Source organism: Takifugu flavidus, chromosome 12, assembly GCF_003711565.1.
Source record: "Takifugu flavidus isolate HTHZ2018 chromosome 12, ASM371156v2, whole genome shotgun sequence".
NCBI classification, from domain to species: domain Eukaryota; kingdom Metazoa; phylum Chordata; class Actinopteri; order Tetraodontiformes; family Tetraodontidae; genus Takifugu; species Takifugu flavidus.
The window spans coordinates 11,244,990-11,367,688 of record NC_079531.1 but is presented as its reverse complement, the minus strand read 5'-3'; the positions used below and the strand labels follow the sequence as shown (position 1 = coordinate 11,367,688).

The 122,699-nt window shown below is 43.3% G+C and overlaps 6 protein-coding genes and 1 long non-coding RNA gene across 10 annotated transcripts in view; 4 read left to right on the top strand and 3 right to left on the bottom strand.

The window, feature by feature from the left end:
* Nucleotides 1-4,962: 4,962 nt before the first annotated feature.
* LOC130535348 (uncharacterized) lies at nt 4,963-22,911 on the bottom strand. The gene is made up of 35 exons (XM_057050334.1): nt 22,777-22,911; nt 22,154-22,407; nt 21,919-22,067; nt 21,423-21,548; nt 20,852-21,013; nt 20,659-20,770; nt 20,458-20,576; nt 20,232-20,388; nt 20,044-20,147; nt 18,752-18,801; nt 18,534-18,650; nt 18,338-18,465; nt 16,630-16,778; nt 16,173-16,298; nt 14,850-15,011; nt 14,553-14,742; nt 14,339-14,469; nt 12,798-12,963; nt 12,619-12,722; nt 12,098-12,193; nt 11,257-11,261; nt 10,906-10,956; nt 10,636-10,760; nt 10,476-10,521; nt 10,301-10,383; nt 10,135-10,171; nt 7,980-8,213; nt 7,828-7,898; nt 7,471-7,712; nt 7,071-7,207; nt 6,841-6,987; nt 6,660-6,757; nt 6,471-6,581; nt 6,202-6,347; nt 4,963-5,417 (listed from the first exon to the last, which is right to left on the bottom strand). Exons 1-35 carry the CDS (start codon nt 22,894-22,896, stop codon nt 5,377-5,379), a joined length of 4,296 nt encoding a protein of 1,431 aa, XP_056906314.1. The 5' UTR covers nt 22,897-22,911; the 3' UTR covers nt 4,963-5,376.
* A 4,459-nt stretch (nt 22,912-27,370) lies between these two features.
* On the top strand, nt 27,371-30,591 carry mmp13b (matrix metallopeptidase 13b). The gene is made up of 11 exons (XM_057049330.1): nt 27,371-27,551; nt 27,882-27,992; nt 28,310-28,437; nt 28,536-28,684; nt 28,771-28,896; nt 28,982-29,137; nt 29,217-29,337; nt 29,461-29,594; nt 29,675-29,834; nt 29,952-30,055; nt 30,142-30,591. Exons 1-11 carry the CDS (start codon nt 27,462-27,464, stop codon nt 30,240-30,242), a joined length of 1,380 nt encoding a protein of 459 aa, XP_056905310.1. The 5' UTR covers nt 27,371-27,461; the 3' UTR covers nt 30,243-30,591.
* Nucleotides 30,592-34,635: 4,044 nt separating this feature from the next.
* tsku (tsukushi small leucine rich proteoglycan homolog (Xenopus laevis)) lies at nt 34,636-42,910 on the bottom strand. Of its 2 annotated transcripts, none has more exons than XM_057049331.1 (3): nt 42,702-42,910; nt 37,812-38,123; nt 34,636-37,529 (listed from the first exon to the last, which is right to left on the bottom strand). In XM_057049331.1, exons 2-3 carry the CDS (start codon nt 38,115-38,117, stop codon nt 36,789-36,791), a joined length of 1,047 nt encoding a protein of 348 aa, XP_056905311.1. In that variant the 5' UTR covers nt 38,118-38,123; nt 42,702-42,910; the 3' UTR covers nt 34,636-36,788. The 2 variants fall into 2 exon arrangements, with proteins under 2 accessions (XP_056905311.1, XP_056905312.1); XM_057049332.1 differs by lacking the exon at nt 42,702-42,910 and adding an exon at nt 38,696-38,807.
* Nucleotides 42,245-42,983, top strand: LOC130534787 (uncharacterized). Its single transcript, XR_008952968.1, has 2 exons — nt 42,245-42,564; nt 42,727-42,983. It is a non-coding gene; the product is annotated as an uncharacterized LOC130534787 (long non-coding RNA).
* A 3,534-nt stretch (nt 42,984-46,517) lies between these two features.
* gucy2f (guanylate cyclase 2F, retinal) lies at nt 46,518-56,248 on the top strand. Of its 3 annotated transcripts, none has more exons than XM_057050298.1 (19): nt 46,518-47,014; nt 47,097-47,870; nt 48,910-49,211; nt 49,309-49,663; nt 49,736-49,820; nt 50,154-50,250; nt 50,350-50,475; nt 51,450-51,530; nt 51,699-51,875; nt 51,974-52,130; nt 52,246-52,395; nt 52,479-52,627; nt 52,784-52,947; nt 53,026-53,218; nt 53,760-53,934; nt 54,619-54,717; nt 54,793-54,887; nt 54,966-55,051; nt 55,156-56,248. In XM_057050298.1, the coding sequence occupies exons 2-19, from the start codon at nt 47,129-47,131 to the stop codon at nt 55,367-55,369; spliced, it is 3,447 nt and encodes a 1,148-aa protein (XP_056906278.1). In that variant the 5' UTR covers nt 46,518-47,014; nt 47,097-47,128; the 3' UTR covers nt 55,370-56,248. The 3 variants fall into 3 exon arrangements, with proteins under 3 accessions (XP_056906278.1, XP_056906279.1, XP_056906280.1); XM_057050299.1 differs by having other exon boundaries at nt 46,522-47,870; nt 55,156-55,237; nt 55,559-56,248; XM_057050300.1 differs by having other exon boundaries at nt 46,524-47,870; nt 55,559-56,248.
* A 1,408-nt stretch (nt 56,249-57,656) lies between these two features.
* serpinh1b (serpin peptidase inhibitor, clade H (heat shock protein 47), member 1b) lies at nt 57,657-61,178 on the bottom strand. Its single transcript, XM_057050124.1, has 7 exons — nt 61,041-61,178; nt 59,958-60,107; nt 59,587-59,779; nt 59,228-59,498; nt 59,042-59,140; nt 58,637-58,869; nt 57,657-58,562 (listed from the first exon to the last, which is right to left on the bottom strand). Exons 2-7 carry the CDS (start codon nt 60,074-60,076, stop codon nt 58,260-58,262), a joined length of 1,218 nt encoding a protein of 405 aa, XP_056906104.1. The 5' UTR covers nt 60,077-60,107; nt 61,041-61,178; the 3' UTR covers nt 57,657-58,259.
* A 27,238-nt stretch (nt 61,179-88,416) lies between these two features.
* Nucleotides 88,417-122,699, top strand: part of lsamp (limbic system associated membrane protein) — a 272,640-nt gene continuing 238,357 nt past the window's right edge. The window contains exon 1 of the mRNA XM_057050598.1: nt 88,417-88,648. Coding sequence (XP_056906578.1) covers nt 88,585-88,648 — 64 coding nt within the window. The 5' untranslated portion in view covers nt 88,417-88,584. The remainder of the gene's footprint in view (nt 88,649-122,699) is intronic.

Genomic DNA, 122,699 nt, shown 5'->3' with positions numbered 1-122,699 from the left:
TACCCACAACCTGTTATTTTGGTTTTCTATACACATGATCTACTTCAAGTCTGCATGTCACTCACTTCCAGTACATGTTATGCTGGACTAAGAAAAGTCTTAAATTAACCTAAATGCCCCATTAGGGCTCAGAAGGTTCCAGAAGTTCAGGTGTTACACAGGTCTTGGATTCGGTCCCTTGCTTAAGGGTACCTCGGAAGTGCTCTGAAGGTGTTCTGGCAGTATCCCCTAATTCCAAAACATCTTCCGTGTTTTGTCTGCACCTGGGTTTGTACCCTCCGCTTGTCAGCCCGATCCCCCACATTCTGAGCTACCGCCACCCAATATGACCTCATATATGACCTCACGTGAAGACCGCAAGTCCCGTTCCCTCATCTCTATCAACTCGTTCCCTGACTCTACTACCGTTAGTTAGCTAACGTACCGACTATTTGAAAGGTTTCTCTCAAAGGCCTTGATTGTAGCTTCACAGCACAAGCCAGCGGATGTTGCACCAGGCTGACTGGTTATTGTAATGAAATGCGCAACATTACCTCCAACCACTAGGTGGCCACACTCACAGATGTGTGTCTTGTTAATCGGCAATACAAGAAGGTGTTTTCATATTTCTATATCTGGTTCTTTGTCTGCTCAACGCCCACCGACTTTTGCAGATGCCCAGTAGAGGCGGCAGGAGGTCGGCACCTGCATTTTAATGTGTCTGATCTCTGCGTGTTTCAAAAGCTGATGCAGGGGTTGGATTACACAGTAGTTTCACCTCTTGTCTTTTCACAGCTCTCTCCAAAAAATTCTCCAATTTGGTCAGGAACCTTTTCGACAGCGGCTATTATTCCTTCTAAGCCTCGAAGGTTGACAGTGCAAAGGGATGTTGGCAAATTTTCTCAATAAGTATCCGCAGCCAACATCTCCAAAACTGCTTCCGCTATAATCTTCTTATCGGCCGCTGATAGCGTGGACTTAAATGAACACCATTAAAGGCAGCTACTCAAATCATGGTCTTTTCACAATAATAGGCATTGAAGTGCTTTGCTAAATGGAGCAGCCGAACGTACCTTAATCCTTACACTCGATGAAATGATGCTTACAAATGAATCCCATCCCTCTCATTTAATTTCCTTTGTTGTCGCAGTGTTATTATGGTGTCATCGATGTATGTGTCAGAAATTGGACTTTTATGATGGCTGAATCACATGACTAGAACATCACTTATAAAGATAATCAAATCTCACAGTGATCAGTCTGCCTGGAGGCTGGTCATTAATGATTTCTGGAGTTTTATTCAAGAGATCGTCATAGCACGATGCTCTTTATCAGGTTACAGCAGTTAGCTGATTATGACACGCCTGGATTTCTCCCTAAAACGCCAATCTCATGACACATTCTACTTTCACATCAGCTCGTGTGTAAAAACTACAGAAGTGATGCCATTATGAAGACTCAATCGCACCAAGACCAAGGGCGGATGTTTGCTGAATAGAGCCGACCACTATTTACTCCTCATGGAGTATACAAGTAGCAGCTTTTAGCCTGTTTTGCAGGTCCATTAAGGAAGAAACACATCGGATCCCATTATATCAATGACTCGATTACGCCCACCTATCTTATTTTTACCGGTAATGAATGAGGGGCATTTCATTCAAATGTGTCACTGGCATTTCTGTTCAGGCTTGTCAGGAACAGATTACCGGGTAAGTCCAGCTCAGTGCTAGCTTTTTTGCTAACATGAGTATCTTGTCATTACACCCCCATCTTCTCACTTTCCATAAAAGACCTGCAGGTCTTACACCATATCATGTGTGACCATTTCAGAGTTGAGCTGTAGAACAATATTCTTGAAGTTATTTTGACTGCAGGTGAGCTTTTTAGAACTGGGTTGACATTGGGTTGACATATCACTTGGTGAGTGATATAAAGACTGTGATTAGATCAGTCAAGGTTTTTCTTTTGTGTTTCAGACCCTGATGAGGCTGCAGACCTTTAAAGGAGCACAGGCTGCAGCTTCCCCTACTGGAACTAACAAAAAGCACTCACAATGTTAAGCAGAGGTAATCTAAAAACTGATACATGGGAGAGATTTAGAGCCGCGCAGTGCTAATTTTGCTGATTTTTTTCCCCCATTTCAGCAGAGAAAGAAAGTGGATGTCGTGTGAATCAGAGTGCTACATCGTCATGTTTACTTTCTTTATTAAACTGCAGTCATGCTGCAAAGATCCACGACAGTGTGATTTTAATATAAGCGGCACAAAGGTCCCCGCAAATACGTTAAAGTCTGATTGAATAATAAATCCCTCTGGTCAACATCTTGTCACTTCACTAGAAATTAACTCAGGCTTAGATGTGTCGCTCTGGGGTCGATGAATCCGGTGCCTTCCTCAGGGAATTCTTGGGATTAAAGTTCCTGAAAATCTATCTTGCCCATTTTTCTGTAAAGTGATCCATCCAGTTCTGTCCACATCTGTGCTGCATCCAGGTTCCATCCAACCCGCCCCACTGGCCCCGTGAATCTTTCTGATTGATTGTATGGGGGGAGTAAGGCTCTGGGGGTTACTCCCACTTAAGAATATTAGGACAGAGTGTGTTTTTCATATAAATCAGCAGACTCATGCTGAATCCTGCTCTATTTTTTTGTATATTTAGCTAATTAAATCCTTAAGCACATAAATACCACCAGCGATTTGTGCATTCAAGCAAGTGGATCATTAGTTACATTTGAAAACCAAATGTTATGTTGTACAAATGCGATCACTGTTGGTCACTGTGATATATCTATGAACATATGTCTGTGCTATGAGATCATGTATTGACATTTATAGATAGTTGCTCTTGATTGTTATTCCAAATTAGGGGAGGAAGGAAAGAAACTGATATTTTAAGTCCTTTTTTGTCCCTCGACCTTGTGGGGAAGAATTCATATAGGTAAAATATATATTTACCTACGTAAGTGGTAATCTGTTTAGTCTTGTCTCTGCAGCATGTGTCCTCTTAATCATTATGAAGCCCTCTTTCCCCTCCTGTCCTGCTCTTCTTGCAGTTCTCAGAGAAGGGGTACACACGTCTGTGGGTGGAAATGTGTGTGTGTGTGTGCGTGCATGTGGGGCGGGCCTTTCACTTTGTAAATGAAAGGAGACAGGCTTTCAGTGGACTTGTAAATGTGCGCATTGCTCCATCCAGCATGGTATTAAATTTGAATTTGAATGATGTGTTTAATTCCTTCACATGCCTCTTTCACGTTGTCCACTTAATAGAACATTAGCTAGTGTGTGTGTGTGTGTGTGTGTGTACTGATCATAACTCACCTCTTTCTACATTTTTACGGCTCAGCACCAATAAATGGATAGAAAATATTGCATCGCTGGGACAGAAGCGTCAAAATCATCATTTTAAAAATGTTACATCAACATGTCGGCTGGATTCTGGGCTCTTATTTATTTATTTATCAAGTCTTCCTCGTGTAAACCAAAATCAGCTAAATGAACTGATTGTTGCAAGAATATGGAAACACCAAAAGAGTGACTGAGAAGTGCCTAAAGTCAGAGATTTCACTGCCACAATAACAACCGTTCTTTTCAACCTGCCCGGGTCACCATGGCAACGTGAACTCATAATCTGGTTGGGAGGTTGTATTCTGCTGCACGGCTTCAAGGTGAGCGAGGGCTCGACCAGCAGCAAGTACGTGGAACTGATCTGTGCGCACGCTGCAGCCAGAGAAGATTAAAGCTGTTCTTTCTTTAGGCAGAATCCCTGTTTTCAACACCGCTGCTCATTCAAAGTTCAATGTTTGTACACTTCAACACATGTCAACAGCTCTGTTTATCTAAAAAGAAATAAAATTACATAAGGTGACAGTTTCATATGAGATAATTTTGAATATTAATTCAACGGAGCTGAGTTTTTGGGGAAATCAACGTGACCCTAAATTCACTAGTTTGTGTAGAGGTGCGATATAAGAGCGACACCTGCTGGTGGGAAGACTGTCCAGCATCTATCTGACGCCCAAAAAACGTCCGAAAATGTGCAAAAAGTGGGGTTGAAAATGCGGCTATAATGTATAAAAAACACGTCATAGTAATACTGGTTATAGTGGGATGGAGAGGATATATATGCTGGTTATAGTGGGATGGAGAGGATATATATGCTGGTTATAGTGTGGTGGAGAGGATGCATAGACTGGTAATAGTGGGATGGAGAGGATGCATAGACTGGTAATAGTGGGATGGAGAGGATGCATAGACTGGTTATAGTGGGATGGAGAGGATGCATAGACTGGTAATAGTGGGATGGAGAGGATGCATAGACTGGTTATAGTGGGATGGGGAGGATGCATAGACTGGTAATAGTGGGATGGGGAGGATGCATAGACTGGTTATAGTGGGATGGAGAGGATACATATGCTGGTTATAGTGGGATGGAGAGGATGCATAGACTGGTTCTCGAGGGACAGAGGAGGAATAGATTGACTCTTGTCCATCATGTGAGCTGGGTTTTCTGGGATGTATCAATTCCATTCATTCAAGCTTTGAAGAAACATGCACATTTGTTATGTTTGATTAACAGGATCGTTTTTACACATGCTTGTATTTCTGCACCTCCTAAAAAACCTAAATGGTGCTGCTTATTTCAGAGATTCTACACCTGATAAAGGAAGCTGGCATCTCCCGAGACAGCATCAGTCGTGACGATCCGATCATGACTCACATCACACGTATCACACGTATTTGCATATAACAAGCTGTCGATGATGGGACAGAGCAGAGACAGCCGCATTAAATGGACTTCTTTATTTTGGCAGATGTCCCTATCATTAAGCTTTCATCCACTTGGGTCCCAGAGTGCAGAGACAGCAGACAGAACCAGTTTTGAGTTTGACCTTCATGTTGCAGAGGTCACCTCACAGGTTCCCTCATCCTAAGGAATCAAATAAAGACCCGAGACAAAAGCAGCAGTCAGGGAGACAAGTTAATCTTCCTTTCAGTTTGTATTGAAAAAGAAAAGGAGCAATTTCTTAACACAAATATAAACTGGACTTTTGTCATTTTCAGGACATAAAACAGTTTTGTAAGAGCAATAACAAAGATACTACTTTAATCATAAATAACGGTGATTGAATATATGTAGGTGTTACAGACAATGAGGCCAATTTTTGATCAAAATCTATTTCAGCTGAATAAAAAGTACCAAATACAAACACGTATAGATGGAATCATAATAGTTCTGATGTGGTTTGTGGCTACTTCCCTGCACATCTGCAGTGAGGCAGTGACCATGAAAAGCATATTATGTCAAGCTAGAAATTCATGATGCTTGGCTTTGATTTGACCGTTACGAGCGAGTATCACGGTGGGAGAGGTCGTCCGCTGCCGTCTGTGCTAAAAACAGTCACTGACAGTGCAGCGTCATCATCACGTCAGCATCACAGCCTGCAAAGAAAAATCAGATGTCAAGTCCTCAGCGGGGTTACACTGTTCATATGTGTGGATACACAGATTTGCATGTTCAATTCGTGACATTATTTAACTGAATACATTAACTGGAGGAGCAACAAGGAGCGCATCAGTTGTATTAGTCTGCTCATCATAGACAAATCAATTCTTTCCTATGAATTTGCTACTTGTGGTCTACTATTTACATTTGTTATTTGCACTATTTACATCTGTTATTTGCACTATTTACATCTGTTATTTGCACTACCCACATCCGGTTATTTGCACTGCTTTCCATACTTTGCACATTCTTACCATATTTTATCATTATTGTATAGTTAAAACATTGATCCTGTAGGAAATTCAGCACCATAGTTACAGCCTGTATATATATTTATCTTGGTTGCAATGACTTTTATATACCCTTTACATATCTGTGAACTCTGTAAATACAAACATATAGATTGATATCATAAACATATTCATTGTGTGTATATATTGTATATACCCATCACAGTTTTATTCGCTACTTAAGCACTTCTGGTTAGATGCTAACTGCATTTCGTTGCCTTGTGTTTGTGACATGTGTAATGACAATAAAGTTGAATCTAATCAAATCTAATCTAATCTAATATGAAAGAGAAAAAGGCCAAAAACTGAACGGATGCAACTAAAGACATTAAAAATGTTGGATGTATCTGTGCTGAGGTAGCACCACTAACATGCTTGCATGATAATAATACTAAAAACGGAAATCCCAGCTGTAGTTAAATGAAGTAACCTGTCACGTGTTCCATCTTAACGGTCTCATTAAAGACCTGGTGCCTTTGGTAGGCCTCAAAGCTGACACTGCTGTCGTCCTCAGGTAGGCTGTGAGGGAGCTGAACGTCACCAGGTCGACACACCTCGAATCGAATCCACCTGTAGCTAAAAAAATGGCAAAGGTGATCAGTAAACACTTAAAACTTAACCAAAGTAACTTTATCAACATATGTTTGGAAAGTTAAGTTGCAAAACTATGTAATGACTTATATTTGGGGGGGTATTTACTTGCTGCATTTGCGCGCTCCAGGACAACTCTGGATCAGGTTCTGGATCGTCGGGTGTGAAAAGCCAAAGAAGTCCGCTCCGGATGGTACAATGGGTGTAGCAGACTTGGAGCTAAAGCATGAAGATACAGATGAATGAACTTCCTGTTAAATGCCTTCAAGGCTGAGAAAAGTGGTGGTGGTTCGGTACCTGGAGGAAGCGGTGACCTTCAGGAGGCTGGCGTAGCACGTTAGAGCAGAGGAGGCCACGAGGGCATTCTGAGGATCATCTTCAGGAACAATCTCAAACTGGACATGGCAGTCAAGGGTTAACTCCACCAAAGAGCAAATACGGTGTCATTGTACAGCAGAGTGTGTGATTGTGTGTGTACCTGAGGACCTGCTCCACCATCCTTGATCTGGCAGGTGTAGAGACACTGTTGATCAGGGTTCTTCATGCTGGTAAACACCCGTGTGCTACAGAAGCCCACTGGATAGATGGCGCTCTCATCATGGAACGACATTCTATCCGTGATGATCTGAACAAAGTGCACAATTTAAAGCACGTTGCTTTGTTCTGGACTCATTAAAACAGGTGATTGAAGTGCAACCAGACACGCACCTCTCCCAGGCTGTAGACCGTTAAACCTCCCAGTACAATGGGGAAGACTGGACGTCCCGATGAGTCCAGAGGGATGGGTTGCACCATCTTCCGAGAACAGTCGCTGGGCTTCCTCTTCTTAGATAGCTTCTTTGGGACTAGACCAGTCATAAACAAAGCCATCATCAGGTTCCATTAATTGGAAAAGAATGTGTTCCACACCCTCATCGGGTCCAGTAAAAATATCAACCAATTAGAGACAAAAACTGACAAATCAGTACTAATAAAGGTGCAATAACATGTAGCTAACGGCTTCTGAATAAGCTATATGAGGATTTTTAGAGCAGAAGCTTGAACCTTAAGGCTCTGAGTGACTTTCTTCCATTGGTTCCTGACCTCTTTCACAAATGTTAGTACTCACAGTCCTCCTTTCCATTTTCCCTGCCTCGCTCTTTTCTTTCCTTCTTGGGTTTTTTAAGAGCTCCATCTTCCCCAGATGTAACTACAGATAGGAGGTTGGATCCTCCAGAGAGGCCCGAAGGCCCTGCAGGACCTGGAGTTAATGCCAGAGGAGGCACGGATGGATGAGCGCTTGAGTTCGGCGTGGGTGGTATCTCCCCCTCTGTCAGGGTCTGGTACTGCAAAAGTGACTTCAACAAAAACCTGAAAATTCAAATGACCCCAGAGAGTGAGATGAACAAGATGGTATAGGCTGAACACAGGAAGATGACAAAAGCTGTTGACACAACATTCCATGTTCCTATTCCAGTCTCCTTACCTCCGCTCCTCCTTTGCTTTCAAGAACTTTTCCTCCAAATGGGCGACTTCATCGCAGAGCGCTGCGTTCTCCTGCGCACACAAACACTGAGACGTGAAACGCCGAAGGTGATGTGAGCAGACTGGCTCTCCAAGAATTAAGGGCTCACTCACGAATACGAATGCTCGGGCAGCTTTACGGAGCCTCAGGTATTTAAGTCGGTACTTCTCGTTCTGGGTTTTTCGTGGAACTCTCTTCATTTTGCTCTTGTGCTCCAAAGCACCGATGGGCGAGGAGAAGACGTGCACGGAAGAGCCGGAGCCTGAACTGGAAGCGGTGTGCTGCGCCGCACCGAGAAAAGACTGTGCTGCGAAGGCCTGCAGTGCTTGTTGCCGCTCCTCGTCAGTCTGAGAGGACACGGAGGCGAGTCGTTTGAACGAAATCTGGTCATTTGAAGGCAGCAGGCGTGTCCTCGGACACGCCGGCTGGCTTCAGGAGGACGGTTGAAGATAAGATGAAGACGATACATGGATGCTGATGAGTTTACCCAGACAGTGCAAATGACTGTAAACAAACACGAAATATCACACAATCTGAAATAACCCTTATTAGTACGAATGAAATTATCACAATTTTGGCCTTTTTACGCCGCCTCACACGTTAAGTCTAGAAAAAGTGGCGTCACGCCTTTTCTCAAAGAAAAACTGTGTCCACACTGAAACATACAGTAACACAGGTGATATTTTTACATTTTTATGCACTGAGAAAATTAAAATTTATTCTAGATTTGTCTTCACTGACTCAAACAATCAATCTTTTTTTTTATCTAGCATCTGTTACAATTAAAATTGTTTCTAGGCGCTTTACAGAATCCCAGGGCCTGACCTCAACAAGCAACAGTGGCAAGGAAAAACTCCCCTTTAACAGGAAGAAACCTTGAGCAGGACCAGACTCATGTAGGAGGACTGTAGAGTAAAGAGTAGAGTGCTGATGAGTCATCATAATACACCGCCCAACTAAAATAAAGGGAACAGAAATCCCAGATCCCCTTGAATGAAATATTCCAGATGACAATCTGTATCAATGAAATTGGGTAGAGAACAAAATAACCAACCAGCTCTGGGAACCCAAATCAATAACCTGCCAACGACCGTACCCCACGATATCATCATTTCTGGTGACCCTAAAGCCCCTTTCACACTGCATGAAAATCCCACGCTGTTCCGGATTGATGATCTTTTCGTCAATGTGAACAGGTTTTCCCAGGTGAAATGACTGCAAGTGACCTGGGGGGAAATTAGTGGCTCACGGGGTTCTGGCACATTTATACGTGTCTTGATGACATCATCATCATCGCAATAACGGTAAAAACAGACATACAGCCCGATTCATCTTCAGCAACTAATGTGAAACAGCTGAGGCCCAAAGGGAAGTACAGTGAGCACAGAGCAGGGGGAACAGTGATAAAGTGACTGCAATTTAGATTGTCAACGAGTCCAAACCTCCTGACATGACGCGAGTCCAGACCTCCTGATATGACGCCTGTGTATTTTGGGCCGATTTTTTCAGAAGAAACAGGAAGTGCCCAAAGTCTTTTCCACTTAAATCCCAGTATGTCTCCTGTCTTGTGTCCCCCAACTCACCAAATTGCGACAGTAAACACTCCATTTTCTTTTTTCTGTAGATCTTGGCTTCTCTCCTATTGCATGTGCACATGTAACGTAACAGCGCACGCAAGAATGCTCACAAGGGGCATGAAATCAACCTCCGCGGTGCACTCCGCTCAGCAAAACCACATATACAATAAATGGGCTTCTGTTGGCACAACTGCCCTTTGCACGCTGGGTGTGAAAACAGGTTCACAATAATTGTGTGGTCCTTTTATTTTTATGGAGCGGTATATCCTCAGGTTTGGGTGATTTTGCCGTTCGATTCCTTATAACTCACCAGTAGTGCAAAGACTCCATTTCTGTTCTCAATCCTCTTGAATCTCCTGCTGCCTTTTTGTGTCTGAAACATAATGTGAAACTGAGGCCAGTGGACTGGAATGGGGGCTGGAAAAGACAAATTTGTTCACCAAAATCTGGGAGAGGGTCAATTTAGCTTCATCTGCCCATGACAGTAGATTCAAGACCTCCCTCGTTCATTTAGACCACAGTCGAGAAGAAATATTGCCTTCTTTTATAGCAGTGAAATACAGTCAAGGAAGCATGATTTTACATGTAGAATGGATAAATATTAATATAAATACAGACAGTCACAACTGAGGACATACATGTGTTTCATGAAGTTGAAGGTTAATGTACTGGAGGCTGATTCTGTCCTTACCTCTCGATACATGACAGCTTCCAGACTTGACTTTGCACTGCCAGAGAGACAATTGACTGAGGTTAAATAACTGAAGAACCAACCTGCAAATACCTTCACTGTTTTTGTAATTATGTTTGGTCAGACGGTAGATGTTACGTGTGGTAAAGAAAGAAGTTAAGTGTACTTTGACTGAACAAGTCCTCTGTCAATGATTCTTTGCTTGATCTCCTTGATGTGCATAGGCCGTCCGGCTTCTTCCAGCACAATCTATGTAAGGAATAATAAAACCACATGTTAAAAACACTACATTACAAATCACCATCATCATCATTTTTTTTTTTTTACTTAAGGAGAAATACCTGTGCAGCATCTAGCCATGTGAGGTTTGGCTTCTCTGTAATTTCACTGGGCAAGTCATGGGAAAAGCAAATGTTAGATGTCATCGTGCTCAACAAGATTACACAGACAAATATTCACGTTGCATTCGTGTGTGTTTATTACGGTATAAAATCCTTCAACCTGTCAAGAGTTTCAGGTGTTCCGGACAGATTTGCGATGCTGTCCAGAGCAGGAAATAGAGAGTAGTTTCCCTGTCCATCAGCCTCCATCTCAGATTCAAACGCATCAAGAGACTCCATAGGAGCCTGTAAAGATAAACATTAACTCCTTAACATCAAACATTAACATTGACAAAGATCCCTTACTTGAATGATGTGTATACATATACATTTCTTGTTGGCTAGCACTTGCAGACAAAACGTACGAATTGTAGCCAAATCATATTCATACCTCTATAAATCTCCTATAGTTCTTCTTCTTTCGTTGTTTTCGAGTATTAACCTAAATCCCTAATTCATCTAATGTTTTTGCGTGTAAAAGAGCTAAATGCTAATGTTAGCGGGATACTAGCCAAGATGTAAATAAGTATTTAACGTTGACGGATCGCACAGGCGACTTCTTTTGTGGTGGAATAGAAACGTTAAAAACAACTCGTCGGTGCTCTTCTGCCCCCATGTGGAATAAAACGGTAATACAAAGACTTGTCAACTAAATAAAGAAAATAAGCTGTCTTTTCAGCACTGGTATTTCCGTGCTGCCTCAGAATTTAATAAGTCAGCTATTTATGAGCCAAAACATAACAAAGTCTGCCCAATTTAAATCCAAATCAACTTAGTTTTAAATGTCCTTACGTTATCTCTGCCCTACCTTACATTAATTTAAAGCCTGTGCATATTTTTCGTTTCCCTTTTTAGTCATATTAAGGTGGTTTCTGAAAGATGTTACATCGCAGCGTTCTCACAACGCCCCCATTGTGCATCAATGTGGCCAAAAACACCCCATGGTTCAAATGATCATTTTTATAATGTTATAGTCTAGAAATCAGCAACATAGGCAGGTACAAATATTTATTTGTACTCTGGTTATGTTCAGAGGACAACGTCTAACATATATTGAACTGTTTACAGTGTTCAATGACAAATGACAATTTATCTTTCTTGGAAATTCCTCTTTATTAAGAATTATTCCAGACAAAATTGCTGATGCAGAATTATTTACCAGTTACTATTAAGAGAAATGGCAAATTATGACATAGATAATGTCATATTTCAAGCATTAATCTTTATCGTAAACATCATTAACAGCTGTATCAAAACACATAAAAGCTTGTTCTCTTTAATTATATTAAGGTGGTTTCTGGAAGATGACAGATCAACCTTCAACATCTTCATTGTGGGTTAATGTGAGCAAAAACATTCCATGGTTGTAATTATAATTTCATAATGTTGTAGTCTAGACAACAACAGCAGAAATATGCAGCCGGGAAAAGAAGCATAAATTGTAAAGGCTTGATAAATATTTATTTGTACTCTGGGTTGTGTTCAGACTACAAACAGTTGTTCCCCTTTATTAGCAGTGCAGGGTCAAAGGTTAGCTATGATTGATTTCTCTTTGATTTATTTGTAGTCACGCTTTCAGTAACAGTTGAGCCAGCCGTAGTTAAGCAGCACCCGCCTCACATGCTTGTAAGGGAGGTTGTATTCAGTCTGCCGGGGCCCAGATGAGAAATACAGATAACCTGTTGGAGCAAAGATTCAGTTCATGTGCATGAAGTCAGGAGGTGAAATCAGAAGGAAATATTTAAACTGAACATATATATATATATAATGTCCCTCTGAAGTGTTAACCCTCTTGACTGCCAATGCATTCCAATGAGGAAAAATTCTTTAAGAAGGTCCATTAGGAATATCTGACTCAGTCTACAAACATTTGTAGGGGAATTTTTTTTTCCATTAAGACAACAACCTAATTCAGGTGTCAAAGCTGCTAGACAGGACAGCTCCTAAAATATATATGAACAGCAATGATTTATTACATATGCTCTATTTTCTGTTAAGATGGAGCCCGAGCAAAGCTGCTGTAACCCAGCCATGAACCTCAGCGGTCGTGATAATTTACAAAGCAGCATTTATGAGTTTCATGACTCAAAGAACTGGGTCTCACCGTAATTCTCAAAGGCTGCGTCTACTTTGGAGCCAATGCCAGGAAAATCCCAATTAATATTTCGTGGATATCCAGAGTCCATCCGGTTTCTTCTCTCATCATAACTGCAACGCAGAACAAGTGGCCAATAAATGCATAGTCAGTTTTTGGCCCCTCATGAAGAATCACCAGCTACTCACCTCCAGTATTTCCTGTTCACAAAAAATAGTGTTTTTCCAGTAGATCGCACATAGACAGCTGCATCCACCTTATTGACATAAGTGGGAAGTCCAAGGTTGGTGAGTGGCTTAGGATAGCCAGAAAGGATGGTTCTTGACGTTGCCCTTAGGCCCCAGTATTGGTTGCCTGTGTTGGAACAACAGAACCACAAACCAGGATAACCAGTGTAATTGTTATGAGTTTAAAGTATTGTCTGTGTAAATTCTCAGTCATCCAGGTCATTGTATCCAAGGTAGTTTTCTCTGTCAACTGGACTGGGTTTCTTCTCTTGAAGACGTTTTGCCTTCTATCCAGAAGGCTTCTTCAGTTCTGAAATCGCTGGGGAGAGAGCTTGAAAATATATAGCCCCTGTGGACCATTTGCATGCTAATGATCCGGGTGGTCACCTGAGAGTCGTTAGCAGGGTCGTTTCGGGTCGTTCACCTATTTCTGTTGGGTGTCTCCCCTTTGTCTGCTGGGTCACATGGTGATGAGTCACTGGGTCTCCTGAAATGGTGTGAATGTTTGTTTTGCTGTTGGAAGGAGTGGAGGACTGCATTGTATGTGGGTGATACTGGCCAGAGAAGACCGCTGGTTTGAAAGGGGGGTTAAGGAAGCTATCCATGTTAAATTGGAGAAACCATCCTTGAACAGAGGTGGTGGCCTGAGGTGGCCTATCACCCACATACAATGCAGTCCTCCACTCCTTCCAACAGCAAAACAAACATTCACACCATTCCAGGAGACCCAGTGACTCACCACCATGTGATCCAGCAGACACAGGGGAGACACCCCAACAGAAACTAGGTGAACGACCCGACCAACGACCCTGCTAACGACTCTCAGGTGACCACCCGGATCATTAGCATGCAAATGGTCCACAGGGGCTATATATTTTCAAGCTCTCTCCCCAGCGATTTCAGAACTGAAGAAGCCTTCTGGATAGAAGGCGAAACGTCTTCAAGAGAAGAAACCCAGTCCAGTTGACAGAGAAAACTACCTTGGAGTTTAAAGTATTACTCAATGTGAGTATGAGAAACATGCATAGGCAAACACACAGAAATTAATGACTAATGTTATTGTTGTGAGGTATTGTAAGTATACAATATATTATATACTGGTGATTAATGTAACCATGGATGGTTACTGGGAAGACTGCAGTCTTGATAGTCATTGGCAGGGACTGAGGGCAGGTAGTGAGGAGAGCACTCTAAGGAGCTCTGAGGAGTCTGAATATTCTTGCACATGAATGGCTGAAAGCATCCACCGTGGGGGGCATTCACTTTTGCAGTGTTGTGGAGACGTGACCGACACAGCGCAATAAGCAGCATATTCTGGCAATTTGCTGCTATTTACTAAAAATTTAGTGCTTTGGAAAACACATGAGTCTTGAATGAGGCCACAAATCAGAATTGTGCTTGCAAGCTCAGTGGCCGGGGATTAAAGACATCCAGAAAGCTTTACAGTACTGATTTTAATTATATTTTTACAGTGCTGAACATAAGAAATTGCTCAACTTTACCTTGAAGAAGATACACTTTGTTGTCCTGTGGCACCTCAAAGGCAGCATCAACACTCCGGATTGGTGGCCACTTTGTGCTCACTTTGGTGAATGGGATGGTGGCTAACTTCACAGATTTCCTCCAGTAATATCTGGTGAGGATTTAACTTGAAAATTGAAAGAATATCCTGAAGTATTATCTACATAAAGCAAGCATCACTTGCAGAAATTGTACCCGTTTTTGAAAAAGTAGAGGTCTCCCCTGATGGATGTCGCTGCATCAAAGACAAGATCCCTGCTGCACTGCTCTCCTCTGGGGTTCGGTAGATTTGAGTCCTCTGTTGGTTCCTCTGGTTCTGGTTCTGGTTCTGGTTCAGGTGGAGGTGTAGGCCTTGGCGCTGGTGTGGGCCTTGCTGTACGGCTGCCTAGAAGATTTGAACATTGACTGTATTTAATCATTTGATGTGGTTTGAGTTTATGGCTGGAGTTTAAATGCATGGTTAATAAATAAAAAGGTTAATATTTAGTTTACCATAAAGGGCTTGAACTCCTTGTCTGTCATCATCTGGCAGTTTGTATCCATTGGTGTTGACATACTGATAAGTGGGGAACATGAGTGCTCGTCTGTCTCTGGAGTGATCCAGGCCAAGAGCGTGACCAAACTCATGGGCAGCCACCAGCAGCAGATTCACACCTTAAAGCCATAATGTGAGATCAGAAGCATCATAATTAGTTAACTGTTTTGGCAAAAACCAGCCAACCGTTACTGCTGCATTGGAGGATATGGTTTGTGTTAAAGCTTTTGAGGGTTCCTGCTGATCGCCATCTCCATCAGGTCTCAAAAACAGAAACCAGCTGTCTGAAATTCCGTTGTTTTCTTCTGAGATTGTATGGCTGAGCTCAATATATGAGCTTGTTATTCTGAGGTCAACAGAAATAAGATTGAGTTCCTCTTTATGCCGAAGACCCATTTCTCTATTTGAATCTTAATTATTATACACATTATGATTATTTAGCAGGTAGGCTTAGTATTAGTAGAAACAAGAACCTTCTCTCTTTTCTTTCACATAGCTGACATAATATAAAACTAATAGTTTACTCTTAATCTGCCTTAAAAACATGTTGGTGTTGTTAAATAAGTGATCTCTGCTTTTTGTTTTGCAAGTAAATGATGAAAAGCTAAGTCATTGTTGTATGTTTGGTTTGTTGTTTGGTGTCACGCCTGAAACATTTTTATTTCTAGTTATTTTCAGACTTATTTAATCTGTGGGGAAATGTATTGCATCATTATTAGCCTGTCTTTATTTAGAAAATAATGAAATAATCCAGGTATGAAATTGTACATGTAGGAACTGTTGTGGAAACACAACAGTTCTTTCTATTTGATTCAGAGCACAAACGTCCAAGGTGCAGGGTAAATGCCTTAATGTTCTGTCAAATATTCAGGTTCCGCTTTAGTTTAATTTTGACGAAAAATTATTTTTGATACTGCAAATTAGATTTTTCAAGGACTAGCCCAATCAAAAAATTTGCAATAGCCATGATTTCAGAGAGCATCCGCAGATCATTGGTACTTTTGTGTCATTTTCCAGAAACCCAGGGCCTGACCTCCAAACTCACAAAAGTGGCAGGAAAACACTTTCTTTTCACAGGAAGAAACCCTGAGCGGAACCAGCCCTTAAATCTATTTGTTGTCCTGAGTTTATCATCAAAAAAATATTTAAAATGTAAAATATTTGTTCTTCCAATTTTGTCAGATTTGACTAACCAGGAATTATTCTACCACCGACCAGTGTATAAAATCTTAATGGTTATAGTGATGTTTAACTGGATTTGTCACCTATACAGTATTTACCTCTCTGGCTAAGAGTCCAGGTTTCATCGTCATCAAAGTGTGTGTCCCCTCCCTGTTGTTGTCCAGGAGAGTTCGCATGAGCCAAAACTCCACCTCTCCCATCAAATGGATAAAAATCCCCATGATCTGCAATTTAACACAATATACTTGTAATAAAAATTACATTGGCATTATTATTGGGCCAGAAAAATGCTTCAAAATGGATTTGGTGTCAACCCAATACAATTCCAGGGATTAAAAGCTTTGTTGCTAAATCTAGTTTTTAAAAATAGTGATTACTCTCATCCTTAAAAAACAGCAACCATTTTTGAGGTCGTGTAATGAAAAAATATAATTTCTGGTAGTTTAATTTCACCAGGCAGGGCAGCACTGGGCCCTACTGCATGGCTGTGCTCATGTCTTTACTGTAGAGGTTTGTGAGGTTTTTAAAGTTCTCATGTGGTAAAATCAGACTCACAGCCACCCTGGAAAAGAATCTCAATGTCAGAGACAGTTCCGTAGATCTGCTTAAAATCAAGCGGGATGACATCACTGTAGAGCTGGAAGGCCTTGGCAATGGTTTGATCCACCTGTTTCTGGGGCAGATCTGGAGTGTACCGGGTAATCCTGAACAAATCATAGAATACATCATCATCACTTGGTATGTTTCAACATCTTACCCACAGAAAGTAAGCTACCAAAGGAACATGATCTCTAAAAACAACATCATGCTAGTCTTGGCAACTCTGTAAGCACTTGATCTTAAACATGTGCCCCTATATACTGGTGACCTAAGCAAAGTTTATTCCTTACTGACCAATTTTTGGTCAGGATGTCCATGCAGCCCATTTTCTTGACAGCGATCTCCTCCAGCTCCTCTGGGATTAAATTTGGGTGATCGATGCTCGATAGGAAACATGGTTCCTCATGTCATTGGACATGCACCAGAGGCATCCTAAAGTAACCAACCCCCCCTCACGGAGATTGATGGCCATCACTATTGTGTAAGAGCGCACTCCCATTAGTGCCTATTGTTTCACACCATGCTGAAGAACATATGCCCCCCATACCCCGCTCCTTGGTGACTCACACTCCCAGTACCCTAAGCCCAAATGTATTCAGTGGGTCACACTTCTTGAGCAATCATGCTATCTCAGCCACTATTGAGGAACTCAGAGGAACGACCAACCCAGTGTGGCTCTCTAGAGACACTAGCCCAGATGTCCACACAGTCTTACAGTAACATGCATTCACCGTGTCAGTAAGGTCAATTCTGCATACCCTACCTACAATAAGGTCAACTCTGCATACCCTAACAATAATAAGGTCAACTTGCATACCCTACCTACAAAGCCTCTCATCCACCCATGGTTCCCTACTACTGTGCAGTTACTTTAGCAATATTACTTCTATTGGAACACAGATTTTCACCCCTGGCTTATTGGGACTTGTTGTAGTGTACTGGGACTTCTCGATGGTCAAAACAATTAGTGATCTCGGCGTATGTAGTGGCGAGATGATTTGTGCTTCTTTGACACCTGTAATCAACAGAATCATTGAGGTAACTGACAAGAGAAGTCCAGCCAGAATATTCTCATTCCAAAAGAGAGGTGCCAGTCAATAAATAATGATGATGTTTACATTTTTTCTTTTGGATCTCCCAATCCTGAAGTCAGCAACATTTCAGGAGGTTGCAAGTTGCCAGTTACCACTGAGTTGCAATGTTTCAGATGTCTGAATGATCCCTTTTAGGGTCATGGGGAGGTTAATGGAATTTGATTGCAGTACAAGTTCTGGACACAAACGTACATATATCCCTTTTATATTTCTTTGTGGTTTAAACTGGTAATTCATTCCAGTTTAAAATACTGTAGTGCATGGTATCCCCACCCCCACAACGGGTCACTGCAAGTTGATTGTTTGTTGATGATGTTTATGCCTACATTAAGTAGAATAAAGTTAGCAAAATGGAGCTGAATCTCACCAAAGACAACGTCAACATTATTTACACTTTGCTTTGAGATGAGATTATTCCGGCTCGACTTCTGTTGTCAGCAATACAACTATTTCAAATTAACATGATTCCTTAATGTCTGTTGCCATTTTATCATCTCTTTAAATACATTTTTTACACATAGTTTCTTTAAATATAGCTAATGACTGCTGGATTATATTTTTTTAAGTACCTGTATGTGATAAGCCCTTTTCTCCATCTGGGTTTTCCCTGGAAATGTCCGTAACGGCTCACATCAGACACGCCACACCTTGGTTTCTTCATCATTTCAATAGTTTCATTGTTTAAGGTGCCAGTCACCTGATGGTCAGTGATGGGTTTAGAACATGTTTCATAAGTTACGTTGTTGTATTCATTATCGTTCGTACCTCCAGTCCAAAGTACGCCTGCATCGCCTCCAGGGTGTCATTAAAGGAGTTTATTGTGATACTTCGCATTGTGGAATTTGTAACCCCAACACGACTGAAGAAGCGTGCAAGGTACTCCTGGAATCATTAGATGAATGGTAACTAGACTAAAGTGACACGCAGTTGCTAATCAAGTTCTAATGTTCTTATATTTATATATACGAGTTTTCAAGTGTTACCTCAGCGAAGTCTTGCTCCTCAGACTCGACTGAAGGAGCAATAGTGGGAGCTGCATCAGTTAAGAAGACACAGCTTAGCAGCACCAGCCATAAGCTAACCAGGAGCATCTTGGTTCTTCCAAATTCTCTCTTCTCGCTTAAAGACAATGTCGAATGAGGATATACAGAAGATCCATTACACAGTCCAACCCTTGACTATTGACTAGCCCTTCTGACCCTGGGGGAATAAACAGGGGCTGCTCCGATAACACTTGGACAAATAATCACAGCCATCCATCAATCATTTCACCTCACTGATAAACCCACTGTGGACTATTTTCATTTTTATTGTTTCTACTTACTGATTTCATGACAGTTTACTCACAAATTATTGTTGTTATGTGGAAGAATTTAAGCTTGAATAGATTACATCAACTATACATTTTTAGACTTTATGTTTGGGGTTTTCCAGCTAAAAGAAACAACTATCCAAATGCATTATTAAAGCATTTCATGTGAGGTGATGTTGCGCCCATGAGCTGGTTATAGTTTTCCACTCCAGGAGGTTGCTCCTTCAGAGTTACTGTAGTTGAACATATTATTACATCAACCTGGCTGAGTGATGAAGCTCAGGTTTTATACAAGTGACACCTCTCTTGTGTCAATAGTGCTTATGGGCATCAAAAATACTAATCCTGGCTATGAAAAGGCCCCAGTGTATATGGACTTTATAGAATTCATTTTTGTGCCATCAAACAAGCAGAACTGAGTTTGATGTTCCTGTACGAAAATGACCTTTGATCATTGTTTAGCATTCTTGTGTACTTTTGATAAGCCTCATATGCAGTAACCACAGTCCAGTTGGGTAACACAAGTCTGACAATGGTTATTAAACAGCAGAGACTGAAAAGGAAAACAAATGTGATTTTATTGGGACATATTTCCATGTACATTATTAAACTGACGTTTTGACTTCAAAGATTTCATTTTTCTGCAAAGATTTCATTTTTCTGCAATGTGAACTTGTGTGACCTCAAATCATCATTGTCATCCCTTTTCATTTTTTAGAGGTTTCCTAAGGATAGATCCCACAGCAATTCATTTAACCGCACTAACATCTTTGCCAAGCTTTTGCTGGAATCATGCTCACCACACGATTCTGTCTGATGTTGTACTGGTAGGTTTTGGCCCCACTGAAGATATAAATGTTCCCTGTGAGAAGAGGAGTGTGCGAAAATTGTTACAACTTCTCTTGAGAACATTGCTCTTCTAAAGATAAAAGATGAAGTGATCATTTCTTGCTTCCACTTTACCTTGCAGCTTGAAGGCAGCATTGACCTTTCTGGGGATTCCAGGCCAGTCTGCCTGGATGAGTCTGGGAAAACCTAGATCCATCCTTCTCCTGCGCTCATCATACCTGAGAGTGTAGCACTCAAATTAAATAAAAAGCTAAACATCCCCATATACTTTACCTGTGAAAGTACACCTGTCAGAGCTGTACCTGTAATAAGAGGCACCAACGAAGAAGACTGTTTTCCCATATTCGCTGATATGAACAGCAGCATCTACTTGTTTGAGGCTTGAGGGGAAACCATAATCACGGATGGAGCCAGCATAAGTGTGCATCTTAATCTGCTGGACCACAAAGTATCTGTCCCCTGGTAAAAGAGAGAACTTGAACCCCAGTGAAGCCATACAAGGCTGTAACGAACTCAGCTGTCCTTTACCTGAGAATATGTACAGCGTGCCTGCATAAGCATAAGCAGCATCAACATGAGAATTAATGTTCTGCAAGTGTGCGACCACGCTTTGACCAAGAGTTGCTCCTGTTGTCCTCCACACCTGCCTTTGGGTTGACACACCGAAGGGGTTCAGCTGCAGCCCAGACGGAATAGTTCTGCGACCGTGGCATCGTAAAAAGGCTTTACCTGTTCGCGAAGAATACGACGTCGCCTCCAATCATGACGGCTGCATTTAAACCAACCCTTGGGTCACACTTATCAGGGACTGGTTGTATTTCTACTTCTCTTCTGGGGATTCCTGGCAAAAGGGAAATTAATTCCACCTTCATTTGGGCATTTTTTTAAATTTACTTCCACAGATGTGTAACTTGTTCCTCACCATAGAGCTTTTGGATACCAAGCGTGTCATCTCTAGATAAAGAGGACTGTGTTCGACTGCGGGACCTGTAACTGGGGTACATGACAGCAGAAGGATCTTTGGAGTGTGACAATCCCAGCGAGTGTCCCAGTTCATGAGCTGCCACAGCAAACAGACTATAACCTGAAACCCAATAACAGAAGCATTGATCCATCAAACGAGCAGGACACCAGCTATTCTCTTGATTCTTTGAGCATCAAACATCTCACAAAACAATGTTGGCGAATGCATGTTCAAGAATCACCTGAGTGACTTTACCCCTGGAAACTAATTAGCCTCTATCCCTTCCAGATTTAGGATGTTTGAAGCCCATTAATTATTGAATATAGGTTAGGGCTTAGGATGGGTTGCTCGTTAGCTTTCTTACTATTTATAGCCTACTGGGCTGTAGTAGCTTTAACTAAATTACAATTGGGAGTCATCCTGTATGTATGTAGCTTGGATGCAAATGGGAACAAACTCAGGCGATGAGGAACTACTGGTAAATGATCAACAATCGACCAGCGCATGTCAAAGGTCAGCATGGACCAACCTCGGCTCCCTGCAGTCCATGTTTCATCCTCATCAAAGTGCACGTCTCCTCCGATCCCTTTTCCTGGGTGAAAGGCATGAGCCAGCACGCCCCGAGGGCCATCAAAGGGAAAGAAATCCCCATGAGCTGCAGGAAATTTGAATGTTGTCATTGAAATTCAAATGCAAACATCGACACATAAATGTTTCAAGTGAACGTCTGATGCTGATTTCTTTCTCACTTCCCACTTCAAATCTTCAAATTGAAAGACTTCAATTCCAAGCGTGTGCACAGCTGGTAATGTGCGGGGAGCCCTTGAAAACCTCACAAGGTACACGTAATTATTGGACTACATCGCCCTCCAGTGGCTGGAATTTGTACCGCATTCGTACATCGATGTACGTGGTTTTAACACTTCTGTGCATCAACTTGGATTCTAAATACATGTTGGCAAGTTTGTGGCCCACTGTCTTACTCCAAGATTTTGATACAAATTTACAGTTGTGTTCAGATTTACTTCTCCTGGCAAAGGACAGAACAATATCAGCTGGGTTGTGGTAGACTCTAATGAAGTTCAGCGGTGCTGCGTCACTCCACATCTTCATAGCCGATGTAAACGACTTGTCCACATCCTCTCTCCTCATATCAGTGGTGTATCTGTCAATCCTGCACGACATTCCCGAACATTAGACTCCTGTGTGTTCCAGCATTTAGACAATCCTTAAATTCTTCTTAAATCTTAAAGTCCTTACATGAACGTGATGGTGTGGTTCTCCCATTTTGGATTTTTAGCATAGAAACTATAGTTTTCTACATCTGGAACACCACACCTGGGCTTCCTCATCACTTCTAGGGTTTGATGGTCCAGCTGACCTGTCTCCTTCAGACCAAAGAAGTTCTGCATCTCCCTGATCTTCTCCTCCATGGCCGGTGTGGACCGCGTCTTTCTGCCTGACACTTCTTTGCCTCTGCTTGGCTGCAGGTTGTAAAACCTCCGGAGGTATTCCTGTGACATGAATTCATTTTTTCTAGGTCAGATAAGTGGAGTTGACATCAAAGAGGTTGAGTGGGGTGAGAAGGATTGATGGCCGTGTGTCATGAAGACACTAGATTCATTTGTTTCTAATAATAGAATTTCATAAGACTTGATTCTTTATAGTAACATCCCTAAAAATATGCAAACATAACACTGCAGAGGACATTTAACATCTTCATAGCTAGACTATAGATTGAAACTCTGAAAAACTAGATTTTATACTTCAAAAACACCCCAAATGACTTGTTCAGTTCTTTGTTACAGAGTATCCCATAAAAAAAGGGATTTTATTAAGGTAAAGAGTACAGACTATATAAGAGGAGGAGTGTGAAGGCAAACCTCGGCCAGTTTCTCGTCCTCAGGGTTCAGCATCGCATCCTGACGGATGGGTCGAGCCCTCATGAGTTCTGCCATTACCAGAGAGCCCAAGAGAGGAATCCAGAGCCAGAGCAAGTCCATGGTTCAAGCACACATCTGCAGAACTCTTCTCACATTTATAAGGGAGTATTGTGTATGGGGCAATAAGCAAAACACACCATCTATCTGGGGTAACCTCACCTCTCCCATCTTACCCCATAAAGACATAATAATTGGTGAAAAACACCGTCTGGATTCCCTGTGTGTGTGTGTGTGTGTGTGTGTGTGTGTGTGTGTGTGTGTGTGGGTGTGGGTGTGTGTGTGTCTACGCCACAACAGGGAGTTCCTGCAAAGCTGATCATCGTCCTGTAAACGACATGTGCCAAATCCTTTAAATGTGTGTTAATCCGAACAAGAACAGACACAATGGACTTTTCATTTTGGGTTTCTGTGATTTGTCTGCTTTGTTTTGGTTTTTCTGTTAGTTTTTAGGTCATTTTCTCTTCGTGTTGCACGCTGATGGATTTAGATGACGTCATATTTACATCCGAGCTTTTGCTACGTCCACTCTGACATTGTTTTTTTGGACCGGCGTGGTCTGAGAAAGGTGCAGATGAAAGCTGAGATAAAGAAAAATGCATTGCTAGAATGACTGGTGGTTGTGTGAATTAAAATGTTGGATTTGATCTGGTGTCCATAATTTTTATAACAATGTTAATAATACTAATACTAATGCTAATACTATACTATTACTACTACTACTACTACTACTACTAATAATAATAATAATAATCATCATCATCATCATCATAATCATAATAATACCAATATTAATGCTACTACTACTTCAACTAAAAATAATAATCATCATCCTACGTATTTGTCCCAATGCATTCATCTCCCAGTAACATGGAGGTCAAAATGGGGCTCATGTTCCTTTTAGGAAGTAACTAAAGTAACTTTTATCAAGATTCACTAGGTTTTAAGTTGAACTTTTTAGAAAAACAATTGAACCAACAAAGCCACAAGCTAATAGCCATTTCTTTAAATTGCAGCTTTACGAATGAAATAAAAGCATCTTTTTTGCCATGAGGTTCTGGATTCCACATAAATGACTCAAATTTTGCAATTTGATAAATATTGCAAGTTAAAATTGAACTCAAATGGAGTCATTCCTCCACAGCAAAGGCTCAACTTGGAATCCAACCCACAACCTTACTGCTATGATGTAATTGTGAAAAGAAGGGCAGGTTTCACAGCAGGATGTCGAATCATAATGAATTCATGCTTCCAAATTAGCTCAAATGTTAACTCTAAGCTAGTTAACATGGGGGTGGCGCCCAACATATGTGCTGCTGTTATTGGCCCCTGGACCAAGGCCAGGACGCCACGCTGTCATTGTGGGACAGTCTTAATCCACACTCTGCTGGGGTGCAAACCGCCTGGTTCTGGATACAGAGAGAGGTCATCTTTCACGTTGTATCATTGTTTACCACGTTGGGTTTTTATTTTTGATGCGCAATGTTCTCATATGAACCTGAACGCAGCACACAAACAGCAGAGGTTCGATAAAAGAAGGGTCTTTATTTAAGACAAAACAATTCCTCTCAAGATGGATTGACAGACCAACTCACTGCAGAAAGTAAATCCACAGGAATATTCCCACGGGAAAATAAGCCTCAGGTCAGTCAGAAAACAAGATAATTACCAGGACAAAGCCCAGAGAGACCAGGAACAGGCAGGGTTGATCACAGGAAGGTCAGGCATGGAGCACTAAACACTCTGAACTGGCCTGTGTGTCCCTCTGGGTCCTAAATACCACAGAAAACAGGTGTGCAGAGTTGGACTGATGACCGGGACAATGCTTTGGCTGTTCCTGATTGTAATGGAGGAGACCGACAGTCAGAATCCCATCTGAATGAAACTGCTGAGACAGCTAAAATTCTCTTTCCCCTTGTGTTGAACCCGTGGTGACTTAACCACGCTCTGGAGTAGCCACAGGGCAAACACACATATCCAGCACACCCCTGGTGTTACGCAATTACCCAGTGTTGACATGTTAGCTAAATGCTAAAGGATCAGATGTTTGGATTATATCGTTATTAACAACTGAATTGTGTTTCATTTGTTGAACGTTATAGAAACTAAAAAGCAGCAAATGCAAGTCGTTCACGTTAGAGAGTGAAATGTGTCAACGTAGGCTGTAGTTGCAGTTACATGCACACTATGGTAAAGGAAATACAATGTTCCAGACCGAGGCCACTTGGTTCCACTTTGGACGGGCTGGAGGACGGGCTCGGGGACAGGCTGGGGGACAGGCCTCTTTTTCTTGTTCTCTCCATATTACTCTCTTTTCTTGTTGATGTCCAAACATTGACATTTGTGCTCCCTGGTTCTATACACACCAGTGTGTTCATTGAAGGTTAATTATTAAGTATTGCTGAGCACTTAAGAGTAAGTTTAAAATCAACCTCACACACACACACACATATGGATTTTTACATATATCTAATATAGCCTCTGTCAGTGTATTGAGTTACAAATGGAACTATAGTGAGGCGATTGTTCTTTAAGCATGGTGTTTATGTTAAGGGAATAAATCCAAACAGCAGTTTCTAAAGATCTCTTTGTGTGGGTGCGTGTGTGTGTCTGTGTGTATGCGTGTGTGTGTGCAAAAATACCAGCAGAAATCCCCTGCAAGCTACAAACTTCCTCTATATGACTCAGGACTTTGTTGAGCAACACTGGTGCTGCTCCGACCAGCCCGTATTTGTCCCTACGTGACGTGTTTGGAGTCTGACACCAACGTTACCAACAGCACGCAGATGAACATTAGCCTATTAGTCAGTGATGTCACAATGATGTCATGATTTTGCTTTAATGCACAATAAATAAAAGATTATTGGTGAATTGATATGAGCTAACTAATGAGAAACAGGTGGTAAAGCCACCATGGTTAAACCTGCAGCTGTTTCTGTTGCAATTTTTGTCCCCCTGATCGCTCCACTTGAGATTCCAACTTACCAAAGCATCATCATTACGGCAATAGTCTAATAATGACTGTGACTGACACACTTTTTGAATCCTTGAATGAAACAGTTCATATCAGATAGAACCTTTAACGCTCTACTGCATCGAAATCAACCAGTAAATTCACTGGAGAACATGAACAATTGAACCAGTTACATGGGGAAGTGGTGACTCGCTAATGACTCATGTTAGATAGGTGCTAAAAAAACAAGTTTGACATTCATCTTCCTTTTAAGGGCAAGCCAAGGAATCCCGTTGTTGTTGTGGGAGCAGTTAATTATACTCTTGATGTCTCCCCCAGACGTTAAGACAGCGGTAATAACCAGCATGTTTCTGCCTGCCTTGTCTCCAGCAAACTACATACGGCAGCACATTTAGACGCTGCCAAATATTTGATGCTCCTCCGGGATCAACGTCCAGCGGTTGCATCGCAGAGTGGCCTCATGCAAATCAGCCAACGGCGAATGACCATCATTTATCTGGAGCAATGCACTCTCCCACCAGGGCCACCATGACTACAACTCTCAGCCTAATATGTCAAAAAATAGTTTAACATAACTATAAATAAATCACGTTTGCTGGGACCAAGTCCACAAGGCCTGTAATCCAGGTCCACGTTTTCTGACCTACCACGTAGAGAGGCTTTCATCTGGGCTCCCGCTCACCTTGGTGAAAGCCATTTTCTGCCCGGAAGGACAGAAAACCCGGCTGAACTGCAGCCTTGGACGACTGGGTTCCGACATTGCTGATTTAGATCAACTTCTCTAGCATTGATCCGCAACAACACATTAAACAATCTGTGGATGGAACGCGCTATCACATGTTAGCAATAAACTGTGCTGTAGCGGGCTGTGCTGGGTCCCGGCTGACATGGCTGGGATGCACGTTCGAGGCCTTGAGTCAAACTGGGACTAACAAGGAACCTGATCAGGATTAAAGGGAAACATGATTTTATGACGTACTTGTTTGGTTTGGTCTTAATCAGCTCAATGTTGTTGTGGCGTTACGACCGATTCATGTTGCTGCTTGACTGACCCACATGGGCGTGCTGCAACTGTGCATATTTCTGATTACGTTCCCACCAAACACCCCCCCACAGGGGGATTCAGAATGCTATTTTGAAATGTATATTTCAGGGTGTAACTAAAGATCATGATTCCTTTTTTGTCCTTTCCTTTAAAGCGACAGGTAAAACAAAGGGAGAGCGTCTTTTACTATTTTTTACAAACTCTTCAGTTATCTGAATAACTTATTAATATACGCCTACATCGCGTGGACGTCAGTGTCATCACTGTGGCATAAGTCAAGTCAAAGTGTCTTTAACTGAATGGTTTACAATTTATTCATGTCGGGAAGTGGAAGAGCACTGCGTTCATCCCTTTTCCATCAAAAATAAAAATGCATTTCATCATGAAGTGCATCATTTTTGCTTCCAATGCAGGATTGGGAAATGTTTACGAAGGGCAAGTACAATCACCCACAGTCACTGGGGGAAGTGGCTGGGTGCTTTTACATGAATCACCTTAGATCCTGAAAAAAGGAGGGGAAAAAATGCAGCTGTCAAACCCCAAAGCAGTATAAATACAAGGAAGGGCTTGTTGTGACCAATAAGTGGTTCGGACAACAAAGGTGCAACAATGAGAGCGTTCCTCCTGCTGCTGCTGGCGGCTCACGCCGCCGCCCTGCCGCTGCCGGCCGATGACACAGACACCTGGCTTTTAGCAGAGGTAAGATTTCACCCAGAATGGGTGAAAACAATCAAACAATGTTTTTTTTCCATGATGGTGCAGTTTAATCTATGATTATTGTCAACTATCAACTTTTTTTACTTTATTTCCTTTAGTATATTTACAATTTTCATTCAATTTCACCAAGTTGCTGTAAAAGCCGATATTTTCTCTGGAAAACCAGACTGGAAAAAAACAGATAATCTCTTATCCTCAAGTCAAAGTCTGAACCTCGCCTAAGAGCCACTGTCGGGCGTCACGCACCAAACAACTTGGTCAAGTTATCAAGCAACTTGCACGTCGTCATACCGTTGTGCCTCTGTTCCACAGAAGTACCTCCGTCGGTTCTATGGGCTTCCCGTCGGTCTCCAAGGGTCACGGAAGGCGGCTGGAGATTTCCAGAAAACGATCAAGCAAATGCAGCGATTCTTCAAACTCAAGGTAATCAGATCTGCGAGTATTCGTTGCTCAGGTGGCAACTGGAAACAGGCTGTTTGAGTGTTGACCAGAGCTCTGACCCAGGATCAGGGTATGGCGACAGAGGTGTGTTCAGGGTACTTCACATTTCAATGTACAGCTGTACAAGTGATGCGATCCAGTGAATAAATTATCGGTAGTCTTATTTTCTCTTATTTTTAAACTCACAAACTATCTCCAAGAGAAGGGGGAAAAATCCTCATAACAGGAAGTTATGATTCTGAGTTTCCACCCTTTGGGGGAGTTTTAACAAGCATGTGACCAGTGTGCTGTCCTCTAAGGTGACAGGAAGTCTGAATGAAGAAACTGTGGAGGTGATGAAGCAGGCCAGATGTGGAGTTCCAGACGTTGGAGAGTACACTCACTTCCCCCGGAAGCTTAAGTGGAACACTAATAAACTAACCTTCAGGTATATACAGCGTGTGAAGGGTGCTGTTGCCCTCTTCAGAGGTAGATCTTCAGTGTCACAAGTGAGTCTCATCTCCCTCCGTCCCTCTGATCTCTCAGGATTTTAGATTATACCCCCGATCTGCAGAAGTCTGACGTGGACAAAGCCATCCGCAAGGCCCTGAATCTTTGGGCTGCTGTCACCCCTCTGACCTTTAAGAAATTGCACACAGGCACCGCTGACATCATGATCAGCTTTGGCTCTGGAGGTACGCTAACCGTTGATTCAGTAGGAGAGGTTCCTGCAGCGTAGTGGTCACTCACGCTCATTCTGCTCCTTGTCTTCTGTCTGCAGAACACGGAGACTACAACCCTTTTGACGGGCCGAATAACCTGCTGGCCCACGCGTACCCGCCCGGCCAAGGCATCGGAGGAGATGTTCACTTCGATGAGGATGAAAATTGGACTAAAGATTCCACAGGTGATATTCTACTCCTGCCTCGATGCCTTACTGTGATAACCAAAGGAGACTCCTGAACAACCTATTGACTGTGCTTTTTCTTTAGCTTACAACCTGTTCATAGTAGCAGCTCATGAGCTGGGACACGCTCTGGGTATGGGTCACTCCACAGATGCCGGAGCCCTCATGTACCCCACATACTCATACAGAACAGGCTTCCTGCTCTCTGAAGATGACGTCAAAGGCATTCAAGAGCTCTATGGTAGGAACTTGCAGGGTCATCACTAATATTTTGAAAAAGTTCTCAATAGCCAGGGCTTTAACGTTGGGTTGAATTTCAGGCCCAAACCCAAACCCCACTGGAGTCACGCCTAGCCCAGATTCCCCAAAACAATGTGACCCCATGCTGAGCATTGACGCTGTTACAGGACTTAGAGGAGAAACAATGGTCTTTAAAGACAGGTACGGACAGGTGTCTGATAAAAGACAAGGACTTATGGAGTGTTATTCATTCTGTTTATAGTATAATGACTTACTATTATATATATTATAAAATAATAGATATATGTCACCTGTTTGTTGCAGATTCTATTGGCGTCTCCATCCTCAGATGCCTGAACCTGATCAGATTCTGATCAAATCGACATGGCCCTCCCTCCGAAACAAAGTGGATGCAGCCTATGAAAACCCAGAAAAAGATCAAGTCATCATTTTCAGCGGTGAGTTGTCTGGAGGATGATCACCAGAGAGACATTTTTTTTTCAACATTGTTTCTGAAGAAGCCACTCTGTTTCACCAGGGATCCGGATGTGGGCTTTAAATGGATATGACATCGTGGAGGGCTACCCGAAGTACATCCACAAACTTGGGCTTCCAAAGAAAATCAGAAAGCTGGACGCAGCTGTGCACATCAGTGACACCGGGAAAACGTTGCTCTTCACTGATGAGGAATACTGGAGGTTTGTCTCAATACCTCAACATAATATTGCTAGTATACTGTGATGTTTTTGTCCAGCAGAAAAGCAGAGCTCTACGGTCTTTGAATTTTAAATTTCTGTCTTTTTTGTCACTAACAGCTACGATGAAGCGACAGGGCGCATGGACAGCGGATACCCACGATCCATTGAGAAAGACTTCCCTGGGATCGGGGATAAAATCGATGCTGCTGTTTATCAGTATGGTAGGGGACTTTACGTTACAGTCATTTCATTAAATCTTCCTCCATTTTATAGTCTCTAATTGTGTTCCCACTCTGGCTCCTCTCAGGTTTCTTGTATTTCTTCCGTGATAACCTGCGATACGAGTACAGTTACACCCACAAGAAGGTCTGGCGCGTCCTGCCGACCAACTCCATCTTAAACTGCTGATGTCCCACAGTACATGTGACAGAACCACGTCTGGACTGAATATAGCCGCAACAGTGTTGATAGAGTTGAGCTCTTATATAAATGAATGGGTTTTGAAAAACTTTATTATCTTTAGTGCTGGACACATACAAAATGCCTAGATATTAATCTATCTTCTTCTTTAAATTATTGAATATTTATGTTTCCTATCATGTCGATACTCTGAGTTGATGGATCTTTTGAGGGTTAAATCCCTTGTCAGTTACAAATGAGCACATTTTTTTAAAACTTCAGTATTTATTTATAACAAAGAATATACACACTGTGTGTTTTATAAAAATCAACATGAATAAAAGTGAAATAATTACCATGTATGAAATTCAGTTGATCATTTTGCACTTAAAAATGCTTTGTCGATCAGATCGCAACTGCAACATGAAAACATTTTTTGTTTTGAGCATGAGTTTGGCGTCAACAGGTTTTACTGCTATCTACACACCCAAAATGTAGCATTGATCATCTTAAACTTAACCGGATGCATTTAAACTGTGACTCGGAATAACACCTCCACCTCCACTTTGAGCGACACTCCCGTGTACCTCTAAATCTCCTCCACTAGATGTCGCTCTCACCCATAATGTCGGTAAAGTAATCTGATATGACCAGAGAGAAAGAAAGTTTCCGACGTTATAATTTATTTGATTTTGATGTAAACTTTTACACACAGATGAGCCAACATCTAATATATGGGGAATACACTATATGCATAAGTGTGCATACAGTCCACATTATTGTCCATCCATCCATCCTCTACTTATCCGGAGTCGGGTCGCGGGGGCAGCAGACTAAGAAGATAAGCCCAGACTTCCCTCTCCCCAGCTACTTCTTCCAGCTCAACCAGGGGGATCCCCAGGCGATCCCCACATTATTGTGTTTTACAAAATATATTTATGAATTTTACCAAGTTACATTGTATGATTTCAGTGGTTTTAGGGTTTGGTTGATTTAAAAGATCGTACATTGTCAGCAAAATGACATCCCTTAAAATACTGATGGTAAAATTGACCTTCAAGAGGAGAATTAAAAGTGTTTGAGGACCTATCCAGCTATCGCCTCAGGCAGGCTGTTCCAAAGCCGAGGGCCCCTGACAGCAGACTGGCCATCTTTAGGCTTCAACCTGGGCCACAAATACCCCACATGGGCCCTCAGGCTGCAAGCTGGTTCACGCAGGGTCAACAATTCACAATTCATGAGTGGGTGCAGGTTCTTTTATAGTGATGAGTGAAGTGTAAAATTGACAAGCAGTCAGTGGAGGGTGGGGGGCAGTATGAGGAGGACGTCTGTTAGAACCTGTGAGAAGCTTCACGGCTGCATTTTGGATGGTTGTAGGTGAGGAAAGGACTTTGGAAGATCCTGGATAAAATGGATGCAAAGAGGTACCTGATGATATAAGTTAATATAACGTGAAGTCCTTTCTCAAACATAACAGCACCCAATAATTGAAGTTATTTAAAAAAGGAAATCATCCAAAAAAAATGCTTTAATTAATGCAATGTTTTCCTCTGATAGTGAACATTAGGAATTACAATGGAGAAGCATGCGGGCAAAAGAGATCTTTGGTGGAAGGGAAAGGAAAAACGTTGCATCCTAGGAGAAAACACTGGGAGTCCAGGCCAGCAAGCTCCTGATGGAAACCAGATGGAGGATGACAGAAGGGGCAAACTCCTTCTTTGAAACCCCCCAGCAGCCCCCGCCTCCCCTGCTGCTCCTGCTGCACTGAGCTGATAGTAACGCTCAGCACTGAAACACATGTGGCTTTAGAACAGTGAAAGTTTACACTCTATTATATCAGGATGTTTAGTTTCATTGAAATCATACATTTCAAACAAACTGACCTTTGCCCCTTGTTACATGTTTACCCCTAACAGCTTTCCGTGCACTTTTGGCTTGTTTAGCCGTCCTGTTGATGTTTTTTCTTTTCCTTCAATTGAAACAGGAAATCGCTGAAGCCACCAACCCTAACCCCCCATTTCAGGAAGCAGAAGAAAAAACACCTCTATCACCATTTCAAGGTTTCTTTTTGGTCTTTTAATAGCCGCAGTTGTAACTGATACTCATTTAAATCAATATTTGTCTACATGCAAGTGGAAGCCGCTGCTGTTCTGGGAAAATTATTACATTTGATAAAAGCTCTCTATAGTCATATTGTATTTCAGCAACATAAAAATATAAATCTTGAGCGACCTGGTGCCATGAATGGAGCCCTAAACACAATATTGCAAGGGCGTAACTATGGAGACCGAAGTGCAAAAGCAAGTTTTGCAATGTCCTACATACTGTAGTCAGGTGTGAGATTATAGTGTTTATAGGCATTTAGGTGATTTGCACAGCTCATAAAGGCCTTCGTGGAAAAGGGTAAAAATGCTGAGAGGAATGTGGGTCGAGGTTAAGCACAAGGTCAAAGGCACAACGGTCATGTTAGAGACTGCATGTGGTGCCCAGTTCAAAGTGACCCCTCATTAGCAGACCTCCCCGTCAGTCTTGATTGGGTCAAACGGTTTGTGGTTCCTGGGATCATGACAGGACAACACGTGGGTGAGGGTTAACAATGCGGCAGTGGCAACAGCAGCAACATTCATTCAGCTCTTCCTCTTTTTGATTCTGTCATCTCCCTCCTACAGACACGCTTCCTTGACTCGATAGCTTTCATCACCTCTAAACACCAACTTCAACTCCTTTATTCCAGCGATCCCATTGGCCTTCCCATGTAGTAAAGGTATATGTGTAAGTATAAGTATAATTAGTGCCACTGCCCCTCACTAACACTTATAACCAGGGCTGCTAACTCACAGTACACCACGTTCTATGTATACTGTTGAAACACGACTAGTGTTACATTTTTATCCTGTCCTCCTATTTTAGTACCAGTTAAAAAACATAGGCCTTAAGCTAGTTATACTTTAGTACTACCTCAGTTTAGGATATGTTCTTGTTGAGCCTGAAATCTGCTTGTTGTGCCTGAAATCTGCTTGTCTACGCATGGGATAGTGAGAAACGCAATTTCAATTCCTTTGTATGTCAATTATATGTGAAGAAATTGACAAATAAAGAAATCAATTCAATTCAATGTACTGATTCTTACAGGAGTTACTATGAAAGTCAGCGGCAAGAGGTTTTCATTTTGGGTTAGTTAACATTTTGTTCTTAAATAATGTCTTTTTTCTTCTTTAAAAAGTGCAACATGCATAAAACATTCATGAGCAATCTCACTGTGGCCTCTATCACCGTCCTGTGTTTATCTGGAAACTAAAAAGTTCAATGACACAACACATCGAAAAGAAGCAAAATGGTTAAAAAGTAAACACCATGCGTCTTTCATGAAGACAGCAAAGTGCGTGGAAGCGAGGCGACTTTAACTATCAGAGCTTCAATTAAATTTGTTTGGGAGCCATTGAAGCGAGACCTGAGCACCTATTAAAGACAAGCTGGGTTCTGCATGCATGAATGAACCACAGCAGCTCACAGCTTCAGTCTGTAACTCTGTAAACCCATCAGATTTAATCCCACTTACACAGTCTAACCAACCATCCTAGAGTCTTTGGCTCATAGTTACATTGTGTTCCAAATTTTGTCCTGCAGTAACCTGAAAATAAAGAAATGAATACCAATGGAGACATATTGCCTCACAGGATACACGGTCCCGGCTGAATAAAGCATCACAAACACTTGCATTTTCCATTTCAACTCTGTTTTACTGAATATTCCAAACCCCGTCGGTGCGACTGGTGATGTCTCGGTCACTTCCCGCCCCAGTAAATATAAGCAAAGATACCTCTCTCACAGGGTGCTGTGTGACGGGCACGAACAACAACCACAGAAGAAGGAGAAGCCACACAAACATCTGGAAGTGTTTTACTATTCTGTCAGAACTCCACTGAGCACAGAGCTCGCCCTCTCACGAGCACAAACACACTGAATAAACCATTACCGGTACTTTACATGCTCATCACTGGTTTAGTCACTAATACCTAAAGGACGCGTCCCACAAAGGTGGATGTTTAGTGGCCAGACACCACACAGCTGCCGTGACTCAAATCCAACTTCCTGCCTCTGGTTCTGTCTCCTTCCCTGTTCTCCTGCCTTATTCTGGCCTCACTGTCAAGTTGTTTTCAGGACCCTTAAAAGTCTTGGGTAATTTCATACTTTTCATTATGAGATGACCATATTTGGGGTTTCGATGGAGCCTAATAGGTTGAAGAAATCACGTTGTGATGTGGAGACACACCCGGTTGTGACTCAGCACGGCCTTGAAAATAGGGAGCATAGCAAAATGGAAAAAAAAGACAGCAGACACTGACATGTTCATCATTGGATTTGTTTCATAGTTCACATTTAGAGAGCAGATTCAGCACACTTCCGGTTTTACAAAGACAATTTATTATATATTTACTGTATAAAGGTACATACAATATAATTCTAGACATAGAACATTTAAGGGAATCATGTGACTTTCTGCTGACAGACGTGATTTTGAAAGAGCCGCTAAAGATTGCTCGTTCTAAACCTTGAATATGCAGTCTTGAGGCTGATCCTTGTCTTGGTCCACAGAGATACCACAGGAATGCACACGGAAGGTTAGACAGTACAAGACCCATAATACCAAAATGGTTTCAAATTAATTACCAGTGAATGCTGGTGGTTAACCTTTGTTTGCCTCCAGGAGAACTTTTCTGTATCTTTTCAAGTGACAGTTTTACAAGCTCTTGCTTTATTTGCTTTGAGGCTTTTACGGAGAGTATGTGAATGCACGTTCAAGAGCAAATTGGTTCCCTTACGTAAGCAGTAGCTTTGCTTACACTACTTGCTTGACCAGAATTATTATTCCTTTGAGCGGTCCTTCCTTTGAATATTTGTCCTGACTGTTAAACACCCTTCTGAAGCCAGGCACTTTTGGTGGTTGTCAGAAAACGGCCAAGGCACATTTACATGTACAACACAAGTATAAACCAGGGGATTAGAGTAGATCTACACACAGTAGGTCCAATACATGTCTTCATACAGGATTCACTGTCCAATTTCCTTGGTTTACACCTCCAATTTTACAATCAATACTAGCCGGGCAGTAACAAAGATGGAGAACATCTGGTCCCACTGTGGTCTCCTACCTAAAATTCATATCAAGAAGGCAACTGATGTGGTAATCTCTTCTTTGTGAGCCAGCGGCAACTTGTCCCCTTTGATTCAACTTAATCAGCTGGAAAGTAGTTGATGAGAAGATAAAAACAGAAACTGCTTGGCTGGTGTGGGTTGACCAGATACGATTAACATCAAAGTATCTGAACCTGAACTTCTGCCCTAATTATGAAGTGGGAGAGAAGCGAGAGCAGAGCAGAAAGCTAATAGGAGCGACCTTGAAGCTTCTCCTCTTTAAATCTTCATTTGTGTCCTCAGTCTTGTTGAGTGCAGCTATTTATTGTAAAATATTGGGACTGATTCTGGTCTTCAGTTTCTCCAACCTCTCTTTCTGCTGAGCTCAGGTAGGCTGGAGAGAAACTCATCAAAAAGCTAAGACACATTTTTCCCTCAAAATGTTAACGGGTCCCTTAAATCATTCCCATAATGCATCACATTCAAAGTCATATTAAGGTCTTAGTGGTCTACGCAGTCTAATGCTCTTGTTTTGAGTTAAAAGTGTGAATAATGGGAGGTTTTTTTGCCTGGCTGACATTCTGGGAAAGTGCATGTGTATAAAAAATGATATACAGCTTCTGAACAAGTGCAAATGACTTAATCTGGCCCAAATTTACAAGAAGTACACCAGGCATCGCAGATTATCTGGGCAGATGAAAGGTTTCTATCATTTCAGACCACTAGTAAAAGTAAAAAGAAATCTGTTATGTGGTTTTATGAAAAAGTTACAGCATTTGTAGGAGTTTGTAAAGGTTCCTTTAAAAGCTTAAGACAATTTCCAGTTAATTTTGGAGCAAGGATATTTAAAAGACAGTAGCAAACAACAGCGTGTTGTATATTAAAGCAGATAAGGCACAACTCTCATATCAGGAAGATAAGGGGAAATAAAAGGTCATTTTAACCCTTTAGTGTCCACTTAAAACTTTGAACTTAGATGATTGTTTACGTCCATCCATCCATCCATCCATCCATCCATCCATCCATCCATCCATCCATCCATCCATCCATCCATCCATCCATCCATCCATCCATCCATCCATCCATCCATCCATCCATCCATCCATCCATCCATCCATCCACTTCCACCTATTTTTCCCTCATTGGGGTCTTGGGGGTGACAACCGCACACTCACATTTGCATCTAAGGTCAGTTTTGAGTCAGCGTGTCTCCTAAAGAATGTCAGCTGACTGTGCCCAGAGAGAACCCACGCAGACCCACGCAGAACATGCAACCTTGAGGTGACGTCGCGCCACCATGCCGCCCTTTTCCTTTTTTTGCGTGGGAAACGGTGACTTACAGCCTGCCGCAATGCTGGAAACCTTGAGCGTGTTCACAGAGCATACTGGCCAATTAAGAAGGATTCAGCTCCCACGGTGTCACAGCATGACGCCCTTCACATTACAGCTGAGCACATCATCGTGCTGGAGCTGACCCAGCTGCCGGTGGAACTGCGCCTGTTTCTGGCTTCTCCAGCACCGGACACCTTTTCCCAGCGAGATCCTCTTAATACTGGGCAAGTGGCTCAGCATGTTATTTGGTAACGACGACACGCCTGAGCCAGATAAATTCAGCTCCTCCAGAGAGTCCAGTCCACTAAAGATGGCAGGACTTAGAGTCTCCAGCTTAGGGTTGTTTACGAGATCCAAAACCTGCAGGCTCTGAAGACCCTTAAAGCCGCGGGGCTCAATTTCCCGAAGATCATTTAGGCCACTGATGGATAAGTAGATCAAATCCTTCAAATGAGCGAAAGATCCTTCGGTGATGCGTGCTATGGGGTTACCGTCCAGGCTGAGCAACCTGAGTGAAAGTCCAGTCAGATCAGGCACGCTGGACAGCTGATTGGCTGACAGATTTAAGCTCTGACTCTGCAAAACTCTCCCGTGCAAGGTGGCGAGGACGGACACGAGCTTGTTGTGAGTCAGATCGATACTGACAGGCTCACCGTTGGCTTTATTCGTGAACACATCCATGTCGAACTCCCGGAAATTGTTGTGGCTGAGGTCGACCTCGGCCAACGGGAGGCCGGAGAAACAGCTGGGGGAGAGCTGCTCCAGCTCGTTGTGGCTCAGATCCAGACTCTCCAGGTAACGCAACTTGGACAGCGCGTTGGGGCTTATCTGTGAAAGGAAAGGCAAAGTGAATAGTAATTACTCGTGTAGTAATTAACTTTGCCAGCTGACAGTTATCTGCAATGACATTACACACATAACTCTGTGGAATAACTTTTGATCCTTGACGGAGTTGGAGCCGTGATAACAATGCTTGCGCTGTCTGGGATTTTATCTTTCCACACCATTACATAAGCATGATTTTCTCTTTAGGTATGCTCCAAATAGAATGTTCACAGTAAGTTCTGAGACATACTGTCTAAAATAGGGAGGGAGGGGGGCACCACTGACCTTTGTTATATGATTGTTGCTTAGATCCAAGCTGATCAGGGTGGTGTAGCCGGGACCAGCTAACATTGTGTTGGTCAGGGGTCCCATGGCGTTGAAGGAGAGGTCCAGGTGGGTCGTGTCCAGCGGGATGGCGACGGGCATGGTGATGCCAGGCCCCACCCCCTGGCAGTCCACCCTGGTCAGGCTGAAGCTGTCGAACAGGCCGAAGCTCTCCACGTCGCAATGGCATCCAGGGTGGCAGTTGTTGACGGCGCCGGACGAGGCCGGGGCCAGCAGCCATAGAAGGAGCCACGTGCAGAGTGCCATTATATTCTGAAAGACAGAAAGAAAGAGATCGTGCCGCTGGTTTCAAAGTTTGTGTTAAGTTGTGTTTTTCTCTGCAACATCCACATTGTTCAACACAGACTGAAGTCACCCAGCACACATCTGGGAAGAGTTCAGCTCTCTCTCACGCACACACAGATAGATCCAGTTCAGACACGTCACTGTGAGTCCACAAAGACCAATGTGTCAACAGAAACAAAGCGCTCTCTTGTTACCTTTCAGATTATATCATTTTGTTCTCAAAGTCATCACCGTTTTTCCACAGAAATTCAGTTGGGAGTTTAAATTTAAGGTAAAACTTGTTTGCTAACGCTACATGAGTTTTACCTTTGGGTACCTTTTTCTTTTAAATTTACTGAAGACTTCATAATGGTTTAATGAACATACAACTGCGTTATCACTTATCACTTAAGTTTTGTTAGTGAGTGCACAACAAAAAGAGAAAGGAAAGCTTGAAAACAACAAAAACCTCAATGAACAAAGAAAGACAGCAGCTGTAGATGTATAAATGTATAAAATATCAAGACAACAGAGATGTGATTAAAATCAGCCTTTCATACCTTTCTTTCAACTGCTGCTGCAACTGTCTGTGTGTCCTGCCACTGCACCAATGAGTCTGTGTGTGCTGTTTGTACACACTCTCACCCAATTCAATAAATGTGGACAGGGGTTAAAAGTTGTGTAACAGGTAGAAAAGAACAGTCAGTGCGGCCTGATGATGACACAGCACTCTTGTACATTGATAGATGGGACAGAACCCTTCAGGTGATAAAGAAAGTGAATTAATCTTCAAATGCTGGATGGGAAAAGGCCAAAATGAAGGATTCCTGCAGCCGTCGCAACTGCAGCTGTCGCATTAAACAGGACAAAAGGCTGTTTTACTCAACTTCTGTAACAGTGTTTACAGTTTGCAGAATACTAGTGGGTCAGGACAGAGGTGTGACCCCCAGGGGGGCTGGAGGTGGCACCAGCTACCCCTGGAATCTGGTTGGATGCCCCACCAGAGCTGCCAATTAGTTTGTTTGATTTTAGTTGCAAAACTTGAACCCTAAAGAACCATTGGAAGAACAACTAATTAGGCTACCAGAGAGAAAAATAGGGTAAGTAAACAATCAACTTCTAGTGTTTAATTATTTACAAAATGTTATGAAAATATGCTTATCAGATAGCTGCATGCTGTTAGCATAGCATGCTAACATACTCTTCAGTACAGTGTAATGTGCATTGTTTAATAAATGATAACTGCCCAAGTTTTGGTTTACAGGGAATGTCCAGCCACTAATTTTCAACTGTGGTTGCTGGGCAGGTGAGAAAAAGAGGGATATTTTATTCTTGGATTAACACTGATATGACTTTTCCAGGGATGTTGATCATAATGGATCAGCAAGAAATAGGCAACGCAATGATCTGTGTGTGAGTGTGTTTTGATAACTTTGTGATGCACTAATTGACCAGAAGCTTCCCCAGTGGTCAGTCAGATCATGTCGAAAAATGTGTGAATATGGATGTTTATCCCAACACTACAGCTGTAAGCTGCTCTCTTAACACTTAATATACACAAACCATCTGTTATTTCAAATTAATGTCGAATTAAGGGCACTTTAATGGTGTACAATGACACTGGTTCATTCAAAGCTGGCTCTGGTCTGGTGGCCATAACATGGATCAACATGGACCCGATTATAAAAGTTCAAAGTCTAACTGTGTGGAACTCTGCACCCCATGTGCTGTTTTTCTTTAGTTTCCACTTCACTGAACACTGAACATGTGACTGATGTTAACCTCCTTTAAAGCTCCACAAAATCAAGGTTTGGTTTTATTTTGAAATTTTATTGAGATAATAGATAAAGTGACAGAGACATACAGTATGTTTCTGCACGGGGTTTTAATTTCAAAGTGTATTCTTCTGATTGGTGATTAATTACCCACACATGAAATGGCAAGTCTTATTATTATTATTACAAGTCTCATCTTAGCCATGATTCCATCATGATTGTCATATCACTGTGGAGGAAAATCAGCTGTTGTCTTAAATGTTGCCATCGTTTTATCTGTTTGCTGCTCTCTTAATATCCAACCACAGTGTTTCAATCAGGCAGAAACGCCTTTATTTCATTCTGAGTTTAACAAGTTAAATAGATTGTGACACGTGCAAATGGCTCATGTTTGATGCACGTCTGAGGTTGTGACTACCATGTGTTCTTGTACCTAATACATTTTGAGTAACAAAATCCACATTCTACGACCAAAGCGAGGACTTTTTGGGGAAGTGAGGATGTTTTAGCTCGTCCTCACAACTTCAAAGGATTTTTTGAGGGTTAATATGGTTGTAAGGTTGAGATTAGAATTTGGTTTAGGTCAGGTTCAGGGTCAGGGTCAGGGTGAGGGGCAAGGTTAGACATTCGGTTGTAATGGCCATAGCTGGGAACGCATTATGGCCTATGGAAGAATAATATAGTGTGTGTGTGTGTATATAAGATGGAGAGCTGGAGAGAGAGCGAGAATGTGTGAATCCACAGCTGGACCAATGTTTTCATTTTTATCCACACGTTTTCATCCCTCCATCCAACTTTCTTTTCGCACATCCTTTGTTCCACCTCTTGTGTCAGCCGGGACCGCGACCTTCCTGCAACAGCTGTTCCTCTCCCGGTCATAAATCACGGTAATAAATCCTAAACAAGCTGCTCTGCCTTCAAGTGCCGCAGTTACCTGAAGGCCACAGCAGTCAGAGCTGAGTGGACAATTGGCACGTACGTGTAAAATCAAGCGTCGGCACATTCTCACTTTCAGAGGCCTGTTCACGCCGTTGCCGTCAGAACACGGAGCCAAGGGTCCCAGCTGCCCTCTGAGCAGCAGCACCTTTGTCTCCAATCTAGCCAAAGACGAATATTTAGCTCTCATCACATCTATCAAACCCATCGGCATGCAAAAATGCCGCTCACGCATGAACACGGAACGTTGCTGGACTGCCTTAATACGGAAGGAATTCCTCCTCACTCCTCCATGTGACCCAGATTTTTTTGGTTAAATCTTTATTTTAAACATGCATATATATAAAGAAAAAAGCAACAAGAAACAATGCCGGTGTGCAGCTGCATTTGTCTTGGCTTTGATGTTCGTAAAGCTTTGGATTTTGTGGTTTGGGAGGTAAAAATGTCACATTTACAGCCAAATGATGCCGGGGGCAGGGAGTAAAACCGAAAGAAAGCAAGTGTCGTAAAACAATTAGGGAACTTGAAGGACCTCCAGTGGCACATTCACAGACAGGACAGGGAACAAAGTTCGCTCTATAGGAAGGTTGACTGGAGGAGCAGATAAGCGCTCTGAATTCACCAATGAAACCCGCTTATGTAACAGGTTTTTCCTCACAGTGTGACAGAGGTCGCCGCTTCAGCTTTCACCGCGCGCTTACAATAGGCCCCAATCAAAACATCCAACTCTTCCTGCGTTCACTGCGTAATACTGTCTATAACAGGGGGCGCAGCACATGTTTAAATGAGAGGGAAAAGGGAATGAAAAGGGAATTCTGTTCATCATGAAACGCTCCGTTTCCCCTTCTTAACGTTGATTTTACAAATAATTTCACATTTCCACTTATTTGCCCAAGTCAAAGACTTTATTTTTCTTTTTTTAAAAAGGGCATTTTATTATTAATAGATTGAATACTGCACTGATGTGTTTGTCGACAATATAAAGGTGGGGATTTTTCATATTTAAAATAAAACAAAATCCCTTTATTTGTGGACGTGTATTGCGCTGTTTTGTTGATCACAAGAGAATATTGGATATCGCTTCCAAAAAAATGTCATTATGATATAGTGCCTACAACTAGACAGTGATAGGAAGTAATCATAACCTAATTTGATGCCAGAAACACGTTTATTATCACTCACTTGTGTATTTAAATTACTTTTTTTCAAGAAAAATAATAACACTTTAGTCTTTAAAAGGTTTTATCTAGTTAAATTGTTTTTGAAATAGGGAATTTCACCGTAAATTCTATCAGAGTGTCTTATACTACTGGTCTTTCCGCCCATGTGCACGCCCAGCAGGGACAGTGTTCCCAGCTGTTTTCCCCATTTTCCTTATTCCTGAAAGTATCCAGATGATCTCAGAAAAGTTCTGTCATGGCCAGTGAAGTGAGCACTGGAGGCGGGTGTACTGCTCGGGCACTTGAACAGATCGGATTTCCTGCCGGGAGACGGTGAAGATTGTGCAGCAATTCTCCCCAACGGTCACATGCGTAAAGGTTCCCCCAACCCGCCCCCTTTCCGTTAGCGGCTGCTCGCGTCGCCCCTGCGCGCATCCCTCGCAGGACTTTGCCTACGGTAAAGTTTATCCCTACTGGTGGACATGGAGCAAGAACACATTGCGGCTGACCCGTCCAGCCAGAAGGACAACTGGGCGGATTCCTGCGCGCTGAAAAATGGTGAAATCTGATCTGATCGAGCTCCGCTAATCTGCTTTCTGTCTAAATCGCCTCAACGCGTCCCGAAACACCGGGACTAAAAGAGTCATTAAACTGTTATTTACTTCTGTGGACTTCGTGCGTTCCAAGAAACTTACTTGGGTTTTGTTTTCGCGTCGACAGTCCGCTTCTTGGGGCCGTTTTTCACTTCACCGCCCTCATTTCGCCACTGCAGCCGCCCCCGTTGCGCTGCTGTGCGCGTCCGCTTCCAGCTGCTCCGCATGAGCTCCGCAGCGTCTCGGTGAAACCAGCCCACACTGCTGTGTCCAGAGTTGGGAACGCACATCAGGTCCCGCACCAAGTTACGCTCCTTCATCAAGAGTCTGTGGTCACTGTGCCAAGCACTTCCGGTGATTCTCCAAAATAAATGTGTTACCTCACAGCGGCATTCAACCACGACTATTATTATTAGAATTTGGTGATTACAGGCTGCATCAGAGCATCAAAGAAGTCAAATTACAGACAGACAGACAGACAGGGACTTTCAGCGGACGTCTGCCTGATTTCCAAAAATTACATAGAGAAAAAAAACGATATTAAAATCGATTCCTTATAAGAATATTATATGATAACAGTGTGCCTTTAGAAAGGAAAGATTTATCTCAGTATGTTTAATGTCGGCCACTTTCATTGATTTAAACAGCTCATTTTCCCCGGCAAAGTAATATTTCCGAATACACACACATATATATCTACGTTATAAACACTGGAAAGACTATAAATACAACCTTTTGGGTTTATTACATTACTTGGTGATCAGGATGTGAACTGAAAATGGCACAATGAAACTACTTTATCCATTCCTATTGATGTATTTTGTTTTCTCCAAATGGTGCACAACATTTATTTTTTGCGCTGTTGTGTCTAAATATTTTTTGGTTTTCAGTCCACTTACATTAAATTTGATTTAATGGCCAGAAATGCCCACTGGGCTTTTATTTTGGAAGACGAGCACAGCGTCTGATCTCGCTGTCGCTGCGCCCTCTAGCGGCGCTAGAATAAATGAGATACGATCAAGAGCACGACTGCGCCATAAACAGGCGGAGCTTTGTTTGATTTGTTTTTCAGGAAACCGAAAGAAGAAGCATATAAACAGGAAATGAGAATTGATATGACTGCAGTTCTCACCACTTACATTATCTTGACTGTTGGCCTTTTTGAGATTATGGGGAGGTGTGCTGGAGCCTATCTCAGCTGCATATGGCAGGTCCACCCCCTGGAGGAGTTGCCAGCTCATCACAGAGCCCCATGTGAGCAACTGTGGGTTTGCTACCTTGCTCAAGGAAACCTTGGCATTGCTCTGAAGGTGTTCTGGCACCTCCCCTACTACCAGAGCACCTTCTATATTCTGTCTGCACTGGGTCTTGAACCAAGAACCCTCCACTTCTTAGCTCAGGCCTCAACAGGCTGAGCTACCAGCACCCAAGGAGAACTTTCCCCTTCTTCTCTTGCTAAAATTGCACTGGCAAAGGATAAATTAGTGCATTGACATGAAGTAGTTTAAACTTTATAAACATTATAATACTATAACTTCTTGGATTACAATGTTGGCTTTGCTCTTGTTGAAGACGGTATAACACGACCACACCGAGTTTTTGATGAAATGCAGACTTAAGTTTCATTTGAGGAAAAAAAGCAACTTTTACTCTTCAGGAGTGTCGGTGATCATTTGAAGCCACCAGTACAACTATGAACGTTCAGGTCCTGATCTTTGAGTAGATTTACTGGTCTTGAGGTAAAAAGGAAGCGACTTGGTGGTATTGTTTTTCTGGATGAAATGAATGGAATCATACCCCCACAACCAGTGTCCATATAAACCTGACCGATGATGCCAACCCTGCTGTCCTCACACATTTGGACACAAAGGAGTCGTAAAATGCTCTAAATTGACTTCAGCTCAGCATGCAACACAATCACAACCCCCCACCAACATCTCATCTAATCTCAAATTGAATCTCAACTGGCAGCCCAAGATGGCGGGGGGGTTAGGACATGGGGAATGTGTGCTGAGCCCCCTCTTGGCTCTGCTGACTCGTGAGTGCATGCCGACACCCGGCTCCAACCTCTTCATGACGTGGACGGATGACACAACTGTAATCTGTCTCATCAGCAGCAACCATGAGACAGATTAGAGCGGCGAGCTGAGCCGCCTGCTGGTGCAGCAACAACTACCCCTCCCTGAATGTTGGCAGGTGGGTGGCCCAGAACACCAAGCAGTGCTTCCACTTCCTCTGCAAACCGAGAGGAACTAGAGCCCCAGACCCCCAACATTCACACCTTTTACAGAGGCGCCACCGAGCGCATCCTGAGCAACAGCGCCACCGCGTGGAATGGCTTGAAAAACTTCTGCATCTGAATAATGATACTCGAACTGCACAAGCACACTCATTAAGCCTATTGGTACATTTTCCACTGTCATAATGTGTCTCTGCCACTGTAGTATTTCATCGAGTTTCCACTCTTACTCACCTGCATTCCTGTTATATTGGTTTATTTTGCTATATGGGATTATCCACCACATTTTGTACATTTCCACTGGTTGGTTTATGTCTACCGATGCAGTTGACTGCGTACACGCTGTAGATTTGACAACCAAGCAATCATCACACCTGATTTGTCCATTTTGAAGCCACTCTGAAGGCGTGCAGATGATGCGTGTAGATGATGCGTGTAGAAAAAAAAAGGCAAGATCAGATTCATACACTTACACATTTTAAGTGAGTTAAACATGTTGAAAATGGTCCTGGAGTATTTTAATGTACGCAACTGTCCCTAAAACATCCACTAAATGGCATCATCAGTCCGCTCTGGCAGGCTGGATCGCCACCGTGTTGATGATCTTCCAGACACATTTTGTTTTGGCTGCATTTACTCAGACTTGCCTTGAAAAAGAGGCTCATTTCACCTCCCGGTCTTTCTGCCCCAGCAGCTGAATATGAAACCTGTCTGCATTTGTCACTCTGCTTTTCCCTTTTCCTCTATGTGGAGCCAGTTGTGCTTCCTCTCAACAGGTGCTGGTTCGAGTCCCGGCGGTGTGCCGGAGTCTTTGCGCTGAGTCTTCACTTCTTTTCTCTTTTCCTGGATGCAGGACAACACGTCAAGGTGGTGCGTTTAAGAGGCTCATCGGCTTACAGTAAGAAATGGGTCACCGCAGGAAGCTTTCCACCTCCAACGACACACAGTGTCGTGTAACCGCTGCAGCATTGGTGCCTCATTGATGCCCTCATGATAAAAACAGGAAATATGGCCTTTCTATGCCCCACACTTCTTCATTACAGCACTGATGAATAAAGTAAAAACAAAGTAGAAGCACAGAAATGCAGAATGACCACAAAAACCTTTATCTACAATAAGAAGTTCCAGATTTGTCTCCACCGAAGAAGTCCAGCTGAATTCTCCGAAACCAAGTGCTTCCCCTTCCCCCCTGATGTAATATATGTGGTCATGGCAATGGTTCAAATATTCAAGCTACAACAGGCCTATTGACTTGCTATGATGATTAAACAACTTTATCTCAAGGAGGTCTTGTTTTGTGCAGCTTGTCTGTGCTGTTTGTGTGGACTCAGCAGTCCTGCCCATGTTCTCCCTCCTGCGCTGTCATGCACACTTCATGTTGTGGCAACCGGCTGTTCCTTGATTCCTCGCTCTGCCAGTCGGACAGCTTCGGGTGGAGTCTGGCCTGACGCAGGCAAAACGTAGAGCCCAGGGGACACACAGGGAGAGCCCTTCGTTAGCCATAATTACTTGCATTCTAATTCATTTAATCTGCGCTGCCTGCTGCACTCTGGTCATATTGCAGCAATTAAAGCAAAGTTTGTGAGTCTCTGTCGCCAAGATGAGAGAGAAAAACACACCAGTCCGTATGAGGGACCTTAACTCTCCAGCTTGCATGATAACCAGGCTGTCAAACTAAGGCCTGTCGTCAATCCTCTTATATTGTGCCTGACTGAAAATGGATTAGTGAGTTAACACCCATGGACCCAGGTCACTTTGGAGAGATTTGATTGAATGGAGCTGGATGCTCCATGTGAAGAACCTTTTTTAAATTGGCCATTGATCAACAACCTGTTTTTGGATTAAGCCAGTTTTTAAACATGAATTGAAGAAACCCTGAGGAGCAGAGGTGATTTACTCTCCCCCCCCGCTGTGATGCCGCCTGCGCAGGGCTGTTGCTGGATGCAGAGGCGCTGACTGGGAGGTGTAAGCAGCTCTCCAGGGTGCGAAAAGTGTCTCCAAACGCGACAGACAGCCAAAGCGCCGTCATTCTCTGCAAGCGTTCGTCGTGCCATGGCTGGGTCGACAGCGGGGAATCTCGGGGTTACGGGGGTGATACGCAGCCTATTTGGATACATGGAAGCGGATTGGAGAGGACACCTGTGACTCTGACTCTTCGGACCCTGCAGATAATCGCGTGCGTTTTGTTGAAATTGGATCAGTTTGTGATATAAAGAACATTTAAAATGGTCAAATAGCAGTAACTTCCATTATTGCAGGTTACGCACGCCTCGGACGCCGTGGAAGGACAATGCAACATTTTCTCCCAGCTGTCAGAGGGACATTATGGGAGTCCAACCATCCATGTGCTCCTATCATAAAAAACAGATCTGCTTTAATGGCATTTCCTTTTTATAACCTCCTCTTCTGGGTCCTTCTTGGTGTGTTCACATTCCCATGTTGTGTTCGCTGTTTGATATTCAGAGTGGGAGTCCTGGGGCCCTGGAACTGCGACCCTGTTTATCACCGAGCACTTCCTGCTGTTGCAGCCAAGCTCGCTGGAAGCAGGATAAATAAAGACATGAGTCTGGATCTGGGCCTGGATTTAGAACTTGTCATCCTGCAAGAGCCCTGTGAAACATCCAAAGCCCTCACTGCCTTCATCTACTATGAGGAGAGGGTGGATGCCTTCGTGGGGCCCTCTAACCCAGGATACTGCGTGGCAGCTTCCCTGCTGGCCAAGAACTGGAACAAGGCCATCTTCTCATTTTGCTGCATGAGCTACGAGCTGGACCGCGCCGTTGCATACCCTACTTTTGCCAGGACCGCGCCCTTTTCCATCGACGTGTTGTTTAACGTGTTGAAGCACTTCAGGTGGGCTAATGTAGTGGTAGTCTCATCCAACGAGGATCTTTGGAGGGACACTGCCATTAGTGTCTCCACTGCTTTGAGGAATAAAGGCCTTCCAGTTAGTCTGGTTATGTCTATGGGAATGAATGAGACAGAGGTGGAGAACTCTCTGAAGAAGATCCAGAATGCCGGAGAGGTTCGAGGTAACTGCTTTCAATATCAAGTCTTGTTTTTCCTTGCAATTGACTTATCACATTCATTTATTTATGTGTTTTTAAGACACTGGCAATTGTTCCACGCTCATGATGATTCTTCAGGGGTGATTTCTAATTCAGTCATGTTTAATTATCAACTTTGAGGAGGATAAATGGGGTGATTGTACAGATTCTTAGACCTGTCATGGTGGGACACAGAGGGCAGACGTACATATTCATAATTCAGTCATATGTTGTATAGCATGTTTCATTCAGGGGTGCATTTTAAACAAATCTATTATTTACTGGCATAAATCCACTTAAATAAGCCATTAGTTGCATATAAATTGCATCTAGCTGTGGCTAGTATTTGTCTCTGGGTAATAAAACCAGCTTACACAGCACAGCAGTGAGAGAGACCTCAGTCTAGGGGTCACATACTGGCCTCTCTCCCCCAGCATTAACCAACATTAACACTCAGGGCCTCTGGGATATTAACCATCAGGCTAATGCACTTTCTGACAGATGCTAATAAAGAATTCAAAGACAATATTTTTGCAGTAGCACTGAGAGGCTTGAAAGAACAGAGAAATGTAACGTTCACTTGCACCACACACTGATCGCCACTAAGGGGCGCAAGTGAGCTTAAAACTGCCTGCGTTGACCGTGTGGACAGAAAACAACTTAGTGACCAATTTATTTTAACCAAGCAGTTCCAAAACTAGGTGACCAGGTGTTGAAAAGGCATGTTTTATTGGGTTTACAATTCTATCCAGAATATAGTTCTTAAATCCCATGAGAAACATTGCTAAATTCAATCTATTAATTGAGTAATTATTCTGAGCAAGTTACTACTTCTAAACACAAGAATAATGCTGTATTATCGTGGGTAATAAAGCATTATTGACAACAGTTGCCTGTTGAAATAATATTCTAGTCATCTCTTAAAGAACCCACTCGCTATTTTTACATATACTGGATTAGACAAATTGTCATTTTCTATACAGTTCTGCATATAAGACAACGTCTTTCTTGTGTTGTCTTCCAGTCATCATCATGTGTATGCACTCTGTGTTGGTTGGTGGGGAACATCAGGCCACGTTCCTTCTGAAAGCCAAGGAGATGGGCTTGACGGGTGGGAAGTACGTGTTTGTGCCCTACGACACCCTCCACTACAGCGTTCCCTACAACAATGTGTCTCACAAGCCCCTCCAAAACAGCAGCCAGCTGAGGGAGGCTTACAATGCCGTGCTCACCATCACCGTCGCCTCTGAGCCACTGTCCTTCAATGAGGCGTTCGCCGCTGCCAAGAAGAACCAGGAAGTGATGCTGGATGTTCAGCCCGAGCAGGTGCCATGAGGAATAAACCATTCATACCTCACTGCCACCAACACGTGAGTGTGTGTGTCTAAGAATGCTTTAAATTCTTCTGTCTGGGCTGTTTTAGGTTCACCCACTATTTGGCACCATCTATAACAGCATCTACATACTAGCAAAGTCCATCCACAACACCAGGAATGGGGGCATGCCGCTGTCAGGTCCTAACCTGGCCTACTTTGCCAAGAACATCAACTTCAGTGGCTTCAGCCATAAAGTAAGAGTGGACAATCGTGGGGAAGTTAGGACCTCATATGTCATCCTGGACTCTGATGGCACTGGGAGTCAGCTTTACCAGACGTACACGGTGGACCTAACGACCGGACAACTTCGGTTTGCTGGAAGGTCCATCAGTTTTCCCGGAGGAGCCCCTCCATCTTCAGACTCTGTCTGCTGGTTTGAAAAAAGTACCATCTGTACAGGAGGTCAGCCAGTTCCCTTTCTTTTCCCGTTTTCGTCCTTTACCAAATCATCATGTCATCTGTTATTGTCTTCAGGTGTGGAGATCACTTACATCATAGTGATATTTGCTGTCATATTCAGTCTGGCTATAGGAGGACTCATTATAAGTCTTTTCATCAGGTACGACCAGAAATTAGAGACTTACTGCTCACTTAGACCTGAGATGAGTTATATGATTGTAAAAAAAAAGAAGAGGTCAGTTATTTTATCTATCTGGATGGAGGTGCCCATAGCCCTGTAGGACTGAGCCCGGTTTTAAAACTCAAACATAATATACCTCTGCGGTATTAAATGAGAGATTTGAAAGGGCCCAGACTTCATTAAGCACATCTAATTTCTACAAGTCCCTTGCTAAGCTCTAAACCCAGAATAAATGTAGGTCTGTAACAAACATGAGCACTAAGGCAGTTTTGGGGTGACCATATCTATGTTTCTCTGCATTTCCCTGGTCAGGAGGCGACTCCAACAGATCCAGCTGGTCAAAGGCCCCAACCGGATCCTCTTGACCTTTGAAGATCTTACATTCATCAATCCCCAGCTTAGCAAGAAGGTGAGCACCATCCCAGAAACGCTTCCACCAATAAGTAATGATGGCAATCGTGCACGTTTACTGACTCCATCATGGTGTTTCTCTGGTCATGACATACAGAAAATCACGTTGGAGGATTTGAGCGAGTCCAAGAGTGGTCTGGAGGAGAAATCTGCTGACCGCTCACACTCCGTCAACAGCATGCAGACGACTTCTCATGACACCACCAATGTGGCCGTGTACGAGGTGGGTCAGGCTTCATGTCACAGAACAATCATCATGTACGCGTGTTTGGGAGTTGAGGTTGTTTTAGCACATTTTGGTTCGGTGTTAATCTTTTGGCTAAAATGTGATCGAGTTTCATTCAAAATATTGCATTCAAATTGTTGCTAGGTGCTCTACAGAAACCCAGAGCCTGACCCCCCCACAGGCAACAGTGGAAAAAAAACCTTCCCTTTAACAGGGAGAAACCTTGAGCAGGACCAGTCACCAGGCTAAAATAAAAGAATATATCATGAGGGAAAGTTTTAAGTTAGAGATTATTGTTCAAATAGTCAAATAGTTGATCAAATCATCAACTAATCTGTGAAGGAAGCAGGTTTGAACATGAATGTCATATTTACAATGTCAGTGATGTTCCTGATTCCAGAAGAGGTTTGACCTTTGATCTACCAAGAATCGAATCCAAGTGTTCAGGCGTATGCCAGACAGGACACTGAACCCACAACGCAGACCAAACCCTGGAAGGTCTTCACTAAAAATGGTTTTAAAAATGAAAAAAGAGCTGGTGAAGTCTAGATGAGGGCAGTCAAAAAACAGAAATCTGGGAAAGCCATTTAACAAGTCTTGCAGAAGACCAATGCAGGAGCCAGAACGTGATTGATGAAGTGATGACCTGGCAGAAAATTGGAGGCAGTACCAGATATAATATTGCAGGTCTTTAAGAGGTGATGGGAAGCAGGTGAGGAACCCCAGAGGAGAGGCTGGAGAACATGGCCAGCCACCGCCAACATGCACCAACAAGACAAAGAACACAAAGGGCAGGAAAACACCAGGAAAACAAACCACCACATCTTAGCACCATCGGGCATTTGATCATAAATCCCCCTACTAACTTATGTATAAAAATAAACAAATCATCTTTTAGAACTTAAAAAAATAAAGCTAAATAAAACCCATAATGGACAAATACTTGTGTAACGCCCTTTTGTCTCTTCCAGGGGGACTGGGTTTGGCTGAAGAAATTTCAAGAGGGTCATTTCAAAGAAGTGAAGCAGAGCACCACCAAGATATTCACAAAGGTGCAGAAACATGTCTTCAGTTGTCAGAAGCACGTAAAGGATGGCCAAACCACAAAAGATACTGGTGGAACCGTATAAACCAGGAAAAAAAAGAACACCACCTCGAACAACATAACAGGATAATATTCTGCAGGACGTTTTCTAACACTTGTGAGTCTGTGTTGGCAGATGAAGGACCTGAGAAACGAGAACGTGAATCCCTTCCTGGGCTTCTTCTCGGACTGCTCCATGTTCGCAGTGGTGACGGAACATTGTTCACGGGGAAGTCTGCAGGACTTGCTGAAGAATGAGGATGTAAAGTTAGACTGGATGTTCAAATCTTCACTCCTGCTTGACCTTATTAAGGTAAATTAAAATGAGGGTGACAGAATATATCATCCCACCCTTTTGGACTGCTATTTTAGCATAACTTTATACCTCTATGATGAATCTTGTGCTTGCAGGGGATGAAATACCTCCACCACAGAGATTTTGCTCATGGCAGGTTAAAGTCCCGGAATTGTGTGGTTGATGGACGATTTGTCCTCAAAATTACCGACTATGGCTTCAATGAGCTCCTGGAGTCTCAGAAGGCTCCTCTCGAAGAGTTTCCACCAGAAGGTAAACAACTGTCTTTTCTCTATGACAGAAATCTTGTAATGGGCCCAAAGTACGACTTCAGATTTAGACCAATTTACAGAAGGTCAAGGATCGATTGACCTCTTTTTCCACCCAGATCTGTTATGGACGGCTCCAGAGTTCTTACGAGATGTCACAAGCTCACGGAAAGGCACTTCTAAAGGAGACGTGTACAGTTTTTCCATCATCCTTCAGGAGGTGGTGGTCAGAGGGCCGCCATATTGCATGCTGGGACTCCCCGCCAATGGTGAGGGTCGGAGGGATCATTAGCAGCTTAAAAGACAAACCTGATGAAGGAACCTCGCTAAGAAAGGTGGCTGTTTTCCTCAGAGATCATCCGTAAGGTGAAGAAGCCTCCTCCGATGTGCCGGCCCACCGTGGCCCCAGACCAGGCTCCTTTAGAGTGTATCCAGCTGATGAAGCAGTGCTGGAGCGAAGTGCCCGAGCGCAGGCCCACGTTTGATGAGATCTTTGACACGGTACTTGCCTTTGAGAAGCTGCATTAAGTAAAGAGCATTTATCAGTTTGGGGGTAATTTAGGAAGTTTGATATGTAGCTCTAATTCCCTAATGCAGAACCAAGATAAAGCAGTTTGGGATTTTTCACTTGTTTAAGTTACATGTTTGTGTGGGCAGTTCAAATTGATCAATAAGGGAAAGAAGACCAACATCATCGACTCCATGCTGAGGATGTTGGAGCAGTACAGCTCTAACCTGGAAGACCTGATTAGAGAGAGAACCGAAGAGTTGGAGGTGGAGAAGCAGAGAACAGAGAAGCTGCTGTCAGAGATGCTTCCACCGTGAGTTCCGCCCCAACCAGTAACCAATAATCAGCGGATCACTGGCATGACCCCCCCTCCCATACTTTTCTGCTCCAGATCTGTGGCAGAAGCTCTCAAGACCGGTGGCACAGTGGAGCCAGAGTATTTTGACCAGGTGACCATCTACTTCAGTGACATCGTGGGTTTCACCACCATCTCCTCCCTCAGTGACCCCATCGAGGTGGTCGACCTGCTCAACGACCTCTACTCTCTGTTTGACGCTGTGCTCAGTAACCACGACGTCTACAAGGTGAGCGGTTTTCCTAAACTGTTCTCCCAGCATCTTCAGTTTAAACATTGACAGACAGAATCAGGAAAAAGGAACACAACTCATCCTGATTGATAATTCAAGGTGTTGGTCTAGTTTCTAAAGATTTTCATGAAAATTTCCATCTTCCTCAAGTTCAAGTTGCGCCTTATGGCCTTCGATTTATCTAGAATTATATGCAATATACTTGGTTTTCGATTTAGATTTTAAAAATTACTGTATTGCTCCTTTTATTACCATTTTTTTTCTTTGTTAGTCAGAATTTATATCAGAATTCACTCTTGACTTTATAGCTTAGTACATACATGTAAAATACTTATACTTACATTTGTGTTTTGGGCATGTAAAATGCTTATTTATATTATAACAGAGTATTAAAAGTAATTTTCTGGTTCATAAATATACTGAATGGACTGTTGCTAACTGATTATTGTATCATCCTACAATTTTCTGAGCTGGACTAAAAGCAGAATTAAAGCCTAAAAATGCTGAAATAATAGTCATAATGGCTGTGAACTTTAAGGTGGAGACTATTGGAGATGCCTACATGGTAGCTTCAGGCCTGCCTAAGAGAAACGGCAACAAGCACGCTGCCGAGATCGCCAACATGTCCCTGAACATCCTCAGCTCAGTGGGAACCTTCCACATGCGACACATGCCGGACGTTCCCGTCAGGATACGTATCGGAATCCATTCAGGTGAGCCGTAGCAGAGAAATGAGCTCTCAGAGTGATGGGAAGACATTTGAGGTGGAAGAACGTGACAGTAACAGCAGCGCCTCCACATCGTCTCCACCATTCCTGAAGATCGTTTTTCTTCTCCTTTGGTCCTGTTACCTGTCTTCTGTCAGTGTCCCCCTGAGAAAACAGCAGCGGTCTCATCAGATTTCCCTGCTGTGCATGATTGCTCGTGCATGCAGCTGCTCATTCAGGGCCTTGAATACACCAAACAGCACCTCAGAGAGGTGAAATAAGCTGGACTTCCCATTTACCCCCTGCTGCTTACACACAGAACAGTGAGGAGCAGCACACTTACTGGTAACTGTATGTAAGATTCAAGGTCATTTTTCCATCTGCCAGACAGCACTTATTCCTGAGTGGAAATACATTTTAGCCAGCTTTTTGCACCAGAAGGCTTTTTTAGAGCCGTGTTCCCTGCAGAAATGGGCTGTTTGGTTCTCCCACAGAGACTGATGACCTGACACTAATTAACATACGTAGGATTTAAGTTGGTACATTAAAGCGTCGCCGTCGTGTGGTTTCGTATCCCGGAGAAGCTACTCGATGTATTGATGAAATATAATGGTGAAATGGAAATGAGAGGGAAAACACGGCCAACTCTCACATGGTGAATTTATAAATGTTGTTACTTTGTGTTTCCAGGGCCGTGCGTCGCTGGAGTGGTGGGCCTGACGATGCCACGGTACTGCCTTTTTGGAGACACAGTCAACACTGCCTCCCGTATGGAATCCACTGGGCTGCGTGAGTTTCCCGCTCCCGCTACCAGCTGCACCCTGTCTTTGTTCTTCTAACCTGTTCTCCTCTTCTGTCTGGTAGCTTATAGAATTCATGTAAATATGAGCACAGTCAAGATCCTCCATTCTCTTAATGAGGGTTATAAAATACAAGTAAGAGGCAAGACAGAGCTCAAGGTAAATATCCCCCCCTGCCCCCCTTTGGAGGATTAAGACAAAAGTTTGGGGCTTTTTTAATGTTTGACCTTATTCCAGGGTAAAGGTATTGAAGAAACATATTGGCTTGTGGGGAAAACAGACTTTGCAAAGCCTTTGCCAACACCACCGGACATCAAACCAGGGTAAGACTTCCGACGTCGTGGCGTCGAGGTCGTTTCTCGGAGCCCAGATTACCAGCGGTCGCAGCTGATGCACATAATTACAAATATCTCGAATGTCGATTCAGGGAAGACAATCACGGTCTGAAGCCTGAGGAAATAGCTGCATACAGGAGAAAGAAAGCAGCCTCTCTAGTCCGAGCGCAGGAGGTAGAGCCCGTTGTGTTGTCTGGTGGAAGTATCTGTGCCTGTCAGTTGGGTGTAATGATGAATGCAGGCGCACACTTTTGCCTCGCCATGCTGCTCAATCTCTTGACCTTATCACTTTCTACATCCTCCTAAGCAGATTTGGGGAGAGCGCTGGGTTTGCTTTGCTCGTTTGCTTTCAGCCCAGCCTGGCATCTTAATCAGTTTGTTCTGTGGGCTCCTGGCAGCTTGTGTTGTGTTTGGTGACATATGCGGCTGAAGTCTACCAGATTGACCTTCAGTAACCTTAATAGTTGTCCTCACTTCAACCTTTGCATTTTCCAGGGATAACTGGCAGGAAATGGTGACAGAGGAGATCAAGACCCTTTTCCGGAAGGCTAACAGGAAGGTGGACAAAATACTCTGAATGAGACTTGAAGGAAGAGAAAGCAGAACCGAGGCTTCAGTCCAAATTAGACAAAGTGCTGGGAAAGGAAGACCCAGAACCGAGCAGCCTATGGATGTGGTTTAAAGCAGACTTATTTAAGAGGATTGTCTCTCCACTGGCTAATCTGCCGGCAGCCAGCGAAGCAGAACATGACGGTGCTAATGTAATGAGAGTTGTCCAATTAGCTGCCTACATGCTGGACCTGCTGTGAGTAGCAGAGAGAAGATAATGAAGGATGCACTCATTTACTCTTCACAACGGTCACTGACCACTGAGTGGTCTTCTACTTCAGGGCACGCAGAGACTCACCCTCCAGACGCTTGGATGCCCAGAATGCCTATTTCAAAATGAAATGTTTTCATTTTGGTGTCTTTTAGTTTACCTTGAAAGGTCAGTATAGAGTCAAGGAGGATGCAGCTGCTACGTAGTCACTGTTATTATGTCATTGAACTCAAAAAGGCAAACAGATAATGTATGTAAAAATGAATGAAATAGACACATTAGCCACTTTTTACATGTACTGTATATTTGTGAAGAAATAGTCTGGGCAGATATATATAAATAAATATATACATGACAAAAGAAAAACTCAAATCATTGCATTGAAACATCTTTATAATAATAAATTATTACAACACAATAAAGATTATGCTGTATACTTTACTGTCTTAATATTTGTAGCATATTATAAAACAAAGGAGTACAATGTTTGTACCATTTATCCTTTATATGTGGTTGCGGCATTTGTTTTTTTAATAAGATACTTGGTATTCTGATATTAAACAGCTCAGTATCGTCCATAAACATGTAAGATGTGAAATAATTGATATCTCGTCTCTACCTGGAAAATGTTTGGTGCTCGACTTCACTGTATTTGAAAAGTTAGATTTTCCCAGATTTTATTTTTGACACCAATAGACCCATGGATGGATGGATGGATGGATGGATGATGGATGGATGGATGGATGGATGGATTGATGGATGGATGGATGCTGTGTGCAGATACACCTCAAAAAACCAACAACACTCATGCACGGCTTTTTAGGTCACTAATTACCGTAACTTATTTTTTTAATCATTCCAAAATTGATTATTCTTTAATAAAAAAAACTAAATATGATTACAGTTTAAAGTAAGGAAAATCCTGCTTTTTTTTGTCGACTGCATGTTTGCTCTGACACCAGACGGGGGCGCTAAAGCGCTGTGGAAAATGACAAGTCAGCGAAACTTCTGAATAAGCTTTGACAAAATCGCTGCGGTGAAATGGTGGCGTAAGAAAACAAGTATCCTTTAATTCGTTGTGATGACTTTTCCCCCAAATCTGCAGTTTTTCAGAACGTACAATTTTCTAAAGGATTCCAAACTAGCCAATGCGGAAGAGTCTCAGTCTCTAAATTCTCGTGATCTGCATTTGATTGGGCCTTTCTCTGTGGCCTGGACACGTCCCCACTGAACCTGTGTAGAACCTGTGCATTTCAAAGGCCTGCAGTCCTCCATGTATCAGTGAAGGGTTTCGAGGGACTGCTAACCTGTCCACCATGTGTGTCCTGCTCTCACCTGGTGACTCCTGGGACAGACTCCATCACCCCTCTCAACCTTGTCAGGCTCTGAGCATTTTACCTTATCAAGATGTATATTTTACATATTTTTATTTCTGTTGGAGTTTTGTGCTACAAAAAAGAAAGAGAGAAATACACCAACTAAATTTTAACATTAATGGTGTGAAGGGAAGTAAGCTTGACTGAAGCGTAGTCCTCGCTGTCCAATAGTCACATTCCAGGCCTGCAGGAGCTTTGACCTGCAGCCAACTGGAAATAAATGTTATCTTTATACATTTCGTTGTTTGTAGTGAGCTCACATTCCACCGGTACGAACGCACCAGAGTGTGTTTGGATGTTGGGACCTGTTATCTGTTAACAGATTTTAGTCTAGACTGGTGCCCTGTAGCTCAAGTGACAATATCGCTCTGAACAAATCAAATAGTCTTCACTCAAATGTGTTTGGTTTTAATTTTATTTGAAAAAAAGGCACATATGAAAACTCCAACAGCTTCTCTGTGGAAAATACCTGCAGACACAAACATGACACAGTATGGCTGAACATAAACCACGTTTGCTGCCTTTCCTCTGCAAGTTCAGCGTGTGCAGAAGAAGAATTCAGTGCAGACTCATAAAAACATGTGTGAGTGTGATGGGAGGAGTGTGAGTGAACTGTTGAAAGAGCTTGTGCATTGGTCTTTTGTCTTTAAACATTAAAGATAAGGCAAGAAGTAACACGTGGATCATGGTCAAACCAATATTGACGAGGGAGGAAAGAGGTCACACTTAATATAAGCATGGTGTCCACGTCGCCACCTGCTGTTTGCCTGTGGTAATCTCACAGATATACTGCACTTTGGAAAGAGATCGTGATTTTAGATGACTTAGCGAATTATACAAAACGGTTCCCTGGGAGGTTTTTGGTGGGTCTGAGCGCTCAAAGACTCACACTTGGATCTCTAGATGGAATGTGCTCATGAGGTAACAAAAATTATGGAAACACTTATTTTTTCTACCATTCTTTCACACATAATAAAGCTACCTCTAAGTTATTGAAACATTAAAGCTCATCACGCATTTTATCTCCTTTGGGTTTAACCACCCTGCCGATGTACATGATGGAATTGGTCTTGTTGTCTTTCACCAGGAAAATGAAGGGGTGATCCACATAGAAGAGTTTGGGGTTCTTCAGCTTCTCTGTACCGAAGATGCTGGTGTCGTAAGGGTTTCCGTCCACATCCAGCTCTACGGTCGAGGCGTGGAAGACGTTGGAGAGGTAGAGGTCCTTCTTCCCAGAGATGTTGGACAAATCAGCCTTAGCTTTGTCTACAGCCTCCGTCAGGCCGAGCTCAGCCAGGTATTTCTGGAAAATATATAAAATGGCTCCGTTTTACCTTGCTCATGCCAAGAATGCTAGCTCAGGCTATTGGTATTTACCTGGATGTTGTGGCTGACATCAACACTGATTTTGGGCAGGGAAATGGCCACTGCCTTGTTCGTCATCTTGCTGATCCAGGTGTCCACTTGCTTCTTGGACAGGAGTTTCTCCAGTCGTTCCAGAGGCTCCAGGTGGTAAGGCATGATCAGGATCATGGAGGCTTGCTTCTGGCCCAGGGGCATGTTCAGCACATAGATGCGGTTCACCTCATCATCATAGAAGTCATACAGCCCTGAAAAAAGTTTAAAAAGAGGGATATCTTACTAAAGTTCAGTGGTCAAACCATTTGTGTCAGAAGGGTATCAGAGGTCCTTCACTTGTCAGTTAATCCTCAATCAATCAATAAGATAAAAGCTCTTAAGCACCAGTCTATTCAAATATTGAGGAAAGATTGAGAAACTGACCTGTACGATGCATCATTGAAATCCCAATGGTGTGTGAGCGAGTAACCAGGAAACCACGGGTGTCCACCATTTTATCGTGGAATCTCTCGTCCCAGTGAGCTGTGGAGGGCAGAAGAAGAGACGGTAAAATCTGGGCAGAGTCCTCCAGCACAGGTTCACATCTGCAGGACTGTAAGTGACACTCACGCTTGAAGAACATAGCATTGACGATCATGGCTCCATCCGCGTTCTGCACATCCTTGGTGATCTCAGGGAGCTTGCCGTCCGTCGCCTTGGCGGCCCACTCGTTGATGGAGTTCACGGCGCTCCTCTTGTCCCTGAAGTTGATCTTTGAATGGTCGTATTTGTAGTGCTTCTTACTGCTTTTCACAAAGTCATCAGAGAAGGAGACAGAGCTGGGACCGTACAGGCGGTTGTTGATCTTCCAGGTGGTGTTGCGTTTATCAGCGTCGCTCAACTGGGGAGCATAAAATTCAGGGCACATTTAGCACCATATAGACGAGAACCCTGTCCTTTAGATTTGGACTTCGCAGAAAGTACGTTACCTCAGTCAGTAGCTCAGAGAGGCCTGCATGGAGATGTTCATCCTTCAGTTTGTCAGCACTGAGGACAGTTTTGACCTGAGATGCCGTTGAGGCCTTTCCTCCAAGAGCCACCATCCCCAAAGATGAAGCCAGCACCACAGGAGAAATCAGGATGTTCTCTACATTTTTGTCCTTGGCCATGTTGTGGTAGAGGCTGCATCGATAGTGTATATTATTTTATTATGAGTGCACTATTTCTCTTCATATGTAGTGGAACACTAATGTAGCAGGCAACTGAAATAAGTGGAAAGTATTTGGCTGAACTAAAAGCTGCAGTTAGGTAGGCGTCTTCTAGTTGTATAGTGAGGTGGTATAATAGCTTTTGGAGGTACCTGAAGGCCAGATTCGCACTGTTATCAGCCAACGTGGTGGCATGGTTGCTCAGCTTCTTATCCTCTGCAGAGGCCAAAAGGGCCAATAGAGAAAGAACTACAATGTTAGCCGCTCTCATCGTTTCTGTCTTCCACAGCAGCCACAGCAGCCTGAGAAAGATTCAAAAAAGTGTTGATGTTAACTTCAGTTTGGAGTCTACATGATTCTTGCATGCATGTTGGTTTGGGGACTCTTTCAAAGTTTGGATTTCTAAAGAAAACCTTTAAGTCAGACGGAAATTAAACTGGCAGTTGCAGAATGAGACGGGATGATGAGTGGGGTTTAAGGGTCTGAGTGGCGGGGCCAAGATTGGCTCAGCCCACCCAGAATCCTCCTCATCCTCCGGCGGCCATGTTGCTCGCCACGTCAGCACTAACTCAAGCTGAGCTGCACAGCTGGAGGAGCTTTTCGCTTTGCCTGAGCTGACGTATGAGGCCTCCGACTGACATCCAGGCAAACTGTTGCACGTCTGGGTTTTTGCAGCGCACTTCCATACATTTTTTTTCCCATACGTTCCCCCCAGGGTGGTGCACAGATCCAGTGTCAGAGAGAACGGGTGGGAAGCTGCACATTGTTTCTTATATCCTGTTATTTGTGCAGACAAAGGACGCGTCTGTGAGCTGTGATGCACCAGATTTTCCGATCTCTGTCCCCCTAATATGTATCGCAGACGGAGAATGTAGCTGTTTTTTTTCATTTACATTTAATTTGCGTCACCAATCTGCGGACACAGAACTTTGCCTCAATAACTGGGTCAGATCAGGAATGACCTTTGTGGCACACTTGAACATTCTTCTTTTGTAGAGGTGGAACTTCTCGTGATTATCAAGCAAAATAAACAGCATTCAAAGGTTTAATTCCTCGTCGGTCCACTGTGAAAAGATCTCTACAGATCCCAAACAGGATTTTTCTCCAGCCAACAGAGAAAGAGCAGAGATTTAATGGCGACACCACTAAAATGCCGCACTGTGACTTTAAGCCCAAAGCACCCAGCTCCCCACTGGCATTCCTGCAAACAAAGCCTGTTACTCTTTAATCCTTACCTGACGCAGAATCGCTGGAGTCTCCTCTGAGATGTGAAAAACTGCAAATGCCGACTTTCCTTTATATCCTGTGACGGAAGCTTCTAGAAGTGGGAATGGAGAATATTCAAATGTGGGTGTCTCCCTTTCCTTGGGAAGTTGAGAACTGGATCCCCCCCCTGTTAACGCCCCAGTGCTGGTCTGTGTTCAGCTGTGGAACGTTCCTAGCCGTGCCTGCCAGAGCAGAAAATCTGATTTCAGGTCAGCTGATGTGCATAAAAACTCTAAAACGTATGCGCTGACTCAATCCGTAAAACTGTTTCATCACTTTTACATCCTCAGGATCAAGCTGCAAGCATCTGTGACTGAATGATGCATATGATCGATCCAGATGTGTTGCATGTTGCCTGTCAGTTGTGGACTATTTGAACAGGACAGCTCAGAATGAGATGGAGCTTCTTCTTCCTCCTCAGCTTATAACACCCGTGTGCATGAACAGTGTTATTGAACATAAAGGACCATCAGTCCCTGCATGTTTTTACCAGAGATCTAACATGAAAGGGAGATTTACGGAAGTTAAAGAGCCTCAGTCTGTTTCCCACAGAAGTCGTCCCCACCCCCACATGCCACGTCGCTCCAGCTCAGCTGCTGATTACACTGGTAGATGGAGGATGGGGAAGGGGGGGGGGGGGGGATGGTGTCCTCACTTGATCCTTATGATGCCTGAAAACTATCAACAGGGTAACAGCATAAAAGCTTTGATTTATTAACCTGTTTAGATGGCAAAACTTGACAAGTTCTTTTGGACCAGTGGCAGAGTGAGCCCCCACAAGTCTCAGCATGGAATTTAGAAATGACAGTGGTGAAACAGGAAGTGAAGTTTGAAGTTATCCACTTTCTCAATAGAGGGTCCCAAATACCAACATAGCAAAGCTGGCAGACAAAGCTGGGAGGAAGAACCGACATGTCAATCTTATGTAATCTCTGCTGCGCTCACGTGGGCCAGGAGCCTGGAGCAGTGTGAGAGCAGGCCACCAGGGGGATGGGGGGGAAGGGGAGGAGCCGAACTGAGTCAGCCCAGTACGTGGCAACTGGGCCCAATCTGCCCAATCTCTGCTCCCACTTTAACTCATTTTTGATTTAAAGGAGAAATCTAACTCCTCAGCTTATTATAAACAGCTCAAGCTTTACCAAACTTCAGAACTCTTCACTTCACTTTTGTGAAAATAGTTCAGGAGTTCACGATCTGCAGAAGCTTTGTTTTAAAAGGGCCCACAGGAGAAATTGGGAATTATATATTTACTCCTATTTACGACCCATTATACTATACATTATTCTGTCTATAGTGCAACTATGTGGATGTAAATGACTTTGAAGAGAGCTCTAAAAATCCATTATTGGCCATTCAATAATAAAACAATGAAAAGACAACAAAGATGCACAAAACATAAAATTAATGAAACATTTTAGCACACATCACTTCAGGTCATTTCATGCTATAAATATTTGCCAAAAGCTTTTCAAAGCCAGCAAAAACATCACTCGAGCAAGCAGAAATGATATTATTCCAATAAATGGAATTCTATTAATCTCTCCATCTGCATTCCTTCCTATAGGGGGGGGGGGGGGGGGGTTCTCTGTGAATTACACTGAAATACTAGCTGATTAACAGCATGTGTAAAAGCTGTTATTATTAGCTGGTGTCTATTTCCTAATGCCACATCCTTTCATTGTAATCATCTCGTATTGGGGGGTAGTTCACAGGTCTGACATGAGCAGGCTTGTCTTCTCCCTCCTGGGTTCGCTTTTGCAAACAAAAAAGGCACCAATGTGGTAAAATTCCTCAGCTTACATGAAATGGGGGCAACGTCTGGGTCAAACAAGTCTGGTCAAATCTCTTTCAAACAGTCTGAGAAACCTTGTGATTGTCTGCTGATAACCTCTTTAAACATCAACAGCTCCATTTTATTTCACGCCACATAAAGAACATATTCACCCAAAAATGATTTAACATCATTTAGGAAAGGACTGGCACAAGTTGTGTTAAACCTGAGATGTGTGTGTGTGTGTGTGTGTGCGTGTTCTTGTCCTTGCTCCATACTGAGTACCAATGTCCTCAATGTACAAGCAAAATGGGGACATTTTTAGGAAGTGAGGACATTTCGGTCTCTGGACAGCTTAAGGTGGTTTTAAGGTTGATCTGAGAATTGAGTTGAGGTTGATTTCAGGGGGGTTAGATGGAATGGCAACGGTTAAGTTAAGGGTTTTGGTAATGCATCGTGCTGATGAAAGTCCTCACAAAGACAGAAGAACAAGGTTGTGTGTGTAAGGTTGATAATGCTGGTTAATCAGTATTCCTCTCATGGCTTCTGTGAAGGAGTTACTGTAAAAACATCAGCAGATGATCTCTGAATATATCTGCGAATGCAGGAAAATGCAGCTTTAAGAGAGTTGTGAGGCTCAGTGAACACAGGCAGGTTGTGGGTTTAATTCCAGCACTTTCTGAGGAGACTGGATTTCTGTGGTTTCCTCCCACAGGCCAGCAACATGCACATTTGGTTGATTTGAGACTCTAAACTGAGCAACACACATTTCCCCAAATATTGCACATCTTTGACGGACTTTGCAACATGGTCCCTGGATAACGGTCATGTATTTTTAGTCATCATAGTGTAATATCTGTTGCTATTTCCTGTAGGAATGCGACGAGAAAGAGCCAAGCGTTTCGGGAGTTTCAGCTGTGGGGGCTGAAAACAGTCACCTCTACCATCTGTCTTAGTTTGTCCAAATAAAGGACACAGGACAGATTCTAAAAGCCAGTTCCTGAACCATCTCCTGTTCTTGCTGCTGCCTCGGGGGAGGGGTAATGTCTTTTGGCTCTCCAACGAGGCTTCTGCGGCTCCTTACTTCAGCTCTTTTTTCTCTGATGTACCAAACAGGCCGGAGGCTGAACTGCGAGAGCAAACAGGTCGACTCGCGTTCTATTTTTAATTTTCCTTTGTTCTGTGATACTATAATTAATGTGCGTACGTCCTCCATGTAGCGAAGCTGCTCGTTTCCTCTGACTTATTCATGTTTCATGTTTGGGACCAAAGGAAATGGAGGAGCTCCGGGAGGTCTGCAAGATCTGCTAATAACCTCATTTTACTCTGATATACATCTTTGATGGAAGCTGATTAGGGTCATCGTGCCTTTGTCAGTCTTCACTTTTACAACATTGGATGGCAATTACCTGTGACTACTGTCACCTCTACAGGGGGTCCACCCCCAGCCCCATTTTACAGGACCTTCTTTGCCGAAGAAGTCAAAAATTCAAAGCTTTATTATTATTTTTAAAGAAACTGCATCTTCATGCATTGTGACTGCACAGCCAGAAGAGGGCGCGCTAAAGCAACAATACGAATTAGATTTGATTTTCAATTAGACCAGGCTCAAATCCACAGGTGACGCACTGTACACCCCCACCCCCACCCACCCCCCAGGTTTCGTGAGTAGATTAATGAGCCCTTTCTCTCCTACTGCCAAACATGATTTAAACCGTAATCATGTTCCCTCAGTGGCAGGTCCCAACAAATATCCCTGGTGTTAAAATCTCATAGAAAATAAATGAATAAATGTAATATATTGAGAGTAAAATGAGCAACACAGACTCCACGATATCTTCATTTCAATTATTTTCCTCCAAGAATTCAGAAGTTCCTCTAAGAGTTTATTGAATTATTAAACAGCAATACGGAGGAACAAAAGTCTGACGTCAGCAGGGTTGGGGGTGAGTGGGGGACAGAACTTGGATGAGAGATTGGCACCCATCCATTCCATCCTTCCTTTCCTTTGTGATCATCATCAGGAGTTAGAGATCCCCAGCCAGAGAGGATGCCACCAAGATGGTGGCCCTCCAACCACAGTCTAAGAGTATCGATCTGATCTCCATCATCTCTCTCTCTCTCGTTGTTCGGGATCCTCGTGCTCTTTTATGACGCTGTCACTCTCAGTCATTTCCTGCGACTGAAGGCTGACTCCCAGACACTCTCCCCGCCTTCCTGTGTTTGACTGACAGGAGGATCAACTGTTCAACACCAGCTGCATCAAGTTACCGTGTGCCTGAAGAGGTTAGAAAAATTTCATCTCCAGCTCGCAGCTTCTGATTCCACTGGAATACAAAATGATTTCATAATATCTCAATGGCCATAGAAAACGAGTCCGTTAGAAGAATGTATTTGCTCGGCCCCTCAACAAGCAACAGCAACAGAAAAAATGCCCTTTTAACAGGATGAACCCTTGAGTAGGACCAGGCTCGTATGATGGGACCCTCCTGCTGATGACAAAGTACAGCTCAGGTGCTGTTCAAGAGCCAAAGTGGTTGATTTTTGAACATACTCTGCATATTAATAATAGGATAAACACACATGGAGATTAGACTAGGGTACCTTTTTTTAAAAAAAAAATGCTGTTGCTTTAGATTTTTATGCTGATTAAAACTAAAATTGGCATGCTGATTCCAAAATTGCAGTTGGGTTTTATTTTCTAGCAGGTCAAGTTTTTTCTCCACAGCTTCCCCTCCAGATAAGCAAAATTCCACTGATTAGCTGCAGCCAGACTTGCCACCTGATTAGGATTGGACTCATCTACAGCTACATGGCAACTTGTGCAGTCACAGTTCAGCCAATGCGGTGAGACGTGTGTGCAGCTCCCAATAGGTCGGTACTATTAATACCCCATAGGGGGTCCTCTAGTTCAAAAACTTGGTGTAATAGAGAAAAACTGAGGTCAGTTTTGGATTCTGCACCCAAACATTAGTTAAAAATAGCTGTCAGATCTAACTCAACAAAAATTGTGTTCCCCAGATTTATTAACTACAGTTAACATATGAATCAGATGCCACTTCCTGTTTCCTGTTTGACTAGCAGACAGTTTATTGAGGTTCATAACTGGGTCTGATGTTCTACTTTTAATTGGTGCCAAAAATACAGAAAACTTTTATTGTTTTTGAATCAATATTACTACACTTTACTCCAAGCATCTCTCGCTCCAGCTTAAAACAGATTAAAAAGTAGCAAAAGCAGATTTCTACATGCCATAAAAGCTGAAATATTCTTTTGAACATTTTTTTTCCCTGTGTTTAATTTCAGTGTGAGCGCCTCTCTAGTGAGGCGCTAAGAGAGCAGCAGCAACCAAAAACCTTGGTCTGGAGGATGTTTACATGCATATTACAGCTGAATCCATGAAAACGCTTTGCCCATTTCAGCATTTTCTAGTAAATAACTGGAAAGATCTCAGTGTAAATCACAACATCTCTCATTTTTTTTTCCAATTGGTGCTATTGATGTATTAAGTGCAAGCATGCTTTTACATTTGAGGTCTGTGTGAAAACCCTCTGAGGTGGCTCTCGAGGAGCACCCACTCAGAAAGAGAGGGAGAAGGTCAAACAGTTAGACTACAACAACCTAGCTGTGTCAGCCTGTTCTCCATGGTGCATTTGGGGTCACGGCGAAACTCCGCCAATGAGATAAAATGTCCATTAGTGCCGAGGCGGTGTGGGAGTGGTTCTACACGGTGGAAACTATAGCAACGTCAGTAGTCATTAGTTTTAGGTTGTGGAGGCCAGGGGCTTGAGTTTGAGGAGCCCCCTGTGTGTTTGCTACACTTAGGTTTATTTCAAACAAATCAATCTGCAAATATGAGATTTTTATGATTTCTATCAATGAGATGAGGTTTTCGACCCGCAGTAATCTGTAAGTCACTGAGAACAGTCACTAAATAACAGGTGGAGTGACTTGTGTATATGTTTATTCTTTTACTATTACCGAGGTAAGAATCTGTGCGGAACCCTCACAGCAGCAAAAATCCAGCTGTAGCTCCTTCAATCTTGTTTTGTGTTTCTGGACAAGGTCGACTTGGCTTATTAAACCCTCTGATAAGAACATTAGACACAGGAACGCTGAAGGCTGAAGGCTGATGCAGAAATGGAGCGAGAGCAGAGAAAATATGCCATTAATGTGAATCAGTCAGTGAAATATAGAAGGATTAAAAGCACCTTTTGAATATTTACTAGTCTCATTTGTTTCATGAAAATAAAGGAAAAAATTTCAGGTCCTCCTACATGTTTACGCCCAGAAGCCAGAAGTCGGAGAACCTCTCCAGATCTGTTGGTAAAGGAGAACAGAACATGCTGTGGCCTACTTATTTAATGATAGAGTTGTGAGGGTGAGCGTGGTGTGGAGCGAGGGGCACAGCACACAGGCCCGAGGGCCGAGGAGACGTGGGGGCATCTGGGAGTCAGTTTAGTCCAAAAGCAAGTGGAACACTGTTGGGAATATAGTTTTCACGTTTCTGAACAGCTGCTGCAGAATTCCACTCTTTAAAAGGAGCGAATCGTGGAGAGAACGATCAAAAGTGGCTGTGACTCAGTGGAGGAGACAAGCTGAGACGCGGGAGGTCGAAGGGTCACGTCCAGGGTCACCTCCTCCATCCTGCCTTAGGTTACGTCGGGCCGGACCCAGCCTCGCCACTGGAACAGAAAAGCGCCAGTGTGGGAAGATCCATCAAATACTTATCACATCCTCTTTGTGTGATGGATCCAGATCGCTGATAACAGCTTTCCTGATGAAAGCAGCGACTGTGGCTAATCAGATAAGTGTTCTAATCAAAAGCTTTATAAAGGCTGACCACCTAATTACACGCCGGCTTATGCCTTCATTATTGTCTATTAACAGATATTATATGGTGCAAGCTGAGGCTGTGGTTCCAGTCCCGCGGTGGTTCAGGAGACGACAGAGCAGCCCGACTGTTCTACATGGAGGCGTGATGATTGCACCGTAAACAAGACTTTGGGCAGCATCCACCTGATCAAATAAATCAGCGCTGGAAGTTGCAACAGCAGCCTGTTATATTTACATTTAAAAGCCGCAACGTCCTGTCGTGTCCTGTTTGTGCAGCGCAGCGCAGCAGAGAATCACCAGGACCGAAGGTTTGAAAAGTCACAGGCAGTCAAGAGGAAGAAGAATTCTAATGGCCGCCATGACGATAAAGCTTCAAACAACTGTTAGATGGCGTACTTTTGGATCCCAAACAATTACTGTGCGAAAATCCCCCCATCTGATATAAATTCCATTAATTCTCATTATAAATTCTACCCATATAGATAGAAGGGTGGGGTCAGGAGTGGGTCTTTTTGGTCAGTCCTTCCTTATGCTTGTGTTGGTTTTGACAGCTGAGAGACTTCCCATGATGCACTGAGGCTTCCTCTGCCCTAAATGGATCCTGATCCTGTTACATAAACATTTAATTGGTGGAGACGATGGCACAGTTTAAATAAAAAAAACATCAACTGGACTATCTGAAGCTCGAATCCAACATTATAAAATGTGTCGCAGTCTTTTTATATCTATTTTTCACATTCGCCAACTCTAAAAAACCTGGAGGATATTTTTAATTTCATGATGTTTTTCTTGCCCTGCTGCTGACCGCCGGCTCCTCGGGGAAGTTTAATGCCGCCGCGCAGAATCCACAAACAAAGCACTTCCTGCCCCCCTCTCGTTGGTTACATGATCGGCTCTGAACATGGCGCCCGGCTCCGGTCTGACGGCCCTGCGGCGCCGCCGACTCGTGAGCTGGTCGTGTTTGTGCAGCAGGTGTGAGAAGCGTGTGATGCGTTCGCCGCGTCGCTCTCGTGTGCGTGTGAAGACAGAAGCAGGTCGATGTCAGGTGGAGGGCAGCACGACCACCTCTGTGGGCTGTTTGAAGCTCAGCGCACTGATGGATTATTGATGAAGACGAGGGCAGACCACCTTCATCCCTCACCTCTGGACAGATCCACACGTTTATTATGTGTCAGAGTGCTGCAGGATCCTCCACCAACCATCTGTCCTCAACATTAGGCTCCTATTTTCTTCTCTCTGCATTTGTATTGATTAGATAAACCGATGTGACGCTTCGGGGATGCTGCTGTTGTTGAGATGAATAAAGTGGCATCGGCATGTTTATGGTTATTTTCTCTCTTTGGCGGAATATTTTCGTGTCTCTGCAGCGGTGGACTCAGCGGGTGATGATAAGTGAGCTGTAATCATGTTGGAGAGCGATTGTTCCAATTGATGGATCTTTTTTTTCATCACAGCACATTAAAAGAAAAAAAAGATCCAGCGGAAAGTGTTCGGACTCGTTCCTCCACAGTGCGGCACTCCAAAGAATCAGGTGATGCCGGCGCGTCGTCTCGCTGCGACAATCAGTCAAAATCACTTTGCTTGTCTTCTCTGGGAAAATGACGGACTCGTGCCAACTCGAACAACTAATCCGAGCGAAACTGACAGCATCGGCCAGGAATCCGGCGAGGGGTTCACAATTTCACCCGCTGTTTATCACAAAAGGTTTGAGTGACAGCTCAGCAACAGAGAAAAAAAAGCCCTTCATCCTGTAAAGCTTTTAAAGTGTGGTGGAGCGAGACTAATCATAAAATTATCATAAAGCATCTGTGCGGACCTGCATGCAGCAGATCAATGCCTAGAAATGGTAAACGATCCCCGCTTTTCTCAATGATACAGGATTATTCACACAGCTCCAGAAATTTCGTCTGGTTTTTTTTTTGGTGTCAAATCATAAGCAGTTGACCTCTGACCTTGACCATTCCTCATGTCCCCCTGCAGAGGCTTCACACTAAAATATGTCCGAGCGTTTAGATATTCATGAATAACCGCAGTCATCGGGCCGCTTTCATCAGCATGATCGCAGAGAGCATTTAACGGCCATTATTTTGGAATAATTGCAATTCTGTGTTTAATTTTCCAGTTGAGCTCCTCCACAGGCAGGTGGCGTTTGCCTGAATCATTATGGACGCCGCTATCGGAGAAGCGTGTGGAAGCTCGGCTATGCCTCAGTGAAAACACACTCTGAAAGAGAAATTCGACAACGCTTCACAGGAACTGAGGATGAGGGAGCCGTAAAGACGTCAGCCAGGCTGGACACGGAAGGTTGTTGTATCCAGAAAAGAGATCTGACCAGCAAACTTTATCATGAAAACCCGCCAATCGCCAGTCGCCAATCTACACACGGCGACTGCTTTGCTAATTTAGCATTCAAGTGTGGAAAGGATTTCAGTCAACTTAAAACAGGTTCCACTCGCCTGCCTGCTGTGAGTGCTGATGCGATTTACTCATATTTCAGCTTTGATGGCGGTTGGCGTCCCTGGATGGCTGGTGATGCTCGACTGTATGTTTAAACTGTCGTGGTGGAGGTTTTCTTATTTTGAGAGATACGTTTCCCCTGATATATGACAAAACTAGCGCAGCTCAGAAGTAGTGTAGCTGGGGGGGGGGAGAGACACCAGAGAGAGCTGGAGGGGCCTTGGAAAACTGGAGGAAGCGCTTACCTGCCGTGCTCGTCCCTGTAATTGCCTGTCTGCAAGTACGAGGCAGCATACATTAAGAATGTCTTTACAGCTGAAAATGGCTTCCATTTATTTAACAAAGCCTTTTTTCTGTGTTCAAGGCCTCAAACTTTCCATTTTGATAAAGCTCATTATTAATGTGGACACAGAGTTGTGCTGTTATAGGCTTGAGCTGCAGGGGGGGCTCCTAGGACCCCTCCCCCTCCTTCTTTGCTCTACCCTTATTGATATACATTTATATCACCTAAAACACATCTAACTGAAGGAGCATTATTTTGTCTCTCCATGGTTGCTGGGGAGAAGATCTACATTCATGTGGTGGACAGTCCTCCATAGGAGGACATCTGAAGATGCACCATAGAAGAATCCACCATTGCCAGCCTGACCTTCTTCCATGGACTGAACATAGGTGAACCCATCTATCCAGATGTAAACATCAGGGTTGATGTTGATGTTGTCTGTATAGGTACTGTCCAGGGAGAGGGATCCATCTTCTCCTTCAGGTTATTTTCTTTTCCCCAAAAAGGGTATTTTAGATTTTTCCAGGCCTGGTTCTAAAGACAGCTGGGGGTCATAAAGGTTGACAATAAAGCCCTCCGAGGCAAACAATGCTTCTGATTTCTGGCTCTGAATTAATTTGATTTGATTTAAAAAGTAAAGATAGATTTTTGTGCTCTTTGTGTGGATGTCAGTCAGGGACCAGGTCATATCATGAAAAAGAAAAATGTCATTTGTCCTTGACTTCTTTGTCAGAGACTAAAAGCGACTCTTTCCTTCCCGTCATCCTTTCTGTCGACTTATATCATTTCATTTTGCTGGCTCGTTGTCAATACTGTTTTCATTAGAATAGTTGCCTACTTTACTTTATCTGAAGAGAAAATTGTGTGCGCGCGTGTGTACATATGTGTGTGTGTGTTAGGGGTCAGTGACAAGTGATGAACTGCGTGGATGGAGGGATGTTTTCATTGATGAAATATCTTTAATTTGGTTTTATTGTGCAGCCTTGTGACGAAGGTCAGAAGCTTTCTTTGCGGTACGCAAACTGAGCTATCCTCTCTTTCTCTTTCTCTGTATGTTTTTCTTTCTCTAGCTCCTGTCAGTCTTTGTCCTCCTCCCACATTTGCTCTCTTCCCTCTCTTCATCTCAAAGTCATTCACTCTCTCCAGTTTCTGCACGCCCTGCCTCTGACAGGAGGGCACCGTGGGTAAAGCCTGACTTTCATTTGTCTAACTTCACACACTTGTCTGCTTCTCTTCCCTCATTCTACATAATAATAGTCGGACATGAAATATTTTCGCAACGCCGCGTCAACCATCTCCACAAGGTCTGGGTGACCTCAGAGAGATGGAGTTCGCGTCATTTCCTTCACAGTACACTTCACACATACTAATGCAACACAAGCGCTACTAATGCTGCTTCTCTCAGCAGGCAGCAGGTTTGTTCCTGTTCAGCGCTCCAAGGATGAGGAATTCAGTGTTGCTGAAGCGGAGACACCGTCCAACAACCAGGGATGACCTCTAACCTGCTTCGTCCTTTCTTTTTGTCCTGCATATACAAACACAGATGGTTGCACTGTTTGCTTGTCGGTGCCGCCATTTAGCCCCGCCCCTTCGCCACCGGTTTGAGCTGAAAAAGCAGGTCGATCAAACCTGTTGGGACATACGGAGCAATTATGATGAGAAGATTCCTGATGGAACCTCTGTAGGAGGTCATGGACTATCCATCCATCCATCCATCCATCCATCCATCCATCCATCCATCCATCCATCCATCCATCCAGCCAGCCAGCCAGCCATCCAGCCAGCCACCCACCCAGCCAGCCAGCCATCCAGCCAGCCACCCACCCACCCACTCATCCATCTATCCATCCATCCATCCATCCATCCACCCACCCATCCATCCATCCATCCATCCATCCATCCACCCATCCATCCATCCATCCACCCACTCATCCATCTATCCATCCATCCATCCATCCATCCATCCATCTATCCATCCATCCATCCATCTCCATCCATCCATCCATCATCCATCCATCCACTCACCCACTCATCCATCTATCCATCCATCCATCCATCCATCCATTCATCCATCCATCCATCCATCCATCCATCCATCCATCCACTCACCCACCCACTCATCCATCTATCCATCCATCCATCCATCCATCCATCCATCATCCATCCATCCATCCATCATCCATCCATCCATCCATCCACCATCCATCCATCCATCTATCCATCCATCCATCCATCCATCCATCCATCCATCCATCCATCCATCCATCCATCCATCCATTCATCCATCATCCATCCATCCATCCATCCATCCATCCATCCATCCATCCATCCATCCATCCATCCATCTATCCTAACTTTACAGACGTGATGTTACTGAAGTGGATTCTCAGACAAAATGCAGATTCTTTTTACAGAAGCCTTAAAATCAGATCACATCACGAGGATGTGGAACATGGAGCAGCAGAACCGTCATCACGGACACACGGAGAGGAAGCAGCTCTACTTAATTGCTGGTTTTGAAATGAAACAGGCAACTTAATGTCTGGGAGTTCTGTTTATCCTCTTTTCTGCAGTGTTTTGGCGTCTGTAGTGTTCAGATTTGTTTCATTACCTTTTGTGGTTTTGGCTTTAAACGTGCCATCAGCGTGATATTCAAATTTTATTTTCCTTGGCTTGTCTTTTCCATCACACTGTCTTACCCGGACGCTGTTTAACATAATTACCAGGAGTGTGGATCATTTTTCTTTTCCCTAAATGTGAAGTTTGTGCTTCTGAGAAACAACATGGATGCAGCATAATTAAGTGTCAAATGAGTTAAACTGCAGCACAGCTGAAAAGGAACGTCAGATTTATCCATCACACACAGCAGAGACGTCTATGCACACACACACACACACATAGAAAGAGAAGAAGCAGAGTCTACACCACTGAGTTGGGCCAAAACTGTTCAAATAAGAATGAAAGATTCAATCTGCGCGAGTTCAGAGTAAGTGAACACAGGCGGTTGTCCTCTGCACAACCCTGAACAACCAGACATTGAAACCAGGAAAAAAAGATGTTGATCCAACAGGAAAAAAAGGACAGGGAAGGATGAAAGAGAGGACAGGAAACTGGATGAGTCAGGATGCAGAAAAACAAACAGGTGAGGTAGCTGAATGTGCCGATTCAAACAAAACAATGACCTCGCCACCAGGAGAACAACACAAATAAAAGAATTTGTCCCATTAAGATGAGAAGTTTTAAAACGGGCATTTTCTCTCTCGGCTCTGCTGTCTTGATATGCGCTGGCAGTTATTTATATGGTAATTCACCACAGAAACACAGCACACACAATGAATATTTAGTGGAATGGAAAAAAGATTTATTGTGCGTGTGCGTGTGTGTGTGTGTGTGTGTGTGTGTGTGTGTAAACTGAGCATGCAGATTCTGTAAGATTGCAATGAGACTTGTAGCCTCGCTATCAGAGCTTCTCTGAGCAGCTCTGGAGGGCTCACAAAGACTCCATCTGTTCCCTGAAGTGATGGAGCTCCGGTGACAGTAACCAGCTGTGAGGGAACGCCAGCGCGAGGCGGCTGACATCTGAACAGTATCAGTCTGTGGCGGTGTCATTATTCACCGCAGGCAGCGGCACACAGCTCGCTGTGCACGTTGCTAACTGGACTGGAGTTCACTGGTTCACGAGGGAACGGCTCGTAACAGAAACCCGGAGCTTCTTTTTCCACTGTTTTCAACTATTTGAACAAATGAGCCATAATTCTGAGAACTTCCGCCCTTTGAGCAGAACCCACTTGTGATAAAACTTTTTTTTCCCCCGTGTTCATCAGAAAGGTCCGTTGCAAGCAACCGCAGTCAAACTCGCAGATCTGATTGTAGCTCATTCACGAGTAAAGGCTATTTTTGCTTATTAGGATATTATCTTATTACAGTAAGTCATATGCAGTGATTTACCACAGTTATCACCTCCTTCAAAAGCTGAAAAGGGAAATAAATAGCATAGCTGCTCTTTTCAGCAAGGAAAAAGAGCTAAAAACTTTATTCTGGGTGACTCTATGGTAGATTTGATCAACGTAAAAGCAAAAACAAGATCAAATTTCCCAGTTATTTATAGGTAAACAGAGGATAATAAGAAATCATGACTGAGAACTGATCCCACGCCATTGGCCTCAGGATTCCCAGCACATGCTAGTTATTTTTCCAGTGGATTTACGTAATTAAAATATTGAGAATATTAAAGATGATCACTGAAGGCATGGTTGTTCTGAGGCTTTATCTGGAATTACTCACAAAAAGCTATGAATACATACATAAAATCAAAATCTCGATCTCTTTTGCATCCATCCTAAGCCATCATTAGCATCTGAGCAAACCTCTTGTTTACATCTGGGCCATTCCTACATCTTTCCGCAAACAACAGGAGAAATAATCTGCAGAAATATTCAACATACTGCATTAATAATTGCTATTTTCCACTGTTTACTGCGCACAAACAATGAAGGCACACACATGAGAGGTGCTACAGCGAGTGGTCTGCCCTTAGGTTCACAGTCGAAATGCTAACCTGAGTTACAAATGTTCACTTTTAACGTGCCTGACACACAAGAGTGATGTCGGTGTCGCCGTTTGTCAGGAGGATGTGGTGGACACCGGGAAAACGTGGACGGAGATGCGTCCGTGCGGATATCTGAGGGTCAAAAGGACCTCGAGCTTACACTCAGACACACACTTTTTAACATGGAACAACTGAGCCCCATCACTCTCCTCCCGCTGACACCCTCAACGGTCTTATTTGTCTTTGGGCCAGCTTCCCCCCAGTCTCCATCGCTATCACATGCATCACACTGCCTCTGCTTTTCGTACCACATGAGGAATATGATGTCAGTGTTCTGTCTGCTGTGGAGAAACTCAGCCCGGAGTCTCCTCCCTTCAAAGCTCTGAGCTCTGCCAGAGCTCAATCAACATAAATAATGCACATTGTCTTTGCAGCCGCTTTGGTTTCGGCATGAAGATTAAACTGATGGTGCTTATTAACCTCATTCATATGCACGCGCTAATCCTGAACATTTTGTTTCATGATAATCTCCAGTTCTGCAGGGAGAATAATGTCTCTGAAATTGGCCAGTGGCACCGTTTGCATGACTTTGATGAATTGTTCATACAACGGAGAAATGGTATCCATCTTTAATAAGTCTGCGCCCACACGTGAACTCGTCTCCGCTGCGCTCCAGATTTCTGCCCCTCGTCTCTTTGTGTCCAGCAGCAGAGCCAAAACAGCCACAACCGGGCTCAGATTGTGCGGCAGGCTCCACGATCTGTCTTCCCAAAGAAGACAAATCGTAACTTCAGACAGAAATTTGAGCCAATCGGGATTCCGCCATCAGCGCTGGGTTCCCGCTTGAGCTTTCAACTTTTGATAATGTTGACTTTATCGTTCTCTTGCAGAAACAAGAGCTCGCTGAAAACGACCTCCTCATCCTGTCACCCACATGCACGAGCGTCACTGCAGGAGACTCTTCCCTCGCCTACGATAAGGTGGGAAACATGATAGATAGATAGATAGATAGATAGATAGATAGATAGATAGATAGATAGATAGATAGATAGATAGATAGATAGATAGATAGATAGATAGATAGATAGATAGATAGATAGATAGATGGATAGATAGATGGATAGATAGATAGATGGATGGATGGATGGATGGATGGATGGATGGACGGACGGACGACGGACGGACGGACGGGCGGGCGGGCGGACGGACGGGCGGGCGGGCGGACGGACGGAAGGAAGGAAGGAAGATGGACGGACGGACGGACGGACGGACGGACGGACGGACGGACGGACGGACGGACGGACAGACAGACAGACAGAAGATGGATGGATGGATGGATGGACGGATGGAAGGATGGATGGACGGACGGACAGGCAGAAGATGGGTGGACGGACGGACGGACAGACAGACAGACAGACAGAAGATGGATGGATGGATGGATGGATGGATGGATGGATGGAAGGATGGATGGACGGACGGACGGACGACGGACGGACGGAAGGATGGATGGACGGACAGACAGGCAGGCAGACAGACAGACAGACAGACAGACAGACAGACAGACAGATAGACAGACAGATAGATAGATAGATAGATAGATAGATAGATAGATAGATAGATAGTAGATAGATAGATAGATAGATAGATAGATAGATAGATAGTGCTCACTTCAATAGCTCCTTCTTATACGGTCAAGCAAACACATTCTTCTCTGATGACCTCATAACACAGTATAGCCAACCAAATGGTACAGATTCCAGTTATTACCAAAACAGGAAATCGGAGGGTGGCCTCATGGTGCACATCCTCATGAGAAGAACAATCAGGAGCCTATGGGCCCCAGCGTCCCCTCCTCGCTCCTCGTACAGGAAACAAGACATCCATCACGAGTTTATGATAAGGCAAAGGTCATAGGTCACATATGGAACTTATGTGAGATGGGGCAGGCTGGCTGAAAGACAAGTTGTGGTCTTACAGAGGAAAAGGCCAGCAGAGGATAGATAGATAGATAGATAGATAGATAGATAGATAGATAGATAGATAGATAGATAGATAGATAGATAGATAGTAGATAGATAGATAGATAGATAGATAGATAGATAGATAGATAGATAGATAGATAGACAGATAGATAGATAGAGAGTTCGGAGATTCACACGTGAAGATAAAAGTCCTCCCTCAGCTCATTAGCTAATATCGTGTCCCTCTGCGCTCTGCTGATGATCAGGACAACATCTGTCAGCTCCTCGGCACATCTGGAAGAGAAACAAGTGGCTCGTTGCAGCAAATGATGAATAAGCTGAATGATAGAGAATATGACGCACAACCAGAGCGCCTCTTGACGTGCTAAGATGGAACTTATGGGCTAAATGTGTTCCCGACTAACCGCCGTGAATCCTACGCATTTTTCAACTGAGCACAGAATCTAAACTATGTTAACTGTGTTTGCAGCTGTTGCCCAGCTGGATAAAAACAGCTCACAACAGCAACACCGAGGAGTCCTTCAGCGAAATATTGCAACACAACTTGCTCCTCGAGCTTCAATGTCACTATATGGACGTGCGTAAATGGTTCTCTCCACCTGTGAGCAGGTCAGACCCTCCATGAACGCTCGAAACAGCTCTTTCACTCGCCAAAACTACGTAAATTCTGTCCGTTCACCTTCAGGCCTGGAGGATTCTACATATGTCAGCTTAGTTATCCACGAACAGGGACAGTTTCCTCTCTATTTTCTTCCTGCCACCTCATCTATATGTTCCTCTTAAATCAGCATACAGGGAAACATAATAGGGAATGAGAAATGAGCTGGGATTTGTCGGCAGTATTCACAGATGAACTTTTCTGCGAAAAAAAATGCAGATAGATGCAAATCGCCACCCCAGAGCCAATATCAGGATTACTGCAGAATGATAGTGTGTATACATTATACGCTAATCCTCAACACGCAAAATATGCTGGTCATACATCCACAGGCAGAAAAAAGACAATAAAGAGTTCTCTTTCTATTGCAGCTGCTAATGGGAAGCGGTAGATCAGAGATCTCGCGAAACATTTGCACAGAAATTGATTGTTGAACGAGAAATTCTTTCATCCTTTTCAAGGAGAACAAAGTGTGTGGCCTTGCTGCAAACTTTTCCATTCAGTCTGCGAAGGCAAGTAATCTCGGGTCGAGCCGCACATAGAATGTACTTCGGCGTCTTTACGAAACACAGCGTAATTATGAGAGAATAATAATAAGTCATAATTATTAATTGGAAAAATCCAAACCGCTTGGACTGAAATCTGCTTGCCTTTGATTTCACACAGAGGAACACAAAATTAGCCAAAATCCTAAAAACAAGCTCAGTCAGTAATCACCTTAATCTGAATCAATCAAAAAATGGATGTTCACATGTCTACTAATGAGATGATAACAAAATGTTCATATATTTCTATATAATAAATGAAATAAATGATGAATTTACACATGAACCCGTGTTTACTGTCTGTCAGAGCCGTCGGCTGCAACGCTTCTGCACACCAGGAAATACAAACATACAGAGGAACAAACGCATCCCAGCTGGAGGTGGTAAATTATGCTCAAAGGTTCCAGGAATGCCAGGCAACGCACACAGAGGCTGAAGCTACATGCAAATGATCTGCACGGCTTGTGGGAGCACACCGGCAGCAGCGCTAGCTGCTGGGAAAGCTAACACACATGTCCCTGGCTTGAACCTGCTCTCCAGCATACAGAATATGTGTTAAAGTTCTACAAAATGATAACATTGAGATGATTTATTGATGTCGGCAGCAGTTTCTGTGAAATAGGGTGGTGGTGGGGGGGGGGGACACAATTTTCCTTTTAATCTCACAGTAATGATTAAGATAATACCTTCATTAACATCAAATAATTGAGAAAGAGAATTATTCTCCCTATTTGGATCACCTCTGGAATCACGCACACACATGAGTAGCACTCTTATACAAGTATTACATTATGGTTGGAGCGACTAAGAGCGTGGAATCCTTCTAAATGCATATAAATGCTAATATTGCTCTAACGGACACATGTATGAGCCCACGTCCAAGACAAAATGACTGAGGATGTGTCCACCCAGAAGTGGATACATCAAGGTCAGAGTGGTCTACAAATGTGTTTAGAGAGATGGGCGGACAGGCAAAAACCAAGAACCAACACGCCAATGTGACAAGGCCCAGAGGGGTGCATGTACAGGGGCAGCACTGGAGGCACTAAAGGGACTGGGGGCGGGCTTAGAAAAAGAATGAACAGTAGTGACAGCAGCTCTTTTCAGTGGCTAGCTAGCTTAGAGCTAGAGGAAAATGATTGCAACAGTACCAGTAGTTACAGAAGCACCAGGACATTTTCCTTTTCAGGTTGGACTAAATGGCTGAATGTGATTCCCAGAATGTAGAGTTGAAGTGTGGGTTAGCCTGAGCTGTTGTGCTTTTCTTTTTTAGCTACACAATTGCTGAGCTGGCTGATTTGAGTGGTGAGTCCATGGAAGGAAGCTGCAGCAAACAGTTAACCTGCAGGTTAACCAACCAGAACCAGATCGAGAGTTGGGATGTGTCTGTAAAGGCTGGTAAGCCAGAGGTTGCTAACTGACGCTGGAGCTGGATCCACCAGGAAGCTAGCAGGCTCTGAAACTGCAAAAGGCTGGAGGCTCTGGGGGGAAAGATTGTAGTGACCAACCAGATCTGCAGAGGGTCAGACCCTGAGAGTTAGCCTCTTACTGATGAAGGTCAGAACCAGGTTAATATTCCAAATGGAGAAGATAGGATGGGACCATGAAATCAAGGTTCCAACACGTCAACACTAGAAATCATGTAGAGAGGACAAAGCTGCACCACTTGAGGTGGCTGGTGGAGGACAAGTTGGACAACACACACAAGGGAAGACAAGACAAAGAAACACACACACAGACACACACACACACACACACACACACACTAAATGCTGCTTCACTCTAAAAGGAGAATTAGCAGTGTTATGTGCTATTTCTAGCAATGAGAACCTTAATTATTATAATTGGGAACATGTGGTTAACGGGAGCATTTCGCCACGATGGCTGCTGTGAAAATGTCATCGTCTGCTGTTGGCAACTCATTCGTCCCGCGGTGCTGGCTTCACTTTTTCTTGGTAATGACTGCGCTGTAATCAATCATCACTTAAAAGTGGAGTCATCATCACAGCGTCTTTGATTTTTGCTCTGTACCTTTGCCAATATTAAGGCTAAAATAAAGGGAAGACTAAAGGGGAGCGGGTGAAAATGCAGCTCCCATGATCCTTTGCTGGTTGCAGCTCGAGCTAGTCCTGCTCGGGTTTAATTGCACAGCTTTTCAGCTTAATGTATGTATGTAATGGCTGTGATAAACGCAGGCAGAAGGGTGCACGTAGGGGTCAGGCTACGTGCACCCAGTTGGTGCTCCGGATTACAGGTTTATTTAAACCCTGCTGTTTGCTAACAGTGATAATGCTGCAGCCTGACCTTTGTTTTGACTAAATTTCAGGTTTATCACTTCTACCTTCTCACCTATTAGAACAGGGGTGGGCAAATCCAGTCCTCGAGGGCCGGATTCAAGCCAGACTTCCTGTCCCACAGGTAAACACTTTCACCTGGGGTTCCGTTTACCTTGGTGAAAGCGTTTCCTGCCTGGTAGGATGCAAATCCTGGCTTGAATTCGACCCTTGAGGAATGGATTTGACCTCTGTCGGGCAAGTCCAATCCATGAAGGCTTGAATCCAGCCAGGTTTTGCATCCTACCAGGGAGAAACCGCTTTCACCAAGGTAAACGGAACCCCAGGTGAAAGTGTTTACCTGTGGGACAGGAAGTCTGGCTTGAATCTGACCCTCGAGGACTAAATTTGCCCACCCCTGTATTAGAAAGTATCCACCTGGGAAATGGGGCTAAAACGTCTTCCTTTTTGGTTTTCATGCTAATGTGTAACCTCTCGTTCATTTCACTGTTGGAAGCTCTGTGACAGTAGGAAGAAAAAGAAAGAAGAAAGGGCAACTCCGCTTGAGTTCTGCTGTCTCTGGCGCTCAGCCGGCGCCCGTCTGCTGCGTCTCAGCTTCCTGATGATGTTCCTCCACAACATGGCAGATCTTTAGTCCAGCAGGTGGTGAGCTGATGATGGCTCACACAGGAGATAATGAGCATTAAATGAGCTGCTAATAGAAATGAGATTGGCTCAAGCTTCTTCTCTGTGTTGCGTGTATGATCCCAGCCTGATGCCTCCTCCAGAATCACTGCCTCTAACTTCCCGTTTCTAACGTTAGCGCCGTGGTCGGAATCAGTGAGGAGCTACACACACTTGAATCCCAATCATAAAAAAATTGAAACTTCTCAATTTGGGGATTTGGTTTGCGACTGGAGGGTTTCTGAAAAGCAGCGATGATTTGAAGGTTGTGAGCACCGCGCTAACACGCGAGGGCCTTTTCTTCTCCCACCTGCTCCTGTATTCTGCTCGGTCTTGGCTCAGAATTTGACTCCCAATTTTTTTTTGCCGGTTTGGAAAACCAAGTAAATGAAAATCAGGTTTGCATTCATTCATTCATTCATTCATTCATTCATTCATTCATTCATTCATTCATTCATTCATTCATTCATTGCCATCCTCCTTCTCACTCTTTGGGATGTATCTATTGCTGAATCCTGATGAATGCCCAGTGATGGTGGGATTGACTCCAGCTGAAAGGCGCTCAGTGATCAGCATCAGGAACGTCTCTTTCAAAAGCACAATGACTTCGTCACTGAGCCGATCTGTCTCGCATTCATCCGCGCACGTGCAGCCAATAGTGAACTCCTCGGGGCTCCATTGGCTTCAAAACACTTGATTTTACCTGAATTTACATATCTCTGGTTCCATTTAACGCCTTCCCGCACATCACAGGAAAGATTTCCAATAGATGTGATTGTTTCTGTGACTTTAAGGCTTTAAAGTTGCTTTGATATGAGACAGTAGAAAGAGGGGTCTTTGTTTTAAATCCCCCTCTTTCCACAGTCTGGAAAATACCCTCTAAATGGGAAGACCAGGTCTGACCATCCAAGAAAGTTCACCCTGAGAGAACTGCAAAATGCTAAAGAGGTCTCTGACACCTCAAAAGTGTCACCGCAGGACCTCCAGCAGGCTCTCACTACTGTTGATGTCACAGTCACATGTTTAAACTTTTGTCCAAACTTTTTACTATTTTTATATATATATATATACATATATATATACTGTACATATGTCTTATTTTATTTATCTTATTCTAATGTTGTCTTTTTTATGTTGAATGTCGCAGCGTCACACCAGGACAAATTCCTAGCTTGTGTAATACTGTGTATTACATGAACAATGGCAATAAACCTGATTCTAATTCTAATTCTAATTCTAATTCTAATTCTAATTCTAATTCTAATTCTAATTCTAATTCTAATTCTAAATGTCATGGGAGGTGTGAAAGTAAGAAAGCTGTGGGCCAGATGGATTTGGGAATGAGATTATCTGGACAGATGAGCCTAAAGGGGAATCAAGTGGACACCAGAACAGAGGAAATGTTCAGAACAAGCCAAATACAGCATTCCAGAAAAAGAACCCTAAGCCAGCTGTGAAGCCTGATGGTGGAAACATCTGGGCGAGATGCTTTGTTGCAGCAGGACCTGAAGGGCTCGCCATCATACAGTCCAGCATGAACTCATTCAGGGGGATTGCGGAACATGTGAGGCCATCTGTAAAAATAAAGTGAGACCTGGAGGGGCCAGGAATGGCAGAGTCAAAGTCCAGATCTTAATCCCACTGAGGTGAAACAGCCCTCAAACATTGCACAGATGAGAGAATTCTGCATTGAAGCAAAGGTCAAACCTTCCTCAGACTGATGTTCAAGGCTGGCAGATGCTAGATGGGAGGGGGAGGGGGATTAGCAGCTGCTACTGGCACGTGGAGTGTCCAAACTTTCAGTCAGAAAACCCATTTTTGCTTTTGTAAAACAAGAAAAGCACGTTCACAACAACCAAAATGATGCTATTTAAATACAATACATTTGAATTACGGTAATCAGCAGTCCGCCTGGGTTCCAAACTCCATTTCCCAGCATCCCTTGTATCTCTGTGTGCCCCCCTCCCTTCTTCCCTTCCATCTGTCTCTGTGATTGGCCGTGTGGGCGTGGCTTCAGCCCAACTCTGGCCACCTCCACCTGGTCAAGTGCACACCTCTGCTTCAGATCACCATCATCACATTTCCAACCGCCAGATTGTTGCTTTGATGGTCACAAAACCGAATCCTGGTCTTCCCTTTGGATTAATTATCAGTGTGTTGTGCCTCTGATGGTCTCCTCATCAGCTCCAGTCGTCCTTGAACAGTCTCTTTTTACACTGACAGGCACAACCTCAGTCATACCAACCTCCGTGGTGAAGACTGACTGTCCAGACCCGTCTGCAGGCCTTGGTCAGGGACCCCTGAGCTGAGCTGCCACCAGCTACAGCCTCAGTCGGACTGCAGCTGCGTGAGTTATGAGACGTGGGCGGCAGCCTGTGATGCGCCACACAGAGGAGAAACTGTTATTATTCAGACCCAATCTCAACCACCTTTATTAAAAAAAAAATGACAAAAGCAATCAGTTCAGCGTGCGAATAATTAGCCCGTAATTAGCGCAGAGCAAACCTGTGATAAGCAGCTCCTCTTCCACGGACTCCTCCACTCACTCCTATAATCTGCTGAGAGCACTTTGCTGCTAGAACACCACCAGCAGAAGAAAAACAAGTGGAAGACCAGCAGAAGATTCTAGCCTAAAACTGATAATTGTAGCCGTTTTAGCACATTCACATTTATTCTTGATAGCACCTGGCTCTGATTCTACCCCATTTTCTGCTTTTTAGTCATTTGGTTTCTTTCAGATAGACTTTAGCAGAGAGCCTGATGCTCTCTGAACTGGAAGTGATACTCGGCTCTCTGTGTTCTCCTCTGTGGAGAGTTTGATGGCAGCTGAAAGCGGCAGCAGAGGGCTGGTGTATAATAAGAGAAAAACAGCCATAAATCACTGCTCTCCTCGGAGCCACAGTTAATCAGCCGGGGCTCTGTTGTGATGCAAAGCAATGGGACGAACTTACCCAAAATAGACAAAGATCTTTATTGAGGACAGAGCGAAGCACCAGAGTTGGGAGTTGGTGCACCTACACATGCAGTGATCTACTTGTGGAAGCTGTGGTCACACTGGACTGACCTCTAAAGCTGATTCTTTTTTTCTTTTCGCTTGTTTGTTTGAACATTCGGGAACATTCAGAAAATCTGCAGGTCGTATCTTCCATCATATCTCCTAGGTTGTAGCCTGCGGCCGTCAACCATCAGGGTGAACAAACACGTCAGAAACGATGAGGCTTTTCTCGACACAACTGTCAACTTCAGGAAACAAACAAACACCAAGCACATTACAGGCACCAGGTATGGCAACATTCACACTGCCAGTCAGAAATCTTCTCCATTCAGTGGTTTTTCTTTATTTTTACTACCTTCTCAATTGTAGATACGTACTGAGAATGATGCAGTGAACAAAGAAACTGTAAAATAAGTATATTTTCTCTTTTAGCTTCTTCAAAGTAGCCACCCTTTGCTTTCATGACAGCTTTGCAAACCCTTGACCTTCTCTCGCTGACCTTCATGAGGTCACTTTTTTCTTGGCTTCTGATGAGGCCGAGACCTTCGCTTGTCTCGTCCACACCACACGCCCTATCTGCCAACTGTCATTCCTTCATGTCTCCACTGTGGCGAAGGACCCTGGAAGATCAACACGAGGCCGTGAAATGTTCTCTTTTCCTACAACCTTGTGAAGTGCCCACCTCCCAGTTTTGCCCGGGTGACTTTATTTCGTTCCGATCTATCACTCCGAGCTGTATCTACGTACACATCAGTGTGTTAATAAATATTAAACAGCAGGTGTTGAGTTGAGATACTTAAAAAATACACAGAGTTCTCATAGCAGGCACGTCTCTTTACCAGGTCTTCAGAAGAGACTGTGTGGATCAGGCTTTTATGGCCAAATAGCGGCATAGAAATGACAACTAAGAGATTTGTTTGGGCCTGGAAACACAGGTAATGGAGAGATAAACCAGTGGACATCTGTTCTTTGGTCTGATTAGTCCAAATCTGAGATCTCTGGTTCCACCTGCCAGGAGGAGGAGGTTTGATGGCGAAGGGGTGCTTTTCCTGGCACACGGAACCAGCATTTAATTGGCCCATTATTTGATTTTCCTCAGGACCGTGATCACAAACAGGCCGTGTGAGGGTTATTTGAGCAAGGAGAGTGATGGAGTGCTGCTTGGGATGACTTGTCCTCCAAAGTCACCTGACCTATCGAGAGGTTCTAGGAGGAGATGGTCCGCAGAGCAAAGGCAAATGGGCCTTAATGTGCCTTCAAGCATTTCAGGTGACCATCTCAGGAAGCTCATCCAGAGATGGCCGAGAGTGTAAAAAGCTGTAATCCAAGCGAGCGGTGGCTATTTTGGAGAACCTGAAATACAAAAGACGTTTCACATCATTTCACCCTGTTTTTGTTTACTACTTAAATCTATTTGTCTTCATTCATTTTGATGCCGTCATCGAGAATCTAGTAACTGATGAAATCAAGCAAAGAAGAAATCATTCAGCGAGGAGGTGTCTCCTTTAAATGTGTTGCTTAACTATTTTCTATGGATTCTGTTCTGCTGTGGGAAAATATGTAGTAGTTCAAAGGTCACTCTGCTCAAAAGAAGTTCTGATGAAAGACATCTGTAGGAGCACTTCAGCCTGATCTTTAAGAACCCTGACTATTATCAGAGGTAAAGAGTGTGAAAATAGCTGAAAGATGCATCAGTGATGATTTGTTCCATAGTAGGAAACTCACTCGAACACTTCACTGCATTTCAGTGGCTAATGAGGAGACCTTTAAAGAGAAATGTCACGTTCTTCCAAAAGTTACACCTTCAAAAACACGTGCAGACCTGAAGAGTAATGAAGAAGATGCCATTTGACATTAATCTTCCTCTGAAGAACCAACTTTGGTTTATACCCTGCTCCTCCTCTTCATCCTCTATTTATCTTCGTCTTTTATGGTCTGTCTCTGGTCCACCTGAGCAGTCTGAAGGACCCATGATGACAAAGTAATGTGCGCTGGACAAAAGATGGTCAGCGCACAAGGTGAGACACTTCCAAACGTCTGAGCTTTTGTTCTCGTCTGAATTACCACCGAATCTTTTTTTTTAACTCTCCGCTTTTGCACTGCGGCCGGAGGAATGCTTCTTTTATTACACTGTGGAATTTTAATGACTTCCTTCAACACTAAGATTTAAATGATAGGTTTTCTGCCAAAAAGCCTCTTTCAAAATATTCATTTGACAGAAATCTTCATGCAGTCTGTTTAATTCACCACTTTCCATCAATAATTCGGATGAGTTTCGACTGTTAATTCACACACTGAGCTGTAATAACACACACTCATCTTTTTTCCCCCCAAATTTTCTGAGGCGTTCATGTGAAACACGACTTCATTTCCTCGTTGTGACAGTCAACAGCCTCACTGTTGACTGTGACAGAAAACCCATTTCACGTATTTGATGAATTCAGTCGGACCTTGACTTTCTTTTAAATGAAAACAATATTCTTGTAAAAGCATAGCTGCTGCCAGAGCGACTTAACCGCTCAAACACAACTCGACCAAATCAGGAGGTTTACTGGCTGCGGACCGTACATGACGGATCCACCGCTGAGTGATAAATGCATTATCAATGCGTAGATAACCTGATAACACACATCTGATGCACAGTGCACAGCAAAACAAACATTCACACCATTCCAGGAGACCCAGTGACTCATCACCATGTGACCCAGCAGACAAAGGGGAGACACCTCAACAAAACTAGTGAACGACCCGACCAACGACCCTGCTAACGACTCTCAGGTGACCACCCGGATCATTAGCATGCTAATGGTCCACAGGGCTAATATTTTCAGCTCTCTCCCAAGCGATTCAGAACTGAAGAAGCCTTCTGGATAGAGGCGAAACGTCTTCAAGAGAGAAACCCAGTCCAGTTGACAGAGAAAACTACCTTGAATAGCAGAAATCACTGTTCGAGCAATTGAAGCTCCAGCACCAAGAGGCAAACCATTCATTTAGTTTGGAAATAACTTATTTATGGTCTATCTTTTACTCTTCATCTAACTCTGGAACCTGGAGACACAGGTCTTGGATATTCTTTTTAAAATCTAAAGTCCCTAGCTAGCATGCTAACTCGCTGATTACTTAATTCCCCGCTCATACAAGTGAACTGCTCATATAAGTGGCAGCAACATAAAACCCATTGCTAATGAATAAGCTATATATTCTTTACACTATTGTTTCCTTTTGAAGGAATTATTATTATCCTTTTTTTTTCAACCGAGATCTTTTTTCCAGCCATTTGAAAGAGGTGATGGCAGCAGTGAAAACACTGAACAACCGAGAGACACTCACTTCAGATCTTTTATACCCACACAGTCGTTTCAAGGCGACATTTGCAGGCTGTTGGCAATTTGATGTCTAATAGCAGAGAACCTGACAGTACATTTACCGTCATATATTCAATTACTTGCTAACTTTTTATAGAGTTCCCCTGTGTGCTTGGAATAATTGATGCAAAATCAATTTTGTGAGAGAATGAGAGGCTGTTTAGGCCATTACTCTCTTTTTACAGATACATACCCATTTAAATAAGCCGTCATAAACTCAAACACCCTTCCAGGATGTCGTGAAAAGCAGCAATACACATTATGGTATACATGAAACACTGATGATTGCTGCATCTAAGAAATGTCAGTGAATATAACTAGTTTGAGATAGTTTTGATGAGACGGAAAGATGATTTAAATTGTCATTCCCTCATTGGTATGTAGAGTTAAAAGCCTGACATTTAAACAGTTCACAACCACAGTAAGGAGGCCGAATGACGCTTTCTTCCATTTTCTGATTGTTGTCTATGGAGTCATTTACGCAGTTTCAAGATTTTTTCAGACGAAGGCAACAAAGCGACACATTGATCCTCCTCAAAGCGACATTATAAAGAAATTACACAAGGCTTTGCAAAAGTTGGGGATTTATCCTTTAAACTAAAACAATTAGAGTGGCTTGCTCTCCCTTCCTTTTTTACAGATCTTTTGGAGAAATTAAACACAGATAATCCTCACACGCACGCCCGCACGCACACACACGCACACACACACACACACACACACACACACACACACAGAGCAAAAAGGACTCCTGAAATCTTGCCCGGAATCAGCTGCAGTCCACCAGGAACCTTCTGTCAGGATGACACGCATATCAGATTAGATGAGATCAGTGATGTCATTTTACTTTCACCAGGACACACACGCGCTCACAAACGCGCGCGCGCGCACACACACACACACACACACACGCGCGCGGAGGCCGCCAGGAGTCGCTGGAGTCCGTGTGGAGGCAGCAGATGGAGCAGCGACAGACTCCGGCTCGGCTCTTCATCAGCAGCGCGCACACCGGGATACAGTTCTCCCTCCGCTCGGCTTCATCTGCACCGCTCTCTTCTGGAAATTAGCCGCTGGAGACGGAGCTTGGTCGGGACGAGCTTTCCTACCTGGACAACATGCTTTACTCCTGGATAAACGCCGTGTGGATCCCCGCCGTCGCACTCCTCTTTGGATTTCAAGGCAAGGGATGGTTTGATTCTTTAATGTCATGTGCTGGCGTTAGGAAACAGCGGAGCTGAGGTCGGAGCACAGCTACCGTGGAGGGGTTAGATTCTGCTGACTCGAGGTGTGAAGGTATGTGACTTGACAGGGACGCATCACGGTGCACGGACCCGAGCAGGGGACCAGTCAGCTGATGTCCTGTCCTGCACGGCAGAGTGCAGCTGCAACATGTGGAGTGTGCGTGCGTGCGTGCGTGTGGGCACAGTGTTTAGTTCCGAGTATCAATGCTCGTTTTATTGCACAGTTAAAAGCCACGAAAGAAAGAGAAAAAAATACTGCAAAACCGCGACAATTATTTGATAAAGTTTAGACTAAAGTTGGAGATTGCCTTTTTGCGACCGCAATGGCGGGAAAATGTGCTAAATAAACGAGATATTTCGGTGTTGATTCGACTTTCATATCAGCAACAAAATAGGAGGTCGCAGCACAGAGACCACATTGGAACATTTCTGCTGTACTAAAAAGAAAGAAAAGAGCCCCATCATCCGAGAGTGTCTCATTCTGACATGAATTAGACATTTTTAAAGAAGGACCTTGAAGCCGTTTAGGTCATTTCCAAGTGTAATACTCAAAAGGACTCAGCACAGAGGCTCTTCTGAAACGTGCAGGTCAGAGGGAACAATGTTTAAACTCCCTTCTCAAACTTCCAGCCACACCCCAGCTTTTCACTGGAAAACCTCCGAGGAAAGTTCACATTAACTGGACTTTGCCAGGCGCGCGCGGGGACTCCTCCCTTTCATGGCTTATCGATTCTTGTCTGTTCCTGCTGTTGTAAATTAATTATAATCCATTTATTGAACAACATGTGGCTGTCTACATAGATGGGTTCTTTAATTAGTTCTGCAAGATGTGTCGCAAAGATTTACAGCTGTTGCCCTCATACAGTTATATTATGGTGAAACCTCCCATAATAAGCACTATAGGGACCAGTAACTTAACAGCAGGAGCAACACCCACCCATCCTCTGACTGGCATCTGCTCCTGCTGTGGAGGAAAAAAGGAAAGTGAAGGGATTGGAACCTACAGTATCTTGATTATATCTGACATTATGCACAGTGAAACACCCCCCGCCCCCCAAAAAAATACAATCACAAACTGAACTGGAAGAGCACACAAACACTCTGACTGCCATCTGGCAGAAGCGTGTAACCAGCTCTCAAACATGCATGATTACATCTCATGAAATTAACAATTGATGCCGAGCTCCGCGTGGATGTGTCCAAACTCCAGACTTGAATCCCAGCTGAAGGTCAATTAGCCCTGAGGATACATCCACGCTTGTGTCACATATCTGCAGATCTCAGTAAATCAGCGGCTGACAGAACACTGAAACAAAAATCAACTGGAGCCCCAAAAGCAGCTCAAAGCTGGAGATGTCAGCCGTCCGTGTTTGCAACGCTAGTGCAGGGAATAAAACTCAGCGTCTGTTCTTGGCTATTCAAACAGGTAATCTGGTGAAGGACCACAGCTGGGATTCTGCATCCTACTGCTGGATTCGCATTTCAATCACACATGGTGAAGCAAGAGTCTCATTTTGATATAAATATTCACAAAGCTCTGGGACCAATGCAGCTAATAGTGCATTTGTGCGTGTGCTGCTTTGAAGCCCCTAAACCCAGCAAATAGTAGAGGTGCAGCAGGTAACTCTTGTTAGATCTCTCTGACTCCTGCTCAGATTGAGAAGCCTCCACGACTAATTATCTCTCAGGTGCGGTGAGATTGATGAGCAGCTGATCTCCATCACACCGGCCTGGCTGGGTGATTTACTGGCTTTGTTCCATCCTGCGGTGCACTCATGTGAAACGACTTGCTGCAGGTGACCAGCTCACACCCGTCTCGTTGTCTTTTGGAGGATTTAACTAGCGTGCTATGGAATAAGAGGCAGAGAACTCAGGTAGGGTTGATAGAGAGAGAGCCTTAACATATCCTTCATGTTTTAAAGCTCCGTCAGGTCTGTTCAGCATTTCCGCCCAGTATGATCTTTTTTCACTTGAATATGCTCACCATGATTTTAAATGTGCATTTACATTAAGTCTGCACAGGCGGCATCTCCTGAGCAGCTACTGAATGATTCAGGGGCTGGGAATAATAACCTCGGCTGGAGATGATTGCATTATTTTCTCTTCAGTCCCATCAGATTTCCAGCCCACCTGGAGGACCGCCTCACATCCGCGTGTCTTTTTGGCTCCGCGGTACTTAAGGTTTCACCTGTAAAGGCGGAAATATCGCCGCTGTTGGCCACATGTGCAGCGGTTTAGCTGAAGCCTCGCTGCTGTTCTTTATCTCCCATATTTAATGGGATGTACCTGATTTGAAATCAACCAAATGAGTTTGGTTAACCTGCAACATAGGAACATCAAGTGTCAACAAGTGGTTGAAAGAAGAGCTGCGCTGATCCTTTTGCTTTAATTGTGAATGAGAATCCATTTACAAGCACCGGTCAGTCTTGTCTATTGAGCCACTACGATTAATTGGTTTTTTCCCATAAGCAAAATAATCTCATCTTAATTATGTCACTGTCAGGGCTTATTAATGATGGATTCAGAGGCTGTTTGACTTCGTCTCCTTTGATGGCGCCCGACACCAGCCGGGGGAATTTCTAGCTGATTGTTCCGATACTCAGCATGTAAATCAAACATTTCGAGTGTGTTTCTGATCACGTCAAGGAAAATAAGAAATGACCTTTGAGTCAGGTGTAAACGCGTTAAAATCCACACGAAAAACAGTAATTTACGTACATCTTTGTATCAATGAGCTGATCTGCTGCTTTTGCCTTTTTATCCAGATCATCAGATAGTAAAACAGCTTTGTTTGCTGTTCAGACTTATTCTGCTCTGTGCAAAGGGGACACACACTTTACCTGGAATCACTGCAGTCCGCACTCCAAACAAACACACATTCATGGTTCTGACCCACTGTTGTCTCTTCTGACCTCTCATGCAGCATAAACCTTTAAATCTCTTCTTTTCTATCTCTGCCATCGTCCTCTATATAACCAGTTACTGATTCCTGACCAGTTACAGATGTCTGACAAGTCACTGTTGCCTGACCACTAATTCTGACTAGTTTCTGATTTTTTTTATTTTTTTAACACAGTAAGTGTTGTCTGACCAGTAAATGATGTGTGACCAGTTACTGATGTCTAGCCAGTAACTCTGACCAGTAGCTGTTGTCTGACCAGTTACTGATGTCTAACCAGTAACTCTGAACAGTTACATATATGTGACCAATCACTTTGACCAGTTACTGATTTTTGATCAGTTATGAATGTCTGACCATTAAGTGTAACCAGAAAATGATATCTGACCAGTTACTTATGCCTGGCCAGTAACTCTGACCGGTAACTGTTGTCTGACCAGTCACTGATGTCTGACCAGTCACTGATGTCTGAACAGTAGCTGATGTCTGACCAGGAACTGATGATTGACCAGTTACTAATACTTGACTAGTTAGTATTGTCTGACCTATTATTGGTGCCTGCCTTGTTACTCATGTCTGATGAGTTACTGATCTCTGGCCAGTAACTGATGTCTGACAAGTCATTGATATTTGACCAGTAACTGATGTACCAGTTACTGGTACTTGACTAGTTAGTTTTGTCTGACCAATAACTGATGTCTGACCAATAACTGATGTCTGACAAGTTATTGGTGTCTGACTAGTAACTGATGTGTGACCAGTGACTTTTGTTTGACCAATAACGCTGACCGGTTACTGAGTTCTGACCAGTTACTGAGTTCTGACTAGGTACTGTTGTCTGACAGTAATGCTGATTTTGTCTGGCCAGTAACTCTGACCAATTACTTATTGTCAGACCAATGACTCTGACCAGTAAACTATGTCTGACCAGTTGCTGATGTCTGGCCAGTAACTCTGACCAGTAACTGTCTTCTGACAATAACTGACCGGTTACCGATTTCTGACCAGTTACTGATACTTGACTGGTTAGTATTGTCTGACCTGTTAGTGGTGTCTGACCAGTAACTGATGTCTGACCAGTTAGTGGCGTCTGACCAGTAACTGATACTTAATTAACTTATGTGATTGCTGCCACTGAAGCTCTCCTGCAGTGACCAACGCTGTTATCAGAGGTGGCTTCTATTGTGCCAGTCTGAGCCTGTACCTGAACCAGCACCTGTTGCCATTTGTTCTGCTGTTTCAGTTGCTGACCTCACTAGTGTCACAACCTTGGCAGAGGTAAAGAAGCTGTAATGTAAGGGTAATAACTCTAAGATTAATATCAAACTAAATTCAGGTAGTTTACACCTGGCCTGTGATGGTCAAGTGACTTGTTGAAGCTGTATTCCTGCGGTTCATCTGTTGCATGATGGGAAATGCTCGACACCTCTGCCATTCCTCTTAATTCCTAAGGCAGCAAATGACGGATTTTACAGACTATTTTGCACCTCACAAAAATTAACATGCAGATGAATACTGAGTAGTAGGAATATCGCTGATGATTAAATCTGACAGGAGAAAATCAAATAATTTCTTCACCCGTCCCTTAGAATCCTAACCTCTGTGGCTTTAACGGTGTAAAACACGAGCTTGTCATCCATCCTGGGTGTTCGGGTCATTGGGTTTTCTCACAGCATGGTCTGACACATGAAGGGTTTGATGAGGAGAGTCCATGATCAGAATCGTGATCAGAAGAAATGAAGCTGTAAATCCAGCAGAGTAACACTTGGCTGGTTTTGCTTTAATGGTCTCACTTATTGAGAGCGATTGTACATCATCTCTGTTGATCGTGTCATTGCTCCCAAGGACTTCTCAGAGGACAAACATGTCTGTCTTTGTGTTACGCTGTTCATCACACTGTCCAACAGCTTTGTTTGTTCTTTGTGGACACGCTCATCAAGACTCATTCAGATCCCGCTCAGTGCAACATGGCTTCCAGACAGATGATCGAAGTTATCTAAAATTACTGTAATCCACTCTCCAAACAAGCACTGAGATTTACATTTGCGATATGTCTGTTGCCTTTGCTGAGCAGATTAGACAGCCTGACAGCCTTTTTTTTAATCTTTCATCTGTCTGGACTCATTTGTGCAATTTCCTGTATTTACTCCCATTTGTCAGTTTGCCTCCATTAAAACTCTGCAAAGGTGCTGTTCATGTCCTGTTGTAACTGTTGTAAAGCTAATATCTGACCAGAAATGTGTAAAAAGACTGACACTATCAGTCAGCCAGACTAAAATGTTCCTCTTTTACGTGAGTTAGAATTACCAGCTTTTCTAATCGCTGAATGCAGCAACGATAATCATTCCAAAACCTTCTGATAATATTCTGCTGGGATTTTGGCTCTTTCCTGATGACAGAACTGCCAACAGTTTTTCTGTTTGATCGATATCAGGGCATCATGATGGCCACCACAAAGCATTAACTTTTCTGTCCTCGAGCATTTTTATAACTAATTTGGGGAACACTTGTGCCTGGAGGTGCGTAGAATCGTTTTTACCGAGCTTGATGTTGCTTCAACATTTCCACATGTTATTCGGCCATGGGGAGACAGGGGTCCGTTGGTGTATGAAGGCCATTGCTGAGGACTATTTATGAGACTGTGCTGGCATCTGTAGTCTTCTATGCAGTGGACTCCCAGGAAGGGGGTGTTCTGGGAGGGACAAGAAGCAGTTCAACATACAAGAGGGGGACTGATGTTCACTGACATTTTAGCTGTGCATTTTATGGTCCTGTTTTGATTTGCTGTAATGGTGAAATTTCCCCACCATACGATCAATAAAAGATCTCATCTTGTTTTATTTTATCACGATGACATCTATTTTATTACATCCTACTTCCTTCTACATCCTGTAGAACACCCCTACCTGGTATTATGGTGCCACCTCTGAACTTTACAGTGAGGATGGTGTTCTCGGGTTTGTAATCTCCCCCCATTTCCCTTAAAGTAGAAAAATGGCCCAGATCAGTTAAATTTTAGTTTCATCAGACTTCAAAGACATTCTTTGGTCTTGTGTATCATTTTAAAACACAGAAGTTGCCTCCTTTCTGAGTAGTATGATGATAGGATTCCAATGTTGTTTATAACTGCATAATTGCATGAACACTTCACCTTCAGGCATCTTTGAATTGGGCCCAATTGTTGGGGGTCGACAATTCTGTTTTGGATATCTTGGATGTCTTCTTGACCGCGTTATCCCTTTCGGGGTAAGAGAGAGGGTGCTCATGGGTGAATTCAGGGTCCATCCCTGGATGAGTCGCCAGTTCATCGCAGGTTCCTCTCTTAGCATTTAGGCCTTTGGTACCTTGCTCAAGGTTACCTCGGCAGTGCTATGAAAGATTTCTGCCACCTTTCCCTACTACTAGATAATCCACACCAGGGCTTGAATTGAGAACCCTCCGCTTTTCAGCTCAGCTCAGTCCCCAACAGATAAAATGTTTATTTCACCCTAACGCAGTCGAGAAATAAATATTTTGAGGGGTGCCTTAGAATACATCCACAGGTGATGAACCTGTCACAAGCTTTCTCAGTTGAAAGTCACTTCAGTGTAATAATAAGGAAACGATAAAGAAAATATTTTAAATTCCACTTTATCATTTAACGAAACTTCAGTAATCCAAAACTGAAAGCTTTATCATTTATGTGTCTTTTATAAAGTAGATGTAGGGCTACTGGTGTAAACAGACGGTTGACAGAATGGCCATGCTTCGGGTGGTAGCAGCATCAGCCGTGAGATCCTCCAAGGATCAGTCCCAGACTTAAGAGATTTTAATTACGCTGTACAATATTTACTCTCTCCAGGCCCATCCACATTAGACAATGAAGGCAGCAACATTTGTGTGCTAAGAGTCTACAGAGTGCAAACCACTCTTCTTTCATATGCCCAGCAATGAACAACCTCAGCCTGTGCTGGATTTCCAGACCACAGAATGTCCTCTATGCTAATCTCCAACACGGAACACTCCTGGGGTGCATCCGCCATCCCCTGCTTTTCTCCATATTTGTTTACATTTATTCTCCCAAACACCCATTTAGCGCCATTGTCAAATGGTGAACTCTATAGTCCTCACTTCAGCTCTAATCTGACATGGACTTGGCACAAGTCACACCAGCCACAGCAAAGATGATGCTTTTTCAACAAGCTCAGACATGTATGTCGGTGGTCTCTAGCAGCGCTCACACTTGTTGTTTTGTGAGCAGATGAGCATGCTAGCAGATCACCAACAGGGCAGTAGTTATATATTCTGGGCCCCTGAAAGAATATCAGGGCATCTCTTCCCCATGATTTCTTTATTTAAATTGATTTGGTTTATTTTCTGTTTTCTGGTGTAATATGCCCGATTGGTTTTCTTTTTTCCTGATCAATCATTCAATGATTCACAATATTATTATTATTATTATTATATTATTATTATTATTATTATTATTAATGGTCTTATTCTGATTTCTCTCATTTGCATGTTATAGTACCCATAATATGCTACTAAAAAACACCTAATTACATTTGTGATTGAAAATACTTTGCCTTACAGTCATGCAATAAGGCAAATTGAAATAACCAATGGGTTACTGTCTGAGTAATTACCAGTGGTGCAGCAGCTCGCTAGTACAAAAACAGCCGACCAATGTCTATATCACTCACTCACCAACAAAGGCATCATTGGTCTCCCGGGGGTGAAGGTGAAGGTCTGCTGCTGGGTCAAACAATGCAGCCACTGCTGATTGTAGAGCAGCCAAGCAGAAAGGTTCATTCTTTTGTCACGTATTACTTTTTGTAAACATGAAATGTCATGCTTCATGGAAAAACTGAGGAAGTAAGGTAATCTTGGATTACACATAAATGGATTTCTCAGTACCACAGCCCTGTAAGTAGCCTCCAATTTAGTACTAATCACTTACCTACACTTGGAATCTTTGCTCTACAATTAACTGATGACCCGGTGACAGTTAACGCAGGCTCTCCTTAGACGCCGAATTAACAAATAATAGTTGAAGCCACCTTTAACAGTTTTACTCTCTCAATTCTTAGAGAAATGTTTGATTTCCTGGGCCCCTGCTGTGCTGCTCTTACTCAGCTTGATCTCCCTTGCTCGCACTCGCTCCCCATGAGAAAACCGTGGATCAAACCATTTTTTAAAAGGGGCCAAGAAGGTTATTGGAATGATTAAAATGTAATTATTGTGACTTTGTTATAGTGCTGGTTCATTAGTATGATCCTATATTAATAATGCTTAATAATTTAGTCATAGAGGCTCCTGGGGGCAGTGTGTTGCCATAATGAGCTGTAGGCCCTTGGAATTGTCATTACAATTTAATTCCTGGTTTTCTTTTGCTTGTAATGTCAAATGCATTACAGCTTTATCTTTAGGTTGTGACACAAATGGTCAAGAAGGCCTCCATGCAGAAGCAGTGCTTTATTTAGCAAAAGGTTGGTATCACTCAGAACAGGTAGATAAGAATAGTCAAAACCTCACAGAAACCAGGTCAAACCACCAGAGGAATCGTCATCACAAAGAGGAGGGGGAGGTGCGTTTCATACATGAAGTAAGGGAAGGTGACAAGAGACACACAAATGAGCCTGACGATGGTAATTACAGATGAGGAAGGAAGGGGGGAAATGCTCAGACACAGACTAAAACACAGAAATCTCCCTGACCATATTCTCCCCTGCATAGACCTGAAAGTCTCAGAACAACATAATTAATAACCACTGAGATGGAAACTGGAATGCCTGTGACGTGTGGAACAAAATTACATCTCTGTCTGCAGGGAAAGACAACTGAATGTTCTGATCAACTGGGCGAGAGGGCGTCACGGACCTTTTTCTTGTCGGCAAGCGCTTTAGCAGCCTCTGTGACACACAGAAGGTTCCATCAACTGGAGTCCATGGGCATCTGTTGACATTGGCTGAGGCTACTGGGTCAGGGACCTACTCCTGTGCTGTAGAGAAAAGACTGCAGGCCTAACAGAACACCATCCAAACCCGAGCTATGAACATTATGGGCGTTTGTCTAACATGACCCTCCTAAGGAACCCCACTTCAACAGACACTGTGTCATCTTTAGGGACAGACACTTGGGTAAAGCAGCTTTGAGAGCCTGTTGATGGTTAAGATGATGTGTTCATCCGTTAGAGGTTGGAAATCCAATGATCCACTCCACATATATGTTAGATCAGGGTGACAATGGCATAAGGCCAGTCAGTAAGTGCTTTAACCGTCGCGAGTTGGTTTTTGAACATGGTTCAGGCTTTGACCCGAGTTTCAGTTTCAGAGGGGATCAAGTTTCACAGTGATGTTCAGTCCCTGACAATCAATACAGAGGTTCAGCAACCATCCTTCTTCCCCACAAAGATGAACAATCTTAACAATCTTAGTCCATGCATTCCCTCTCTGGACAGATTCCCTGGCCGAGTAAATGGGACAGTCATAAGGGTGATGAGGAGACGCGGGAGTAGCTTTGGCCCTTAGAAAACAGGAAAGGCTGCAGCATCTCTGCAAGAGACGGAAGAGCCGTGATGAATAATTGTAAAGGACTTGACAACCTAGGGAATTTTCAGTGACTTGGCTGTCATGTGGAATTGGCTCACCCCATAGTTGCGTTTATATCTGGGAATCATCATCATAGGGTCCTGAATTCACCTGCACTGGGGATCTATGGGTGATGAACACGGCCAACCACACAACCGTCCACTCTTAATTTCAGCTGCGGCCATATAGTATTAGTACAAAGCTGTCATATCTGACCTTTTTTAATCTGAGTTTGTCACAAAATGTAAAAAGGCACACATTGATATTTTTGGTCCTCCAGACTACTTAGTATTTCCTCCATAGACAAATCTGTGTTTAGCTTAAATTAGTTAATTAACTGAGATAAAACCTGGTGAGGTCTGTGATTGACAGCTGAGTTTTTGTCGGGACTGGGCAGAGTTTCACTGCCTGAGTGACTGCAGTTAAGAAGATAAATGTGAAGGAGAATAGTGACATTAAAGCATTGTGCAGGGGAAACGAACCATAACTTTCCACACTTGTTTGTTTTATAGCATGGAACCATTCTGGGCCTCATATTTGTCTAGTCTATCTGTGGCGGCTGCAGCAGCATCACTTCAAACTCATGTATATTTGATGAAATGGCTGTGTGTTTAATACGGTCCCATTTTTCAGTTCAGAATAGTTCATTCACACAGAACTGATCCCTCAATAATCTAATATTCTCACTTTCAATCACAAAGTATCCCTTCTATTCCATTTCTAATCTTCAGCAACCCTTCATAAAACTGCTGTCACGTCACCTTTACGAAATAAATTTAGAGGAAAAAAAAAAGGCAAAAAACATAGCTGCAATATCTCCAGGGAAAATAGCAATCAAGAAAGACAGATTAAAAGGCCTGAATTTGTTTAATCTCAAAATAGGTCTTGTTTTCCACGTGCCTTATAGACATAGTAAAGACAAATCTATATGGTCTACGAGGCTTTTAAGACCTCTATTAAGTGATCAAGAACATCATCATATTAATTAGAAATATTGATTTTCTGATCCTTTTAAGTGTCTCTATGATTGTATTTTACATAATATTCCTTACAAAGGTAAAGAGGAAGAGACTTCAACTGATTTTAAAGTTTTCAAAAAGGCCAGTTATTGGTTATTTTCTCTTTTAAAATGTTTTAGAAAAAGCATCTATCACTGTAGTTCCAAATGATTTGTGAGCTTTGAAAATCAGGTTCTTTCTCCATATACTGTACATTTTAGAATCTTTGGGGCCAGAATGCCAAAGAATTAAAACCCTGTCCTTTTTGTATATTGTATTACTCTTGGGAAGAGGTCTCTCAAGACCAAGGTTAGTCCTCCATGTGGCAGGGCTCTTTGATAAAAAAGCTCAGTTGGCCCTGAAAACCTCCACAGTCCTCCCCACCTTTACCAGACTGACAAACTTTGCAGCGTTCTTTATTCCTACACATCAGTCTTCACTTTGACATGCCTGACATGCACATCACTGTCATGATTGTCTCCAATCACCAGAGAGTAGAGCATTATGCAAAATATGAGTGTGTCACCCTGTTGTAAATGGTCCAGTCTCTTCAGACACTGTCATATATCTGTTTTAGACAAGCAAGTTGAGCATGGCCTCACAACAAAGCAGCAACAGCTGATGGAAGGGCTCGCAGCAGCCTCTGGATGTTGAACGGTTGAATGAGCAGAGAAGATGCATTGTTCTGACTCTGAGTTCATCATTAATGTGACGGGCTGCACTCTTCTCTTCTCATGTTGTGGCAAAGGAAAACACTGCAGATTACTGTTGATTTGTCCTCGCAACCAACTGTCAACACGCCCATATTCAGCACCCTGCTCCTAATGTGTTGTGAAAAATCATCTGAGCAATGTTAACGAGGGTCACCGCGGCTAAGAGCTATCAGGAGGCACGAGTCCTACCTGCTGTCAGGTCCTGATGATGGTTGCTAATACACAGATTTCTTCCACAACACTCGGTGGAATAAAGCCAGTTTGTGTCAGCCTGTCAAGCTGTGTTCAGGTGCAGTCACTGGTGATCTTGTAAAATGTGCTCATCCTTGAGAAAAAAGAAAATGCCATAAAAGTATCTTAGAAAGTGAAGGTCACCAGTACACTTTGGGGAAATACAGTGCAACAATAAATTTAACTGCTTTTTTATCCTGGTCCAAACAGGATATAAAAGCTCCTTCATTTTCTCCTCTTGTCAAAACGGCAATCTCATTACCAAGACAAAGATTAAGGGACAACAACGTATTCATGCCAAAGCATACAACAATAAGTGTTGTGCTGTGTATGTGTTCATAATTTCCATATATTGATGAATATACAGCGCACAAACAATGACAGTCACATGTTTTGAAGTTATACCTGCCAATGTCTTGAGTTTTTTCCTGCCTTTCTTCCAAGAAACAGGAGGCATGTCTGTTTTTCCTCCTCGGGCCAAATCCATGTACCTTGGGGGTGGGCACCTCGAGGAAGGGGGGGGGCTCACCCCAGGGTGGGATCACCCCGTTTCACTTTTTGTGCACTAGCCAAATGTGATGGAAGTCTTTAATAGCAGCTGTAGCATTCACTCGTAGTTTGGTGCTCTCTTCTGTCTGTTTATTGTTAGCAGGAAGCACTGTTTTATCAGACGTTGTGCGGCCTGTTTGACACTCTCTTTGTGATTGTACACACATTCACCTGTCAAGTCTTGATTTTCAGTTACGCAATCTATTGTACTTTAATATCAGGAAATGTAATGTCTGGTAAATTTAGTATCAAGCATGTTGCACTTTGTGGGCGGGAGATCAGCTTTTTAATGTGGTTCTTAAATTGTCAGCTGCTGATGGCCAGGGTGGGGATAATGGTGAGAAGAGCCGAGGAACAGACAGATACATCATCCCAATCCAAATTCATCGCTATATCCTTTTCTGGGTTGTGGGTGGTGCTGAACCCATCGCATTGCAGGGCCCTATGTGAGCATTTGGGGGGTCGGTGACTTGCTCTGGCACCTTCCCTGCTGCCAGAACACTTTCCAAGCACAGCCGCCCACGAGTTTGTTTTTATAGCATCTTTAATTTGACCAAATACATGCCAATGCAGTAATTATGCAGAAGATGCTGGAAAAAAACTCAGCAGGCTATTTGGACCGGCCAGCAGATCAGTGTGCAACAATGTGGTCAGTGATACCTGCAGGTAGAAAGAGAGAGAGAGAGAGTGAAGGTGGGGGAGGGGGGAAGCATTAAACTACACAAGAAAAGGGTGTGAGTGACATCAAATGACTGAAAATGAGAGCAGAGGGAAAAAGACAGAGGAGAAGTAAAGAATTTTTAAATATATTTTGGCTATTTCTTGGTGGGGGAGCCAATGCAGATGACATAATTAGCATTTTGCATAAAGAGAAAGTTCAGAACCAAGTTGGAAATTAATATCTTAAAAGATAATAGCATTTTACATATAAAATCCTATTAGTAAACACATGGGCACATTTTCTGACGTCCAATATATTTCTGAATGATGTATTTTGCTTGCGTGTGTGTTTATGTCTCTGATTTGTTTTGTTTTGTTTTTTTCTAGTGAGTAGCAAAGCTCTCAATGACCCTTTTTTGGGAGTCAGTGTGTTTCTGTTCTCCATGGAGAGCATGGCCAGAGCAGTCAGGTGCTGCTGTGTCATGGTGTTGATCAGGAATGTTGATCTTGACCCTCTTTAAGGGCACATTCACTCAATGAAGAACTAGCCCAATGTGAGTGCACCCTAAAGTAGTGAATCATCTCTGTGCTTCTGCTGTGGTCAGGGGAGTGGTGACAACAGTGAACGTGCCCTGAAGGTTGTTCTCCATGAAAACCTGGAGCAGACTGAGTATCCATGGTGGTTTCCAGTGCTGCTTCTGGGAAATGAGCAGCATGTAGCACAAACAGGTCTTCTTGGAGCAGAGTGCTTAGGAGAAGGGAACCGCACTTTCGAATGCAGCAAGATGATAACTGATACTAAAAACACCATAGTGAAAATTATAATAAGTTTCCTCGTACGAGGTAAAAACCCCTCACTGGTTCTCTTGTAATGTTACAGCTTAAAATATTCAAGAAAGCGAGTGTTAGCATACGGTATTCTCGCCTGTCTCTCAAATTCAACATGACCACGAGGGACAGTCTGCATCTTATCTGCACAGTAATTAACGCATACATTACTTATGTATGTAAATAAGAGCGTCGCTTGTTTAAGCTGCACATTTAGATACTGGAAGATGTCATCACAACACTAGTAAACAATTATTTAACTGATCATTGGAATACTGTTGGAAGTTCTGGGTGACTCTTGTGATGGACATGTTGCAATGTTCATAGCTCACGTTCTTTGCGTGTAACTGGGTAAACAGCATGTCCATGTGGCAAGATCGTCGGCTAACAATCCCTCTACCTCTCACCGTGATTCCATCAGATGATCAAAGATTCTTCAATCACATGGAAACACAGTGCATGAATCCTTCAGCTCAAAGAAAGTTCTGATCCGGACACTGTGTGATGCTGCCTCCTGCACGATGAGGTTTCATGTAGCAGCATGCACTTGTATACGCATCCTTAACCTTGGTCTGCACTCCACCTTTGGCTCCTCTCATCACTGCAGCCCCACCATAGACCTGAGCAATCAGTTTACTCTCTTTTCCTGGCAGAGGTTAGCGGCCAGCCTCTCCAACAGTGCTGTGGCAACAGGGGTCAATGGTAGTCTGAAGAGGGACAGACTCAAAAAAAACCTTTTGAATGCCTCAAAATGCCTTGAAAACCTCAATGCACTATAACACAAGCATCAAGTAGCTTCAGGTGGGAATGTCAGTTGTCTCATCTGCCTGAATATAAAAAAAATCTGAACTTTTTAAACCATGAATGTGGGTTGTAGTCACTGACAACAGCTTGTTATCCAACCTCCAACAAGACATCCGAAACACCTTGGATGTCTGAAGAGTGAGTCTTATCGTGACCAGATAAAGTCAGCTCAAAAGCCCCACAGAATTTACCACAGTCAGTTATCTTGGACAACATGTGTCAGCTCTAAATCATTTCTTTTTTGCGTCTTCACCCTCAGCCTGTGGCCTGTGGTCTAGCTGCAGGGTGATCTTATCTCTGCCCAGCCCGTGGTCGCTTGACTGTGTTTTCCACATGTGCCTTGTTGGGATCATATTTCTTTCCATGTAGTGTCTGTCCCAGGTATTTTAACTAGCACAGCTCACAGCTTCTCGTCTCCTCTTTTTAACCGCTTTATCCCTTTCGCGGTCACGGTGAGGGGGCGCATATGGGCGAAGGCAGGGTCCACCTCTGGAAGAGTCGCCAATTCACCGCAGGGCCCAACATGAGCATTTGGGCATCTGATTGGTGCTGATTGGATTAGATTTAAGAGTTTAAAAAAATAAATGTGAATCTGATATACCTCTAGGCAGAATATACGTAACATCTACCATACAATTGAAGATCAGTGTTGAGAGTCAGACGATAATGGCGGCAGATGCAGATTACCGGTAAGTGCAATAAATTGAGGAGTTTTACGTGTTGTGTTACAGACCAGGGTTTACAGTCCGGTGATCACACTCTCAATTTTGCCCAAAGAATGCACGTTGGGGGGCCTCGCTGTCCTTAGTTTGCAGAGAAAGTAGAGGAGAGTTCGACCTTTTCTTGGTGAGTTATGAGGTGTTGTTGCACCAGGAGGAGTCCTCAAAGAGGAGCACACCCAGAAACTTGGTGCTGCTCTATAAGGAAATGCAGCATCCAGTTGCAGATAGTGGTTTTAAGTTTTTGTAATAGCAGCTGGGGAATGATAGCATTAGATGCATAATTACAGTCTTATAACAGCATATAACAACACATAAGACCCTTTTGAGTTGAAGAGGGTGAGGGCTCAGTGGAGAGCAGAACAGATCACATCCTCTGTGGACCTTTTTTTCTTGTATGTAAACTGGAACGGGTCGCAAGGTGTAATGTTGTGCATGACAAGCTGCTCGAAGGTTTTCTATCCCACTGAATGTATTTTCAACCTGGCTGCACAGAAAACCTGACTGGATAATGGCCCTGGAGGACTGGGTTTGGACCTACCCGTCTTAAGGGTTCTTGTGAACAGACCTTTGCCTTTTGTCATACCTAAGTGTGTCAGCTGCATCCTGCTGCCTTCCTCAATAGTGACACACGGTGTTGGTGTGATGTGCCTGGTCTAGGGGCAGTAGGATGACCCGTTACACCAACTCTGAAGAACAACTTCCAGGACAACTTGTTTGGACTTGGTCCAAAACAATACCAGCTGACATCCAAAGAAATCAGAACAAAACTGAGCAATTGTGATTGGATGATAAGGAGAATGTTGTTATAAGGAAAATGCTGGGCCAACAGACAGATGCAGTGTTGTTGGACTCTGGTAGATCCAACCCTGGTAGACCCTGGTAGACAGTATATTAGGTAGGTAAGCAAGGCTCTCGTGGTCAGTCCAAAGAAAAACAAAAAAGAAAAATGGCTGTTGTAACCTGTGCACATGGCGACACAGTCCAACTGAATACAAAGCTGAAGTTCTGTAGAAAGAAGTCAAAATCTGCCTACAAGAGATGGATTAGTATCCCAATCCCACAGCCTATATCTGGGAAAGAGCTGGCTTGATATGCTTCTGGGTGCTGAACATTGATGAAGGTGGTGCGAAATTTGCATTAATGATTTATTGTTATTTACTTTTTCAAGTTCTTCATCTCTGTTTCCCCAGACCCACACTGACATGGTGGATGCGTTGCTTTAGGCTCTGGGAAAATAATTAGGATATCACCGAGGGAGACAAAGACAAATTTCTCCTTCATAATTCGTAGCACATCGTTGATCAAGATTCAGAGGAAATTATTAATGAGATCAAATAGCATAAGTGAAAATTCAAAGTGCTCAGCAGGGTGGGCTGATCAAGATGCTCTTCCAATTATCTCCCTGTTTTATTCATAAAAGATGATGTTTCAGAGATGGGAATACAACTGCTTTGTGGACTAGCTAATACAGACCCATTAAAGATGGCAAAATACACCGCAGCTGAGGATATTTGGTTTAATCAAAGCAGTATGGATTGGATTATATCAGCCAGGAAAGAAAGGGAACTATAGAATGAAGGAGGCATAGGAGGAAACTCTCTTTTCGGTAAGGATTCCTCTCTTCTGGAGATAAGTCCATGGAACCTCAAATTCCCCATCGTAGATACAAAGTTCCATTGATCTGACACAGAACTGTTCATTAGCTGAAGGTAAATGTTGAAAAGAGATTCTGGAGCTATTAGCAACATCAGGAGAAAATAAAAAGGTCTAAAAACAAAGACAACGGTTTTGCTTTCACAGCTCAGCTGAACAGTCGAGGGTTCTTGTATTCCATATTGTTTTAAAATGGCAATTCTTACCTTCCTGGCATGTTGCACTACAAAACAATTGAATATGGACAACTTTAACTCTCCTCCAAAATCCCATCTGATTCCCCCACCCTGACCCCTGATCCCCTCTCCTCTCATGCATGGAGAGAAAAGGGTGGAGGCGGAGGAGCAGCGTGAAATGGGTCACTGGAGTCAGAGCCAGAGGCACCAGTCAGTGAAAACAGTAATTAAATAAAATTCCAACCTATATGTGGTGTAAAACCGCCGGCTGCGACTCACAAGCTCCGACATCCACTGAGAGGGACGTGGCGAAGGATGACAGACGGGAAACTCGGCCAATCGGTTTATTCGGAGCAACTAAAATGAACGAAAAGACTTTTATTAGAAATACGTGATTTCTTTTATATTTTAGCATCCTTTACGCTTCTTGGCAGTAGTTAAAGATTACCAAAAACACAGGTAAAAAATGCTAGATTTATAGCAATAATGGCTGTCCAGAATCGCGTCTTTGTTCAATACAGTGACGTCACCACAGCAAGGACGTGGCTTCTTTCCTGATGTTGAGGGGAATCAATCAATTAATTAAATCAATCAATGTTTATTTATATAGCATCTGTTACAATCAAAATTGTTTCTAGGCACTTTACAAAATCCCAGGTAGTCCTCAACAAGCAACAGAGGCAAGGAAAAAGTCCCCTTTAACAGGAAGAAACCTTGAGCAGGACCAGGCTCATGTAGGGGGACCCTCCTGCTGATGGCCGGCTGGGTAGAGAGGTTAGAGAAGAGGGAGGACAGGTAGAGGAGAGAATAGGTAGAACACAGAAATACATTATATAAATTAAAATAAACTGCTCGTTGAGTTGAGTTGAGTGAGTCAGCGTGTCGGAGGTCAATAGGTATAGTATACAACTATGAAGGCGGCGATACCTGTAGATGAATACAGGGCAGAAAAACTACACAAAAAATAACATCACTGATCTACTTAGAGGAGAGGAGAGGAGAGGAGAGGAGAGGAAGCCATGACCCAGTGGGGTGTCAGGTGATCATGTTATCTGGGGAAAAGGATCAACTACAATAAACTTAAAAGAAGGTTGTTTTCACTTGAGGAAGCGGAGTTAAAGCTGAAGGTTATTGTGTTTAATAATGAACTTATACACACACCCATTATTAGACTGATTGATTTCCTGTATAAAGAGGACAAAAGAGGAGATATGCTTATAAATGAATGTTTAATGTGCCGGAACAGGCAATCAGAAACAAAGCTGGTTGAAATATCAGGACATGAACAAAACGTATTAAATCGTCCCGCTTGTCTTTGAAGCCTCTTCTCCAGTTCTGTGGTCTCATCTCGAGCCTCCTCTCCTTCACTTCGGCAAGAAACCTTAAGAGCCATTTCGTGTAATGTTAAAGTCTCTCCGCGCTCGCCTGGATTCCTCACTCTGCTGGGCTTCCTCTCCTTCTCAGGACCGTGTTTAATCTCTCATGAAGTGTTGGTCCTGGCAGCACAGTACCACCCGCTTTGCCAGGGCTTTACATCCTCACACAGCTGAAAGCACAGTGAAGTCAGCAGAGCAGCTGAGCGTGCACGTCTCACAGCTACAGGTACTCCAGGCTTCTCCGCTGTTGCTTTGAAGCTGTGGGTGCAAATGCTAGTGCTTTTAAAAGCTGGACCAAGATGCTGAAGAACCTTCTTTTTGGCATTTTATATTCAAACTCAAATATATGTATTTTTTATATTGCACTTATTGGTGGTATGCACAAACTGATGTGCTTGTGCCATCGGATTTGTCTGGTCTCAGCCTGACTGGCCGCATCCAATGGTGCCAATCAGAATGTTTCCCTTGGTTTGATTTGTTCATTTTGTTGGCTGGAGGTACAGAGTGATTTACGTGAGCTGCTTCTGGAGTGAAATGGAAGGCTTGTTATCCCAACATGGCTGACAGATTTATCTGAACACACTGACGAGGCAGGAATCTCCTCGCTGAAGCCGTCAGCGAGTCCGGCGTGCGGGCTTTGTTCACCCGCACGGTTCTGTAAGATTTCAATAGGACAGCCTGACTGCCTTTAATGAATCGTGCATGCGCGTCCCTCAAATCTTCCCTTTTTGTTTCCTCACACTCAGAAGGGTTTTGTTCCGCTGCTGATGAAGTGCCTTACCAAGCACAGCTGACAGCGCACGCTGAGAAGTGTGGAGTGATTTCTAGATGATTTACAGTCAGTGGATCTCTGCCAAGTCATCTTTTGTAAAGTGAAGCAAGGAGCAAAACAAAGGTGTGATGTTAACTGACACACTGGAATAATAGAGCTGAAGAAATATCTTTTTCTCACACTGTGTAATTAACTAAGTCAAGAGAGAGAGAGTGTGTGTGTGTGTGTCGTGTGTCACTTGAGAAAGACTATTTTGCTTCCTGTGATTAAAGCCACAGTTGTGCATATTGCCATTGTTTTATCTTTAACCTTTTTCCCCCCCAAGGTCCTTCTGACCAAAGCAGAAGCTCACGACATGAAATATAAACAAGAATATGAAATCTGTGCTATGAAAAGAATTTCATTAAATGAAATGAGTTATAGGGATTCGATCAGTGACTCGGACTGAAACCGACGTTATGAGCTGTGCTGCCTCCCACGTGTGTCCTGTGTCACCTCAGGGGGCCTCTGCTCTTTTACATGTATCCTTGTCATGTGACCTTTTGGACTGGATTCTGTTTCCAGGCATCCTGTCCAGTCAGTTTGGGGACAGATGCTGTAGCCCTGTGATACCGCAGGATCAATCCCACCAAACATCAGCCTTTCTCCGCCACCTTATTGACCATTAAACCTGAAAAAGTTGGTGTCTTCTAATTTACTCTTTGTTGTTCATTAGAGCTAAGTGGCTTCCCTGCAAAGTGATTACAGACAATTATTGCCATTAGCGGTTGCAGCCTGGTTACCTTGGTTTTTATCCTTATTCTGGGAGCTGGTTCTTATCTCCGCAGCAACAAATAGTCCTCATTAACTTAAAACATGTCCATTGGTCTTAAAGATAAAATGAGCAGCATGTGAGAGTCACTGGAAATTAATTTATGTAGCCCATGAAGCTGTAATTTACAGTATGTCTGCTTTATTGCTTATTTCAAAGTCTTGAGTAAAAACAACATTGTGATATTTATATTTTCCCAGTTATAACCTGGAAATATGATCCTCAACTTATAACTATCATAACTATTATCATTAAGCATTATTAAATCTTAAAGATGATATTTTTTCTTCTATTCAAGGTGTGTGTGTGTGTGTGTGTGTGGGTGTGTGTGGGTGTGGGTGTGTGTGTGTGTGTGTGTGTGTGTCCTTCCATCATCAGCTAGCTTGTACTGGGATGTTATGCCTCACTTTTAACATAGGCATTATTATGGCATGAGTGATGTCATCAGTGAAGACGCACAATCAGGTTTATATCACATCCTCACATCACCGTTGCTCGTTTGAATGAGGACAAGATGAGAGAAGATCAGGAAAGTCGTGCGGGTCTTGGCGGGCCCTACGCTGCCTGTCCGCTGCTGCTGCTGAGCGGACAGAAAACTTTCATTTATTGCGGTCGATACCACTGAGTAGAGTCGATGATCTGAGCCGGCCTCCGTGCTGCAGTAATCCACACCGCTGCATGTTCATAACAGCCGGTAAAGATTCTGCTGCACTCCATCATCGCAGTGCTGAGTCAGCGTCTGGGAGGACAGTTTACCCCAGTCCGTCATTGTTTGTCATTTATTACAGTTTAATTGTGATGATTATGTCAGCAGAAAATGTTAAATGTTGATGTCATCTTATTTACAGCATAATGCTATTTATTCATATAGCAATAGTGGCAGGAAAAACTGCCTTTATCAGGAGGAAACCTTGAGCGGGACCAGTCCCATGAGGGCGAGGCTTCAGGGTGCTTAAAAGGAGGAAAAGGGGAAGATAGGATGGAGGGAGGACAGGAAGAGGTGAGGGGTAGACAGACATGGAAAAGTATTCATGATACAGAAGATACTGGTGATTTAATATCTGAGATTAGAGAGAACAGTTTTATTAGAACAGCTAAATGTTCTGTGTTTCAGTTCAGGAAGAGGAGAGCCGCCAATGATGTCATGCCTCTTTTAGCCTTCCAGTTCAGTTAGCGCCTTTAGTCTTGGACTCATCCTCCACTGTGCAGTCTTCATGGACATCTGATGGAGTATCTGTGAGATCACGTGATCGGACGGCGCTCTACTAATTCGTTTATCTAATTATAGACAATCTCTGAGAGGTGTTATAGGAGACAGAGGAAGGATTTCTGACCTGACTGGAGGCAGCAGAGGTTGGACATCTTCTCATCCATCATCAGATGTTTGCTCTCAGGATTCTCGAATAACTGTGGTGGCATTTGAAGATGAATGTCACCGCAATCTGAAATGTAATGAAAATGGGAGTGCGGAGATGATGTCACTGCTCTGCCACTTAAGGAAATCCATTTCGCTGACTTCTGTTCCAACTTTAGTCCTGAAGCAACAGAAAATCATTTTCAACAAGCTGAATTTTCTTGAAGAAAATACTTTCGGTGCCCCCCCAACACACACACATACACACACACACACACACACACTTTAAAGCCATTCTCATTTATTTGATTAAAAGTGTTGGTCGATTAGCACGGAAAATTAGCGGAGCCGAGCATCGGCTGATGAGCAGAGCTGCGGGATGGAGAGCGGAGGAGGACAGACGCTTGATGGAAGGAGGGAGCTGACGTGAACAACTGAGGGATGAGAGGTCTGGAAACATTCAGCATCCTTGGGGCTTCAGCAAAAAGTGTCAATGTTTTAACATCAAGGTCTGACAACCGCCGGCTGTGAGTTCACACAGCTCATTCCTATTCTGCACTAGCTTTTTACTTCCAAAATATATTTTATGTCCAGATTTAAAGCCTTTTTACACCAACCATTTATTCTCACCTGGAAAATTTTGTCTGAAAATTTTGCAAAAAATAAAGCCAAAGAAACCCGAATAAACAGCTTCTCGGACACTGGGGGCCAAAATATTTATACAGACATTGATTTTTAGAGGGGCATTGATGTTTGTCTCTCAACTGCATGAGAAAAAACATCAATGAGGCTCTAAAAATCAATGTCTTGCATGAACATTTTTATAACTAAATAAAATTCTAGTCAATGAATCCCTGTTACTCCCCTTTCTATAAACATCAGTCATCCATCTTCTTACTCTTTATCCTTAATGTGCTTTTTAATCAACATAGCAAATTCAGTACATTTCTCCTAATTTTACTGTTTAATCTGATAAAAATGAGTCATCTATCAGACGCTTTTATCCAAAGCGGATTATGAGTGAGTGACACAAACAAAATCAGTCCTAAACTGCATCTACCAACTACCAAGTTTTAAATATCTTTAAATAAAATGTTCAATGGGAGCCGCATTTAATGGCATGTACTGTTTATTTGAAGTCATGAGCTTTACTCATCATACAATTATTCCCTTAGTTTTTTGAAATTGAATTCCTTTTGTTTTGTATTCATTGAAACGCCATTGTGTTGTAATTTTAATTGCATTGCGTCGTTTTAATTTTTATTCTCTTTTAAAATCAATGGAGAAATTCAAGTGTGGAAAAAAAAGAGCAAAACACTGCAATTAACGTCCAAACACTGCAATTAACATCCAAGCACTGCAATTAACGTCCAATCACTGTAATTAATGTCAAAACTTGCCTGAGGCGCCAATGTCAGGTCCCTTCATTCCCCGGGCTCGTCCAAACCCCTTCATAGGGTTAAAGAGGAAATCTTTGTGCTCATCACCATCCTATTTCTCCATGACTAAACACGGATGTGAGTAGAATGAAATCCAGATGGCAGATCTGATCTGCAGTGTTCTCATTCAGTAGATGGTGGGGGGGGGACATCTGTGGATTTTCTACAGCTATTTTCACACTATGTTTATGGTATCACTGCTGTGTTTGTGCAGCTTTCTGTGCAGCCACATTCGCACTCTGGAATGCGGATGCTGAGAGAGGCCCAGGTCATTTGGCGTCGTCTGCTGTTGTTTTAGTGCTGGACTCGTGCTGTCAGTGTCAGGATCGGCTCCAGGCCTGGATGTGACCCTTAAAGAGGTGCAGGGAGACTCAAACCCCACTGCTAAGGTTCCACACCTACACAGCTGTGACATCGCCAGAGGTTACTCAGCTGGACAGCACCAACATTGCCACCATAACAGTCAGAAAATGGCATCAGCAGCCTGTAGCCATGACGACAAATGACAAGAAGCATCCTGTCACAGCAGGAGAGCTCATCATGGAAGCAGCGAGGGTGCTGACAGTGTCCCAAAGCTCTCTGACACGACCGCGAGAAAACCGAGCTGCAACTTTGGCAGCTGGCTCCTCTTCATCCATCAATCTAGCTTTAAATGATGACCGAGAGGCTGAACGCGCCGATCTGATTAGGGCAGATTTAAAGGTGTTATAGAAAACAAGAGCAAAAGCTCATCTCAGCTCTGTTGATCCCGCCCATACCCCCCCCATACTTCAGCAATGTGCACACGCTTAAATACAGTCTTAGAATAATTCATCTATTTTGATCTCAAACGTAGTCTTTTATGTTCTAATTTAACATTTGAATCCCACAATTGACAATTTTCACAACAATGTCTCATTGTTGATTTAATTGAGCCTATTCTGGGTTCTTTACAAACGTGGATCATAATCTTCGTATATTAAGAAAATGATTGGCTGTTAGCTTAACTTGACACAAGATGAATGTGTCAAAAAGGTGCCACCATTTGGAACGAAGTTATCAAATGAACAGAAAAATGTGCCAAAATTATTCATAAAAGCTAATGGAGCAAAAAAGAAAGAAAAATGGAAAAATCCGGAGTCTTTGGTGGGTTTTGTTCTCTCTGCTGTTAATGACGTGAGGTGGTGACACATATTTTCTCTCCAACACTGGCTCTTTGATATGGTTTGAGGAGAAGAAAGTGACACTTTTGGACCATTTCAGGTTGTAGCATCCGCACATCCTTCAGAATTGTTGCGTTGAGCTTCTCTTGCTGACAGAAATGTGAGATTGAGATTAAAGAGCCGGTTGGCGACAGCCAGCAAACGACAGTTGGCGCTTCCTGTCCACATGAGGCAGCCGAGAGTGGACCCAAATGTCCAGCCAACCGAAACGCTGCGGCAGATCTTGCGTATATTTTTCTGAGATGAAGCATCCCCTCATTTACATGGCTTCAGGCTGTGACATTAGCAGCATTATTAGCAGCATTATCAGCAAAAGACAGAGTGTTTACATGATGCGCTGCAGTCCAGAGGCCTGGTCCTCCCCGGTGGAACTGAAATGTAAATGCTTATTGAGCTGCTGTAAATACATGTAATCCAGCTGGGCCCTGGGGGGGCATTAGAAAGGCAGAGGAAATAGAGACCACACAAGGAGGACCGCTCTCCACAGAAGTATCCTGTCTCTGTTCATGGCGTCAACTCCTCAGCAGCTTCAACACCAAACATCACACCTCCACCTGCCCCCCCCCCACACGTTCGCACCGTTATCATCCTCTCGGCACCAAAGGCTTCATCGGCGCCAAAACCGCCACCGCTACATCCCTCCGTTCAAAGCTTTGATTTCTGGACACGTTACTTGCTTGTTATGTGGCCATGTTGTTGTTGTTTGTTGGGTGGAGGCTTCAGTCACACTGTTTTTTTTCTCCTGGAAAATCGAACGTTTCCTCCATCGTCTGTGATGAAGTCCTGGAACCGTGAAGGAAGGCGACCGCGCATCCGCAGCCCATTTAGCCTTTTTCAGGCAGATCAATGACCGAGTTCCCTGAATATACCTACAGCCCCAAGTTTGTGAGCACCCACGTAGCTTTAGCGTGGGAGGCTTCAAGGACCAGTTTTGACAGGAGCTCTGACCTTGTGTGGATGAACAAACACGGCTGTAGCTCACAGCGAAGACTGAGAATTTGTTTAATCGCATTGAATGCTTGATCTCTGTCATCACTTCTTCATGGAAAAGTGTGCATTGACGGGCCGCTTCTCTGTAACGCAGATATGGAGTCGTGAATTACCCATGCTTGAGGAGTCTCAAGGAGTCTTTGTTCACGTTGAAAACACCTCAGTGACACTCCACAATCAGACCTCTTCTTACTGAAAAGCCATCAAACCCATCATGGTTCTGCCCTTCTCATCTCGTCATTGCCAGTGAACCCTTTCTGCAGACAGAAGAAGACCTCTGAGGGCTTTTTCCACCCTTCTTAGCAGCCTTATACAGCTTCATTTTCCACCTTTAATTGCTCGGATTGAGAGCATATTCTGCCCCTCACAAAAGCAGCAGAGACTGAATGCTTGCAGAAGTACAGGTTAGTTCTTCTACCAACCTCAAATGGGATGGAAACGAGATCTTAGAACAGCTTTTAGAATTTGAAGGATAGAATCTTCCTCTTAGCCTCAAATACAGAGTTAAGGCACCACCCTGATTGAAAATCTATTTCAATACTCAACACTTAAATCAATTCTACGTCGCAACGTGGTTGTTCCCCTACACGCGCCCGAAAGAACGACCTTGCGCTGTGTCTTACTGTGATTTCCAGCACATTAAAATCACTGAATCCGTTAAAATGCTTTCTCCTCTAATGATTATGAAAATTCATGCTCAGATTTGATTTTTTTGCCAGAGACCCTCAACCTTCCTCTATACCCTTCCACTTCATTTAATGATCTCTTGAATTGCAAGTGTTTGAAGCTGCTTTGTTAATGGTTTCTAATTATACTAAAGCACCAGCTGGGTTTTTTTTTTCTGATGTGGGGAGACTTTAAATCAGACTCATTTTCCATGATGGATCTTCTGAAGTGTGATCTGCCTGTTGCCTCCATTGATGTCGCCCAGTGTCAAGATCTTCCTCCTAGGTCAAATTGTTGGTGGCCTCTGGAGAAAGAGCTTGATTTCAGACTGGCTTTTTGCCACTAATCAGTGTCAAGCATGACGATCTGGACCACAGTGGGAACTAATTAGAATTTGTTCTGGCTATACTGATTGGACACAATGGAAAATCCACAGTTGTGTTATTATTTAACAATGCCTTGATAATGATAGCTATGACTATGAATGTTCTGGAAAGGTTTATCAAACGCCCCCTCGCTGCATCTTATTTATATCAGACTGACAGAAAAATGTCTGTAATCAGCATCAGGTTTTTTTGCTGTAGTTTGAAAACGAGAGCACAAAGTAAATGATCTGTCTGATAATGAGAATCCCTTTATTTTTCTTGATATTTAACCAATAAGAACAGCTGGTAGTACCGACGGATGCACCCAGCACTGTAGGAGGTGTGGGATCGTTCTACATTCAGCACGACACAAAAGAGTCTTGTGACTATATATTTGGTATTTTTGGGATTGGGAGTGACATCGGCCTCTATGGGCCAGCAGCACGCACCTTAATGACCATTTCTTTCTTATCCTGCACTGTAATAATCAGCATTACTGACTCTCTGATGTATCAAGAATGAGTTTTTTTTAAAAGCCTGTAGGTTGTTGGATTTTTACAGACCACCCATTGTAATTTCTGATCATCTGTCCGAGCTGAATATAAAATATACTTCCTGGTGGGCTTTTCTCGCAGCTACTGACACATGTTCATCATATTTTTTCGTCGTGTTTATGGAATTTAGTCCTGGCTATTTTGATTTTGTAAAATGGTTTATTATTCCCTCCCCTCAGACAGAGGCCCATAGATGTCAGCTCACAAGTGATGTGTATGGTCCCATTTCCTGTTTGAATAAAATATGGACTTGTACATCATATAGAGCTGCTGGAGGATTAGATCACATGCATGGCAAGATTAGTGTCTGCCTGAAATGTCACGTTTGAGATAAGCAATAGGAGAAAAACGAAGAATCGCAGAGGAGGAGATAAAGTTGCAAAGCTTTATGCCCACACTGATCTTTATATAGCTGCTGATCACCATCGTGATGTTGGATTATGATGTTACTGTGGCTCAATAGCCCATAAGATTGTGCATTCTCAAATGAAAAGGTATCTGGGGTTTTCACCACAATATCTCTGCTAAGCTTCGCCGGCCTCCTTACAGGTTTTACCTGGAGCAGAAATTCAAGACAAAGAACAGGTAGACCCTTTTAAGGTGTCTCAGATTTTCGTTAAACACAGATAAAAGCTCCCATGAGGCCGAAACCATCTAATTTTAACCAGCTGAAATCTGTAATGAGATTCTTTCTGCACTTTTACCACTGTGAGTAATTGCCCAAACATTGTGGGGGTTCCCATGGTAACGTGGTGATAGGACACACCAAAGCGATGCTCAGCTATCAGGAATATCAAAGTTTTTCCAGTCCTATTTCATCATTTTGTGTCCCATTATAGTTCGTCTGATGGACAGAGAGAGAGAGAGATCGGCTGCTCATCCTAGCAAACGAGCTGCATAATATGGACCATTTACTGCCTTTTACTGCTGTTTACACCTGCTTTTCCTCCACCTCTGATCTCGTTCTTCCGTGACCAGCCGGCATCGTCTCATCAGCCGAACCGATGATCTACATTAGCACCTCCTCCGGAGAGATGTAGCCTACATCTGCTGTTGGTCACGGGACACTGGACGCCAGGGACATTTTAAAAAGACAATGGGGAGGGAAGGGACATCGAATCAGTGCTGAATCGCATTCAGATGGGAATTCGATATATCAACTGAAGTTGCGCAATTTTGTTGCAGACACAAGTTTAAAACCAATGCTTAAGCTTGAGTTCCCACCTTTGTTTCTTTGTTCTGATCGTTGCTCCAGTGTTGGATCAGCTGTTGATTGTTATTCGTAGTCACGCAGGAGTCTCATGAGCGGTTACTCGGGGTCTCAGGGACGTCTGTCAGGGGGCACCGCTGAACTAATAATTGTATTTCAGCTGAAAATGGAGCCCGGTTGAATGTAGGGCTGTTTGATCAGTGAGTGTTTCATCTGAGGGGGTTCTAACAAATCTTCATCCGCTCGAATGAAGTCCCGCAGCCACATTTAAAATCTCCTGAGATTGCTCCACGTTAATCAGCCTGCCTGTCCCTGTCCGGCCTGCTAACAATCAGGATTTACCTCGTTGATGCCCCTGGGACATTCAGAAGAAAGAAAATCATTGTGGGATCATAAATTTGCAAAGGTGCAACAAACCAGTTGTTGAATTAGGAATTGATAACAGTAGAAACTGATAACAGTAACATTATAATGATTTCAGACCACTTTGAGATTAGCTACACTAGTTTCTTGCTAACTAGGATCAGATGTTGGACAAAACCGAATGTTCTCTGTTGATCCATCTCCACACTCTTCCACTGCAGTGGATAAGGCAGGTTTGGATCTGTTACATTGGTTGTATTTTCAGATTCTAGCAGTAGTTTAATGCATAGCAAGACATCAATATTTCATAGAGCTACGATTCCAAAAGAGCCACATGCAATCTTTCTAGTATGTCGTCTGTGTTCATCGTTCTTTTGCAGCTGTGGCAACAGTAAGAGTCATCAGGAGACATCAATAACTGCTGAGCTGGCCTTGAGAACAACCTGACATGGCTCTTTGAGCTGAAATAAGATTTACATTCAAAATGGAAACGATGTAGAAGGTCAGTTTGTCGACAGAAGTGCTCGATAGAAGTAACCAGGCCTTTTAACCTAATGAAGCTTTCACAATGAATAAAGTGACCAAACCAGAGCTACGGCAGACGGCCACATGAAGGTCCTCAGCTTTTTAATTAGGCAGAATGATGGAAACAAGCAGCCAGAGACCACGGGATGTCTCCAGAAAGTCCAGCACTTAGAATATGGATGCCCCAACGTGTCTGATATTTGGCAGCCATGATGAAACAAACAGCCTCAGACGTCTGCTTCTGGTCTGCTCGTTGCAGAGGAGGATGGAGGGTTGGGGGGGATGAAGGTCAGCAGGGATTTTTGGCAATCCTGTAGACAAATGTCATCTGAGCAGCTTCTGTGGAGACGCTCTGTGGAGCGTATGAAGCAGCGTAAAGCTACAATCCAATAAACTTTAAATTCATCACCTGTACAAGGCCTTTGTTCTTCCAATGTTTCCATTGTAATTGCATAGTAGAGAATTGTTAAATGTTTTTATAAAGAAAGGTCATAAATGTGAATCTCGCGTGTTGAAAATTGTTGTGGAAATTCTCAATATATTCACAATATTTATATATTCTCTCTCCCTCCCTCTCTGTTTCTCTCTATCTCTCTTTTCCTGGACGATGCCTCCTGACCTGGGTCTGGTCCATCCTGAACCTTCAACTTAACATCAACCTGCAGGTAAAACACAGCTGATGGGTTGTAAATATCAGGATTTGTGTGCTGTGTTCTCAATGATGCCAGACTTCTCTGGTTTCTCTTGAAGTGTAGTGCAGCTGTTTGACTCCCAATGCTGGACTAGCCCTTTCTTTGAGGTTGTCCTGCCATTGTTGTTGGGCTGCAAAAGCCAGAGATAAGGGCTTTGGTGGAGCGCTCGTTTTGTGAATGCTAAAAAGCAGCATGTGCGCGGCTCCTGTGTATTCCAGTGGCGGCTCCACAGTGAGAGGAGAGGCCAACAGCAGCTCTGCAGCGGGTCAGATTAATTAGAAGGGGTCACATTTTCTAACTGTTGCTCAAAAAGCCTTTTTAATTCCACCCGACACAAAGAGCTGCTGCGGGAATTCAGAGCAGTCTGCTCTTGTGTTTTCATGGATTCGCATTTAAACGATAATACCCTCGCTCTTGGTCTCGGGAAGATGTTGTTTGATGCAGTTTCATGCAAGTTAATACAGTGGGACCTCTATTTACGAACGTCTCTACATGCAACATTTCCACGTTACGAAACGTCTCAATGGGAAAATATTTCCTCTTGTTACAAAAGAAATTTCAGGACACGGAAGGCAAAAATACGCTACCGCTGTTACTCGAAGCTCGCAGAGTTTAGCGAACGCAAACATGCTTGTAGCTGCTCTGCCATTGGCTATCGCCGAGCATTTTCCTATCATCAATAGAGGTCCCACTGTAGTTGCATATTCAGAACCTCCAGTTGGATATGGCAGTGAACAGTGTATGTTGGTCCCACAGAGATAGAAAGGTCCCACTCACCTGCAAACACATTCTAATGCTTTCATCAAACAGTTCACAGTCTGTTTGCACTACTAACACTGTTGGATAGCTAAGGGTTGCAACTCGGTAAACATAGGATTTGCGTTAATTGCATTAAGAGGCTGTACATTTTTGCAGGACGGACTCAGATCAGGCCGTGTTTTTAGAACTTCATAAAGGTTTTGTTGTGTTCCAACAGTGAAAGCACTGACATCATGCCCCTCTTTCGGCGTTTGCATTACAGTAGTATTCTAATTGATGTGCACATGCTGTGCTTTTGGGGCATTTCAGTGCATTTCCTTAGGCAGCATGTGCACGTGTTGTACCATTACCGCAATCAACACAGACCCATTTGGTGTGCCCGCCACAGTAAGCGACTCCTCGTCAACATTTTCCTGGTATTTTGTAATTCTTCTTTTTGAGTCCAGTCCGCCCCACAATCGCCACCCACTGGTCGAGAATGGGTATTACAGCAGTTATAGTCAAGTGCACTAAATTGTCTCTTCATATATTTATATTTAATTAATTGAGATGTTGAATAAACACTGGAAATACTTGTTCTGTACACAACACAAATGTGCTTGAACCAGAGAAGAGCATTTTCAGTGAAAACGGTCACGGTCACCCATGTCTGAAGCTTTTCCAAACGATTTCAAATTCCCATCCTACACTCACACTCACCGAAGGCTCCGAGGAATGAGCCGGACTGACACACTCTCTTATATGGCAGAATAAATTCAGTGTCTCTGAGGGGAAATTTTTGCACAGTTAGCATCAAAACCACAGTCAGACATAGCTGACAGGCCATTGTAGTACACGGCGTTCCTCCGAAGGAGGGCTCGCTCCGGCAGGAACCGTGGACAAGTTAATAAGTGTACAGAGATTCAGGAGATCAGCCAGGAGAACATGTCACTGCTGTCACTGCTTTCTCCTCAGCATTTCCCAGCTGAAGCTCTGACCTCCAGCGTGTCTCCTGGTGCACAACTCACTTAAGCAAAAGTAACTAAACGTTATCAACAAAAGAATTGATTCATATGCTGCATCATTGAGGAAACATCAATCAGCCCAGCTTGAAGAGCCTGAGATGACAACGTTATTTCTAATGACCGACGTTAATAAAGTTAGACTGACTAACCCAGGACTGATTCCTTAAATAGATTTAGATTCTTTAAATGTCAGTAATTATATGGGAGATGGCATTTAATGCCAGCCCGATATTTGATAGCAGCAGTAAGCTTCAAGAGGCCTTATATGAGAGATCAGAAGGCACAGAAACTGAGATGAGTCCAGGGTGGAAGATTTAGTCCTCTAAAGCCTCCCTCTCTGTGAGCTGCATGAAGAACGAGGCAGTGACACTTTAATACAGTTAAAGAGGTGTGCAGGAGCTGTCAGCTTGCACACACACACACATCAGCACAAATGTCACACGCCGATGAGGTTCACATTAAGGCAAATAACGGTTTTCTTCAGCAGACGCTTCAATGAGCATTTCGACTATATTTGATATAAACTCAAACTGACACAATGCTTTTAGAATTCCACAAATGCGCCAAGAGAGGGTAATTAAATGTCCCGTAAAACATAGATGGTCTGTTCCTTTTGCCGATTTTTATTCAGATTTTAGTCACGGTGGTGTTTTTTTTTTTTTTTAACGTTCAGGGTTGTAATTCATGTAACAGCTCCATTTAAAACATCGATTTGAATGAAAAATCAAAGGAAAAGCTTCTTATAAATGTCGGCCAAAAAAAGGTGCGCAGTCATTAAACACGAGTTTTTTAGTTTTTTAGTAGATACATTGTTTTATAAGACAGCTGAAATATAGAGTTGGGTCTCGGTGGGGTGTATTGATAGGATTTGTAAATCACGTTTGACATATTTGGCTGTTGGAGACGTCGTTGATTGGCAAGAAGCTCTATTTAATCCTGATTGAAAGTCAAGCTCAGCAGTGCGAGCTCAGTAATAACCTCCACCAGCTCCATCATCATAAAGATCTGACCATGACGTCTAGTTTCCCTTCGTGATGTCGGGATTTCACCTGCAGCCTTCACCGGCCAGTCTTAGTATACGCCCCTCTTCCAGTGGTGCGTTCAGGACCTCGGTGGTTCCAGTCAGACTTGAATAGACTCATGGGAATTTAATTCCAATAGGAAAGAAAAGACCTTGAAGACACATTTGAGCTCGCGGTCATAAACTGAGAGGAAGAATTCCTGAAGGTGTGAAGGTTCAGCTCATCTTATACTGTTTCCATGAATGAATTATATGTGGCATCGGGCATGCTGGAATTTAAATAATCTATTATAAAACAAATAGGAAGTAGCAATATTGGCTGAAACAGGCTTTCCTTCAGTCGTGCTGGTTTTGCAGCCACCGACAGACTGTCAATTAGCACCGTGTTGACTGACAGTAATTAGGAGGATGTGGCTGTAGATTGTTTTTACTGTAACGGCGTTGCCGACATACCACACAGGCTGCGGTGGCCTCTTTGTTTTCATTGGTTGTAATCGGACATGAAACACAGAGAGAAAGCAAAATGGAATAAACCTCCTTCAACCCAGACTGTTTCATGTGTCCTGGACTCTTGTTCAAAGAGAATCCTACAGCTTCATCGTGCATGAATGCAGGAGAGAAACAGCATTCGGAGGACATATTCACAAGGCTGTGCAGGAGGTCTGCCATCAACTTAACAGGAATTCAGAGAAACGCAATCACAAATTGGTCTGTTGGGAGACACGGCTCAAAATATACATTCCAAATTTGGCCAATTTGTGATCAAAAGTTATGGAAATAATGAATCCGCCGTTAAAGACTTGGCTATGACGCGGAGGTGAGGATAGAGTAATTGCAGTTGAAGTCAGCAACATTAAGGAATAAAAGCCGTATGCTCTCCTCACTATTTCTACCCCAACGCTCCAACCATTAAAGATCTGCAGTGTCCAACAGCAGGTAAACACTTCAGCCACTTGCTTTTCTTCCTTTATTCGCCAGCATATGCAGATTCCACAATACTGCAGCTGAAGGTTTGGAGATCCTTTTGTACTTTTTATGGAAAAAGATTGAATTTTCACTTTTGTGGAGCTTTTAAGCAGATTTTGTTCATCTTGGTACTAAAATCAGTCAGCTACTCCAGCGTCTGGAACATAAGAATATTTGAGGTCTGGTCTATGAACCTCAACGCTGTCTCAGGGCATCATTTTCTCAAGTTCAGAGCGATGGAAAAGATTCCAGCAGGTCACGATCCCCTGGTAATTGTAATCGCAGCTTCACATTTTTCAACCCTTGCCCGTGCACAGAGACTCGTGAAAATTTGCAACGGTTAGTTTGGGTGAAAGTCTGCGAGTTTGGAAAAGAACCTGAGCAGCGCCCCTAAGAAATGTAAACAGGGTTTGGTGAAAAAATCCAAACAGCCTTTATTACCATATACTTTGTTGTAATAGCTTGACATTTTCTGTACGTGATAAGAGTTTAGCCCTGAATGTAGCAATATCTCAATGACGACCAAAGTCGGCTTATTCTGGGGATAACGAAGGCACGGGGTTTCAGGGGTGAAGAATGACCATCTTTCATTCAATGCTGCTTCAACTATTATTGTATTTACACCTATTCAACTCTGTCTTTAGGTTTGTCTCTTTTGTTTCTGTCTGCCACTGTCCTCCCCCCGCTCATCCAATTAGCTCCATACCTGTGTTTAATTATCTCCTACCTTTCTCCCATCATAAGCTGCTTCCTCCTCCTCCTCCTCCTCCTCTGTGCATCAGCCCAGCATTGCTCCCTCCTGTAGTGTCTGACATTTCTGAACATTGCACCACTGCTGACTGATTGGGATTTGCATTAGTGGGCTGTTCCTACACTTTGAGACTGACAGACTGAATAAACCTGCTGGAGCTTCTTCTTGCCGCCCCTTTGTAGTTGAGACTTGTAACAGTGTTCATGTTTAATAAGAACCCATTCATTCAAATGGAATGAATGCAAATCTGCATAATTAAATGAGACCAACAACAGACTTCTAACTCGCTGTTTGCATCTGAGGAGCAGACACAGCAGACGCCTTTTACATTTTCCCTGGAAAGGTTTCGCATGTGAGCGCTGGAGGG

Coding starts and splice junctions, on each gene's coding strand:
- mmp13b (XM_057049330.1), top strand. CDS start 27,462: ATGAGAGCGTTCCTCCTGCTGCTGCTGGCGGCTCACGCCGCCGCCCTG. Junction 28,685..28,770: donor GATCAGCTTTGGCTCTGGAG/GTACGCTAACCG, acceptor TTCTGTCTGCAG/AACACGGAGACTACAACCCT. Junction 30,056..30,141: donor TGCTGCTGTTTATCAGTATG/GTAGGGGACTTT, acceptor GGCTCCTCTCAG/GTTTCTTGTATTTCTTCCGT.
- serpinh1b (XM_057050124.1), bottom strand. CDS start 60,076: ATGAGAGCGGCTAACATTGTAGTTCTTTCTCTATTGGCCCTTTTGGCC. Junction 59,499..59,586: donor TCTCTGAGCTACTGACTGAG/GTAACGTACTTT, acceptor TATGCTCCCCAG/TTGAGCGACGCTGATAAACG. Junction 59,141..59,227: donor CAATGCTATGTTCTTCAAGC/GTGAGTGTCACT, acceptor TGCCCTCCACAG/CTCACTGGGACGAGAGATTC.
- LOC130535348 (XM_057050334.1), bottom strand. CDS start 22,896: ATGGACTTGCTCTGGCTCTGGATTCCTCTCTTGGGCTCTCTGGTAATG. Junction 21,014..21,422: donor ATGGACTGCAGGGAGCCGAG/GTTGGTCCATGC, acceptor ATTGGGTTTCAG/GTTATAGTCTGTTTGCTGTG. Junction 16,779..18,337: donor AAAGGGCTTATCACATACAG/GTACTTAAAAAA, acceptor TGATTTGTTCAG/GATTACCCGGTACACTCCAG.
- tsku (XM_057049331.1), bottom strand. CDS start 38,117: ATGGCACTCTGCACGTGGCTCCTTCTATGGCTGCTGGCCCCGGCCTCG. Junction 37,530..37,811: donor GCAACAATCATATAACAAAG/GTCAGTGGTGCC, acceptor TTCCTTTCACAG/ATAAGCCCCAACGCGCTGTC.
- gucy2f (XM_057050298.1), top strand. CDS start 47,129: ATGCAACATTTTCTCCCAGCTGTCAGAGGGACATTATGGGAGTCCAAC. Junction 52,948..53,025: donor CTGTCAGAGATGCTTCCACC/GTGAGTTCCGCC, acceptor TTTCTGCTCCAG/ATCTGTGGCAGAAGCTCTCA. Junction 54,718..54,792: donor TATGGAATCCACTGGGCTGC/GTGAGTTTCCCG, acceptor TCTGTCTGGTAG/CTTATAGAATTCATGTAAAT.